We start from the raw sequence: 144,179 nt of genomic DNA, 5'->3' as shown, positions 1-144,179 counted from the left end.
AAATAGTAACAAGACTCTGAACTTTACTAAAACACACTAGTTTGCCATTCATGTAAAGTATTAGTCGATCTATTCCACATTGAATAAGGTACATAGATGTGAACGGAAAATGTCACATACGAATTCAGAAATTTAAATGGTTCTCATGCTAGTTTAACTGACAACTACTACTTTGTTCATGTATGGCTGTATAGTGCAACTTGTTCATTACATAAAAACAACAAAAGCAGCTGGTAGGCTCAACATAGTTAAAAGTGGCAGCATTGGAAAATTAATGTCTGTTTTTAGGTTGCTAGTAAAATGTGTTTTTTGACCACTTCTGACCCCTGTGCGCCCTGAAAGATAAAAGCAGAAAGGCCGATTAAGCTAGTGGAGGTAGGCTATACAGAGACAATGAAAAATCACCAACAGTCAATTCTGTAACCCCATTATTTTTTACACACCAGGCCAGATACGTTGAAAATCAAAAAGTGGCGCCTAACCGTGAAATGGGCCATATATTTGAGGGTTTTTGCATAAATTCTGCAAATTTCCCATAGATTTTATGTGACCTTTTAACCAATAAATGAGACCCAACACTTGGGGCCCAAATCGATCATTAATTTTGATTCGCTGTTGTGAACACATGTGCTGTATTTGACTGTGCATACCATTGTTAATAACAGGGTGGTTTTCCATACAGGCAGTGAATGTGATCTGTATATTGTTCTCAATCTACCAAAAAAACGTTGACAACGTAAAGAAATCAGCAAGTTTAAAAAACCCACCTCGCTCACTTTTTGAAACTTGGTCCCATTTGTAAAAGGTACTGATTTAAACTTTGTCATATTTATATAAATCTAAAACATTTCTAGAAGTGTTTAAGTATCTTTAATGTGCAGATGCGATATTAATGTGTAAGCTTTCTGGAACGACCTGAAAGGTTATTATCTTGTTCTTGCATGGTAAGCCAATTGTGTTTTGTTTTATAATAATCATGATTAATGATTGAATTAACGAATAACAAGCAGGCTTGTAATCTTGTTGGAAACGCTGTATTCTGTTGAAATAAAATAAAAACACTGATTTGCTGTTGGTGTTCAAAATGGGACCAAGTTTCAAAAAGTGAGCGAGGTGGTTTTTTTTATCTTGTTTATTTCTTTACGTTGTCAACGTTTTTTTGGTAGATTTCTTTTCTTTTTATGAATGTAGCCAAGCAGCTCCAAGCTTGGAAAGTCATCAGGTTACGAAGTGCTCCATAAAACGAATAAAACGAAAAAATAGATGTTTGAAGTTGCTATTCTTGATTCATGACAATAAATAATTAAACAAAACTTTATCAGTCGTTTATTTTTAAAACTTGCTCGCCACGCTGTGACTGTAATGTTAAGAGGCGTACAATGTTCAATATACATTTTAATATACTTTAATTATTCAAGGCAACGTAAATATGTAAAGAAAATGTAAATATGAACAACAAACACCCAATGTTGACAATGCCAGAGCGACACAGAGAGTAAGTCCGATTTAGGCCTACTTCAAGTCGGAACTGATAAATGCGCATAAGCGTCTAAATGCCCGACTAGGCAAGATAATCGTGTTTTAATGTTTGTGGTTCTTTGTAGCCCTGCTGGGCATTCTACTTGGCTATCCGTGATTTCAGCGGTTTGTGGTTCTTTGTAGCCCTGCGGGCAATGTAGTTGGATATCGGCGATCTTTCGTGGTTTGTGGTTTTAATTTCCCTCATCAAGCCCTGCCTTCTATCGGGAGCTAATTTATAGTTTAAGCTTGTTGGATATCCAAATTTCGCGGTTTGTGGTTCTTTATAGCCCCGCGGGGCAATCTAGTTGGATATTAATATTGAGCGGCAGTTGTTGGCGATCTTTCGCTGTTTGAAGTCTTAATTTGTTAGATATCCATATTTCGCGATTTGTGGTTCTTTATAATCGATAAGCCCGCGGGTAATCTGGTTGGATATCCAAATTTCGCGGTTTGTGGTTCTTTGTAGCCCTCTTGCGGGCAATCTAGTTGGATATCCCTATTTTGTGGCGGTTGTCGGCGGTCTTTCGTCGTTTGTGGTTTTAATTTCCCTTCATGCCCTGCCCTCTATCGGGAGCTTAATTTATAGTTTAAGCTTGTTGGATAGCCATATTCCGTGGTGCGTGATTCTTTGTAGCCTTACGGGGCAATCTAGTTGGATATTCTACAAAGAACCACAACCACAATCTTCCTGGTGTTGCTCGACCTGTCGGCGGCTTTTGACACCATTGATCATGATGTTCTGTTAAACAGGTTGACTAGTGTTTTTGGTATTTGTGGTAATGTTTGTGACTGGTTTAAGTCATACCTGAGTAATCGCACAAACAGAGTGAAGGTTGCCGGTGTATTATCTGATTCGCAAACTTTGAACTTCGCCTGCCACAAGGCTCTGTAATTGGCCCACAGTCATTCTCGTTTTACACCCATCCCATTGCAAACATCATCAGCGCTCATAACGATGTAAAATACCACTTCTATGCCGACGACATACAACTGTACATTCCATTCAGTCCACGCAATAGATCTGAACTGGACAATGCACTGAGCACTCTCACTAATTGCATCATGGATATCAAACTTTGGATGGACCGCAACATGCTTCAATTAAATGAAACAAAAACTGAGTTCTTTGTCATATCCAGCCCACGATTCGAGCACTCTATATCAGAGGTGAGGCTGAATATTGGATCTGATGTTATTGTTCCATCTACTACCATAAAGAACCTTGGTGTTGTGTTTGACAAAACGTTATCAATGTCAAACCAGGTCTCTTCGATATGCAGTTCAATAAGCTTCCACCTCCGCAACTTAGCGCCAGATCCGAATGTTTCTAGACCAAGCTGCCTGTCAAGATGCAGTTCGAGCCATTATAACATCCAGGCTTGATTATGCCAACTCCTTGCTTTATGGTATTACATCAAAAGACTCAAAGAGACTCCAACGTCTACAGAACCGTGCTACCAAGCTCATCTTCAAGGCAAAAAAGTATGATCATGCCACACCTCTCCTTCGTGAACTCCACTGGTTACCAATACCTAGTCGCATCCATTTCAAGCTGTTAACCATTGTCTACAAATGTTTCATGGACTCAACAACATCTCCATCATACATTACTGAACTCATTCAGCCTTACATTCCCAGTAGAAGTGGATTACGCTCTGCCCAGGACACCAGGCTTCTCATTGTTCCGCATACACGCACTCTAACTGGTGATAAAGCCTTCTCTGTAGCAGGACCTTTTCTTTGGAACAAACTCCTCGCCATATCCGCCACTCTCCAACGCTGGCAAGCTTCCGGTCTAATCTAAAGACTCATTTATTTGATATTTGATTTGTTGTTTGTTCTTGTATGTTTTTTTTCTTCTTTATTTTCTTTTGTAAAGCGCTGTGATACATGGTTTTCTTTGTAAGAGCGCTATAAAAGTGCCTGCATAGTATAGTATAGTATAGTATTTTGGGGTTTAAGCTTGTTGGATATCCAAATTTCGCGGTTTGTGGTTCTTTATAGCCCCGCGGGGCAATCTAGTTGGATATTAATATTGAGCGGCAGTTGTTGGCGATCTTTCGCTGTTTGAAGTCTTAATTTGTTAGATATCCATATTTCGCGATTTGTGGTTCTTTATAATCGATAAGCCGCGGGTAATCTGGTTGGATATCCAAATTTCGCGGTTTGTGGTTCTAGTTGGGATATCCCTATTAAGCGGCGGTTGTCGGCGATCTTTCGCGGTTTGTGATTTTAATTTCCCTTCATGCCCTGCCCTCTATCGGGAGCTTAATTTATAGTTTAAGCTTGTTGGATAGCCATATTCCGTGGTGCGTGATTCTTTGTAGCCTTACGGGGCAATCTAGTTGGATATTCTACAAAGAACCACAACCACAATCTTCCTGGTGTTGCTCGACCTGTCGGGCGTGCTTTTGACACCATTGATCATGATGTTCTGTTAAACAGGTTGACTAGTGTTTTTGGTATTTGTGGTAATGTTTGTGACTGGTTTAAGTCATACCTGAGTAATCGCACAAACAGAGTGAAGGTTGCCGTGTATTATCTGATTCGCAAACTTTGAACTTCGCCTGCCACAAGGCTCTGTAATTGGCCCACAGTCATTCTCGCTTTTACACCCATCCCATTGCAAACATCATCAGCGTTCATAACGATGTAAAATACCACTTCTATGCCGACGACATACAACTGTACATTCCATTCAGTCCACGCACTTAATAAATCTGAACTGGACAATGCACTGAGCACTCTCACTAATTGCATCATGGATATCAAACTTTGGATGGACCGCAACATGCTTCAATTAAATGAAACAAAACTGAGTTCTTTGTCATATCCAGCCCACGATTCGAGCACTCTATATCAGAGGTGAGGCTGAATATTGGATCTGATGTTATTGTTCCATCTACTACCATAAAGAACCTTGGTGTTGTGTTTGACAAAACGTTATCAATGTCAAACCAGGTCTCTTCGATATGCAGTTCAATAAGCTTCCACCTCCGCAACTTAGCACGTATCCGAATGTTTCTAGACCAAGCTGCCTGTCAAGATGCAGTTCGAGCCATTATAACATCCAGGCTAGATTATGCCAACTCCTTGCTTTATGGTATTACATCAAAAGACTCAAAGAGACTCCAACGTCTACAGAACCGTGCTACCAAGCTCATCTTCAAGGCAAAAAAGTATGATCATGCCACACCTCTCCTTCGTGAACTCCACTGGTTACCAATACCTAGTCGCATCCATTTCAAGCTGTTAACCATTGTCTACAAATGTTTCATGGACTCAACAACATCTCCATCATACATTACTGAACTCATTCAGCCTTACATTCCCAGTAGAAGTGGATTACGCTCTGCCCAGGACACCAGGCTTCTCATTGTTCCGCATACACGCACTCTAACTGGTGATAAAGCCTTCTCTGTAGCAGGACCTTTTCTTTGGAACAAACTCCCTCGCCATATCCGCCACTCTCCAACGCTGGCAAGCTTCCGGTCTAATCTAAAGACTCATTTATTTGATATTTGATTTGTTGTTTGTTCTTGTATGTTTTTTTCTTCTTTATTTTTTTTTGTAAAGCGCTGTGATACATGGTTTTCTTTGTAAGAGCGCTATAAAAGTGCCTGCATAGTATAGTATAGTATAGTATTTTGGGGTTTAAGCTTGTTGGATATCCAAATTTCGCGGTTTGTGGTTCTTTATAGCCCCGCGGGGCAATCTAGTTGGATATTAATATTGAGCGGCAGTTGTTGGCGATCTTTCGCTGTTTGAAGTCTTAATTTGTTAGATATCCATATTTCGCGATTTGTGGTTCTTTATAATCGATAAGCCCGCGGGTAATCTGGTTGGATATCCAAATTTCGCGGTTTGTGGTTCTTTGTAGCCCTGCGGGGCAATCTAGTTGGATATCCCTATTAAGCGGCGGTTGTCGGCGATCTTTCGCGGTTTGTGATTTTAATTTCCCTTCATGCCCTGCCCTCTATCGGGAGCTTAATTTATAGTTTAAGCTTGTTGGATAGCCATATTCCGTGGTGCGTGATTCTTTGTAGCCTTACGGGGCAATCTAGTTGGATATTCTACAAAGAACCACAACCACAATCTTCCTGGTGTTGCTCGACCTGTCGGCGGCTTTTGACACCATTGATCATGATGTTCTGTTAAACAGGTTGACTAGTGTTGTTGGTATTTGTGGTAGTGTTTGTGACTGGTTTAAGTCATACCTGAGTAATCGCACAAACAGAGTGAAGGTTGCCGGTGTATTATCTGATTCGCAAACTTTGAACTTCGCCTGCCACAAGGCTCTGTAATTGGCCCACAGTCATTCTCGTCTTACACTCATCCCATTGCAAACATCATCAGCGTTCATAACGATGTAAAATACCACTTCTATGCCGACGACATACAACTGTACATTCCATTCAGTCCACGCAATAAATCTGAACTGGACAATGCACTGAGCACTCTCACTAATTGCATCATGGATATCAAACTTTGGATGGACCGCAACATGCTTCAATTAAATGAAACAAAAACTGAGTTCTTTGTCATATCCAGCCCACGATTCGAGCACTCTATATCAGAGGTGAGGCTGAATATTGGATCTGATGTTATTGTTCCATCTACTACCATAAAGAACCTTGGTGTTGTGTTTGACAAAACGTTATCAATGTCAAACCAGGTCTCTTCGATATGCAGTTCAATAAGCTTCCACCTCCGCAACTTAGCGCAGTATCCGAATGTTTCTAGACCAAGCTGCCTGTCAAGATGCAGTTCGAGCCATTATAACATCCAGGCTTGATTATGCCAACTCCTTGCTTTATGGTATTACATCAAAAGACTCAAAGAGACTCCAACGTCTACAGAACCGTGCTGCCAAGCTCATCTTCAAGGCAAAAAGTATGATCATGCCACACCTCTCCTTCGTGAACTCCACTGGTTACCAATACCTAGTCGCATCCATTTCAAGCTGTTAACCATTGTCTACAAATGTTTCATGGACTCAACAACATCTCAATCATACATTACTGAACTCATTCAGCCTTACATTCCCAGTAGAAGTGGATTACGCTCTGCCCAGGACACCAGGCTTCTCATTGTTCCGCATACACGCACTCTAACTGGTGATAAAGCCTTCTCTGTAGCAGGACCTTTTCTTTGGAACAAACTCCTCGCCATATCCGCCACTCTCCAACGCTGGCAAGCTTCCAGTCTAATCTAAAGACTCATTTATTTGGTATTTGATTTGTTGTTTGTTCTTGTATGTTTTTTCTTCTTTATTTTCTTTTGTAAAGCGCTGTGATACATGGTTTTCTTTGTAAGAGCGCTATAAAAGTGCCTGCATAGTATAGTATAGTATAGTATAGTATATCCAAATTTCGCGGTTTGTGGTTCTCAATATCAATGTTCAGCGGCACTTGTTGGCGATCTTTCGCGGTTTGTGATTTTAATTTGTGACAATTTTTTTTATTCCAAATATATTTTCAGTCTGAGCTGTGAACAGAGACACTGATAAATGTGTTTTAAATGACGAAGATGTCATGATAGTCAGGCATGGTGAAAGCATCTGGATGGTGCAGCCGGTGAAAGTAGGCCCTAAGCCTAGGCCTAAATGTGAATAAAAAAAAATCAAACATGTTTGTTTGATGAAAAAAATATAATATCACAATAGCAGTGGATGTTCGAAATGGTGTTATTCTTGATTTATGACAATAAATTGGTTAATAAAACATTTAAAAAAAAGTGGTGGGAAGTTTCGAACCTGAGCAAAAATTCATCAATGGATTAGAAGTCCATGTCCTTTACCGCTTCGCCACAGGGACGTACCGATATAACGAGGTGTGAAAGTGGAGTATTTATTAATATGAATGTATGCTGTGGTCCGGAAAGAATAAAAGAATTGTGAAAAATTTGATTTGTTGGCGAATGGGATCCAGAATTTGTATGTAGGGTATCCAGGAAAATGCTAGGGTATATTTGAAAGTGAATCTGAAAAAGTAGTGGGACAGTGACAGCCATGTATGGCTGTAGCAGTGTCGAAAGATTGTGGATATCAGTATGATTAGCTATGATTTGCCACTAATTTTGGCTATGAAATACCGCGTGAAATAAAGCAAGAATGTTTGTTTATTATCAAACAATCGGATTGACTGTAAGATTGGTGTAACTTTTGAAATAATGAGTTATTAAAATATGACACTTTGGACAGTAAATAGGATTTAGCATGGTTTTAGATATATTTTGTACCCAGCTAAAAATATCATAGAACAATAGCGTTTTGTTCCGTGTAAATATAGTCTTGCGGTGCATCTGTTTATTCTTCTTTATCAGTCGTTTTTTAAAAACTTGCTGGTCATGCTTCCGCATGACTCTAATTTAAGGTGGTATTACACCCCCTAATAAATTTTGTAACTTATTTTGCATTTTTCTCACAAAATAACTACACACTGGTAACAAATGTCTATTATTGAGGCAATTAAGGAATTCAATATTATTACTTCACTGTAATTTCAGTGATTCAAGACAAGTGGTTCATTATAAATGAGGTACATTCTAGCGGTACCTCTTTTCTACGTACCGCTTGTTTTTAGTCACTGAAAGTCCAGTGTAGTAACTGGATTCCTTGCCCCTATTAATAGGCCATGGGAATTAAAGTAGTAGATTTGCGTCCAGAACTTTTTGAAATCATGTGCGGCTTTTTTTTCATTATTCATTATAAATTCATTATTTCTATTCAAACTACCCCATTCATGCTGATGAAGTTAGAAATATTAAGGGGGTACTACACCCCTCAATAAATTTGTGACTATTTTTGCATTTTTCTCAAAACTAATAACACCCTGGTAACAAAAGTTATGTATATTGTAGGGGCAAGGAATCCAATTACTACACTGGAATTTCAGTGACCCAAGACACGCGGTTCGATACTTGTGATAGAAAATGAGGTACCGCTAGGATGTACCTCATTTCCTATCATATTTACTGAACCGCTTGTCTTAATTCACTGAAATTTCAGTGTAGTAATTGGATTCCTTGCCCCAATAATATACATAACTTTTGTTACCAGTGTGTTATTAATTTTGAGAAAAATGCAAAATAGTCATAAATATACCACAGGGGTGTAGTACCCCCTTAAAGGAGCCGGTTAGCATGCCAGGCACCACTAAGCATGCAAAGTGCATATCATCGGAATGTTGGTGATCCCCGTCATCTTTTTTACCGTATGAGGCAGTATCGCGCTGCTCATTAAATATTCATGAACTCGATTACGTCACATTCATGTGGTCTTATTCGGTAGCTCGGTCCTCGGAGTGGTCGGAATGTCACCCAACATGTTTTTATGAATGAAATTATGACCTTACACCAGGGTCATGCATTAGCATATTCATATTTTTCGGCTACCAGTGTTGCCTGTCATGCTTGTTGTAGTGAACTAGTTAACTAAACGCCCGGACTCATGGTGAGCAACCCGGGTGAACAACATCATTGCCGACTCATTTTTCACGTTTTTACAAGCCGACGACGGATGTCGGCTTGTTCTGTCTCTTCTCAATTCTTTCTTCTTCTTTCTTCTTCTGGCAACTCGTGACATTTTTGCGTGACTTGCCACGCTTTTGCCCTAGCTCTCTTATGCTTGACAGATTTCAACCATACTTGAACCAAATGACCACTGGACTAGGCCAAACCTTCCATTTGACTTTGACCTTGCTGTGACCTTTGACCTAGCTATAATGGTCAAAAATGTGATTTCACAAAAAATGCTACTCCTTCCACAAATTTCATGCAATGATCATGTGACTCATGCATATGAATCAACATGTGGCAGTGCTTAAAACTTCCTAAAAAGAATTGAGGTCAAAGGTCATTAAGGGGTCATTTCCGGTCTGAAAGCTAAAAATATTCAAAAAATCACTGTCTTTACAAATTATATAGCAGAGAGTCGCCATTAGCACACATGCATTGCTACTAGCCAGGGTCTTTAGGATGCCTACAGTTTTGGGGTCAAAGGTCATTAAGGGGTTACTTCCGGTCAAAAACCAAAAAGTTCAAAATTTTTTATATCACAATGTAAACAGACCAGAGTAATATAACCATCATACATGAATCAGTGTTACCTGATGTATGCATAGTATTTTTATTTTGGGGGTCAAAGGTCATTAAGGGGTCACTTCCTGTTTTTAACTAAATAACTTCAAGAATTTTTATCTCAACAACTGAACATTGTAGAATTTTTAAATTAAAATTAGAACAATGCATTTTGTCTGTGTACATAGGGTTTTTTTTTCATTGAGGTCAAAGGTCATTAAAGGGGTCAAAAGGTCAATCAAAAATTAAAAAAAATCAAAATCCATGTTTAAGTTCGATTAAGCTGAAATTCACCAGGAATATTTCTTATGACATCCTAAGCACAATGCAAGAGCAGTTGACCCCATCCGTAACCCAGGGTCAAGTTATAGGGTCAAATTGCGGCTTGTATTCAGCGTCTGTTGACTCTAGTTTACAACTGTTTTACCAACTTCAATCTTGCTGATTTTATGTTTGAAAGCCATTTTTTTCATGTTTCTGGTCAATAATGAAATATTTTGCAAATGATGAACAAAATATGCGGTAGGTTTTGGAGCATGCGGGCGGTGGATGCAAATCTACTTTTTAAAATTCCCACGGCCATATACAAGTTACCAGTGTGTTATTATTTTTTGAGAAAAATGCAAAAATAGTCACAAATTTATCAAGGGGTGTAGTACCACTTTAATAGAATTGGCAAAATAGGATAGCATTTTATTGTTGTTGGTTTACATGACCCCTGTTGATGCAAAGCATTGACCCCAAATTACAAACAAGCAACCTGCAAGCATCGCCCACCCATGACCTAAACTACTAAAATTAGTGCTCGCCCCTCTCCCAGTATAAATGTATCAACAGATGATACACGTGGTTTACTGTGGAAGAAGATTATACCCCATCCATATGCATGATCATGGTTATAATATTAATAATAAACACTCATTTACCACTGCTGAGTGAGAAATGGGCGATTCCATTTATTGTTTACCGGGTCAGAGGTCGTTGTCTTGCCGATAAATTGTGTGTTGTTTGGTTCGACCCAGGAGAACCAATGGATTTGTCGCCTTTGCAGGTTTGGGGGCATGATTAATGTGGTTTGTTCAGTGTTGGTTTAGAATCGGAATTTTTTTTTGTAATGACTTAGTGCGTTGGCAATTAAAATCTCCTATCTTTGCAATCAAAAACACAGAATTACAACTTTGGATGTACTATGGGCACAAGAAACAATTGTCCAACAATAAAGAATAGAACATTATATTGAAAAAAATGTGTCAGTGCCCAGGGCCCAAAACACTTCCCATTCAAACATGTGGGAGACAGTCATGACAGTGAAAGCGCCCAGCCAGTCGCAGTCTCGTTTCGGCTGATCGATGACGACTTACCTGATTAAACGAGGTCAAACAATGTGGAGATAACTGGAGAATTACATGGAACAGCAAAAGCTGTCAAGAAAATCATTCCTCGGTATATTTAAAGGAAAATTCCTGGAAAAATCACTTGCTGTTCGAATCATGCAATCACTTCGTCCCAATTAATTATCATGTTTACATCCTTTGCACATGCGCATACGCAGCGCGTAATTTGGGTAAACTCTTATCCAAATATTTCCACTTTTTGCTGTAATTTTGCAAAACTCCCCCCCCCCCCCTAAAAATGCTCTTTACCTCCTGCCCAGGGCCCAAAACACTTCCCATTCAAACATGTGGGAGACAGTCATGACAGTGAAAGCGCCCAGCCAGTCGCAGTCTCGTTTCGGCTGATCGATGACGACTTACCTGATTAAACGAGGTCAAACAATGTGGAGATAACTGGAGAATTACATGGAACAGCAAAAGCTGTCAAGAAAATCATTCCCCGCGGTATATTTAAAGGGAAAATTCCCTGGAAAAATCACTTGCTGTTCCGAATCATGCAATCACTTCGTCCCAATTAATTATCATGTTTACATCCTTTGCACATGCGCATACGCAGCTCGTAATTTGGGTAAACTCTTATACAAGGTTCAATAACATTCCCATTAAACCACAGAGCGAAATGTGTTCAATGAAAACCCGGGGTGATTAAGAGAGTACTCGTAGCTGCCCGTACGGTTCCAGAAAACCCGAGCACGACGTGAAAAACGAGACAAATTTCATGTTATTTGCCGGTTGTTCTGATGAAATTATCCTGTAGCTGGTAAGCGAATGTCGGTAATGATCGATGTTTGATGTTATGTTAGTATATTCTCTCGGTCGGGGTTGTTCCATCCACTATATTGCACATTACCCATTTCTCAAAAAACAACCTTCAATTTCAAAACTGAAATTGAGATTTCATACCACACTCAAGTTGTCAGTCCACTGGATAATCCATGAATCTGGTTACATAATGTTTATTTACCAAATATTCCTTGCAGATTAATTCGTTCAGCAAAAATATCGCCAAATTTGAATTTCGTTCTGGTATACCAGAACGAAATTACAACAGTGGCATGGACAATGATGGAGCAGTACACATAATCATGGGCATGGACGGTATGGATTCATGCACAACTCGCAAACGCAAAATCAGAATCAACTGAAATTTTGGGAATAAGCTTTTTTCGTGGGTATCTACTGAAATATGTCATAAAAAGAGGATGCTAGGATCACAAAATCCTCCTTTAAGTGTTAATTGTTTTCATTATAAATGTTGCAAAATATTAATATTGACAATAATTAACAACCTGTTTGACCTCTCCATATATTCATACATTCAACTATACTAAAATGCAGAAAACCTTAGACGAGCGCGTATTGTAAGGATACATCGCGTATATACTGCGTTGCACGCACTTGTCTCTGATTGGCTGCTAAGGCGATATATTGTTGCTGAGTGGAAATTTATGAATGAACTGTGCGCCGTACGCGTTGTTAGCGCCGAATTTGCAACATCATGGTAGTCACGCTCGTAAAAGGTTTGCTGCATTTTAGTATAGTTCACCACGTAAACTAGTCCGAGGTGCTCTGACGATAACACTGACTCCGATCGCCATGCAATCTACGTTTATATAAAATACCGCATTCCGCATTAGGTTTTCAATTTCTCACAAGCTTTGAGACACAGGACTTAAATTAAGATGGCCTAAATTGACAGCAAACCTTATCAACATGGTTCAGGCAAAGTTTTTTGTATGATGTAGGTTCCCTTGTGTTATGACTTAAAGGGGGTAACCCTATTGGTTTTGGATATGGATTGTCTTTAAAATTACATAATAATATCAAATATCGCCCCCTTTATGCTGCTTTGTGAAAAAACGAGAGCATTTTCGGCGTAAATGTGAATAAATAGCCAAATTTGCAATCCAATACCTTGGTATCGTGAATTGCATTCTGGGTAGGCAAGCAACAACAACCATTTCCGTTCAGTATGATTTAATTTAATGCTGACATGCTGTACAATCAATGCCCGGCCCGTATTGAGCGAAAAATATTTGTTTTTTTTTGCCGTTTCAGAAAAAAAAAGGAAACAAAATATATTTCCCCTTGCAATATGTACATTTCAAATGAAAATAAAAAAGTTTGGGTTAAAAATGGAGAGAGAAAAAAACATTCCGACACCTGATTTTGAACCGATTACCTCTCGGGTAGAAATATGAAGCGCGCGCTAACCGACTGAGCTAATCGGCCCGCTGCCTCCATCGTGGAAATTTTATAATTAAATACGGCACACCGTCTAGACGCGTCTCCTCAGCAGTTAGTGTGGTTCGCTTTTTCACAGAATGTGTATGACGCTTGAAACCAAAGTAGCTGTTGAGGCGACTGATATTACTGAGCTATTTCGTTCATAATTCCCGGCCCAGAAATCAAAGTATTTACCATTGTTTACAAACTGGTATACCTGTAAAAGCCGCTGTGTTTCATGATTTCACCAGAAATACATCGACTTGGAGCGTCAAATTTCAGGTTAGTAGTGAGAAAAATAGTATCTATTATGTGATACTAAAACCTCATCAACAATGAAAAAAATCGGGGGGATGATGCTGTCGATCGGGTTACGGACCTTTAAGTATTATAGCCATTTTTGAAGATAGAGAGATAGTCTTCCATGCCTATCTTTTGCACTTTCTAACTCTTCCACTCCAGATCAGGAAGCACAACCAGACCTACAATAACCTGTAAAAGTGTATCTTCATCCCACATGAATGCAACAATTTTTCGTCTTGTATGCAGAGTACTTCACAGAGTTTCCGGGTTAGGACAACCCAATCCAATTGCCAGTTACTCATGCTGGTCCTCTTGCGACAGACTCTACCCAAGACCAGGTGCACTCACATACAACATGGCATCCTACAGAGCTGGCAGCAATAAAGCAGCAATGGCAAAAGAGTTGAAGGAGAGATTGGTTTGGGTGGACTTAGAGATGACCGGCTTGGATGTAAACAAAGACCATATCTTGGAGATGGCATGTCTAATTACTGATGGTGATTTGAATCTCATTGCAGAGGTAAGGATATGAAGAAATAAAAGGTTGTAAATGTTAATAGTTGTTATTGTTTGACTAAAAATACCATGATTCAAAGTTCACAGCAAAAATAAATTAGTTTTGATACAGGTACAGTGGAAACTCATTAACAGTATAACACAAAATCTGTTTAAAAACACAAATGTCCTGATAACACAAAATGTGTTTTAGCATCTCAAACATACCTTTATACATTATAATGACCTGGTAACACATCCAAAGTCCTGGCCAGAGGCCATTTCCTGTTAATGAGAGAAAAAAAAGAAAGCCAATTGAAAAGGGTTTTTTTCTTTCAAACTTGTTCAGTCCACTCATAATCTTTGTTTGGTCAGTAGCCAAAAAAAGTTGTGTTGCCCTACCCGACTGACTCAATTTTTTGCAAAATCTTGGGTCTGTATATTTTTTTGGGGAGGGGAAGTAAATCAGGGTCGATGAGTAAATCAAGAGAATTCTAGAATTGGGGGTGAATATTTTTTTTCTGGCTGTTACTTCAACAAAACCTATTGACCTCTCAAGGCTCTCATTAAAGGTTTAAAATTGCTGTGTTGGTGTATGAAGAGATAAAACAACAATAATGACCACCCGGCCAACTCCTGAAAATAAGCACAAAGATGTGCATTTTTATTTTCGCCTGCACTACTGTGGAACATAATTGCTGTTAAATTGTGACCAAACCTGAGTAAATTATGAACACATAGTGCCCAGGTGGTGGACCGAGCAAGGTTTGGAGAAGCTGTCTGCAAATTTAAACAGCCAAATTGTCGGCCACATCACATGGCTATAAGTTAAAAAATACCATTTTAAACAAAATTGTTTTACATACAGAGCTATAACTTTAATACCATGTTACTAAGGCTCTCACCAATTCCCGGGTACCCGAGTTCCCGCCCGTTCTTGGCCTACCGGGTCCAATTCACGGGTCAAAGTACCGAAAAAAAAATTAAAAAAAAAATAATTTTTTTTTCAAAGTTTTGGCGACTTTAGAGAACCACTGGACCTATTCTGAAGTGCTAGGATGATATAGGATCACTTACAGGTAATTTGAAAAAAATGTGAAAAAAAAATTACGAAAAAATTACAGTTTGTTAACCTTGCTATGCAAACCACAAACTAATATTTACCTCTTCATATATTACATATTATAAATGCATGGAAAACCAATGCATTTATAATATGTGATAGATGAAGAGGTAAACATAAGTTTGTGGTTTACATATTAAGAATACCAAACTGTAATTTTTCGTAATTTTTTCAATTTTTTTTCAAATTAACTGTGAATGATCCTAATGATCTTAGCATTTCAGAATAGGTCCAGTGGTTCTCCAAAGTCGCCAAAACTTTGAAAAATTTTTTTTTTTTTTTTTTAAATTTTTTTTTTTTTTTTTTTTTTTGATTTTTTTTTTTCTTCAGATTTTGGTACCCGGATTCCCTTGAAAATTCAATCGGGTACCAGTACATAATTACCCGTTAGTTGAGAGCCCTACATGTTACACAATGTTACTCGAAAGATTGCCATGTAGAATTTACCCAAATTAAAATTGTCAAGTGTCTTCTTCAAAAAAATACCCTTTGAGGACAACTTATCTAGCAATAAGTCTAAAACTAGTATTGTATAGCTCTGTATGTGAAACATTTTTGTCTGTTTTCATATAGAACAGTACTTTTTAGTAGGTGATGTGACCGACGAAATGTCAGAAGCAAACGAAGAAACATGTCATTTGTCTGGTTATTTTATTGCATGACGACCATTAAATCATCCATGATGACAACTACGAAGTGTCATTACTTTGCATTTGCAGGGACCCAATATCATAGTCCACCAATCAGACGAGGTTCTAAGCAACATGAACGACTGGTGTGTACAACACCATGGACAGTCAGGGTTAACAGAGGCAGTAAAAGCCAGCAAGATATCGCTACAGCAAGCTGAGTATGAGATGCTATCCTTTGTGAGGGAACACAGTGCCCCAGGATTTTGTCCTCTTGCTGGTAATACAGTCCATGCGGATAAAGTATTCTTGGAGAAGTATATGCCACAGTTTACTAAGCACTTGCATTACAGGATTGTTGATGTTAGTACCATCAAGGAACTTTGCAGGTATGTGGTTGCAATTTAGGCTTGTCTGTATGATAAACAAAGGAACCCTGCATGTGTACTTTGTGATCATTGAAAAAGAAAGTGAATCTAGCACAACATCACATAAGATTTGTAAATTAATGAAGTTCAGTAGTAGCTCCACAAGGGGTATCCAGTGGGGAAGATCACCCAGTCAGAATTCTTACCCCCCCTCCCCCTCCCGTAAAAATCCACTAAAAATCCAAATATTTCCACTTTTTGCTGTAATTTTGCAAAAATCCCCCCCCTAAAAATGCTCTTTACCTCCTCACATGCTGAGTTTACAAGTGCTGAGAGTGAAAACTCACATAGTTTTTTACTCAGGTTGTATTTTTAGTAGCACATTTTGGTTCTGAAGTGATATCAACAGTACATATGAACAAGAAAACCAGCTGTAATAAAATGTTTTAATTACACCGTGAAAGAATGCCAGAATGGAGACTGATTGGATTGGATTGATTGATTGATATGTTGATTGATAGGTGGGCAATTGTATTGATTCATTATGTGAGTGATTTTAGGGAACAAACCAAAGTTTGATGATGTCCTATAAATGAAAGTCCAAGCATGAAATGATGCATAATTTTATCCCCATCAATCCCTTCAGATATTTAGAATATTGCCTGGAATTGAAATCTTTTTGAAGCAACCGCTTTGTAGAATCAATATTGAACTTCTTAATCAGAAAATACTTAAATTTGACAAATATGTATTTAATCCTTAAAAAGATCAACTTTGATGTGTTAACTAGTTTGTTTTGACCCCCCCCACGCACACATGTAACAGTGCAGAATGTTGATGCGGGAGTCTTACTTTTTTGTAAGACATTCTTGTTGAAATTCACGATTCCTTTCATAAACGGCTATTGCCGAATCATTCCGAGTCTTTCATTAGGAACAATAGAAATGCAATCTTGACCAATCACAGTTCAGGATTTGTGTGGGCTGATGCGGGTGAACTTCCGATAAAATCTGTAGCGCGTGCTCAGGGAGGTTTACTCTATCTCATACCACACACATCAACATGGGGTTGTAACACGGAGCTTTTGCTCTGGTTGTTTTATCATTTCTGTTCTCTGGAGTTTATATTACAAATTATCTTTATGTTATCTGCACCAGTAAGAAGAAATAAATTCATCACCAAACCAATTCCTGTTTGCCATTTATTTAAACAAGTGGCCTACCGAGTCAGCCATGTTTACACACACAATAACGAACAGACTCCCGTTTATAGGACATCATCAAACTTTTGGATTGTTCCCTAACTGATCAGTTGAATTATTGATTGTTTGATTTGTTAACTTATATACATTGTATTGATTGATTGTTCTTTTTTAGGCGTTGGTACCCACAAGACTTCAGTGCTGCTCCTGACAAGCAAGCGGAACACAGGGCCTTGGATGACATCAGGGAAAGCATCAAAGAACTCAAATACTACAGGAAGTGCATCTTTAAATAGAAGTCAATGTTTCCATTAAGTTAAGGTGGTACTACCCCCCTTGACAAATTTATGACTATTTTTTGCATTTTTCTCAAAAAATGATAACACACTGGTAACTTAAGTTATGTATATTATAGGGGCAAGGAATCCAATTACTACACTGGAATTTCAGTGACTCAAGACAAGCGGTTCGTTATTTATGATAGGAAAAGAGATACCGCTAATATGTACCTCATTTAAAACATATATAATGAACCACTTGTCTTGAATCACTGAAATTTCAGTGAAGTAATTGGATTCCTTGCCCCTATAATACGTAACTTTTGTTACCAGTGTGTAGTTATTTTTTGAGAAAAATACAAAATTAGTCACAAAATTTATCAGGGGGTGTATTACCACCTTAATTTCACAAGACTATTAATTGGCATTTCTGGGTTTACACAGGCATACAATGAGAGAACATGAACTTCTAAGTTCAGTTCTTATAGCAATGATGAGAACGTATTACAGGTGTAAATGCAAATCTCTGATATGCAATGTTAAGGGGGTACTACACCCCTGGCCGATTTTGTGCCTATTTTTGCATTTTTCTCAAAAATTATAGCGCATTGGTGACAAGTAAGATATGTATATTATAGGGGCAAGGACTACAATTACTGCACTGAAAATTCAGCAACTCAAGACAAGTAGTTATTGATTTATTGATCAAATATTGGTTTTCCCTCATTTTTTAATGTAACTCCACAACTGTTGCCTGTGCTGAAATAAAATTTATAGTGCAGTAGTTGTAGTCCTTGCCCCTATAATATATATATCTTACTTGTCACCAATGCACTATATTTTTTGAGAAAAATGCAAAAATAGGCACAGAATTGGGCAGGGGTGTAGTACCCCCTTAATGGTACCCAAAATGCATGAAAATGGTTTTAGACCTTGGCTCTAGCATTTTGACTGCTCAGCGCCAGAAGTAGGTAAGTGCAATAACCTGCCTGTGAACATTTGGTAATTTGCACACAGTATATTGTACTCATCTATGCATGGCAGCTATTCACTTACCCACTTCTGGCACTCTGCAGTCCATTTATCTGGCTCATTAGATCCTGTATTTGGTTATTTGAGTTAAAATCCATACACCACCTACGGAAGACATGACCTTAATCTTCCACACAGGGAGTGTGAATTTTAGATGGGGTTACCTGAATGGGTGACTATATTTGAAATCTACCCCACTGTGTGGATGATTAAGGTTGTGTCTTCCATAGGGGGTGTAAGGATTTCATCAACTGGAATAGCCCATTGTTAGTCTGACAATTATTGTCAATAGCTGTGGTTGCTATGGTTACACCTGTCTGTATCTGGAGAGCTTGATGGACGACTTTATTATGAAAAAATTATCAGGAAACAGTGTAGTGTTGACTGCTTATTTATTTATTTATCAGATATCTTATCGAGGGTAGCCTTGACCATTGAACAAGAGTCCACAAGGGCCCTCTCTAAAAATACAAAAAATATACATGAAACCAAATGGATACAATCCAAACTATAGATTGTCCACACAAGAATATGCTACATGTATTATAGTGTTCTCTTTGTAATTGTCCTAATTAAAGTATATACAATAGAATTATAATGCTCCTCTAGTCACAACACTGGGTTGTACAGAGAATTTCATGCTAACTTCGTCGAGATTCATGAAATACATCCCAAGATATATCTTAAGATATACTGTATCAACCTCCCTATACTGAGAAGGTGCGTTTTCTCATTGTACAACCATGTGGGCAGCGATCAGGGCCACCTTGGGATGTGTTTGGTTACACCGGCCGTGCAGGTAGGTAGCAAATGTGTTAATTGTCAATGTCCATGTAATTGAAGAGAGCTACATGTAGGTATATATATACCTCCAGTCAGCAGCACTAGCTTTGAAGTTCAGCATGTTCTGTGTTACTTGGTGCCTTTACATACTTAAACATGCGTATATGGACATGCAAGAAACAATGCTAAGCCAATGTAGCACACACTGAACTTCAAAGCTACAGCGTTTTGCAAAGATCCTTCGCAGTTTTTATCCCATCTCTTATGCTCGCATAAATTCACACCCGCGTCACACAATTGATTGGCGAATGATGTGTTGATGACCTGTTTCAACTAGCCCATCAGAACCATACTTCATGTTTACGTCATAAACTGCACCAAAATAAAAACTGCGAAGGAATTTTGCAAAAAATGATATTGCCGCTGACTGGAGGTAGTGATATAGAATATAGGTGTCTTAAACATAATGATGTATTTGCATCTACCAAGTGGCCTTGGTTGCGGGTGTACATAGTTCCACACAACAGCAATGCGGATATGTAGTACATGGAGGTTGATATACAGCTATAACATGCCATCTAAGAGAAATGTGAATCTACCCTTGGTATTAAAAAAAAAGGCAGAATAAAACTAATATTAGATCATTTTAAATGGTCGAAAGCTATTGTTAAGATTTTTACTAGTGTGGAGTCATGCACTTTAACATAATAGTTACATGTAAGAATTTAGTTACACATATACATGTGCAGTCATAATGTATACTAATAGTATGAATTGATGTAGCTCAAAAATAATTGAACTTGACTTATAGAGTGCAATTGATTAAGCACTTTCGGAAGGATTTATTAATTGGGTGGGGGTGCAACACTTTCAAAAGTGGACCTTTGGAGGGGAAATCGTCTTGCATGAAAAAAGAAGTGAAATATCCCTCACAAATGTGTACCTGCATTTGATATTTTCTCAACAATTTGGACCTGTTGGGTATATATTAGCAGATGTTCACACAAAGATTAATCTTTTGATGGATTTGCTCCCCGTCACTTGGCACGGGTCTGCTTTTCGGTAGATTGATTATATTCAATCATGTATTTGTCTGGAGACCTTTTTTCAAGCCTAATATGATGAATTGCATAATTCTTACTTCAAGATATATTGCCTGTAACCAGTGCTAAAGTCAGTGCTCTCAAGTCAACATACTATTTAATTTCGCTAGTACTTAATTTTCCTAATTGCCAATGCCCACCATTTTTGTAGGTATTTAACTTCACTAATTCAGCAATTCACTTTTACAATTCAATATTAAACTGTCAAATTTGCGATGTTCAATTTTGCAAATTAAGGCTTGGCAAAATTAAATTCCTAGCAAAATAAGTTGTTTTACAGTATATTCAACATTCTTTGGATATTAATTAAATAATTGTTTAAATGACCTGCATGGCTATAAGGAGGTGACAGTAAAATAACTCAATTTGGCTTTTAGGCGAGTGCGATGGCAGGAGCTATATGTTTGCAGGTTTAGCCATTTAACAAATGTGGACGATAAAGACATTGACAGGGGGAGTGTGGGTTTCAAACTAATTAACCCTAACCAATTCCATAATGATAAACATACTCTCTCTCTGAAAGACTTTTCCAAAATCTTCCACAGGGAGTGTGGACTTGAATGGATTAGCACAATAAGCATATAACCAAAGTATCTGCCCCATTTTTACTCAAACCTATGCAGTAAATGACATAGTTGAAATAACAAAAAGAAGCTGTAATATGTTCTGCAATGTTGATACCTTATTTGTGTCTATAGCCCAAAGTTGTTGCTATGGTGTTACTTTGAATGAAAAGGAGGCAGATTCAAAACTTAACTGCAAGAATAATATAAATTCAGGTTTTTTCTTTAAAAATGCTGCTGTATTGTTGGGGCAAATGATGTATCAAAATATGCGTATATAAACCACCTTTCTTTCTATGTTACAATATTGTGAATACGATTAATAGCCTCGTATGACCAGGCACCTTAAGCAATAATTTGGTGGGTTTATTGATGCAACTTTGAAATCTGCATCTTCTTTATTCTAAAGATCACAATGCAAACAATTTTGGGGTGATTGACACAAATAAGGTATGGAAATGTGCAGAGTATATTTTGGTTAATTTCACTTGTTCACATGATTGTGCTCAGTTTCAAGTTAGAGTACATGTATTTAGTTCTGGTAGTAAATAAAAGCTGTCTTTGTGACTTTTATTTTGCCTCAATGGAATGATTTTATTGTGGAACAATGTGGCCAACAATTCTGGTCATGTGTTATGAACCCACTGAACATGACTTATGATCCAAAGGCATACCAACAAGGGAAGGGCAGGGGGAAATGTTGCTTCTCTAATCTCTACGCTTGGAAGTACAGGGACAAAATTACCACAATTTGCAATAAGCTTATTCCTTTTGGTACATGGTTTGGACCAATATTACCCCTTTTGACCCAATTCAGCATTATAATGGGGGGGGGTGGTCCTATCAACCTCATCATTCCCACTTTTTCCATCAAAGTTGAGAATTTGGAATTGGTGGAAACCCCTGTGAATATATTGGCTGAAAGATGTTTTGGTTGGATTTCATAAGCCAATATCTGGCTTAACTCACTTGAGGGAACGGACCGCAACTTTGCACAGTATTTTGTGGCACCTAGAGCACATCTCACCTCACCTCACCTCACCAGGCTGTGTTCGACCATTGTTGGACGTAGCCCTCTTCATGATTCTTCCACTGTTCTCTGTCTCTTGCATTTCTTGTCCATGTAGGTCCCATGTAGGCAGTAATGTCATCACGCCACCTCTTCTGTTTTCCTCTTGATCTTTTCCCTGTTCTTGGTTGCCATTCTGTTAGCCGTTTAGTCCATCTGTTATCTTCCCTTCGTGCAAGGTGACCTGCCCATCTCCATTTCGCTTCTTTGAGTTTCACCATAATGTCTTTGACTTGAGTTTGACGTCTTATTTCAGTGTTCTTAATTTTATCCCTTAAGGTAATGTGTAGCATCTTCCTTTCCATTGCTGTTTGGGCTGTTTGTAGTTTCTGTTCCAGGTACTTGGTTGTTGTCCATGTTTCTGCCCCATATGTCATTGTTGGCAATACACACTGGTTGAACATTCTACTTCTTAGATGCATTGGTAACTTTTTATCACATAGAATGTCTTTGAATCTCCCAAAGCAACTCCAACCTGCCTTTATTCTGATCAGAGCTTCTTCCCTGGTGTTGTCCTCCATCTTCACTGTTTGGCCAAGATATTTATATCCTTCCACCCTTTCGATAACATCGCCTTCAACTACAATGACGGCCTCTGACTGGTGGTTTGTCATATATTTAGTTTTGCCCTTGTGTATGTTCAGTCCAATCTTTTTACTTCCTTTATCACATCGGACACACACAATTGTTCTGAATATTATGAGGGATGTCCTGATGATACCAAATAATTTTGATTTTTTGAATTTTATTAAATTAAAATTTTTGACATTTTAACAGTCCTCAAACTCGAAGTAAACTGTATAAATCTAATGATATGTACTTAAAGTGTATGTAGCTGGGAGGAAAAGCCAATGATCAATTGAAAATTTTGACCTTTCGTATTGAAGATATAATTTTTTCCCAAAAAAACCTAACATTTTTAGGTCATGGGGGGAATATCCTCAATACGAAAGGTCAAAATTTTCAAATGATGGTCGGCTTTTCCTCCCAGCTACATACGGTACACTTTAAGTACATATCATTATATAGTATGCTACTATGCCATATACAGAAGATAGCTGGTGTATGCTACTATGCTATCTACAGAGGATAGCTGGTATATGCTACTATGCCATATACAGAAGATAGCTGGTGTATGCTACTATGCTATCTACAGAAGATAGCTGGTGTATGCTACTTTGCTATCTACAGAAGATAGCTGCTGTATGCTACTATGCTATCTACAGAAGATAGCTGGTGTATAATGCTACTATGCTATCTAGCCTATTGTATAATGCTATGCTATCTACAGAAGATAGCTGGTGTATGCTACTATGCTATCTACAGAGGATAGCTGGTGTATGCTACTATGCCATATACAGAAGATAACTGGTGTATGCTACTTTGCTATCTACAGAAGATACTGGTGTATGCTACTTTGCTATCTACAGAAGATAGCTGGTGTATGCTACTATGCTATCTACAGAAGATAGCTGGTGTATGCTACTATGCCATATACAGAAGATAACTGGTGTATGCTACTATGCTATCTACAGAAGATAGCTGGTGTATGCTACTATGCTATCTACAGAGGATAGCTGGTGTATGTTACTATGCCATATACAGAAGATAGCTGGTGCATGCTACTATGCTATCTACAGAGGATAGCTGGTGTATGCTACTATGCCATATACAGAAGATAGCTGGTGTATGCTACTATGTTATCTACAGAAGATAGCTGGTGTATGCTACTATGCTATCTACAGAGGATAGCTGGTGTATGCTACTATGCCATATACAGAAGATAGCTGGTGTATGCTACTATGCCATCTACAGAAGATAGCTGGTGTATGCTACTATGCTATCTACAGAAGATAGCTGGTGTATAATGCTACTATGCTATCTAGCCTATTGTATAATGCTACTATGCTATCTACAGAAGATAGCTGGTGTATGCTACAATGCTATCTACAGAGGATAGCTGGTGTATGCTACTATGCCATATACAGAAGATAACTGGTGTATGCTACTATGCTATCTACAGAAGATAGCTGGTGTATGCTACTATGCTACCTACAGAAGATAGCTGGTGTGTGCTATTGCTACTATGCCATATACAGAAGATAACTGGTGTATGCTACTATGCTATCTACAGAAGATAGCTGGTGTATGCTACTATGCTATCTACAGAGGATAGCTGGTGTATGCTACTATGCTATCTACAGAAGATAGCTGGTGTATGCTACTATGTTATCTACAGAGGATAGCTGGTGTATGTTACTATGCCATATACAGAAGATAGCTGGTGTATGCTACTATGCTATCTACAGAGGATAGCTGGTGTATGCTACTATGCCATATACAGAGGATAGCTGGTGTATGCTACTATGCTATCTACAGAGGATAGCTGGTGTATGCTACTATGCCATATACAGAAGATAGCTGGTGTATGCTACTACATGTATGCTATCTACAGAAGATAACTGGTGTATGCTACTATGCTATCTACAGAAGACAGCTGGTGTATGCTACTATGCTATCTACAGAAGATAACTGGTGTATGCTACTATGCTATCTACATAAGATAGCTGGTGTATGCTACTTTGCTATCTAAAGAAGGTAGCTGCTGTATGCTACTATCCTATCTACAGAAGATAACTGGTGTATGCTACTATGCTATCTACAGAAAATAACTGGTGTATACTACTATACTATCTACAGAAGATAGCTGGTGTAGGCTATCTCTTTGCGGGTATCTTCAGTAGAAACCATACTTTAGTACACTTGACTTTCTCGAGACACACAAGTTCAAAGGCGGTGTATCTGTAGCGCATCTTCTGTAGCTATCTTCTACATAATTATAGCAAACACCAGCTATCTTCTGTAGATAGCAGAATACAACAGCTATATTCTGTAGTTAGTTAGTTCTGTAGTAGCGTACATCAGTTATATCAGTCCATTTGGCATGTTCATGTGTTTGGCTTTCTTGAGACAGTAGCGTCCATGTGTGACACACACGTGATCAAGGCGGTATATCTGTAGTGTGTACAGCGCAAAATGACTGGCACCTGTCGATTCACTGCCTTTGATCGTGCGGGTATTACACGCGAATGCTACTGTCTTGCGAGCTCGAAGAAGCCAAATGGACTATCCCGGATGTACTACATCAGCCATCTTCAGTAGATAGCAAAAAGATAGCATTCACCTGTCCAGCTATCTTCAGCAAACATAGACTGTTTTTAAAACGTTTTAAACAGTTATATTTTGGGTTTTAAAAATGTCGGTTTTTAATTTATAAAGGTCAAGATAACTTTTCTAAATGTTTTGTAAGAAAAAACACTACAACAGCATTTTGAAAATGTTGTCAAAATGTTTTTTTGCCAAATAATTCGTCAACACTTAAATAACATGATGTTAGAATATTTGAAGTAGGTTATCAACAAATGGTTTTGAATGTTATGAAAACGTTTTATACCCTTTATATAATCCGACAATTATTAAACGTTTTCTGGCAACCTTTCCTAACCTTTGGCGAATAATTTATAAAACGTTTTTTGTTTGCTGGGATGCAGACGCAAGTGTTCCACCGGTGCAGTCTTATCGTGCCACTGCCACTACTTTGTACTCTTGAGGAACAAGAGTCGCACCCATTGCTGGTTCCAGGCTTGGTTGAGCTCCATCTGGTAGACGAAATGAGAATTTATGAAGAAGATGGGTAAAGATGAGAAAGAGTTCCATCAAAGCCAACTGTTCACCCAAACATTTACGTTTACCTGAAAATAAAATAAATATATCACATTAATGATACGGGTACATCAATTGAAGCATCCGAAGAACATACAAATCAATAATTTCGTCACCGCCTTTAGAGAGTGTGATCAGGGAAATTACACAGGTAATCATGCAATAGTCGGTTTACTCTCGTGTACTGGGAAATTTTCGAGATAGTCAGTGTGTGACATCACAGGGACAAACCTCGAGGGGGTCCGAAGATATTACTGGAATTATGTGTATGAGAAGGTTTATTAGACGTGTTTAATTAAAAATGTTGTATTTCCCCAATTAGGATTTGATATATAAAAGGTTTGGATGTCAGCACTCCTGGCAGATTTTTGATGAAATGAATTGAGCTGTTATCTATGAATTTATCACAACAGCGTGTTCACAGATTCGAATATTTGGAATCAGCCAAATTGGAGTTATACAACGAAGGTGTTTTGCATTTGGCCATTGAATAAACATGATAAAGGGGGCTTTGAATTGTGCCAAAAGTGCGCAGTCATCCCGAAAGTGATTTGAGTGATCCCAAGCACACCTCTGCACCCCCAGGCTCAAGACCTAGTAACTTTCTAGTGTATCAAACAAATGTATACATACCAATCGAAAAGGGTATCAACTCTTCCCTGCGATTCAATTTTCCATCAGAATCCAGAAATCTCTCTGGTTTAAAGGACTCTGCTTCCTTCCAGATTCTCTCGTCATGATGAACTGCCCAGAGATTCGGCATAACCATTGTACCCTGTTCTATATCATAGCCGTACAATTTTGTATCAAAAGTGGCTGCTCTTGGCACTCCAAGAGGAGTGATACTCCCTATGCGTTGCATTTCAAGTAGTGTTGCTTCTGTGTAGGGCAGTCGAGGTCTGTCTTTCAAAGTAGGCATTCTATTACGCCCAACCTCAGAATCCATTTCGGCGTGGATCTTTTCTTGAATGCCCGGATGCAGTACCATGTAAAGTAACCCCCATTTTAATGTTGTGGATGACGTCTCTGTTCCAGCAGCGAAAAAATCGCCAATACAGGTTTCCAAATCTCCATCGTCAAACCATTCGGCAATATCAGGATTTTCTTTATGGATTTTCTCCTGATTATCAAAGTACATATCTATAAAAGTACGGGGATCTCCCCGAGTGTAATTATTACGAGCTTGTTTTATCATTTCTTGATAAAAAGCACGAATTTGAGTAACAAGTACCGTGACCTTTTGAAATCCTGAGAATGGCAAGTATTGCAGCCAAGGGACAAAGTTTGCAAGACCAGAAAATGAGGACTCTATAAAGATTTCTGACAGAAAATTGAGAATGCGCATTAGTTTTGGATCGTCATAATCAAAGCCATGTCCGAAAACAAGACAGCACACGACATTGCAAGTAACCATATCCAGAAGACGAAATGGCGAGAACGCCTTTCCCTCGTGTTTAGATATAACATTGCATAGACGTTGGATTTCTTCAACCACTTGTTCTTCCAGCCTGGACTTTCCCATGCCAAGATCACGTAAAGCTGATAAGGAGAATCGTCGTCGTACTCGTTGGGCTAGATTACTATGTGCTGTTATTAAACCTGCGTGGATGAAAATAGACAATCGAATATTATTGCAAAATATCAAACTTTGAAAAAAAAAAAAAAGACAAGCAGGATCACTCAAATTGAGAAATTTTAGACATTGTTTTGTATTGCATCTTTAAAAGTAATGATGATAAGTATAAAACTGTATATCTTTAGAAAGGAAACGATGCAAGGAATCCAACTAGTACGGCATATTTCTACAAAAATGGCCAATTTTTGAGAAAAGCACCAAAACTGATTTTTTGTCTATTTTTTAAAGCCCATTTTTATCGGTCTGTTATAACAACCTAAATATCTAAATTGACAAAAATTGCATATTTGTGTTCTAAAGACATAAAACTAGAATTTTTGAATTTTTTCTACGTTTGATCCTTTTTGACCCATATAAGTTTTGCGACACATCATCCGATGCCAAATGCCCACTCCCTCCTCTCAACATCTTTCCTTCTATTCCATTCAAATGCATATCAAACAGTGGCCATTTTTATTTTACTCAACATCACAATGTGAAAGTTGCAAAGAGAAGTTCCAAATTCAATTTCACATTTTTCACACGAAATACTCTTTTTTTGTCTTACTTGTGCTAAAGTACAGTACAAGTATATTTTTTCAATGTTGCATTTGAGGTGCATCGGGGGGTACATCTCAGATTGGTCTTGTTATAAGTTATGATTTCACTGAATACATTCATCAGGTTTGTACTCCAAATCAATTGGTAATTTTTGTGGGACAAACCATGAAAACCAGTAATTTTTTACTTACTGATAACGATGATAAATAACGATGTGCAAAGATTGGTAATAAAATTAAACGATTGGTCTATTATATTGATCTTTTCTGTTGCTTGTGCTTGAAACAAAGTAGGCAAAATATATAGGCCTATGTAAAGAACAAGTCTACTCTAAAATATGTCGGAAATTGGATACAACTTCAGCACCTACCTCTATCAGGATTCACCATTTCAAAAATTAGAAGTCTGGGTCTGTCGTCAAATTCCTCAGCTTGTCTTAGAAACGCCTGACGTACCGACTCATAATCGTTGAGAACAACCACAGGAAAAGATCCAAATTGAAGGTGGTAAACTGGTCCGTATTTGAGCGCCAACTGATTGAGTGTTTTAAATGAAGCTTTTGGGTCTAAACTGGGCAGGTTTCCCAATATGGGCCACCTGAAACGAGGTCCCGGAGGAAACTTTCTGGACGGTTTCCGATTACTTCTGATGGTAAGGAATAGTAACGTAAAAGCTATTAGAGCGAGGAGAACCGTTGTCGAGTCCTGGATAAGTATCTGAAAGAGTTGATTCAATATATTCGTCATATTCGCGGAATCCGAAACTTATCTAATCGCGCCTCGTCGGAGTTCGGAGTTGTCAAGAGCGTCTGCTTGATGTAATAAGCTTTTAATAGGCCTAATACATTCACTCATGAACAAATTTTAATTCCGAGTATTCCGTGTCTTAATAAGACCAACATACATTACATCATGTCAACAAACATGGTTGTATATGGTTTCAGAACACAATTCAATATTATCACGATATTTTTTCAGGCAGGCTACGGTACCAGCAGTAGTGCAAAGACAATTCGTCCACGATCGAGCTACCTCGTATCATCCTTGTATACCTTCAGACCTATTATAGATTAAGCGACGATGTACTTTGAACCCGGGTCCGAGTTCAAATTGTCACAGGGTCTTCATTTGTTGGGTCAAAACATACACGCAGTACGCATCGACTATAGATTGCATATAAACGCATCCCAAAAAGCTCCAAAAAGAAAGTATCCAGTTTGATTTTGGTCCATAAATCAAAGATGGGGTCTTAAATCAAGACCTACCATAAGTATGTTACAGATGAATTTATTCCGCACAGTTTGTTACCTCATTTGTCCAAATCGATGCAGAATTGATGACACAATGACTTTTTGAATGCAATCACCTCAATTTTAAAAGTTGCAGTAAATTCCTGTTGATTTGGTCCTGCTACTCAACATGTGTAGCGATAGATCAAGAGCATGCGCCGCAGATGTCTGGCAGTCATTTATGCAGCAGGAGGACATACCAGATATTGACTGTTAATTGTGAAGGGTAAAACATTGAGGAAGGAGTAAAAAAAAGTATCTGTATTACATAAAACACATGAAGTGAAGTCAAACAGTCTTAGACCATCTCTGTTATTGTGTACCTCTTTGAAGAATCTTGAGAAGCAGGAAAATCACATCAATAGGGATTATTGCAACTTTTAAAATTGGGGTGATTGCATTTAAAAGATCACTGTGTCATCAATTCTGCATTGATTTGGACAAATGAGGTATCAAACTGTGCGGAATAAATTCATCTGTAACGTACTTTTGGTACATCTTGATTTAAGACCCCATCTTTGATTTATGGACCAAAATCAAGCTGGATACTTTCTTTTTGGGATGCGTTTATATATATGGTCAATTCCAGCGAAAGCGGGACAAAATTCTCTCTATGTTAACTTTCCACTTTAAAATGTCATTAATAAAGGTAATCACGTTATTGATGGAGCATATCATGTAACGTCCAATGTGCTCTCTTTGTGCATATAGGCCTTTACTAGCAAGTCATACCAGGGGACATGTTATGATAGCTTAAATGAATTGGCGTTACCCACGAATTCAAAGATAAAGCACCATATATGTCATTGAATGTCCTTCAATCAAAATGAAATTATTACCGTTAGAAAGACGTTTGCATGATCTCACATCATATTTAAAACGATTGAATTCCACCAAAGTTTGTGGACTCTAGAGGTCATTAAGTCAATTTGGCTAATAATTTTGTTACCCGCGTATCAAAAATAAAATGATCGTTCTGAAAAATGTTAAGTGAATATGCCATAAATGACTATATCATGAAACGAAGTTTCGTACTATAATTCTGAGGTCCAAGTGAATATTTTATGCAAATACGTTTTACCCATAAAATCAATTAATTAAAGATTTCTTCTTTGCAAGTCCAATTGAAACACTTACTGTATGGGACGTTTCAAGAGCTAAGGTCTGCTCTTTTCATCAGCCAGATGACGCACTGATCTGCTTGGGTTGCCAGTTGACTTCTTGTTGGTATTGATTGAAGTAGCACTGTCATCACCAGAAATCAATACATCATAAAGGTGGCTTAATTTGAATGTGCCATCAACTCTGTTCATAGATTGGGTGCCCGCCTCCGGATCCAAATGGATTCCTTGACCCATCTTGTATACTTGTCATTTTCAGTTGTAAGAATTGCGCTATCCTCCCAGCCTATAACATGGTTATTTTGAGCTACGTGCTCAGCTAATGCAGAAGTGAGAAATTCTGATTCCGATGCTTTCCTGTTTGACCTGGTAAATCTGTTTTTGGAAGTTTTTTCCACCGATTTGACATGTTCCTGTTTTCTGGTACCAAACGCTCTGCCCGTTTCTCCAACATATGTAGCCATAAAATCAAATTTGACGTTACCCACGTATCAACTGTTACCCACGAGTCCAGCAAATATAATTGCCATAACTTAAATTAACATTTAATGACTTTGGACACTGAATTTAGTTTGACAAGCGCTTAAAATTGTAAATCGTAAAAATACGTTCACCGCTTTAAAAAAGAATCTACGACGGTTTAAACTTTTGTTACCCACGAATCCCGAATAGATGCTAACCTTGAAAAATAAGGAGATTGTTTATTTTAAGTTTAAATCAGCACATATTCAAGCCATGGGTATGCTATAATTTTGACAGTACTTACAGTTTATACACCTAAGAAACGCAAACCCCAAGCGGTACTATAGTACTTATAGCTTTACCCACGAATTCGGCGTTACCCACGAATCCAAGGATTTACTCGTAAATTACATGTTTCTTATGCATCTTAACATTTTGAAAACATGCGAAATAGGTTCCAAAACAGTCCTGTTTAATAGCGTCCTCTTGAAGGTATACTGAAGCTGCATCATGAAGCTTTGATTGATTATCCTAAATTACCATTTTTTGGGTAAATGCAATTGGTTAGAGAAACGGGAATCATTGAAACACAATGGAGGAATAACCGCATGGTGGTTTCCAACCTTCTGTAATATTTTCTATTTTGCCGCTTACCAATACATACCTTCAAATATGTCTTACCCACGAACATTTTGGTTACCCACGAATCCCTACTTAAATTATAGTTAACAATGTATTGATAGTGTTTTAGTTCATAGGAACTGTCAAACACGAGTTAATAGAATATTGCTGCATGAAAATATGGAATGATTTTACTAAAATAATAATATAAAACTGTTTGCTTTGTCTATTTGAATTTGGCAACTTTATTATTCTCAAAATTTTATACCCAAAATGCCATAATGATCCATTCTAAATATTCCATGTAGTCTGTATTTTGATTAAAATTCATTTTAGTGCCATTGCAGCCTGAATTATTGACATACGGAAAAGTATTTTTATTTTTATTTAAAAAATTAATAGGAATTGCTATTTTCCAGACGCTGTTACCCACGAATCCATCCGAGATCCTCATCCTGCGACGAGATACAAAATCTAACTTTATATTTATATGAAGCATTTATTCTAATCTTTCGAAATAATACAGTAATGTTAAATGACAGCCACTTTGGAAAGAGTTTGAAGAATTGACACAATCTTAACTGTACACCTGGTTCTTTCTTAAAATTTGTAATAACCACAATATTTCTGTATAGATATATGTAATAAAATTCTATTTTACGTTCAAAGTCTTCACCGATTTCTAGTGTATATGAGTCACACATAAAATATTGAAAGATATTAAAGAAAGTGAAATTTTATGGCGTACAACAGGTGGAAAATGCTTGAATTCGTGGGTAACATGCATATGCGCATTTAACACTTTATTTGGTCTAGCAAGAAAAGTTATTTTTCAATCCGATGGCACTTCCACCTGATGATTCACTAGACATGATCGTCTCATTTGATAAGTCTAGATTATTGAAAAGGAAAACATTTTCAAAATGGCCCCCAGAGAGAATTTTGGCCCGCTTTGGCTGGAATTGACCATATATATATGGGTTTAAACTAACGCACTGAAGCTTTTTTCATCTATTGTGTTCGATTTGAGCGCTGATATTGGAAAATGTTGCTAACCAATATTCATAAGATTGTACAATCAACGTCCAGTTTCCGACTGAGCGTTTTAATTACGAAACGCATTTCGGCCTTGTACTGGCCCGGGGTACTGGCTTCATCGAATGAACAACAGTATTTTCCCAAGAAAAACACGCCATTATCTTCGCGCTGAATTCAAATCAATACAATTGAATGCAACTTTTAAATCTGGCTTTTTTTTCTTCAAAAATACTCATGTGTTCGAAATTGGGCGAATGGGGTAACAGAATGCGCGTACATAAACCACCTTTCTTACTATGATAAAATACCATAAAATTCCATAGTATGCCTCTTAATGAGGTGTTCATAACGAAAGAGACGAAAGCCAGACCACAAAAACATTATATATTACTGATATAGGCGGCTGTTCAAACATGCTGTATTATTGTAAGACCAATCTGTTGCAATGATTTTATGGATGGTGCCTGCCTTTCGTCTCTTTCGTCAAACAAACAAACAAACAAAAAACGGATGCGTTACTTTTTGTGAAGTCTTTATTTAAAAAAGCACGGATCACTCCGTCTTTAAGGATATATACCCTTTCCAAAACAATCACTTTAAATCCGGAAGCCGCATCATAATTTTTGGTGGGTATTGTTCTCCTCACTCCGCGGAACTCAAAATAGTTATTCTTTGCACGGAGCTGACGGCGAATTTGTAAAAAGGTCTCGTAGCTGCGAACTGTCCAGATCAAGGGTTTATTTAGTTTTCTGGTTGAAAATCGCCTTGAAAAGATTTTGAAAAAATAAGCAGAAATGAGAGTAACGAGAAAATAATTTTTGGGAGTCGACCTTGTCGCTTAAGGCTGTAATGATCAAAATCAAGGGTGTTCAGCGCTCTGTTTTAGTAAAATTCAGGGGTCTTTCGGAGCTGCGCGGTCCAAAAACAGGGTTTTTCTGGGAACATACCCATATATGGTCATTTGTGTTAAGTGCTCCCTGGGTTTTAAATAAATGTATTACATGTACATCAATAATATTTACCCAGTAACCTCTTTGTAGGTGTTACTTTTTTGTAAGCACATCCAAAAAGCAACTACCTCCTTTTTGTAAAAGATTAAAACTCTCAAAACTTACGTTTATAACAAAAAGAAACTCGAATATGTTCTGCAAAATGTTGATATCTTATTTGTGTCTATAGACCAAAATTTGAATGAAGATGCATTTTTAAATCAAAACTTACACTGAAAAGCTACATAAGTCAATGCAATATTCTCTGCAAGAATGATGACCAGACATTCACTAGCAATAAGAGCAACGATTCAATTGCTGCAATTTTTAATTGTTTTTCCTATTCTCCCAAACTTGAAAGGGGGCTCTGGATCTTGGGCCCAGCATCGTGGCCCTGTAGTAAATCCGTCCCTGGACAGAAAATACATGTATGCCATCTATTGAAGATGGCTTGTGTGTGCTATCTACTGAAGATAGCTGGCGTCTCCATATCTTCTGAAGATGCGTGTTCCGTATGCTATCTAAAGTACATGGTGTATGACGTGTATCTACTGAGAATAGTTGGTATATGCTATCTACAGAGGATAGGTAATGTATGTAATCTTCGGAAGATAACTGTTTTCTGATTTCTGCGGCTGAAGATAGCTGGGGTATGGTATCTACTGAAGATAGCTGGTTTCCGTGGTCTGGAAGTTGCTGGTGTGCGCTATTTACAAATGTGAATGTATCGGCACAACTTTATCGTGCTACTGCCACTAATTTATACTCTTGAGGAACGAGAGTCGCGCCCATTTCTGGTTCCAGGCTTGGTTGAGCTCCTTCTGGTAGACGAAATGAGAATTTATGAAGAAGATGGGTAAAGATGAGAAAGAGTTCCATCAAAGCCAACTGTTCACCCAAACATTTACGTTTTCCTGAAAACAATATAAATATACTAGTATTTATTACATAATTAACACGGGTACATCAGTGAAGCATCCACAACATGCAAATCAATACCTTCATACAGGGTGTCCCTGAAAGAACTGTATTGTTGGAAACTGAATGTTTTGGGTCCTTTGACGCATAAACCAAATAACTATATACATAATTGATGTGGTTGAGGAACATATCAGCTATCACATGCTTTTTGAATTTTGACAATTAACCACTTCGTTTTTGAAATACAAGAATTTTACGAAACTACCTCATTTTCAATCCGTCCACGGAGTCAATGACAATAGACGCCTCATGCGCTGATGATGCGCAGTGATTAGCACTCCGAATATACAGATCATTGATTGATATTTGTATCCGTGGAAAGGTTTGAAAATGAGGAAGTTTCATAAAAATTCTTATATTTCAAGAACGGCGTGGTCAAAATGCAAAAAGTATGTGATAGTTTATTTATTCCTCAACCACCATGACCACACCAATTAATTATATGTGATGCGATAAAGCATAATCAGTCGGAACTCGGAAATATTGATTTTGAGATTATCACCAAACAAAGGAAATATATATTTCTATTTTGTTTCCTGTTGTTTAAGAAATTCTTTAATTGCTCATAGCCTATCTTTGGAACTGGTTGTTCAATTTCAACTTAAAAGTTTCCGACGATACAGTTCTTTCATGGATACCTTGTATCACCGTTTATAGAAAATCCCTCACAAATAATCCCTTCCGGAGATCTCTTCCTTGATTTATAGTTATATCTCCTGTATCATGGGGATGAGTATCTGGGTGTCAGTGAGGTATGTACACGTGTGCCTTAGGGGGGGTTACTGAGTGGTCCCCACCTCTGCACTCACTCAGTTGCTAGTAACTTTACACAGGTATATCAAAATACATACCGATAGCAAAAGGTATCAACTCTTCCCTGCGATTCAACTTTCCATCAGAATCCAGAAATCTCTCTGGTTTAAAGGACTCTGCTTCCTTCCAGATTTTCTCGTCATGATGAACTGCCCACAGATTCGGCATAACCATCGTACCTTGTTCTATATCATAGCCATATAGCTTTGTGTCAAACGTAGCTGCTCGTGGCACTCCAAGAGGAGTGATACTCCCTATGCGTTGCATTTCAAGTAGTGTTGCCTCAGTATAGGGCAGTCGAGGTCTGTCTTTCGAAGTAGGCATTCTATTACGCCCAACCTCCGAATCCAATTCGGCATGGATCTTTTCTTGAATATCAGGTTGCAGTACCATGTAAAGCAAACCCCATTTCAGTGTTGTGGATGACGTCTCCGTTCCAGCAGCGAATAAGTCAGCAATACAAGCTTCCAAGTCTCCATCGTCAAACCATTCGGCAATATCAGGATCTTCTTTATGGATTTTCTCCTGATTATCAAAGTACATATCGATAAAAGTACGGGGATCTCCCCGAGTGTAATTATCGCGAGCTATTTTAATCATTTCTAGATAAAACGCCCTAATTTGATCAATAAGTACCGTGACATTTCGAAGTCCTGAGAACGGCAAGTACTTCATCCAGGGGACAAAGTTTGCAAGACCTGTAAATGAGGTCTCTGTGAAGATTCCTGTCAGAAAATCGAGAATGCGCATTAGTTTTGGATCATCATAATCAAAGCCATGTCCGAAAACAAGACAGCACACGACATTGCTAGTAACCATATCCAGAAGACGAAATGGCGAGAACGCCTTACCCTCATGTTTAGATATAACGTTGCATAGACGTTGGATTTCTTCAACAACTTGTTCTTCCAGTCTGGACTTTCCCATGCCAAGATCACGTAACGCAGACAGGGAGAATCGTCGTCGTACTCGTTGGGCTAGGTTACTATGCGCCGCAATTAAACCTGCATGGATGGTAATAGAGAATCGAATGGTAAAATATCAGAACTATAGACTAGTATCAATCTTTTTTTTTAAACAACGAAAACAAAACAAAAAACACTTCACTTATTAAGTCGCATTACATTCCTGGGGTACATCTCAGATCTTGTTATAAATAATGATGTGCCAAGTTTGGTAATAAAATAAATATAAACGATTGGTCTATTCAAATCTAAATTGATCTTTTCTGTTGCTTGTTACTTACAGTAGTTATGAAAGACTTCAGTCAATCAATCAATCTTTATTTTTTTCCATCAATTTCATACAAACAGATCAGCAAAGGTAATATACTAGTAGTTTATTGTTCATTACATGTACAAGTGATTATATATCACAAATCCGAGAGGTTTTAGAACGATGCACCATCTTATAACTAACAATTATAATAAACACATCACAAGAAATAAGTCCCCCTTTCAACATTTCGTCATAACATCATAAATGTTTACTTGGTGGGGATTTTAAACTGCACTCAACCACATGTGTTTTCCATTAGTAACAAGCAATGAGTCAACTTTTGTGACAAGCATATGCCTACTTATGTGACTTATGAAAAAGGCAGTTTTGTCTTCCATTTGGGCTCATTCAGCCATCAAGTCATGGACATCTTTTATTTTCACACGGCACTTAGCAAACAGTTATATAATTATTTCTAAGTTAGTTTTATTGGTACAAAATGTAACCGTACAATGTTATGACGAAATATTGAAAGGGGGACCTATTTCTTGTGATGTGTTTACGTTTAATATTCTCTTCCTTGGAAATTTCCAGAGCTTCTACGTCTAGAGGTCATACAGATCACTTTCACATTTCAGTAGGCTTCACACCACTCCATTTCCCCAATATGAAATTAAAAAAAAAAAAAGTAAAATTAAGTTTGGCAGAGGCGGGTTTCGAACTCACGGTGCACCGCTTTGGATACTCTATGAGCCTAGCGCCTTAGACCGCTCGGCCACTTGTCTTGTTGGTATCCATTTGAAACTTATTTGAACATATAATCGCAACTTCAACATAGGCCTACCACGTGACAAGCAAAGGCAGAAAACGTACCATATTTTGGAATTTTATTTGCCTAAAAACATTAATGTGTATTAATAGCCATGATAGCGCTCAATTTTTGTTAAAGCCATATAATATGGCTTTAACAACAATTGAGCGCTATTAATACACATTAATGTTCTATATATGAAGAGCTTTGTTGCAAAACCCCTTACATCCACTTTTGACTGAGAAAAACAGCTTTTTTTAATTGTGCAAGTATTACTTGTTCGATTTGATTCAATTTGAATTTAGATAAAGTGTTAATGAACAGAAACTAAAAGAATAGGTTTGGTATAATTTTCAAGCCTCCCTATTTTTGTAATTATTTCTTTTATATCGCACATTTTGTGGATGTAAGGGGTTTTGCAACAAATTAAATTTACCCCTCTTCTAGTAACCACCTTTGCAATCAAATTTGAGCCCATTTGTTTGCACTACTTTATGTAACTTGACTAATGCTACCAAAAAAAAAAAGAAAAATTGAAATATCTCATTTACTTTTTTAATTATGAATTTTTAATTAAATTCGGGAAAATGGCATTTTTTGGATATTTCCGAAGCTACACCTTTTGTTAATTAAAATTATTTTTTTCAAACATAGTGACCCAAAAACAGTTCCTTTTGGTTTTAATAGGTAAAGAACATTCCAGGCTACTATTATACATCAAAAAAATTAAAACAAAGCAATTCTATATTCATTTTAAGTTCAGATTTCCGGAAATTCCCTAAGATTTCCCAAACGGGAAATATACGATATCTCCGGAAGGGAAAGTGGTATGAAGGTCAAACTACCACCAAAATGTGTATTTTTACCCACACTATAATGTCATGTCAATAACTCAATTTCAGCCAAAAGTGGATGTAAGGGCTTTTGAAACAGAGCTCTTCAATTATATAATTTATAACATTTCTGTAAAAATAGATTACTGTTTATTTTCCATAAAATGTTAGCTTTTACTGTCAGATGTGTCCCCTTTTAATTTTGAGCCGAACAAGTGAGGTAAAGCATAGAAAATTGGAATTTACTACTAGCGCCCATGCATGTTACTCCCGCGGTTGTAATACGGTACGATCCTCTGGGTGTGTGTATGTGTATCCCGCACGCCGTGTACGTATTATGCATAGGTGTTCGACTAATATTTCCATCGTAATAATAAAACGCCGGTTCCATCGCTTTATTCAAAATCTCGGATTTTGACAAAACTACAGCACCAAAAGTCTTGATTTTTGCAGAGTATCTTTATTGACTAAAGTACATTACAATCGTGTAAAAACCAGACTTTCAAAAAAGACTTTCGTTCTCCTCAGCAAATGTTATAATCCCCGGGGGGGGGGGGGGGCCACTTCAATTTGAAATGGATATAGGTGTAGGGCTGGCGCTTTCGCACTAAGGGGCATTCGGTGAGAGCAACATGTAAAAAATATGGGGTCATTGGGTGAGAGCATAATTTTTGGCAGTCGGTGAGAGCAAAATGTAAAAAATATGGGGTCATTGGGTGAGAACATGACCTTTTTTTAAATGGAATCTTTGGGTGAGAACCAAAACAGCGCCACAAAAACCTCGAAAATCAAATTTCTAGTTCTAAATGGCTTCAAATTTCTTTATTTTTTCAAAATAAGTAACAAAATCAGTGATAAATGAAAGTTGCTGTTCAAATTGAACTTGTAAGGGTCTTTGGGTGACAGATCAAATGGAAAAATAGGGGTCTTCGGGTGACAGAGCGCGGAGCGAGCATGTGTTCGTAAAAAATATGGGGTCTTTGGGTGACAGCGATGCTGAAAAAGGGGTCTTAACAGCCCTACATACGCGTCACCTCCAAAGTTGGAGTGCCCCCGGGGTTATAATATGGCTTTAACTGCGTGTTCTACATACAGAAATCCGACAATAAACGGGCCTCTACATGGACAATACATTATATCGATTTTGACACGCCGAACACGTGCGCTAGTACATCGTATATACATTTGTATCAGTATAATACTATAGTGGAACCTACCATTTTTCTTGTATACACGTTCGATGTTTTTATCAATTATAATAATTCCACATTAGACCCCAATTTTTTTTTCAGGAAATAAAAGATTAGATTACCATAAAAACGAAACAGTGATCTTTGGCGGGGTCTAACGTAATTTTTACATAGAATTTTCAACGTTTTTTCTATCCTTGAATTATTCTTGCTCAATGAAAAAAATATTTTGGCGTATATGAAATTGAAATAAAATTCTCTGCTTCTTAAACGACATCAAATGTGCCACAATTGGGTATCACGAATCGTTATATATGATGTGCAGTAAATATTCATATATTCTTTTATGCATAGGATGCTTCAATTTTGACACAAAAAATATTTCATTGAAAACCCTCTCACTCGGCTATTTAAAAAAGGTAACCAAGCTTCCCTAGAATGTGCAATAAATTAGCATTAAAAGTTTTCTTATTTTAGCAGCATTCCAGAAACACTTGTCGTTTGGCGAAAAGTGGAATAAGTAGGCTTTAAAACAAATTTCATCAATAAATATAGTAATTACACTTTTTAGAAACTCTTAACTTGACATCATCTTGAAATTCATCGAATCAGCCATATTTGACAAATACAATCACAGTAGTATACTAAACAAACCAGTGTTATGATAGTTTTAAAAAAATCAAATACAAAGTTGTACTGGTACATGGTAGTACTTTCATACTACACGCGCTGGTTATGTATACAGACATTGGCAATGTTAGATTCAGCCATATTTGACACATACAAACACAATTGTACAAACCAGCGGTATGATTAAGGGCTGGGGTATGAACGTTTGGACAGTATTTATTTTGGGACATCAGAGCACATCAGACATATCGAATTGCATTCTGAATACGAAGAATGTCATTCTGATATCAAATAATTTTGATTTTTTGAAATTCGCAATTTAATACACATTTTATGGCAAATCATTAAAATTGATATTTTTGATATTTAACAGTACTTGAAGTAAACTTTATAAATCTGATGATTTATACTTAAAGTGTATGTAGGTGGGATGAAAAGCCGACGATCAATTGAAAATTTTGACCTTTCGTATTGAAGATATGGATTTTTTCCCCAAAACACCAAAAAAATTAGGTCTTTTTGGGGAAAAAATCCATATCTTCAATATGAAAGGTCAAAATTTTCAATTGATCGTCGGCTTTTCCTCCCTGCTACATACACTTTAAGAATATATCATTAGATTTACATAATTTACTTCGAGGACTGTTATATATCAAAAATTTGAAAAATATCAAATTTTATAATTTGTCATAAAATTTGTATATATTGTGATTTTCAAAAAATGAAAATTATTTGATATCAGAAAGACATGCTTCGTATTCAGAATGCAATTCGATAGGTCCGAGGTGCTCTCATGTCCCACAAAAATACTGTCGAAACGCAATAAACGCTCATTTTAGATCCCTTAAGTGAAATCAATACGAAGTTGTACTGGTAGTACTTACATATTACAACATCAACACTACATACATGTACATTAGTTACTACCAAAAAAACGTTGACAACGTAAAGAAATCAGCAAGTTTAAAAAAACCCACCTCGGCTCACTTTTTGAAACTTGGTCCCATTTATAAAATGTACTGATTTAAACTTTATCATATTTACATCAATTTAAAACATTTCCAGAAGTGTTATGTATCTTTAATGTGCAGATGCGATATTAATTTGTAAGCTTTCTGGAACGACCTGAACGGTTATTATCTTGTTCTTGCATGATAAGCCAATATCTTTTTGTGTTTTGTTTTATAATATCATGATTAATGATTGAATTAAACGAATAACAAGTAGGCTTGTTTGTAATCTTGTTGGAAACGCTGTATTCTGTTGAAATAAAATAAAAACACTGATTTGCTAGTTGGTGTTCAAATGGGACCAAGTTTCAAAAAGTGAGCCGAGGTGGGTTTTTTAAACTTGCTGATTTCTTTACGTTGTCAACGTTTTTTGGTAGATTTCTTTTCTTTTTTATGAATGCAGCCAAGCAGCTCCAAGCTTGGAAAGTCAGGATATGAAGTGCACCATAAAACGAATAAAACGAAAATGGATGTTTGAAGTTGCCATTCTTGATTCATGACAATAAATAATTAAACAAAACTTTATCAGTCGTTTATTTTTAAAACTTGCTCGTCACGCGTGACTGTAATGTTCAGAGGCGTACACAATGATCAATAAACATTTTAATATACTTTAATTATTCTAGGCTACGTAAATATGTAAATAAATTGTAAACATGAACAACACACACCCAATGTTGACAATGCCAGAGAGACACACATAGAGTAAATCCGATTTAGGCCTACTTCATGTCGGAACTGGTAAATGCGCATATATTTAAGCCTATACTACGGAAGCGTCTAAATGCCCCAGATAATCGTGTTTTAATGTTGGTGGTTTTTGTAGCCCTGCGGGCAATCTACTTGGCTATCCGAATTTCGCGGTTTGTGGTTCTTTGTAGCCCTTCGGGACAACCTAGTTGAATATTCCTATTAAGCGGCGGTTGTCGGCGATCTTTCATGGTTTGTGGTTTTCATCAATCCCTGCACTCTATCGGGAGCTAATTTATAGTTTAAGCTTGTTGAATATCCACATTTCGTGGTTTGTGGATCTTTGTAGCCCTGTGGGGCAATCTAGTTGCATATCAACATTTCGCGGTTTGTGGTTCTTTATAGCCCTGCGGGGCAATGTAGTTGGTATCAATAATAAGCGGCAGTTGTTGTTGATCTTTCGCGGTTTGTGGTTCTTTATAATCGAATAATCGATAGGCCTGCGGGCAATCTAATTGGATATCCCAATTTTGGGGTTTGTGGCTCTTTGTAGCCCAGCGGGCAATAGAGTTGAATATCATGGTTTTAATTTCCTCATCAAGCCCTGCCCTCTATCGGGAGCTAGTTTATAGTCTAAGCTTGTTGGATATCCGTATTTCGTGGTTTGTGATTCTTTATAATCGATAGGCCTGCGGGCAATCTAGTCTTTCGCGGTTTGTGGTTCTTTGTAATCTTTCGTTTTTTGTGGTTTTAATTTCCCTCATCAAGTCCTGCTCTCTATCGGGAGCTAATTTGTAGTTTAAGCTTGTTGGGTAACCATATTTCGTGGTTTGTGGTTCTTTGAAGCCCTGTGGGGCAATAGTTCCATATCCAAATTTCGCGGTTTGTGGTTCTTTATAGCCCTGCGGATATTTGGATATCAATATTGAGCGGCAGTTGTTGTTGTTTCGCGGTTTGTGGTCTTAATTTGTTGGATATCCATATAATCGATATGCCTGCGGGCAATCTGGTTGGATATCCAAATTTCGCGGTTTGTAGTTCTTTGTAGCCCTGCGGGGCAATCTAGTTGGATACCCCTATTAAGCGGCGGTTGTCGGCGATCTTTCGCGGTTTGTGATTTTAATTCCCCTAATTAAGTCCTGCCCTTTAGCCCTGTGGGGAAATCTATATAAACTACGCAAAAAAAGTTTCTTTATGGTTAGGAAATTTACCCACTATTAAAATCTAGTGACCAATTTTGTACGTTTGCTCAATAATCACATGCAAGAGATTGTCCTGCGGATTTTGACACCTCAATCAGTGCCCTACGACACTCCTGAGAAAAGATATGAATGTTTAAGTAACACGAGGTCGAAAAATGAAAATTGCAAAGAAGCCTATTCAATGGTTTTAGAGCTGATTCACTGATCTAAGACGGTTTCATTATTCCGCCTTTTCAATTTTAATGTAAAGCATTTTAATTGATGCATGTTTGATAAAACTTTGCTTATTGTGCAGATGAATGATCAAAGACAAAGGTGAGTGGGTACTGAGACATTTACGTTTTGAGAGATGGATTTGGAAAAGGGATTCAAAACAGGTCATCAGTTTCAGTTTCAGTCATGATTACAGCTGAATTCCTGGAAGCAGAAGGACCCGGGCAGAAGGAATTGAGACACTTGAGTGGCCCTCCAGAAGCCCTGATCTTAACCCCTTGGAGAACATTTGGGATCAGCATAAGAGACGAGTCAACAAGAAGATAAAGGCAGATACAACTCTGGTGGGATTGCGTCGCATCGTTGAGCAAGGTAACGGGGTTGAGCAAGGTAACATTAGGAGCATGAGACGCCGCGTGGCTGCTGTAAGGGAAGCCAACGGTGGACACACAAAGTATTGAAAGACTGGTAAAGAAAGAGATTAATCTCAAGTGAAGTTGGAAGCGGCAGTATGATGCCTGAAATGTGCTCAGCAATTAAACAAAAAATGTTATCTGCATGTTTGTTGTTTTTGTGTTCTTTTATGCTGAAAACTTGAATAGGCCTTTTTGCAATTTTCATTTTTCGACATCGTGTTACTTAAACATTCATATCTTTTCTCAAGAGTGTCGTACAGAAGTGATTGAGGTGTCAAAATACGCAGGACAATCACCCGCATGCGATTATTTAGCAAACGTACAAAATTAGTCGCTAGATTTTAATAGTGGGTAAATATCCTAACCATAAAGGAACTTTTTTTGCGTAGTGTAGTTGGATATCAATATTCAGCGGCAGTTGTTGGCGATCTTTCGCCGTTTGTGATTTTCATTTATAATATTTATATCAAATATAATTTCAGTCTGAGCGGTGAACAGAGCCACTGATAAATAAATAATAAATAATAAATAAATTTCGGTGTTTTAAATGACGAAGATGCCATGATAGTCAGGCATGGTGATAGCATCTGGATGGTGAAAGTAGGCCCAAGGCCTAGACCTAAATGTAAATAAAAAATCAAACATGTTTGTTTGATGAAAAAAAATAATAATATCACAATAGCAATGGATGTTCGAAATGGTGTTATTCTTGATTTACGACAATAAATTGATTAATAAAACATAGATAAAAAAGGTGGTGGGAAGTTTCGAACTTGAGCAAAAATTCATAAATGGATTAGAAGTCCATGGCCTTAACCACTTCGCCACGGGGACGTCCCGTTATTACGATGTGTGAAAGTGGAGTATTTATTAATATGAAAAATTATGCTGTGGTCCGGAAAGAATAAAAGAATTGTGAAAAACTTGATTTTTTGGCGAATGGGGTCCAGAATTTGTATGTAGGGTATCCAGGAAAATGCCTGGGTATATTTGAAAGTGAATCTGAAAAATTAGTGCGACAGTGACAGCCATGTATGGCTGTAGCAGTGTCGAAAGATTGTGGATATCAGTATGATTAGCTATGATTTGCCACTAATTTTGGCTATGAAATACCGCGTGAAATAAAGCAAGAATGTTTGTTTATTATCAAACAATCGGATTGACTGTAAGATTCGTGTAACTTTTTGAAATAAAGAGTTATTAAAATATGACACTTTGGACAGTAAATACGATTTAGCATGGTTTTAGATATATTTTGTACCCAGCGAAAAATATCATAGAACAATAGCGTTTTGTTCCGTGTAAATATAGTCTCGCGGTGCATCTGTTTATTCTTCTTTATCAGTCGTTTTTTTTTAAACTTGCTGGTCAAGCTACCGCGTGACTCTAATATTACAGCACTGCATTAGTCTATACCACCACATTGATTTCCCCATTAGATAGGAGCAACGTGTGAAATATGTCTTTAAAATCAATGCAATGTGGGCTTTTGGGACACCCTGTATATTTAAGTCGTGGAAACAAAAGTACAATCTGTGGTAAAGAATAATTTACTCTACTCTCAAAACATGTCGAAAGTTAGATATCCCTTATACTCCAGCACCTACCTCTATCAGGATTCACCATTTCAAAAATAAGAAGTCTAGGTCTGTCGTCAAATTCCTCGCCTTGTCTTAGAAACGCCTGACGCACTGACTCATAATCATTGAGAACAACCACAGGAAAAGATCCAAATTGAAGGTGGTAAACTGGTCCGTATTTGAGCGCCAACTGGTTGAGTGTTTTAAATGGAGCTTTTGGGTCTAAACTGGGCAAGTTCCCCAATATGGGCCACCTGAATCGGGGTCCCGGAGGAAACTTTCTGGACGGTTTCCGATTACTTCTGATGGTAAGGAATAGTAACGTAAAACATACTAGAGCGAGTAGAACCGTTGTCGAGTCCTGGATAAGTATCTGAAAGAGTTGATTCATTATATTCGTCATCTTCGCGGAATCCGAAACTTATCTAATCGCGATCCTCGGAGTTCGGAGTTGTTATACTTGTCAAGAGCGTCTGCTTGATGTAATAAGCTGTAGGCCTAATACATTCACTCATGAACAAATTTTAATTACATTACATCATGTCAACAAACATGGTTGTATATGGTTTTCAGAACACAATTCAATATTATCACGATATTTTGACAGGCAGGCTACGGTACCAGCAGCAGTGCAAAGACAATTCGTCCACGATCGAGCTACCTCGTATCATCCTTGTATACCTTTAGACCTATTATAGATTAAGCGACGATGTACTTTGAACCCGGGTCCGAGTTCAAATTGTCACAGGGTCTTCATTTGTTGGGTCAAAATATAGATTGCAAATCTATGGGTTTGGACTAACGTACTGAAGCTTTTTTCATCTATTGTGTTCGATTTGAGCGCTGATATTGGAAAATGTTGCTAACCAATATTAGCTAAATATTCATAAGATTGTACAATCAACGTCCACTTTCCGACTGAGCGTTTTAATTACGAAACGCATTTCGGCCTTGTACCGGCTTCATCGAATGAACAGCAAGAAAAAACCGCAATTATATTCGCGCTGAATTCAAATCAATACAATTGAATGCAACTTTTAAATCTGGCTTTTTTTTCTTCAAAAATACTGATGTGTTCGAAATTGGGCGAATGGGGTAACAGAATGCGCGTACATCAACCACCTTTCTTACTAATTCTATGATAAAATACCGTAAAATTCTATGGTATGCCTCTTAATGAGGTGTTCGTAACGAAAGAGACGAAAGCCGGACCACAAAAACATTATAAATTACATTACTGATATAGGCGGCTGTTCAATTGTATTATTGTAAGACCATTCTGTTGCAATGATTTTATGGATGGTGTCTGCCTTTAGTCTCTTTCGTCAAAAAAACAAACAAACAAACGGCTGCGTTACTTTTTGTGAGGTCTTTATTAAAGAAGCACGGATCACTCCGTCTTTAAGGATATATGTGACCCCTCAGCACAACTGAGCCCTGAAGTCGCCAATCATCATTTTTGAGATATTCAACCAAAATATTCTGCTTGAAATTAGCTTTAAAATGATGTATATCATGTCTATAGTACTTGACATTTAAGTAGTGAAAAATCAATAAAACAGTCAATAAATCCTTTGTTTCCTATTGTTTATTGTTAAGTTCGGGCTCAGTTGTGGAGGATGGTCACATATATCCTTTAAATCCGGAAGCCGCATTATAATTTTTGGTGGGTATGTTCTCCTCGCCCCGCAGAACTCAAAATAGTTACTCTTTGCACGGAGCTGACGGCGAATCGATAAAAAGGTCTTTCGCAGCTGCGAACTGTCCAGATCAATGGTTTATTTAGTTTTCTGGTTGAAAATCGCCTTGAAAAGATTTGAAAAAATAAGCAGAAATGAGAGGAACTAGAAAATAATTTTTGGGAGTCGGACTAGTCGTTTAAGGCTGTAATGTTCAAAATCAAGGGTTTTCAGCGCAGGGGTCTTTCGGAGCTGCGCGGTCCAAAAACAAGGGTTTTGGGGGAACATACCCATATGGTCATGTGTGTTAAGTGCTTCCCGGGTTTTAAATAAATGTATTACATCAATAATATTTGCCCAGTAACCTCTTTGTAGGTGTTACTCTTTTGTAAGCACATCCCAAAAAGCAACTACCTCCTTTGTGTAAAAGATTAAAACTCAAAACATATGTTTATATAACAAAAAGAAATTCAAATATGTTCCGCAAAATGCTGATATCTTATTTGTGTCTATAGACCAAAATTTGAATGAAGATGCATATTCAAATCAAAACTTACACTGAAAAGCTACATAAGTCAATGCAATATTCTCTGCAAGAATGATGACCAGACATTCACTAGCAATAAGAGCAACGATTTAATTGGTGCAATTTTGTATTGTTTTTCTTATTCTCCCAAACTTGGAAGGGGGCTCTGGATCTTGGGCCCAGCATCGTGGCCCTGTAGTAAATCCGTCCCTGGACAGAAAATACATGTATGCCATCTATTGAAGATGGCTTGTGTGGGCTATCTACTGAAGATAGCTGGCGTCTCCATATCTTCTGAAGATGCGTGTTACGTATGCTATCTAAAGTACATGGTGTATGACGTGTATCTACTGAGAATAGTTGGTATACGGTATGCTATCTACAGAGGATAGGTAATGTATGTAATCTTCGGAAGATAACTGTTTTCTGATTTCTGCTGGTATCTACTGAAGATGGCTGGTTTCCGTGGTCTGGAAGTTGCCGATGTGCGCTATTTACAAATGTGAATGTATCGGCACAACTTTATCGTGCTACTGCCACTAATTTATACTCTTGAGGAACGAGAGTCGCGCCCATTTCTGGTTCCAGGCTTGGTTGAGCTCCTTCTGGTAGACGAAATGAGAATTTATGAAGAAGATGGGTAAAGATGAGAAAGAGTTCCATCAAAGCCAACTGTTCACCCAAACATTTACGTTTTCCTGAAAATAAAATAAATATACTAGTATTTATTACATAATTAACACGGGTACATCAGTGAAGCATCCACAACATGCAAATCAATATCTTCATACAGGGTGTCCCTGAAAGAACTGTATTGTTGGAAACTGAATTTGACGAATAAACCAAATAACTGATGTGGTTGAGGAACATATCAGCTATCACATACTTTTTGAATTTTGACAATTAACCGCTTCGTTTCTGAAATACAAGAATTTTACGAAACTACCTCATTTTCAATCCGTCCACGGAGTCAATGACAGTAGACGCCTCATGCGCTGATGATGCGCAGTGATTAGCACTCCGAATACAGATCACTGATTGATATTTGTATCCATGGAAAGGTTTGAAAATGAGGAAGTTTCATAAAATTCTTACATTTCAAGAACGGTGTGGTCAAAATGCAAAAAGTATGTGATCATGGTGATAATCTATTTATTTCTCAACCACCATGACCACACCAATTAATTATATGTGGTACGATCAAGCAAAATCAGTCGGAACTCGGAAATATTGATATCGGATATCACCAAACAAAGGAAATATTTCTATTTTGTTTCCTGTTATTTAAGAATGGGTATCTGGGTGTCAGTGGGGGTGTGTACACGTGTGTCTTAGGAAGGTTACTGAGTAGTCCACGACCTCTGCACTCACTCAGTTGCTAGTAACTTTACACAGGTATATCAAAAGAAAGTCTATACATACCAATAGCAAAAGGTATCAACTCTTCCCTGCGATTCAACTTTCCATCAGAATCTAGAAATCTCTCTGGTTTAAAGGACTCTGCTTCCTTCCAGATTCTCTCGTCATGATGAACGGCCCACAGGTTAGGCATAACCATCGTGCCTTGTTCTATATCATAGCCATACAGCTTTGTATCAAAAGTAGCTGCTCTTGGCACTCCAAGAGGAGTGATACTCCCTATACGTTGCATTTCAAGTAGTGTTGCTTCAGTATAGGGCAGTCGAGGTCTGTCTTTCAAAGTAGGCATTCTATTACGCCCAACCTCAGAATCCAATTCGGCGTGGATCTTTTCTTGAATATCAGGTTGCAGTATCATGTAAAGTAACCCCCATTTTAGTGTTGTGGATGACGTCTCTGTTCCAGCAGCGAAAAAATCACCAATACAGGTTTCCAAATCTCCATCGTCAAACCATTCGGCAATATCAGGATTTTCTTTATGGATTTTTTCCTGATTATCAAAGTACATATCTATAAAAGTACGGGGATCTCCCCGAGTGTAATTATCACGAGCTTGTTTAATCATTTCTTGATAAAACGCTCTAATTTGAGTAACAAGTACCATGACCTTTCGAAATCCTGAGAATGGCAAGTATTGCATCCAGGGGACAAAGTTTGCAAGACCAGAAAATGATGACTCTATAAAGATTTCAGACAGAAAATTGAGAATGCGCATTAGTTTTGGATCATCATAGTCAAAGCCATGTCCGAAAACAAGACAGCACACGACATTGCAAGTAACCATATCCAGAAGACGAAATGGCGAGAACTCCTTTCCCTCGTGTTTAGATATAACATTGCATAGACGTTGGATTTCTTCAATGACTTGTTCTTCCAGTCTGGACTTCCCCATGCCAAGATCTCGTAAAGCAGATAGGGAGAATCGTCGTCGTACTCGTTGTGCTAGGTTACTATGCGCCGTTATTAAACCTGTGTGGATGGAAATAGAGAATCGAATATTAATGTAAAATATCAAAACTCAAAGTGAGACATTTTAGACATTGTTTTGTAGCTTTTTGTATTGTATCTTAATGATGATAAGTATAAAACTATATATTCTTAGAAAGGAAATGATGCATGGAATCCAACTGGTACGGCAGATTTTTAACAAAATGCCCAATTTTTGAGCAAAGCACCAAAACTGATTTTCCCTGCCAATTTTTGTCGGTCTGTCATAACAACCTAAATATCTAAATTGACCAAAATTGCATATTTGTGTTTTAAAGACATAAAACTAGAATTTTTGAATTTTTTCTACGTTTTAAAAATATACCTTAAAATATCAAAAATTTTAGATGAAAAAGTCATATTTTGATCCTTTTTGACCCATATGAGTTTTGCGAGTTTTTCCACTCCCTACTCTCAACATCTAGACCCTTTATTCCTTCTATTTCATTCAAATGCATATCAAACAGTGGCCATTTTCATTTTTACTCAAAATCACAATGAAAGTTGCAAAGAGAAGTTCCAAATTCAATTTCACATTTTTCACTCTTTTTTGTTTTACTTGTGCTAAAGTATATTTTTTCAATGTTGCATTTGAGATACATCCCCGGGGGTCACCCCGGGGGTACATTTCAGATTGGTCTTGTTATAAATAATGATTTCAGTGAATAGATTCATCAGGTTTGTACTCCAAATCAATTGGTAATTTTTGTGGGACAAACCATGAAAACCAGTAATTTTTTACTTACTGATAACGATGATAAATAACGATGTGCAAAGATTGGTAATAAAATAATTATAAACGATTGGTCTATTTAAATATGAAATGATCTTTTCTGTTGCTTATTACTTACAGTAGTTACATGTATGAGCAACTTTTGTATATTTTAGTTGTTTAACACGACGTCGTGGAAACAAAGTAGGGCCTATACAGGCCTAGGCAAAGAACAACTCTACTCTCAAACATGCCTAAAATTGGATAAACCTCCAGCACCTACCTCTATCAGGATTCACCATTTCAAAAATGAGAAGTCTAGGTCTGTCGTCAAATTCCTCGCCTTGTCTTAAAAACGCCTGACGCACTGATTCATAATCGTTGAGAACAACCACAGGAAAAGATCCAAATTGAAGGTGGTAAACTGGTCCGTATTTGAGCGCCAACTGGTTCAGTGTTCTAAATGGAGCTTTTGGGTCTAAACTGGGCAGGTTCCCCAATATAGGCCACATGAAACGAGGTCCCGGAGGAAACTTTCTGGACGGTTTCCGATTACTTCTGATGGTAAGGAATAATAACGTAAAAGCTACTAGAGCGAGTAGAACCGTTGTCGAGTCCTGGATAAGTATCTGAAAGAGTTGGTTAATTATATTCGTCATCTTTAATAGCGGAGTCCCGGGGAAACTTATCTAATCGCGATCGTCGGAGATTGGCGTTGTTATACTTGTCAAGAGCGTTTGATTCGTGTATACATGTACTCATGAACAAATTTTAATTCCGAGCTATTCCGTATCTCAATTGGACCAGCATACATTGTATATATCATGTCAACAAAGTTTGTACTGACATTTTGTGAGGCAGTCTTACGGTACCAGACCAGTGCAAGTCAACTCGACCACGATCGACCTATCATACTTGAGCCTATCACAGATCACGCGAAGATGTACTTTGAACCCTGGTCCGAGTTCAAATTGTCACAGGGTCTTCATTTGTTTGGTTAAAACATACACACACGCGGTACGCGTTGACCATAGATTACAAATCTATGGGATCAAACAACTGACTGAAGCTTTTATTCATCTATTGTATCTGATTTGAGCGTTGATATTGGATTATGTTGCCAACCAATATCAGTAGCGGATCCAGGACGATAAACTATCGGCTAAAATGTGTATAAAATTGAAAATAGAATGGCAAAATGGCCGTGAAGCGACCATAGCGTCGCGCTTGCGCAACGCAAGTGGGGGTATCTGAGAAGTTATAAACTTTTGGAAAATGAAGATCTAATTGAAGCCATTTGGTGGACCATTTTGGCACTATTATTGTGTAAAATTTAAGTTGAAAAAGCCGAAAATTTCTGAAATGACGGCGCAATTCAAGCCATTCGTGGGCACGTTTTTCATTATTATTGTGTTAAACATCCAGAAGTTGGAAAAATTCTCAAAATTGTTGTCCAATTGAAGCCATTAATTCCCGGGGGGGGGCACTCAACTTTGGAAGTGACGGTATGTGCCTGTCAATAGGCCCCCTCTTTTGAAGTCGACTATACCCGATGACTCCTTTTTTTAAAAGCCATACCCGATGACCCCCTTTTTTTAGCTGCGGCTACCCAATGACCCCCCTTTTTTTGGTTGCGGCTACCCAATGACCCCCTTTTTTCTAGAATAGCATCATCAAAATGCAACAAAAAATGCCGAAACCGTCAAATTTTGCTCCATTTTTTCAAAATTATGCCGAAATTTTCAAAATTTTCCTCCGTTTTTTCAAAATTTTCTACCCGATGACCCTTTTTTTAAATCTTATACTCGATGACCCCTTTTTTTTATAATTTTGTACCCAATGACCCCCTTTTTTTATTTTTTTTGTACCCAATGACCCCTTTTTTTAAAAATAACGCTTTGTACCCGATAGGCCCCTACTTCGCGACTCCGGTAGGCACATACCCGTCACTTCCAAAGTTGAGTGCCCCCCCCCCCGGGCATTAATTTGATGTTTCATTTTACACACTTTTGGCGGATATAGAGGGGGGTGCGCGCCCCTCCGCCCTTTTCCGAAATTGTTTGTCATAGGCGGCTGTTCATACATGTATTATTGTAAGACCAATCTGTTGTAATGATTTAATGGATGGTGTCTGCCTTTCGTCTATTGCGTCAAAATAAAACAAAAACGGCTACGTTACTTTTTGTGAAGTCTTTATTAAAAAGCACGGATCACTCCACTGTATTAAACACAAGCTGTTTTGAGTCACTTTGATGCTTCCAGATCAGGTCATGTATTATAGTGCGTATACTTCTGCCAGACTACTCAAGTGTGCTTTAGGGTACAGGGATTAATAACTCCTGTTCTTGACTCTCTCTCGCTCTTACTACAAAGGATAGAAACAATCATTTTAAATCCAGGGGTCGCATCATAATTTTTGGTTTGGTGGGTATATTCCCCGCGGAACTCAAAATAGTTACTCTTTGCACGGAACCGGTACCGAGTCAGCCGACGGCGAATCGGTAAAAGGGTACGTCTTTCGGAGCTATATAACAACTGCGTTACTTTTTATGCAGACTTTATAATGAAAGACAGATATAAAAAGACTAAGGCGCGTGCGTCTGATGTCAGGCCAAAGGCCCGCCGTGATTGGTTGCCGACCTGCGCAGTGCGGCATTTTCCGTCTAGTTGTCAGAATTTTAGACGCGAACTAGTCCAGGTGGTGTATGACGTGCATTCCCTAAATTCAGTAAATTTTCATCGTCAACCGTGTAATTGAATGGGATTATTTTGAAATTTTAAAACGCTTGAAATATCGCAAACAAATAGGCCTATGTTGATAAATAATATTAATACAAGCTAAAACCGTTGGGGTTCGATAATGAACCCCACAAAACTAACCAGTATATGGAAAATGCCATACGTCCGGGCGGTTTCACGGGTTGCCGGCTCGATCGTGTCATCCGCCGCCTGAACTAGTCTTTTTATCTCTGTCTTTTATTACAGTGGTCATTATAATTCGCGCAATATTCTTTGGAGCCTCCAAAATCACATTGTTGGTGCTTTAATCAAAAGGGATTAAAGCTACAAATGTTCGTGCATTTCTCTCAGTAAAATTATTCTGGAAGTGAGACGAGTTTGCCATTTACCAACTTAGATTCTAAATTTTCCATTCTGTATGCGGTATCTGTATATCCACTTATCTTGTAAAAAGGTAAATTACTTTACTTTATAACTGTTGGTAAATGTAGAATTACAGGTGATAAATATCATACAAAAAGAAACTTCTCACTTTAATACTACATAACGCGTCATAAATCTAAACCGGCTTATGCTGTAAATTTCATATTCTGGTATTAATCTTTGTCACTTTAGAGCTTTTGGTAGCAAATGTGGTATTAAATTGGAGCTAACAAGATGCTGCACAGGCGCGTGTTAATCGAATTATCAGAACACGAGCAGGTTTAGACTTATGACGGGTTATGAAAGTGAGGAGTTTCTTTTTGTGTTGTCTTTATTTATGCTTTCGATATAAGCAGGGCTGAATTGCAGGGTCCTGGACAAGGCTAAAAGCATGAAAAGTAGAGCCCGTGGCTATACGGATCCGTGTTACAAACCCACACCCTTCCCTATTTCTGTAATCTATTTATCATTATAAAGCTGTTAGCTGTGCTTCGCTAAATTTTCACACTTTCCCTTTGTTTATTGGTTTTGTTTTTCTTATTCTCCGAAATTTGGGGTGCTCTGGAACTTGTGCCCAGCATCGTGGCCCTGTTGTAAATCCGGCTCTAGACAGAAAACATGTATGATATCTACTGAAAATAGCTTGTGCGGTGTGCTATCTACTGAAGATAGCTGGCGTCTCCATGACTTCTGAAGATGCGTGTTTCGTATCTAAAGTATATACATGGTGTATGACGTGCTATCTACTGATAATAGCTGGTGTATGCTATCTACAGAGGATATGTAATGTATGCAATCTTCAGAAGATAACTGTTGTCTGATCTGCTAACTGTTCTGCTGAGGATAGCTGGTGTATGGTATCTACTGAAGATAGCTGGTTTCCGTGGTCTGGAAGTTGCCGATGTGCGCTATTTACAAATGTGAATGTATCGGCACAACTTTATCGTGCTACTGCCACTAATTTATACTCTTGAGGAACGAGAGTCGCGCCCATTTTTGGTTCCAGGCTTGGTTGAGCTCCTTCTGGTAGACGAAATGAGAATTTATGAAGAAGATGGGTAAAGATGAGAAAGAGTTCCATCAAAGCCAACTGTTCACCCAAACATTTACGTTTACCTGAAAATAAAATAAATATATTTATTACATAATTAAAGGGGCATTTCGTGATCCACAGCCTCATCCCCACACTTTTCTCAAAAAAAGTTGAGATTTTTATATCGCTGGAAACCTCTGGCTACATAATGTTTATGTACAAAATATCTCTTGCAGATTAATTCGTTCAGCTAAGATATCGTGAACACGTTGTCTATGGAGCAGTGTAATACACATAATCATGCATAACTCGCAAACGCAAAATCGGAATCAACTGAAATTTTGGGAATAGGCTTTTTGTGGATATGTACTGAAAAATGTCATAAAAAGAAAACTAAAAGAGGATGCTAGGATCACGAAATCCTCCTTTAATACGGGTATATCAGTGAAGCATCCGAATAACATGCAAATCAATATCTTCATACAGAGTGTCCCTGAAAGAACTGTATTGTCGGAAACTGAATTTTTTTGGGTATACTTTGACGCATAAACCAGCTATCACATACTTTTTGAATATTGACAATAACCACTTCGTTTTAGAAATACAAGAATTTTACGATACTCGTTTTCAATCCGTTCCACGGAGTCAATGACAATAGACGCCTCATGTGCTGATGATGCGCAGTGATTAGCACTCCATACAGATCATCGATTGATATTTGTATCCGTGGAAAGGTTTGAAAATGAGGAAGTTTCATAAAATTAAATAATTTCAAGAACGGTGTGGTCAAAAAGGAAAAAGTATGTGATAGCTGATTTATTCCTCAACTACTCATGACCACACCAATTATGTGATGCGATCAAGCAAAATCAGTCGGAACTCGGAAATATTGATTTTGAGATATAACCAAACATAGGAAATATTTCTATTTTGTTTCCTGTTGTTTAAGAAACTCTAAATTGCTCATATCTTTGAAACTGGTTGTTCAATTTCAATTTCAACTTAAAAGTTTCCGACGATACAGTTCTTTCAGGGATACCTGTATCGCCGTTTATAGGAAGTCTCTCACAAATAATTCCTTCCGGAGATCTCTTCCTTGATTTATACTTATATCTCCTGTATCATGGGGATATGAGTATCTGGTGTCAGTGGGGTATGTACACGTGTGTCTTATGGGGGGTTACTGAGTGATCCCCACCTCTGCACTCACTCAGTTGCTAGTAACTTTACACAGGTATATCAAAATAAAGTCTATACATACCGATAGCAAAAGGTATCAACTCTTCCCTGCGATTCAACTTTCCATCAGAATCCAGAAATCTCTCTGGTTTAAAGGACTCTGCTTCCTTCCAGATTTTCTCGTCATGATGAACAGCCCACAGATTCGGCATAACCATCGTACCTTTTTCTATATCATAGCCATACAGCTTTGTGTCAAAGGTAGCTGCTCTTGGCACTCCAAGAGGAGTGATACTCCCTATGCGTTGCATTTCAAGTAGTGTTGCTTCAGTATAGGGCAGTCGAGGTCTGTCTTTCAAAGTAGGCATTCTATTACGCCCAACCTCGGAATCCATTTCGGCATGGATCTTTTCTTGAATGCCAGGTTGCAGTACCATGTAAAGCAAACCCCATTTCAGTGTTGTGGATGACGTCTCCGTTCCAGCAGCGAATAAGTCAGCAATACAAGCTTCCAAGTCTCCGTCGTCAAACCATTCGGCAATATCAGGAATTTCTTTATGGATTCTCTCCTGATTATCAAAGTACATATCTATAAAAGTACGAGGATCTCCCCGAGTGTAATTATCGCGAGCTATTTTAATCATTTCTAGATAAAACGCCCTAATTTGATCAATAAGTACCGTGACATTTCGAAGTCCTGAGAATGGCAAGTATTGCATCCAGGGGACAAAGTTTGCAAGACCTGTAAATGAGGTCTCTTTGAAGATTCCTGTCAGAAAATCGAGAATGCGCATTAGTTTTGGATCATCATAATCAAATCCATGTCCGAAAACAAGACAGCACACGACATTGCTAGTAACCATATCCAGAAGACGAAATGGCGAGAACGCCTTTCCCTCATGTTTAGATATAACACTGCATAGACGTTGGATTTCTTCAACAACTTGTTCTTCCAGTCTGGACTTTCCCATGCCAAGATCACGTAAAGCAGACAGGGAGAATCGTCGTCGTACTCGTTGGGCTAGGTTACTATGCGCCGCAATTAAACCTGCATGGATGGTAATAGAGAATCGAATGGTAAAATATCAGAACTAAAGACTAGTATCAATCTTTTTTTTTTAAACAACGAAAACAAAACAAAAAACACTTCACTTATTAAGGGTAGACGAGGTGTTGTTGGTCGAAGCAACCAAAAAAAAATCGATTTTCATTCTCTAGATCAATAAATTATTGACAAATAACACCTTGATGTTTTGCAAAAGTTCATTCTACAAATTATATAATTTTAAAACTTGCTTAATTTATTGTTGTTAATGAGTTATGTACATTTTACAAAAGTGTTGTTGTTTCAGCCCTCTTTACAACATAACTCAAGAACCACAGGACCTACAAAATTATTTCTGTGATATATGAATTCTTCTACACGCTCGTAAGGAAATGAGCAATGCAATTTTTGCCAAAGCTCATTACCATTCGCAAGATGTTGTGAACTACCAAATCGCAACACTTTAAAATAGTGTATTACCTTAAGTCGCATTACATTCCTGGGGTACATTTCAGATCTTGTTATAAATAATGATGTGCCAAGTTTGGTAATAAAATAAATATAAACGATTGGTCTATTCAAATCTAAATTGATCTTTTCTGTTGCTTGTTATTAACAGTAGTTATGAGCGACTTCAGTCAATCAATCAATCTTTATTTTTTTCCATCAATTTCATACAAACAGATCAGCAAAGGTATACTAGTAGTTTATTGTTCATTACATGTACAAGTGATTATATATCGCAAATCCGAGAGGTTTTAGAACGATGCACCATCTTATAACTAACAATTATAATAAACACATCACAAGAAATAAGTCCCCCTTTCAACATTTCGTCATAACATCATAAATGTTTACTTGGTGGGGATTTTAAACTGCACTCAACCACATGTGTTTTCCATTAGTAACAAGCCATGAATCAACTTTTGTGACAAGCATATGCCTACTAATATGTGACTTATGAAAAAGGCAGTTTTGTCTTCCATTTGGGCTCATTCAGCCATCAAGTCATGGACATCTTTTATTTTCACACGACACTTAGCAAACAGTTATATAATTATTTCTAAGTTAGTTTTATTGGTACAAAATGTAACCGTATAATGTTATGACGAAATATTGAAAGGGGGACCTATTTCTTGTGATGTGTTTATGTTTAATATTCTCTTCCTTGGAAATTTCCAGAGCTTCTACGTCTAGAGGTCATACAGATCACGTTCACATTTCAGTAGGCTTCACACCACTCCATTTCCCCAATATGAAATTTAAAAAAAAAAAGTGAAATTAAGTTTGGCATAAAATGTTAGCTTTTACTGTCAGATGTGTCCCCTTTTAATTTTGAGCCGAACAAGTGAGGTAAAGCATAGAAAATTGGAATTTACTACTAGCGCCCATGCATGTTACTCCCGCGGTTGTAATACGGTACGATCCTCTGGGGTGTGTGTATGTGTATCCCGCACGCCGTGTACGTATTATGCATAGGTGTTCGACTAATATTTCCATCGTAATAATAAAACGCCGGTTCCATCGCTTTATTCAAAATCTCGGATTTTGACAAAACTACAGAACCAAAAGTCTTGATTTTTGCAGAGTATCTTTATTGACTAAAGTACATTACAATCGTGTAAAACCAGAATTTCAAAAAAAATTGAGGCGTTCTCCTCAGCAAATGTTATAATATGGCTTTAACTGCGTGTTCTACATACAGTACAGCGCTAGTACATCGTATATACATGTGTATCAGTATAATACTATAGTGGAACCTACCATTTTTCTTGTATACACGTTCGATGTTTTTATCAATTATAATAATTCCACATTAGACCCCATTTTTTTTTCAGGAAATAAAAGATTAGATTACCATAAAAACGAAACAGTGATCTTTGGCGGGGTCTAATGTAATTTTTACATATAATTTTCAACGTTTTTTCTATCCTTGAATTATTCTTGCTCAATGAAAAAAATATTTTGGCGTATATGAAATTGAAATAAAATTCTCTGCTTCTTAAACGACATCAAACGTGCCACAATTGGGTATCGCGAATCGTTATATATGATGTGCAGTTAATATTCATATATTCTTTTATACATAGGATGCTTCAATTATGACACAAAAAATATTTCATTGAAAACCCTCTCACTCGGCTATTTAAAAAAGGTAACCAAGCTTCCCTAGAATGTGCAATAAATTAGCATTAAAAGTTTTCTTATTTTAGCAGCATTCCAGAAACACTTGTCGTTTGGCGAAAAGTGGAGTAAGTAGGCTTTAAAACAAATTTCATCAATAAATATAGTAATTACACTTTTTAGAAACTCTTAACTTGACATCATCTTGAAATTCATCGAATCAGCCATATTTGACAAATACAATCACAGTAGTATACTAAACAAACCAGTGTTATGATAGTTTTAAAAAAAATCAAATACAAAGTTGTACTGGTACATGGTAGTACTTTCATACTACACGCGCTGGTTATGTATACAGACATTGGCAATGTTAGATTCAGCCATATTTGACACATACAAACACAATTGTACAAACCAGCGGTATGATTAAGTGAAATCAATACGAAGTTGTACTGGTAGTACTTACATCCCAGCAAACACAAAACGTTTTCGACATCATTCGCAAAAGGCTATAAAAGGTTGTCAGGAAACGTTTAAATGTCGGGTTATATAAAGGGTATATTAACAGTATAAAATGTTTTCATAACCTTAAAAAACATTTTTTGATAATGTACTGCTCAGCAAACAAAAATGTTTTACAGAAAACGATTAAATGTCGGGTTATATAAAGGGTATAAAAACGTTTTAATAACATTCCAAAAACATTCTTGAAAACTTGATACAAAACATTCTAAACAGAATGTTATTTTGAGGTTGAAAAAATATTTTGCGAAAAATGTTTGCCCAAAATATTTTCAATAACGTTTTAAACACGTTTTCATGACCTTTATATAACCCGACATTTAAATGTTATTAAAAGGTTTTGAAAAAAACATTTTAAGAACATTTCTGTGTTTGCTGGTTTCAAATATTTTAACATAATGTTTTTTAAGTATTGACACAATATTTGGCAAAAATGTTTGCAAAAATAGTTTACAATAACATTTTTCGAAAACATTAAAAATATTGTTGTAGTGTGTTTTCATACAAAACGTTTTAAAACGTTATCATGACCTTTATATAACCCGACATTTTAATGTTATTAAAACGTTTTTACCTAAACCAAAAGCCAAAATATAACTTATTTAAAACGTTTTTAAAACGTGTTTGTGTTTGCTGGGATATTACAACATCAACACTACATACATGTACATTAGTTATATTACAGCACTGCATTAGTCTATACCACCACATTGATTTCCCCATTAGATAGGAGCAACGTGTGAAATATGTCTTTAAAATCAATGCAATGTGGGCTTTTGGGACACCCTGTATATGGGTTGTTTTACAATCAGGGTACACAGATTGTCTCACTGGGGGTGAAAAATGAAGTGTCTAGTTTTTCCTCAATTTTTTTGTTTTTGTGTTGTAGATGGGTCAAATAGGAAATCTGTAAAATTTTTAGGCGTCAAGTGTTCAGAGTTTCAAGTTATGCCAGAAACATGTTTTTGATGCACATGTTTCTGTATACCCAATTTTTCGGAGAGGACACATTTTGACGGAAACCTGACTTCCAACTTTCAAACATGTGATACATGGAAACTAAGTGTAAGTGGACTAAGTGTTTATTATGAGTTTGTAGGATATATATTAGTGTTTTTCAAGAAAATATAATTTTAGTCTTGGGTCAATTCTAACTATGGATAACGAGCTTGTATTCGGAGAGGACATTTTTTGACGGAATTTTCAACATAAATTTGAAGAAATGGTACAATTCATGAAACAGTCGCAATCTTACATGGTTCTCAATTTTGAACAATCATGTTTCAAACATTATTTCTGAACAGTCAAAATATGTTTTTATGTTATTGCTGGCAGTGAAATATCATTTGCAACGCTCACAAAGGTCAAATGAGACGGCTATTTTGTCCCAAAATCATACAGAAATGTATATTTTCATCATTTGCTAAGCATTTCAAACAGTTTCTTTGTGGCTGTAGGTGGAACTAATAGGTGCCAATAATTAGGCATGGCAACTTTTAATCATAAGTTAATCTAATATTTGAAACAGGGCACAATGTGGTGCTCAGCCCAAAGGTACCCTGATTGTAAAACAACCCATATTTAAGTCGTGGAAACAAAAGTACAATCTGTGGTAAAGAATAATTTACTCTACTCTCAAAACATGTCGAAAGTTAGATATCCCTTATACTCCAGCACCTACCTCTATCAGGATTCACCATTACAAAAATAAGAAGTCTAGGTCTGTCGTCAAATTCCTCGCCTTGTCTTAGAAACGCCTGACGCACTGACTCATAATCATTGAGAACAACCACAGGAAAAGATCCAAATTGAAGGTGGTAAACTGGTCCGTATTTGAGCGCCAACTGGTTGAGTGTTTTAAATGGAGCTTTTGGGTCTAAACTGGGCAGGTTCCCCAATATGGGCCACCTGAATCGAGGTCCCGGAGGAAACTTTCTGGACGGTTTCCGATTACTTCTAATGGTAAGGAATAGTAACGTAAAACAAACTAGAGCGAGGAGAACCGTTGTCGAGTCCTGGATAAGTATCTGAAAGAGTTGATTCATTATATTCGTCATCTTCGCGGAATCCGAAATTTATCTAATCGCGATCGTCGGAGTTCGGAGTTGTTAAACTTGTCAAGAGCGTCTGCTTGATGTAATAAGCTGTAGGCCTAATACATTCACTCATGAACACATTTTAATTCCGAGTATTCCGTGTCTTAATTAGCCCAACATACATTACATCATGTCAACAAACATGGTTGTATATCACGATATTTTGTCAGGCAGGCTAACGGTACCAGCAGCAGTGCAAAGGCAATTCGTCCACGATCGAGCTACCTCGTATCATGCTTGTATACCTAGACCTATTACAGATTACGTGACGATGTACTTTGAACCCGGGTCCGAGTTCAAATTGTCAAAGGGTCTTCATTTGTTTGGTCAAAACATAACGTATTGAAGCTTTTTCATCTATTGTGTTCGATTTGAGTGCTGATATTGGAAAATGTTGCTAACCACAGTGATGTATCGTTCGAGTCCGGACTCGGACTCGAGTCAGACTCGAGTCCACTTTTGTTGGACTCGGACTTGGCTCGGACTCGGACACAAAAGACTCGGCTCGGCTCGGACTCGGACACAAAAGGACTCGGACTCGAAGCCGAGTCCGGTCCGAGTCCAGTCCAATTAAATCCACACCACTCTTCGCCATACATACATTCTCCCAGCCACATTTCCCTAACATAATATGAAATTTAAAAAGAATAATGAAATTTATTTTGTCAGAGGCGCCGGCGGGGTTCGAACCCACGCTGCACTCAGCCGCTATAATGTACTCCTATACGATATTGACATAACACCAGCGCCTTAGACCGCTCGGCTATCAGGCTTGATGGTGTCATGATGAAAATTTAAGAATATAATCGCAACTTCATTACTTCAACATACCAAGTGACAAGCAAAAACAGAAAACGTAACATATTTTGGAATTTTATTTGTTTAAAAACATTAATGTGTATTAATAGCGCTCAATTGTTGATAACTAACGCATGCGTCGTGTCTGACAACACGACTTTTGTTTTGCTTGTGCAAAAAATATCTTTTTGTGCTAGATTTTATCCTTTGGGACCACTGATCGCCAAGTTTTTCTGCCATCCTGCTGCCTTGTGGTCCTTCTAACCCATTGCTCTCGTGATTTTTTGGTTTTTCACACGATCACGAAAAAATTACTGCCATTTTTGTAACCCACCACCGGATCCGGATCACTGTGATATCGATTTTGTTTACTGCCGAATTCGGAAGCCGGAAGACCTGCGTCTGCTGTGCAGTGTTTAGTGTACCTACGAAATCAAGTCTTGAATTGGCAAACTGTATGTATGAATTATTGAAATGTACCACCTGCATGCAACCCTACCCTGACTAACTGTGATTCCTGCTTGCTGTGTTAACTTGTTGCCTACCTACCGCTGAATGTAACCCTGCTGTGTCTGTGATTGTGTAATCCCTCACTAGCTGACTGCTCACCAATCATCATCATTTTATTTATGGTGTATATTCAGTGTTCTCCAAATGTACCTTACTGCATGAACTCATGTCATTTTAAAATGTCTGTTATGACTGCTACCATCAACTACCTACTGGCTACGCTAGCTTAACTTAAGCTTATCATAATATCATATTTATGAAATTATAATGGTTGTGTTAGGCTCTCGGTAAATTGATCACCTATTGCCTATGACAATAGGTAATTTCATCACCTATGTCTTTCCCAACCATGGCCAATGGAAGATAACTCACTGTGATAACCATTAACCATCACCGTTATCTGGCCCATGTATTATGCCCCGTCCACCGAAGTATCCCTGCGGTGAATGCTCCAAAGCGTGCTCTAGTTACCGTGGCGCCAAGGCAAGCATCCTGTGTGAATCGTGCAACTTATGGTTTCACTCTGATTGTGTGGGACTGTCTGAATCAGCCTTGGATATCCTTGGTCATAGTGATTTGCCATGGGAATGTCACAAGTGTGGAATGCCCAACTTTTCATCAGGGATCTTCAACTCCACTCTACTTGATAAGTCCTTGTCTGAGAGCAATTCGTCAAACTCTCGTAACCTCTCATCTAGTTCCACTTCCTCAAGCCATCCTGGTTCTCCTCTTGCCAAATCATCGCCTAGCAAGACATGTAGCCAACGCTCCTTCCAGAACCTGCGCCTCTTGGAAGTGAACTTCCAAAGTGCTTTCTCCAAACGCTCCGAGTTCTGGCATCTTCTTGAAAAAGTTAAACCCGATGTCATATATGGGTGTGAGACGTGGCTAAACCCCAGCATCTCAAATGGAGAGATCTTCCCACCTGGTTATTGTGTCTATCGCAGCGATAGGAAGGATGGACATGGAGGCGCTCTTCTTGGTATTGATGCTACACTCGTTAGCCATCAAATTGATCTTGAGAGTGAAGTGGACTTTGTGGCTGCAAAGATTGTTAATGGTAATCAATCCATTGTCGTTGCATCTCTGTATCGCCCAACTAACAACGACCTCCAGTACATGGAAGAGTTGAATAGCGCCATCAGCCACCTATGCATCAGCAATCCTGGTTGCCCTATCTGGATAGCCGGCGACATCAATCTACCTGACATTGATTGGAGTACCAACAGCATCATCTCACACCAATACCGCCTTGCATTGAATGAATCCTTCTTGCAGCTCATGACCACCACTGGCCTTGAACAGATGGTCGATTTTCCTACCAGAGGAGACAACACCCTTGATATCATCTTGACTAACAGGCCCTCACTCACCAATACATGTGCGGGTCTTCCTGGCCTGAGCGACCACGACATCGTCTATATGGATGCTAATGTTAGAGCAAACAGAAGGAAACCAGTCCAGCGGAAAATTCTCCTGTGGAAGAAAGCTGATCTTGTGGATATTCGTCTGAGAGCAAGCACAGTGTCAGATAACTTCACGGCTGAATACAACACCTCAACACCTGCGGAGAAACTGGCTAGCGTACTCCAGGAAGAATTGGACAAGATCATAGTAGACTGCGTACCATCCAAGCTTAGTAGCACCAGAGTGAATCAACCATGGTTCAATGCTGAAACCAAGCGAGCTCTGAGACGCAAGGGTCGCGCCTTCACAAAAGCCAGACGTACCAACAAAGAACGCGACTGGACTCGTTACAAACGCCTTAAAGGCATTACCCAAAGGACCTGTAGGAGAGTCTACAACAAATATGTCCATGACATCATCAGTAGTGAGCCAGGCAACAGGAACAAGAAGCTGGGAGCCTTAGTGAAATCTAAGAGATGCGACAGCTCTGGCATTGCCCCCTTGAAGGATGGCGGATACTTGCATCCCGACCCCAAGACCAAGGCGAACATCCTCAACAGACAGTTCACATCTGTGTTCTCCAGAGATAACGGCGCTCCAATCCCCGACCTGGGAGACAGCCAGCATCCCTCTATGGATGACATCGATGTAAGTCTTAACGGAGTTATCAAGCTTCTAAGAAATTTGAAGCCTCACTCTGCATCCGGACCTGATGGAATTCCAAACATGCTACTGAAGGAAGCAGCTGAAGAGATCGCACCAGCAGTTACTTTGCTATTCCAGGCGTCGATCAACCAAGGTAGTGTTCCATCCAGTTGGAAGAAGGCGCATATTGTCCCCCTCTATAAGAAGGGAAGTCGTTCAGATGCTGCTAACTATCGCCCAATCTCCTTAACGTCTGTGCTGTGCAAATTATGTGAGCACGTAATTCACTGTGCCATAATCCGCCACTTTTCTGCTAACAACATCTTATCTGATGCTCAACATGGGTTTCGTCAGCGAAGATCATGCGAGACACAGCTGATTGTCACTCTAGAGGATTTAGCCAAGGGGCTGGACAACAAGGCGCAAATTGACCTAGTACTGCTCGATTATGAGAAGGCATTTGATAAAGTGTCGCATCGCCACCTTCTGAAGAAGATCGACCATTATGGTGTTAGAGGCCGGACCCTGAAGTGGATCACCAACTTCCTTCAGAATCGCACTCAATCAGTTCGTGTCGATGGCCAGAGTAGTACTGAATCCACTGTCTCATCAGGTGTGCCTCAGGGCAGCGTTCTTGGGCCCCTCCTCTTCTTGGCTTACATTAATGACCTACCTGACTGTGTCTCCTCATCAACCACCAGACTCTTTGCTGATGACAGTGTTGTTTATCGCTGCATATCTACTACAGATGACTCTGCTAGTCTACAGCAAGATCTAGATGCCCTGCAGGAATGGGAGCGTAAGTGGCTCATGAGTTTCAATGCCTCCAAGTGTCAGGTTCTACAGATCACCAATAAGCATAAACCAATCCCAGCCAATTACACCATCCATGGCCAGAATCTTGAAGTTGTCAACTCTGCCAAGTATCTTGGAGTCAGTCTAGATTCTCGGTTGAGCTTCAATACCCATGTTGACACAATCACAAAAAAAGCTAACAGCACTAGAGCCTTCTTTTCAAGAAACCTGAGTCACAGCAGACACAAGGTTAAAGAAGCTGTGTACACTTCCTTCATCCGCCCAACAGTCGAATATGCTGCCACCTCATGGGACCCCACACACAGAGGAATACAAGCAAATTGGAGCAAGTCCAACGTAGCTCAGCTCGGTATGTCATGGGTGATTACAGCAAGTACAGTAGTGTCACCACCATGCTGAAACATCTTAGCTGGACTTCACTTCAGGAACGCCGCCGCAATAGTAGACTTCACATGATGTACAAAATCCGGTTCAACCTGGTCGACATCCCCTGGAACCTCTACATGTCTCAGCTTACATCAACCACTAGAGGCCACAGCTCTAGGTTCTTTATTCCACGCACCCACTCTACAACGTATGCCAGCTCGTTCTTCCCTCGCACCATCCGGGAATGGAACCGTCTACCAGTAGACCCTGCTGCATGCCCATCCCTCAACTGTTTCAAGACTGCCCTGAGGGATGTCCGTCTGAAGTAGGCGCCACCAGACTTTTTACTTGCACATGTTTGTATTCGCACCTGTTTTTCAATTTTCTTATCGTCTTACGCGACGCATGCCCACAACACGTTGTGCGTTTATTCTCGACCAAATGAGAGCTGCACAGTATTGGAAGGAAGGAAGGAAGGAATTAATAGCGCTCAATTGTTGATAACTACGTGTATAAATGAGGCTATACACGCACAATAGTCGGGACAATATCGATTTTGATTCACACGTGCGCTACGAACTCGCCGTATACTAAAAGCATAGATTATCAATGTGGCGTGGCCTACCATTTTCTTGTAGCTTCTTTTATACACGTCGATGTTTTCATCAATTATACAATTAACCCACATTAGACCCATAATTTTATTTCAGGAAATAAAAGATTAGATTACCATAAAAACGAAACAGGGTAATCATTTGTTGGGTCTAATGTCATTTATACATGAAATTTTCAACGTTTTTTCTATCGCCATTCTCGCTCAATTAAAAAAAATATTTTGGCGTGTATATAATTGAAATAAAATTCTCTGCCTCATGAACGACATCAAATGTGCCACAATTGGGTATCACGAATCGTTATATATGATGTGCAGTTAATATTCATACTTTCTTTTATACAGAGGATGCTTCAGTTTTGACAGGAAAAATATTTTCTTGAAAACCCTCTCACTCGGTTATTTTAAAAAGGTAACCACGCTTCCCTAGAATGTGCAATAAATTAGCATTAAAATTTTTCTTATTCTAACAGCAGGCGTTTCTAGAATGCATTATGGCGAAATGTGGTGTAAATTAAATCCATGTAAAATGTGAAATGATTATCTAAAAATGTCAAAATATATCTCAAATTTGTTGACTTTACTTATTTGACCACTTTCCAAATTAATTGTGGGGCTGTCAAATCTGATCTGTCATGTATCCTAAATATCTACCAAATTCTTTTTTATTTTGTTATTCCAAATGACCCATTTTTATACTAATAGGCTCCTACTAAGCAATATGGGCAGATACCCGTCACATAAAATGACATGTTTAATAACATGAATGATCCCCACCCCACCTCCGGGCATGGACTCGGATCGAGTCCGGACTCGAGCCGGACTCGAGTCCGGACTCTGGTCTTATTTTTGTTGGACTCGGACTTGGCTCGGACTCGGCACCCCCGGACTTGGACTCGAGTCCGGACTCGGACACAAAAAGACTCGGACTTGGCTCGGACTCGGATGCAAATGGACTCGGCTCGGCTCGGACTCGGACAAGCTGGACTCGGGTACAAGTCTGGCTAACCAATACCATAAGATTGTACAATCAACGTCCCATTTCCGATTGCGCGTTTTAATTACGAAACGCATACAGGCCTTGTACCGGCTTCGTCGAATGAACAGCAAGAAAAACCCGCCATTATATTCGCGCTGAATTCAAATCAATACAATTGAATGCAACTTTTAAATCTGGCTTTTTTTCTTCAAAAATACTGATGTGTTCGAAATTGGGCGAATGGGGTAACAGAATGTGCGTACATAAACCACCTTTCTTACTAATTCTATGATAAAATACCGTAAAATTCTATGGTATGCCTCTTAATGAGGTGTCCGTAACGAAAGAGACGAAAGCCGGACCACAAAAACATTATAAATTATATTACTGATATAGGCGGATGTTCAATTGTATTATTGTAAGACCATTCTGTTGCATTGATTTTATGGATGGTGCCTGCCTTTCGTCTCTTTCGTCAAACAAACAAACAAACAAACAAACAAATAAACAAACAAAAAAACGGCTGCGTTACTTTTTGTGAAGTCTTTATTAAAGAAGCACGGATCACTCCGTCTTTAAGGATATATGTGACCCCTCAGCACAACTGAGCCCTGAAGTCGCCAATCATCATTTTTGAGATATTCAACCAAAATATTCTGCTTGAAATTAGCTTTAAAATGATGTATATCATGTCTATAGTACTTGACATTTAAGTAGTGAAAAATCAATAAAACAGTCAATAAATCCTTTGTTTCCTATTGTTTATTGTTAAGTTCGGGCTCAGTTGTGGAGGATGGTCACATCTATCCTTTAAATCCGGAAGCCGCATTATAATTTTTGGTGGGCATGTTCTCCTCGCCCCGCAGAACTCAAAATAGTTACTCTTTGCACGGAGCTGACGGCGAATCGATAAAAAGGTCTTTCGCAGCTGCGAACTGTCCAGATCAAGGGTTTATTTAGTTTTCTGGTTGAAAATCGCCTTGAAAAGATTTGAAAAAATAAGCAGAAATGAGATGAACGAGAAAACAATTTTGGGGAGTCGGCCTAGTCGTTTAAAGGCTGTAATGATCAAAATCATGGGTTTTCAGCGCTCTGTTTTAGTAAAATTCAGGGGTCTTTCGGATTTGCGCGGTCCAAAAACAGGGTTTTGGGGGAACATACCCATATGGTCATGTGTGTTAAGTGCTTCCCGGGTTTTAAATAAATGTATTACATCAATAATATTTCCCCAGTAACCTCTTTGTAGGTGTTACTTTTTGTAAGCACATCCCAAAAAGCAACTACCTCCTTTTTGTAAAAGATTAAAACTCAAAGCCTATGTTTATATAACAAAAAGAAACTCGAATATGTTCTGCAAAATGTTGATATCTTATTTGTGTCTATAGACCAAAATTTGAATGAAGATGCATATTCAAATCAAAACTTACACTGAAAAGCTACATAAGTCAATGCAATATGACATTCTCTGCAAGAATGATGACCAGACATTCACTAACAATAAGAGCAACGATTCAATTGGTGCAATTTTGAATTGTTTTTCTTATTCTCCTAAACTTGGGGACCGGGGGCCTCTGAATCTTAGGCCCAGCATCTTGGCCCTGTCGTAAATCCGTCCCTGGACAGAAAATACATGTATGCCATCTACTGAAGATGGCTTGTGTGTGCTATCTACTGAAGATAGCCGGCGTCTCCATATCTTCTGAAGATGCGTGTTCCGTATGCTATCTAAAGTACATGGTGTATGACGTGTATCTACTGAGAATAGTTGGTATATGCTATCTACAGAGGATAGGTAATGTATGTAATCTTCGGAAGATAACTGTTGTCTGATCTGCTAACTGTTCTGCTGAAGATAGCTGGTGTACGGTATCTACTGAAGATAGCTGGTGTATGATATCTACTGAAGCTGGTTTCCGTGGTCTGCAAGTTGCCGATGTGCGCTATTTACAAATGTGAATGTATCGGCACAGCTTTATCGTGTTACTGCCACTAATTTATACTCTTGAGGAACAAGAGTCGCGCCCATTTCTGGTTCCAGGCTTGGTTGAGCTCCTTCTGGTAGACGAAATGAGAATTTATGAAGAAGATGGGTAAAGATGAGAAAGAGTTCCATCAAAGCCAACTGTTCACCCAAACATTTACGTTTTCCTGAAAATAAATATACTAGTATTTATTACATAATTAACACGGGTACATCAGTGAAGCATCCACAACATGCAAATCAATATCTTCATACAGAGTGTCCCTGAAAGAACTGTATTGTTGGAATCTGAATGTTTTGGGTCCTTTGACGCATAAACCAAATAACTATATGGTCAATTCCAGCGAAAGCAGGACAAAATTCTCTCTATGTTAACTTTCCACTTTAAAATGTCATTAATAAAGGAAATCACGTTATTGATGGAGCATATCATGTCACGTCCAATGTGCTCTCTTTGTGCATATAGGCCTTTACTAGCAAGTCATACCAGGGGACAAGTTATGATAGCTTAAATGAATTGGCGTTACCCACGAATTCAAAGATAAAGCACCATATATGTCATTGAATGTCCTTCAATCAAAATGAAATTATTACCGTTAGAAAGACGTTTGCATGATCTCTCATCATATGTAAAACGATTGAATTCCACCAAAGTTTGTGGACTCTAGAGGTCATTAAGTCAATTTGGCTAATAATTTTGTTACCCGCGTATCAAAAATAAAATGATCGTTCTGAAAAATGTTAAGTGAATATGCCATAAATGACTATATCATGAAACGAAGTTTCGTTCTATAATTCTGAGGTCCAAGTGATTATTTTATGCAAATACGTTTTACCCATAAAATTCCATAAAATCAAATTTGACGTTACCCACGTATCAACTGTTACCCACGAGTCCAGCAAATATAATTGCCATAACTTAAATTAACATTTAATGACTTTGGACACTGAATTTAGTTTGACAAGCGCTTAAAATTGTAAATCGTAAAAATACGTTCACCGCTTTAAAAAAAGAATCTACGACGGTTTAAACTTTTGTTACCCACGAATCCCGAACAGATGCTAACCTTGAAAAATAAGGAGATTGTTTATTTTAAGTTTAAATCAGCACATATTCAAGCCATGGGTATGCTATAATTTTGACAGTACTTACAGTTTATACACCTAAGAAACGCAAACCCCAAACGGTACTATAGTACTTATAGCTTTACCCACGAATTCGGCGTTACCCACGAATCCAAGGATTTACTCGTAAATTATATGTTTCTTATGCATCTTAACATTTGAAAACATGCGCAATAGGTTCCAAAACAGTCCTGTTGAATAGCGTTCTCTTGAAGGTATACTGAAGCTGTATCATGAAGTTTTGATTGATTATCCTAAATTACCATTTTTTGGGTAAATGCAATTGGTTAGAGAAACGGGAATCACTGAAACACAATGGAGGAATAACCGCATGGTGGTTTCCAACCTTCTGTAATATTTTCTATTTTGCCGCTTACCAATACATACCTTCAAATATGTGTTACCCACGAACATTTTGGTTACCCACGAATCCCTACTTAAATTATAGTTAACAATGTATTGATAGTGTTTAGTTCATAGGAACTGTCAAACACGAGTTAATAGAATATTGCTACATGAAAATATCGAATGATTTTACTAAAATAATAATATAAAACTGTTTGCTCTGTCTGTTTGAATTTGGCAACTTCATTATTCTCAAAATTTTTATACCCAAAATGCCATAATGATCCATTCTAAATATTCCATGTAGTCTGTATTTTGATTAAAATTCATTTTAGTGCCATTGCAGCCTGAATTATTGACATACGGAAAAGTATTTTTTATTTTTATTAAAAACAATTAATAGGAATTGCTATTTTCCAGACGCTGTTACCCACGAATCCATCCGATATCATCATCCTGCGACGAGATACAAAATCTAACTTTATATTTATATGAAGCATTTATTCCAATCTTTCGAAATAATACAGTAATGTTAAATGACAGCCACTTTGGAAAGAGTTCGAAGAATTGACACAATCTTAACTGTACACCTGGTTCTTTCTTAAAATTTGTAATAACCAAAATATTTCTTTGTAGATATATGTAATAAAATTCTATTTTACGTTCAAAGTCTTCACCGATTTCTAGTGTATATGAGTCACACATAAAATATTGAAAGATATTAAAGAAAGTGAAATTTTATGGCGTACAACAGGTGAAAAATGCTTGAATTCGTGGGTAACATGCATATGCGCATTTAACACTTTATTTGGTCTAGCAAGAAAAGTTATTTTTCAATCAGATGGCACTTCCACCTGATGATTCACTAGATATGATCGTCTCATTTGATAAGTCTAGAATTGAAAAGGAAAACATTTTCAAAGTGGCCCCCAGAGAGAATTTTGGCCCGCTTTGGCTGGAATTGACCATATACATAATTGATGTGGTTGAGGAACATATCAGCTATCACATGCTTTTTGAATTTTGACAATTAACCACTTCGTTTTTGAAATACAAGAATTTTACGAAACTACCTCATTTTCAATCCGTCCACGGAGTCAATGACAATAGACGCCTCATGCGCTGATGATGCGCAGTGATTAGCACTTCGAATACAGATCATTGATTGATATTTGTATCCGTGGAAAGGTTTGAAAATGAGGAAGTTTCATAAAATTCTTATATTTCAAGAACGGTGTGGTCAAAATGCAAAAAGTATGTGATAGCCAACCACAACCACCATGACCACACCAATTAATTATATGTGATACGATCAAGCAAAATCAGTCGGAACTCGGAAATATTGATTTCGGATATCACCTTGTTTAAGAATGGATATCTGGGTGTCAGTGGGGGTGTGTACACGTGTGTCTTAGGGGGGTTACTGAGTAGTCCACGCCCTCTGCACTCACTCAGTTGCTAGTAACTTTACACAGGTATATCAAAAGAAAGTATATACATACCAATAGCAAAAGGTATCAACTCTTCCCTGCGATTCAACTTTCCATCAGAATCCAGAAATCTCTCTGGTTTAAAGGACTCTGCTTCCTTCCAGATTCTCTCGTCATGATGAACTGCCCACAGATTCGGCATAACCATCGTACCTTGTTCTATATCATAGCCATATAGCTTTGTGTCAAACGTAGCTGCTCTTGGCACTCCAAGAGGAGTGATACTCCCTATGCGTTGCATTTCAAGTAGTGTTGCCTCAGTATAGGGCAGTCGAGGTCTGTCTTTCAAAGTAGGCATTCTATTACGCCCAACCTCCGAATCCAATTCGGCATGGATCTTTTCTTGAATGTCAGGTTGCAGTACCATGTAAAGCAAACCCCATTTCAGAGTTGTGGATGATGTCTCAGTTCCAGCAGCGAATAAGTCAGCAATACAAGCTTCCAAGTCTCCATCGTCAAACCATTCGGCAATATCAGGATCTTCTTTATGGATTCTCTCCTGATTATCAAAGTACATATCGATAAAAGTACGAGGATCTCCCCGAGTGTAATTATCACGAGCTTTTTTAATCATTTCTAGATAAAACGCCCTAATTTGATCAATAAGTACCGTTACATTTCGAAGTCCTGAGAATGGCAAGTACTTCATCCAGGGGACAAAGTTTGCAAGACCTGTAAATGAGGTCTCTGTGAAGATTCCTGTCAGAAAATCGAGAATGCGCATTAGTTTTGGATCATCATAATCAAAGCCATGTCCGAAAACAAGACAGCACACGACATTGCAAGTAACCATATCCAGAAGACGAAATGGCGCGAACTCCTTTCCCTCATGTTTAGATATAACGTTGCAAAGACGTTGGATTTCCTCAACGACTTGTTCTTCCAGTCTGGACTTTCCCATGCCAAGATCACGTAAAGCAGATAGGGAGAATCGTCGTCGTACTCGTTGTGCTAGGTTACTATGTGCAGTTATTAAACCTGTGTGGATGGATATAGAGAATCGAATTGTAAAATATCAGAACTATATAGCATGACTAGTATCAATGTATATTTTTTTTAAACACGAAAAACAAAACAAAAACACTTCACTTGTTAAGTCGCATTTGAGGTATACATTCCTGGGGTACATCTCAGATCTTATTATAAATAATGACATGCCAAATTTGGTAATAAAATAATTCTAAACGATTGGTCTATTCAAATCTCAATCTTTTCTGTTGCTTGTTACTTACAGTAGTTATGAGCGACTTCAGTCAACATGGTCAATCAATCAATTTTTATTTTTCATCAATTTCATACAAACAGATCAGCAAAGGTAATATAATTATTGTACATTACATGTTAATTAAGTATTGATGAAGGTAGGTACAAAGTTGAGAGGCATGAGAACGATGCACCATCTTATAACTAACAATAAGCACATCACAAGAAATAAGTCCCCCTTTCAACATTTTGTTATAACATCATACGGTTACATTTTGTACCAACAAACAACAAAACTTAGAAATAATTATATGACTGTTTGCTAAGTGTCGTGTGAAAATAAAAGATGTCCATGACTTGATGACTATCTTCAAGTCATAGACATCTTTTATGTTCACACGACACTTCGCAAACAGTCATATAATTATTTCTAAGTTAGATTTATTGGTACAAAATGTAACCGTATAATGTTATATGGCGAAATGTTGAAAGGGGGAACTGTTTCTTGTCATGTGTTTATTCTATTCTCTTCCTTGAAAATTTCCGGAGCTTCTACTTCCAGAGGTCATACAGATCACTTTCACATTTTTGTCATCAATAACTGTAGTAATTACACTCTTTAGAAACTTATCATCTTGAAATTCATTCACTTGGCAGTTTAAATCAGCCATTTTTATGATAGTTAAATACAAATCAAATACAAAGTTGTACTGGTCTTAAATAAATTCACTATACACGCTGGTTTATGTATACAGACATTGGCAATGTTAGATTCAGCCATTTTATACAAACACAATAGTACAAACCAGTGGTATGATCAAGTGAAATCAATACGGAAGTTGTACTGGTAGTGCTTACATTATTACAACACTACATACATTAGTTATATTAACTTCAGGCAACGCAGGTCAATAAAGCTTTAAAAGGCTACCACTACATTAACTTGCATTCAAGTTGATTTTCCCATTTAGATGGTATATAGCAACATGAAAAGCTGTGAAACATGTCTTCACTGCATGAAAATCAATGTCAGTAATGTGGGCTCTTGGGGTTCCCTGACACGACATCGTGGAATCTGACTCTCGAAACATGTCTAAAATTGGATAAACCTACCTCTATCAGGATTCACCATTTCAAAAATTAGAAGTCTAGGTCTGTCGTCGAATTCCTCGCCTTGTCTTAAAAACGCCTGACGCACTGACTCATAATCGTTGAGAACAACCACAGGAAAAGATCCAAATTGAAGGTGGTACACTGGTCCGTATTTGAGCGCCAACTGGTTGAGTGTCCTAGATGGAGCTTTTGGGTCTAAACTGGGCAGGTTCCCCAATATGGGCCACCTGAATCGGGGTCCTGGAGGAAACTTTCTGGACGGTTTCCGATTACTTCTGATGGTAAGGAATAGTAACGTAAAAGCTACTAGAGCGAGGAGAACCGTTGTCGAGTCCTGGGTAAGAATCTGAAGAAGTTGGTTCATTATATTCCTCATCTTTGCTGCGGTCCAAAACTTGAACTAATGTCGAGCGGAGTTGTAATACCTCGGGTTGTTACCTTGCGTTTGCTTGATGTAATACGTGCACTAACAGTACTGGTATATCAACAAACATGTTGTACACGGTTTTTCAGCACCACTTATATTATACCACGATCTTGCCAGGCAGGCTTTACGGTACAGTGCAAATGCAACTCGGGGCTGACACGCGACTGAATATACCTGAGGCTGGACCTCACCGGTTTTAGGCCTACTCGACGGTGTACTTTGAACCCGAAAAATATACACACACGTTGCAAGACCATACTATGTTGCAAATCAATGGGTTTATCGTGACATAGAACTATTCACGGGTTTTCTTTTACAACGCAAATCTATACGAATCCCGGTGGTTTGCGAGTGAGACCTAAATGACAGCATTTGGATTGATAAATCAATCAATCAATCAATCAATCAATCAAATTGGAATAACATTTTCATTACAGTGGCACTCACATGACGATGCATCCAACATCGTGAAAAAGTTAAATAAATGAACGGAAATAAAAGAAATTACTTGTACAAATTTATGTTACTATGTACAACTAAATTCATTCGGGAACCCGGGACGGGAATTCATATAAAGGGAATAATATTAAATTAGGCCCATCTGAGTGGAATTACACAGCATGAAGAAATGAACTTGACATGTAAAATTCAAAAACAACCCTTAAGATCCCCGGTATGAATTATTTATGAGGTTTGTAAATCCATTTTGCAATAATATAAAAGCACTAACAATGAGCAATTCGGTGAGTTCAATCAATCTATCAATTTTATAGGAATCACTTTTGTAACAGTGGCACATCGTACTCATGTGCAGTGCATCCAACATAAAAATACAAACCAACAAACAGTCAAACATATTTGACTAGATAATCCTATATTATGACATAAAATTTGAAAAATATTGTAAGGAACACTTGAGGTTTTGACTTTTAAAACCTACATTTTGGTCAACAATTGTGCTTGGATAGGTCGTTTTCAACATGTTTACCACATTCGCCTTGCTATAAACATAAACATTTAATTGCGTTATCTGTTGGCGTAATAAAAAAAAGTGTTTTTAGGAGGAAGTGTTTGGAAATATCGCTGTGCTTGGAAATATCTGTGTACTCGGGTGTATCGAGGTGGAAACTGTGCGTAGTAGATGCATTTATACGAGAATCGTTTTGAAGCCAAACCTTTTCATATGTAGGCCTATTTAAATTGATCATGGACCCAGCTTTTAGGAGGAAGTGTTAGCTTTCGTTCGATATAAAAAATTCTGATTGGATGAAGGAATACCTGACAAAAACCAATTACAGATGCCTATTTTCCACTAGATCTCACACAGCTCTTATGATGCTATGCACTCTACCGTGTCGTATAAACGCAGACTGCGCATGCGTAGAGGCTAGACTCGCTGTGCTTGGAAATATCTGTGTACTCGGGTGTATCGAGGTGGAAACTGTGCGTAGTAGATGCATTTATAAGAGAATCGTTTTGAAGCCAAACCTTTTCATATGTATTTAAATTGATCATGGACCCAGCAAACACACAACGTTTTACAGAAAAGGTTAAATGTCGGGTTTAAAGGGTATAAAAACGTTTTAATATCATTCATAAAACATTGTTGAAAACGTGATGCAAAATATTCTAATTAACTGTTGACAAAATAGTTTACCAAAAAAAATGTTTGCCCATGATATTTTACAATACCGGTAACGTTTTAAAAACGTAAGCCTATTCGTGATCATTTAAACCGACATTTAAACGTTTTAAGGAGGGATGATTTTGAAAAAGTGGACTTTATTCAAAATTTGGACCTTTTTAGACTAGGCGGATTTTAAAAAGGTGGACTTTATTTTCTTCAAAATTTGGACCTTTTTGGACCAAAAAGGCATAAAAAACCGCTATTTTTCTCTCGCTACGCTCGCAAATGGGATTTTTTTGGCCAAAATAAGGGGACTTTTTGGCCCTTTGGCATTTTTTGTGGGGGGGGGCTGGGGTGGACGCCTGGTTACGGGCCTGTTGTATAGGCCTCGATCATTAGCTTTTTGATCAAACGCGATTTATTGCAATCTGACCATTGTGCCACGACACAGGCGGGGACACAGGTTAAAAGTTACAAGGAGTTTAATTCAGTCACATAGAATGTGAGCTGATTATCTAGTACTGCGGAAACTCAGGTTCAAGGCAGTAGTGTGCATATCAGATATAGCGGCACAGTTGACCCACATATATTAATTGGAACACACAGATATTGGAACATTGTGATCGTTGACACTAAAACCCTGTTCACGCCATACAAACGCGGCCTCAAGCAACTCCAAACTAGTCTCAGTGTGTGTGTATTTGATCAAAATATCTTGTGACGTTTTGAACTTGGACCCAGGTTTAAAGTATTCATCGTCGTGGCGTAGCTTATAAATCGGTATTGAATTGTGGTGCTGAAATGGTGTACAACCATACTGTTGACATGACATAACTGGACTGTTTGCCCACGAGTATAGGCACAGATCCTAGAAGTGGTAAAGGCCGATATTTACTTGAAGCTTTTACATCGAGCAAACACCCTTGACAAGCACAACAATTCCGAACTCCGACGATTAGATAAAGTTCAGCAAGCGGGGGACTCAGCGAAGATGACGAATATAATGAATCAACTCTTACAGATTCTCATCCAGGACTCGACAACGGTTCTCCTCGCTATAGTAGCTTTTACGTTACTATTCCTTACCGTCAGCAGTAATCGGAAACCGTCCAAAAAGTTTCCTCCTGGACCCCGTTTCATGTGGCCCATATTAGGGCACCTAACAAGTCTCGACCCAAAAGCTCCGTATAAAACACTGAACCAGATGGCTCTCAAATACGGACCAGTTTACCAACTTCAATTTGGATCTTTTCCTGTGGTTGTTCTCAACGATTATGAGTCAGTGCGTCAGGCTTTTCAAAGACAAGGCGAGGAATTCGACGACAGACCTAAACTTCTTGTTTTGAAATTGGAAATACTGCAAAAGGTAGGTAGGCCAACTGAGGTTTGTCTTGTTTTCGGGCATGAGAAAACATTTGATGGATTTGATAGCTATTTAATACTCAGGAGAGCATAACGTACCTCTTGTCGTACTGGTACCCAACAAATACAAAACGTTTTTACAGAAACCTTTTTTATTTTCGGGTTTAAGGTATAAAACGTTGTTTTAACGTTTCAAAAACATTTTTGAAAACGTGATGCACAACATTCTAACATAATATTACTTAAGCGTTGACAAAATATTTCGCAAAAAAGTTTGCCAAACTGATTTTACAATAATATTTTGATAACAATGTTGTACTTTTTTATCACATAAAAAGTTTTCATGAGCATGAGCATGATGAACTTTGAATAACCCGACATTTAAATGTTATTAAAACGGTTTGAATAAAACCAAAACGGGTTTTTTAACGTTTTAAAGTAGTATTTCGTATACGGTATCCTAAAATCCTCTTATTATGACATTTTGCAGTAGATATCCACGGAAAAAAACTTACTCCCAAAATTTCAGTTGATTCCGATTTTGCGTTTGCGAGTTATGCATGATTATATGTGTGTTTCACTGCTCCATAGACATTGTCTTGTAATTTTATTCTGGTGTACCAGAACGTAATTCAAATTTCACGATATTTTTGCTAAATCAATAAATCTGCAGAAAATATTTTGTACATAAGCGCTATATAGCCAGAGGTTTCATTGGTATAAAAATCTCAACTTTTTTGAGAAAAGTGGGGGGATGATGCTGTGGATCACGAAATGCCCTTTTAAGAACATTTTTGTGTTTGCTGTGTTGACTCCTATATATTGCGCTGTGTATAAGAATACATACGTGTAAAAAAAGAGAATATGCCTGCGTTTGATCTGTCCCTGTAACCACGTGTTGAATGTTAGCCCTAGGTCTAACATATCAGTGCCGTAGCGTCATCAGAAGCTATCAGAATTAAAATAGAAACATAAACAGTCCCCCCATATCAACTCTATGCCCCCCCCCCTCCACCAAATCAGTGCCAGGTCCTGATTTGGGTCGTATGCAGCATACTGAAAGCCGACGATCAATTGAAACTTTCGACCTTTGAAGATTGTATTAAAGATATACTTTTTTTTTCTCAAAAACACAAAAAAATTTAGGTCTTTTTGGGAAAGAAATGTGTATCTTCAATATGAAAGGTCAGAGTTTTCAATTAATCGACGGCTTTTTATCCCAGCTACATACACTTTAAGTACATATCATTAGATTTATAAAATTTACTTTGAGGACTGTTGAATTTCAAAAAAATATATAAAAATTTAACATTTGCCATAAAATGTGTATTATATAACGAATTTAAAAAATCAAAATTATTTCGACATTTCTCGTACTTAAAATGCAATTCGATATGTCTGATGTGCTTCCAGGTCCCACAAAAAGTACGGGAAAACGTCACTATCCGAGCCTTTAAAGAATCTTCGAAATCATAAATTAGAACACTATGGCTTCCGTGGTATTGTGTTAGAATGGTTCAGAAATTATCTAAGCAACAGAAAACAATATTTTTATTATAATTCTTATGAATCAGAATCACACGATATTATATGTGGTGTTCCACAAGGATCAATCCTGGGTCCAGTTCTATTTATACTCTATGTCAATGATATAACCAATGCATCTAAAGTACTCAAATTCGTCCTTTTTGCAGACGATACCACCATTTTATACTCCCATAAAAACGTAGAACGCCAGACAAACCTTGTTAATGAAGAATTAAAGGAAGTAAGCAATTGGTTTAAAGCTAATATATTGTCAATTAATGCTACCAAAACAAATTACATGAAACTTGGCACACCCAAAATGACATCGATGAATCAAGACCTGCAAATCACACTAGATCACACGACTTTAGAACGAGTGCATCAAACTAAATTCTTTGGTGTACTAATAGACGAATGTCTCACTTGGAAATGTCACATAGATTGCGTATCTAGAACAATTTCAAGAAATGTCGGTGTCATGAATAAATTCGTATTTTATTTACACTTTATTGTACGTTAATATTACCTTATTTGAATTATGGAGTACTTTTATGGGGAAATACATGTAAAACTTACTAAAATAAAATTCACAAATGGGCTATAAGAACAGTGGCAAACGGTCACTATAGAGACCACACAGCGCCATTGTTTGCTAATTATATAACATATTAAAAGTTGAAGATATGTACACACTGGAATTAGGTACATTCATATCATGTACAGGCACTCTATAAATGAGCTGCCCTGTTCATTTGATAATTATTTTACCAAACGTTCTGACATACATAACTACAAGACACGATATGTAAATGACCTAAATCTAACCAAAAATAAGAAAGTCTTTTCTGATCATGCCATACGTACAAGAGGTCCCATTCTTTGGAATTCTTTAGATAAAAATCTGAATGCTTCAAAATCTGTTAAACATTTCCGCAATCAATTCAAAACAAAGGTGATCTCTAAATATAATTAATCTTTTCCGTGAGCACCCTCACCCCCCCCCCCCTTCCCTTGTCTTTTGGTTATGTTATGTGATGTTGATTTATTTTGTTAATTTCATTTGATTTTAGGGAAAGGCTAACTTTCAGACCTTTTTGGTCTTCCAGCCTTTTCCTCCATATGTACCGTGTTTATATATATTATTGTTTTTGTAATGTCTATGATTTTTATGGAAATAAATATGAACTAGACTTAGCTGTGGTCTAAGACCACGAACACAGCCGTGTTGTAACCCCTTATTGACCTTTGACCCCAAAATATATGAAAGTCCCATAGACATTGGCTAGTGTCAATGTACATTTGCATGTGGCATCACTATGCCATGTTACTTGTGGCAGAAGGGGCATTTTGAAGGTTTTTCGTCTCAGACCGGAAGTGACCCTTGATGACCTGTGACCCAAAATAAAAAAATACCACATATACACTGGGTAACCACATTTCATATATGAACATACCGTTACTGTCCTTTGTTATTCTTAGCTAATAAAAAAATTTTGAAGGTATTTCGTTTTATACCGGAAGTGACCCCTTAATGACCTTTGACTCCAAATCTGTGTACACCCCATATACACTGGGTAACACCAATGCATGTGTGCAAGTGGTATCACTGTCCTACGTAGTTTGTGGAAGAAGATGCATTTTAAAGGTATTTCTGTTTATACCGGAAGTGACCCCTTAATGAGCTTTGACCCCAAATAAAAAAATACCACATATACATTGGGTGACTGCAGATCATATGTGAACATACCGTTACTGTGCTATGTTTTACTTAGCTAATAAAAATTTTTGAAGGTTTTTCGTTTTATACCGGAAGTGACCCCTTAATGACCTTTGACCCCAAATCTGTGTACACCACATAGACACTGGGTAATAACAATGCATGTGTGCAAGTGGGGTCACTGTCCACCGTAAGTTGTGGCAGAAGATGCATTTTTAGTTGAAATCACGTTTTTTGACCCCTGTGACCTCTGCATGACCTTTGACCCCACAAGTTTCATGTGACATGTAGGGGCACGGTCAATGATCATTGTGACCAAGTTAGGTCAAAATCGATGTAAGCATGTGAGTGCTAGAGCAAATGTAATGGTTGACAGAAGAAAGAAGAAAGAAAGAAAGAAAGAAACTAGACTTAGCTGTGGTCTAAGACCACGAACACAGCCGTGTTGTGACCCCTTAATCACCTTTGACCCCAAAATATATGAAAACCCGATAGACATTGGCTAATGTCAATGCACGTGTCCACGTGGCATCACTTTGCTATGCTTTTTGTGGCAGAAGGGGTATTTTGAAGGTATATCGTTTTATACCGGAAGTGACCCCTTACTGACCTTTGACCAGAAATGTGTGTACACTATATAGACACTGTGTTATAACAATGCATGCGTGCAAGTGGCGTCACTGTCCTACGTAATTTGTGGAAGAAGAAGCATTTTAAAGGTATTTCGTTTTATTCCGGAAGTGACCCCTTAATGACCTTTGACCCCAAATAAAATAATACCACATATAAACTGGGTAACCACAATTCATGTGTGAACATACCGTTACTGTCCTATGTTTTTTTCTTAGCAAATAACACTTTTTGCAGGTTTTTCGTTTTATCCCGGAAGTGCCCCCTTAATGACCTTTGACCCCAATCTGTGTACACCCCATAGACACTGGGTAATAACAATGCATGTGTGCAAGTGGCGTCTCTGTCCCACATAATCTGTGGAAGAAGATGCATTTTAAAGGTATTTCGTTTTATACCAGAAGTGACCCCTTAATGAGATTTGACCCCAAATACAAAAATACCACATATACATTGGGTGACTGCAGATCATGTGTGAACATACCGTTACTGTCCCATGTTTTACTTAGCTAATAAAAATTTTTGAAGGTATTTCGTTTTATACCGGAAGTGACCCCTTAATGACCTTTGACCCTGAATCTGTGTACACCCCATCGACACTGGGTAATAACAATGCATGTGTGCAAGTGGCGTCTCTGTCCCACATAATTTGTGGAAGAAGATGCATTTTAAAGGTATTTCTTTTTATATCTGAAGTGACCCCTTAATGAGCTCTGACACCAAATAAAAAAATACCACATATACATTGGGTGACTGCTGATCATATGTGAACAAACCGTTACTGTGCTATGTTTTACTTAGGTAATACAAATTTTTGAAGGTTTTTCGTTTTATACCGGAAGTGACCCCTTAATGACCTTTGACCCCAAATCTGTGTACACCACATAGACATTGGGTAATGACAATTCATGTGTGCAAGTGGGGTCGCTGTCCTACGTAAGTTGTGGGAGAAGATGGATTTTTAGTTGAAATCACGTTTTTGACCCCTGTGACCCCTGCGTGACCTTTGACCCCGCGAGTTTCATGTGACATGTAGGGGCATGGTCATTGATCATTGTGACCAAGTTAGGTCAAAATCGATGTAAGCATGTGAGTGCTAGAGCAAATGTAATGGTTGACAGAAAGAAGAAGAAGAAGAAGAAGAAGAACTAGACTTAGCTGTGGTCTAAGACCACGAACACAGCCGTGTTGTTACCCCTTAATGACCTTTGACCACAAAATATATGAAAACCCCATAGACATTGGCTAATGTCAATGTATGTGTGTACGTGGCATCACTTTGCCATGTTATTTGTGGCAGAAGGGGCATTTTGAAAGTTTTTTTTCTCAAACCGGAAATGACCCCTTAATGACCTATGACCCCAAATAAAAAAATACCATATATACATTGGGAAAACACAATTCATGTGTGAACATACCATCATTCTCCTATGTTTTTCTTAGCTAATACAATTTTTTGAAAGTATTTCGATTTATACCGGAAGTGACCCCTTAATGACCTTTGACCCCAAATCTGTGTACACCACATTGACACTGGGTAATAACAATGCATGTGTGCAAGTGGTGTCACTGTCCTACGTAATTTGTGGGAGAAGATGCATTTTAAAGGCATTTCGTTTTATACCGGAAGTGACCCCTTAATGACCTTTGACCCCAAATAAAAAAATACCACATATACATTGGATAACTGCAACTCATATGTGAACATACCGTTATTGTCCTATGTTTTCCTTAGAAAATAAAAATTTTTGAAGGTATTCCGTTTTATACCGGAAGTTACCCCTTAATGACCTTTGACCCCAAATCTGTGTACACCTTATAGACACTGGGTAATTACAATGCATGTGTGCAAGTGGCGTCACTGTTCTACGTAATTTGTAGGAGAAGATGCATTTTGAGTCGAAATCACGTTTTTGACCCCTATGACCCCTGCGTGACCTTTGACCCCACAAGTTTCATGTGACATGTAGGGGCACGGTCAATGATCATTGTGACCAAGTTAGGTCAAAATCGATGTCAGCATGTGAGTGCTAGAGCAAATGTAATGGTTGACAGAAAGAAAGAAGAACTAGACTTAGCTGTGGTCTAAGACCACGAACACAGCCGTGTTGTGACCCCTTAATCACCTTTGACCCCAAAATATATGAAAACCCCGTAGACATTGGTTAATGTCAATGCACGTGTCCACGTGGCATCACTTTGCTATGCTTTTTGTGGCAGAAGGGATATTTTGAAGGTATATCGTTTTATACTGGAAGTAACCCCTTACTGACCTTTGACCCCAAATGTGTGTACACCATATAGACACTGTGTTATAACAATGCATGTGTGCAAGTGGCGTCACTGTCCTACGTAATTAGTGGAAGAAGAAGCATTTTAAAGATTTTCGTTTTATACCGGAAGTGACCCCTTAATGACCTTTGACCCCAAATCTGTGTACACCCCATAGACACTGGGTAATAACAATGCATGTGTGCAAGTGGCGTCACTGTCCTACAGAATCTGTGGAAGAAGATGCATTTTAAAGGTATTTCGTTTTTTACCGGAAGTGACCCCTTAATGAGATTTGACCCCAAATAAAAAAATACCACATATACATTGGGTGACTGCAGATCATGTGTGAACATACCGTTACTGTCCCATGTTTTACTTATCTAATAAAAAATTTTGAAGGTATTTCGTTTTATACCGGAAGTGACCCCTTAATGACCTTTGACCCCAAATCTGTGTACACCCCATAGACACTGAGTAATAGCAATGCATGTGTGCAAGTGGCATCTCTGTCCCACATAATTTGTGGAAGAAGATGCATTTTAAAGGTATTTCTTTTTATACCGGAAGTGACCCCTTAATGAGCTTTGACCCCAAATAAAAAAATACCACATGTACATTGGGTGACTGCAGATCATACGTGAACATACCGTTACTGTGCTATGTTTTACTTAGCTAATACAAATTTTGAAGGTTTTCGTTTTATACCGGAAGTGACCCCTTAATGACCTTTGACCCCAAATCTGTGTACACCACATAGACATTGGGTAATAACAATGCATGTGTGCAAGTAGGGTTGCTGTCCTACGTAAGTTGTGGGAGAAGATGCATTTTAGTTGAAATCACGTTTTTGACCCCTATGACCCCTGCGTGACCTTTGACCCCACGAGTTTCATGTGACATGTAGGGGCATGGTCAATGATCATTGTGACCAAGTTAAGTCAAAATCGATGTAAGCATGTGAGTGCTAGAGCAAATGTAATGGTTGACAGAAAGAAGAAAGAAAGAAGAAAGAAGAACTAGACTAAGCTGTGGTCTAACCCACGAACACAGCCGTGTTGTAACCCCTTAATGACCTTTGACCCCAAAATATATGAAAACCCCCATAGACATTGGATAATATCAATGTATGTGTGCACGTGGCATCACTTTGTCATGTTATTTGTGGCAGAAGGGGCATTTTGAAGGTTTTGTCTCAGACCGGAAGTGACCCCTTAATGACCTTTGACCCCAAATCTGTGTACACCCCATAGACACTGGGTAATAACAATGCACATGTGCTAGTGGCATCACTGTCCTACGTTATTTGTGGGAGAAGATGCATTTTAAAGGTATTTCGTTTTATACCGGAAATGACCCCTTAATGACCTTTGACCCCAAATGAAAAAATACCATATATACATTGGGTAAACACAATTCATGTGTGAAGATACCATCACTCTCCTATGCTTTTCTTAGCTAATGAAATTTTTTGAAGATATTTCAATTTATACCGGAAGTGGCCCCTTAATGACCTTTGACCTCAAATCTGTGTACACCACATTGACACTAGGTAATAACAATGCATGTGTGCAAGTGGCGTTACTGTCCTACTTAATTTGTGGGAGAAGATGCATTTTAAAGGTATTTTGATTTATACCGGAAGTGGCCCTTTAATGACCTTTGACCCCAAATAAAAAAATACCACATATAAATTTAGTAACTGCAACTCATATGTGAACATACCGTTACTGTCCTATGTTTTCCTTAGCTAATAAAAATATTTGAAGGTATTTCGTTTTAAACCGGAAGTGACCCCTTAATGACCTTTGACCCCAAATCTGTGTACACCCTATAGACACTGGGTAATTACAATGCATGTGTGCAAGTGGTGTCACTGTCCTATGTAATTTGTAGCAGAAGATGCATTTTGAGTTGAAATCACGTTTTTGACCCCTATGACCCCTGCGTGACCTTTGACCCCACAAGTTTCATGTGACATGTAGGGGCACGGTCAATGATCATTGTGACCAAGTTAGGTCAAAATCGATGTAAGCATGTGAGTGCTAGAGCAAATGTAATGGTTGACAGAAAGAAGAAGAACTAGACTTAGCTGTGGTCTAAGACCACGAACACAGCCGTGTTGTGACCTCTTAATGACCTTTGACCCCAAAATGTATGAAAACCCCATAGGCATTGGCTAATGTCAATGTATGCGTGCACGTGGCATTATTTTGCCATGTTATTTGTGGCAGAAGGGGCATTTTGAACGTTTTTCGTCTCAGACCGGAAGTGACCCCTTAATGACCTTTGACCCCAAATCTGTGTACACCCCATAAACACTGGGTAATAACAATGCATGTGTGTAAGTGGCATCACTGTCCTGAGTAATTTGTGGGAGAAGATGCATTTTAAAGGTATTTCGTTTTATACCGGAAATGACCACTTAATGACCTTTGACCCCAAATAAAAAATATCATATATACATTGGTTAAACACAATTCATGTGTGAACATACCATTACTCTCCTATGTTCTTCTTAGCTAATACATTTTTTGAAGATATTTCAATTTATACCGGAAGTGGCCCCTTAATGACCTTTGGCCCCAAATCTGTGTACACCACATTGACACTGGGTAATAGCAATGCATGTGTGCAAGTGGTGTCACTGTCCTACGTAATTTGTGGGAGAAGATGCATTTTTAAAGGTATTTCGTTTTATTCCGGAAGTGACCCCTTAATGACCTTTGACCCCAAATAAAAAAATACCACATATACATTGGGTAACTGCAACTCATATGTGAATATACCGTTACTGTCCTATGTTTTCCTTAGCTAATAAAAAAATTTGAAAGTATTTCGTTTTATACCGGAAGTGACCCCTTAATGACCTTTGACCCCAAATCTGTGTACACCATATAGACACTGGTTAATAACAACGCATGTGTGCAAGTGGCGTCACTGTCGTACGTAATCTGTAGGAGAAGATGCATTTTTAGTTGAAATCACGTTTTTGACCCCTATGACCCCTGCGTGACCTTTGACCCCACAAGTTTCATGTGACATGTAGGGGCACGGTCAATGATCATTGTGACCAAGTTAAGTCAAAATCGATGTAAGCATGTGAGTGCTAGAGCAAATGTAATGGTTGACAGAAAGAAGAAAGAAGAAGAAGATCCTGTAAGAAAAAAGACACAGCCGTGACTAACGTCACGGCTGTGTAGTCACGGCTGTGTAACTAGACTTAGCTGTGGTCTAAGACCACGAACACAGCCGTGTTGTTACCCCTTAATGACCTTTGACCACAAAATATATGAAAACCCATAGACATTGGCTAATGTCAATGTATGTGTGTACGTGGCATCACTTTGCCATGTTATTTGTGGCAGAAGGGGCATTTTGAAAGTTTTTTGTGTCAAACCGGAAATGACCCTTAATGAAATATGATACCAAATAAAAAAATACCATATATTTGGGAAAACACAATTCATGTGTGAACATACCATCACTCTCCTATGTTTTTCTTAGCTAATAAAATTTTTTGAAAATATTTCGATTTATACCGGAAGTGACCACTTAATGACCTTTGACCCCAAATCTGTGTACACCACATTGACACTGGGTAATAACAATGCATGTGTGCAAGTGGTGTCACTGTCCTACGTAATTTGTGGGAGAAGATGCATTTTAAAGGTATTTCGTTTTATACCGGAAGTGACCCCTTAATGACCTTTGACCCCAAATAAAAAATACCACATATACATTGGATAACTGTAACTCATATGTGAACATACCGTTATTGTCCTATGTTTTCCTTAGATAATAAAATTTTTGAAGGTATTCCGTTTTATACCGGAAGTGACCCCTTAATGACCTTTGACCCCAAATCTGTGTACACCTTATAGACACTGGGTAATTACAATGCATGTGTGCAAGTGGCGTCACTGTTCAACGTAATTTGTAGGAGAAGATGCATTTTGAGTCGAAATCACGTTTTTGACCCCTATGACCCCTGCGTGACCTTTGACCCCACAAGTTTCATGTGACATGTAGGGGCATGGTCAATGATCATTGTGACCAAGTTAGGTCAAAATCGATGTAAGCATGTGAGTGCTAGAGCAAATGTAATGGTTGACAGAAAGAAGAAAGAAGAAAGAAAGAAGAATGAAAGAAAGAAGAACCTGTAAGAAAAAAGACACAGCCGTGACTAACGTCACGGCTGTGTAAAGAAAAAGAAGAACCTGTAAGAAAAAAGACACAGCCGTGACTAACGTCACGGCTGTGTAAAGAAGAAAGAAAGAACCTGTAAGAAAAAAGACACAGCCGTGACTAACGTCACGGCTGTGTAAGAAAAAGAACCTGTAAGAAAAAAGACACAGCCGTGACTAACGTCACGGCTGTGTAAGAACTCTGTAAGAAAAAAGACACAGCCGTGACTAACGTCACGGCTGTGTAATGAATACTGATGCCGCAGCATATATGCATACATTTGAATGAATGTAGCCCAAGTCCTGTGTCCATGATGATTTTTCTCTTCCCATTTGGAACTCCCAAAGCTGCAAGGCATTTGCTCAGTGAGGTATTGTAAAGTAGTCGGTGCACCAACCTCTATTCTCGCACTTAGCTACAAGATCTTGATATTTGCAATTTTCCTGGACAGGTTCTCCTCCATTGGAACAGTGAGTTCAATTATCTGTTCTTGTCCTTTCAGAGTATATGGTAATGTCCGGACGTTTAGCTGTCTCTGCTATTTGGGGATGGAACACTATATGTTTGTGTTCTTCATCCATTAGGACTTCCCAGTCGTTTACCTTTTGTAGGATGTTTGCACATTCCTTCTTTGGAAGAGGCAAGGCTGGGTTCCTGTAGGCTGTACCATCCGCAGTGCGGAATGCAATATTAGCGAAGTAGTTTGTATTGTCTGGCACCCGGAGGGGGTTCTTCCTGGTTGAAGGTATACGGGGATGTGCCACGGTTTTGGGGTACCTATTCAACAATTTTTGTATGTCGATGGGTGGGATTTCAGTGGAAACAAATGCGCCCAAGTGGGCGCATTTTGGAAAAAGTGCACTTAAAGCACCCAATTATGGCAAATTTGGGTGCTTTTTCTTGAAAATTGGTATACTGATGGGTAGCAAAAACAGCAAAAAGTAGGTATGGAGAAAGTCAGCTTCCGAAAGTCGGCGTGGCACACCCCCGTACAAAATTTTTCGAAGAACCCCTTCCCCGGGGGGGGGGGGTCTGGCATAGCATGTTTCATTTGGTTAGCCTCATCGATGAATGGCACCACACCAGATGCTATGACTTTTAAGGTGTGGTCATGACACCAGTTGTATCGCCCACTTTGTAGTGAGAAGTTGCAGCCATTTAGGATATGGAACAGTGTACAGTTGCTGTGATGGCATAGCTGGCAGAATCCTAGATTGGTCTTGCCCCATTATCTCAGGTTCGTGGGGGTTGGCAGTTGGTCATATAATTATGGCGTTTATATGGAACGACATCAGCTCGGGTGTCCACACATACAGCAGTTTCTTCCATGATGTGTCAACTTGCATGGCGGAGTCCCACTTGAGCCACTGTCCCTGCTTAACGCAACCATATAGATAGACAAACATATTATCTTCATCCACATCTTTGACATCCTCTGCACATCTCATTTAGTATCAGGTGGCATTCTCTCTGCTCTAGTTCCTTGACTCCATTCCATCTGACTTGCTTTGCCTTCTTTTGGAGACAGTCTTTGTACAGAGCTTGATTGCTTCCATCTACAGATCTATAGAGTGTTTGTTGAGATGGTACTTGGTGACATGCATGCACTTTACAGAAGTGGTGAGTCTCTTCACCTGTAGGCCATTTTATTCCAGCCCATCGCTTCAAGTGTTTGGGGGCAGGTAGCCTCAAAATTTTGAGTTGGCTCTTGTTGTTTTTAGCATGTGTGTCAGTTTGTATTTTACAGATTGTCTGATGGCATGGTCTATCAAGTCTTCAAAGATTAACTTGCCAACAAATCTCCTCGGCTGACTGTGGATGCTAGGAATCTCTCTTCCATCAATTGTTAACTTAGGGTCGTATGCAGCATACTGAGTTTTCCGTCCTTCTCGTCTTTGTATACTGTTTGGATGAACTTCTTCATTGCATTCGACCGGCATTTGATTGGTTTGGCTTTCATGGTGCGTGTCCACCTGAGGAAGTCAATGACTATGTTGATCAACTTCTGGCAATCTTCTGGGCTTTTGGCAATCGTTGTGAGATCATCTGCGTAGGCTTTAGCAGAGGATTTATTGGTTGTGTTTCTCACACGGTACCCAAGGTGGCTGTGTTTATCAAGCAGATCAAGACCTAAGTTGAAGATAGCCAGAAATAGGATGCAGGATAGTTGGTACCCTTGAAACACACCAATACTGCAGTGTATTCAGTCTGTTGTCCAATCCTTTGACTTAACACGAATGTAACTCTCATCATAGTATTTTAAGATCATCCTCCGGATGTTATCTGGGACATGGTACCATTCTAATGCGAACTTAATCAAGTTGTGTGGTACAGTGCCATGCGCGTTTTAGAGATCAAGCCATGTTGTCACAATAGGATTTCCATTTCTTTTGGCATCCTAGAGCATCTCGGTCCGTGCCTATGCATGTTCTACACAGCCGGATACTTTCTCCATGAAGCCTTTGTGAATGGATTTGTCAATGTAGTTGTCTTCAGTTAGGTAGGTGATGGTCCTTTGAGCTAGGATTCCCATTCCAAGATTACCACTGGAGTTCTTCAGTGTGATTGGTCTGAAGTGAGAGTCGATCCCATGTCTCCTCGTCTTTTGAAATAAGGATGGTTTCGCCCATTCTCCAACTCAAAGGTATATTTCCAGTCCTCCATTATACTGTGGATATTACTTCGTGCAGAAGTTCTGTTGTTTTTAAAGGGCACTATTGTATGCGGTTAGTGCCCGGAGCACTGGAATTTTTTCTTTTCAGCAAGTAATTTGTAAATTCGGCAAGACTTGGTGGTTTGGTATTGAATGGTTTCTTTGGGCGTGGTGGTTTTCTCATCCCTTTAGTGGGTGGTATTCGTATACATGTTTCTTGTCAATGTTGACTGAAATGAAGTATTGTTTTCCTGCTACAGGTTTCTGGAAAGTTGGAGTTCGGTTTTCATTCTGATCAAAAAGTTTGGTGAGGATTTTTCCGGAAATTATGTTGGGCTGTGCTGCTGGATGTTTTTTCCCGCTCCAGCTTCCGAACTTTGTTGTGTAGCCTTATGATCGTATGGAAGTCTTTCTTCAGCTTCTTAGCCTCCACCTTGTCTCCATCTTTTAGCACTAGTTTGAATTGGCGTTTTGTGTCTTTCATGAGACGTCTCAACTTTCTTTGTTGTCTTGGCGTCTTGGATTTTCAATCTGCCTTTCTTGATGATGCTGGTTTCACCCCAAATCTTTTTGGACGCGATTCTCTATAAGTAGTTGAACTGCTCGGTAGGTGATCCTCCAATTTCTGTAGGTAGTTCTTCGTACAGCTGGTCATCTAAGGCTTTCCATGCATCATTATCAGATGATTTTGATAGGTTGATGTATTCCTTGACATCGAGATTTACACAGTTCAAGTGGGCACTCTTTCTTTGGTGATTGTAGCTCTTGCCTGTCGCCATGGAAGCGCTGCTGGTTTTACCCTGTCTTCCCACTGACATTTATTTCATTGACATCGCATGCTTATCCCAAATCAATCGTTTTGGAATAATGATCATTCATTAATTGGGGTGGATTACTTATTGGTAGGTGTTTACATGACAGTCAAGTAATCCTACCAATGAACATGATGAACAAGACTAATATTCAAGCCGTTGTGATCGAAGATACAATTTCAGATGCATTTCCACTGCCATGGGGAGTTCCACAAGGGTCTGTCAAAGGACCTTTAGACTTTGTGTTATACACAGGCCCGTTGAGCGATGTAATCAATGTGCACACAGGTATCCAACATATCATTTACGCTGACGATACCCAATTGTACTTAATCCTTAAACCGTCTGAGCACCTGCAAGGGATTAGTAGACTCGAAGCATGTGTTGCAGATATTCGGTCATGGGCAATTCATAATAAGCTGATGCTTAATGATACCAAAACTGAAATAGTCCATATCAGATCAAAATTCCGCAAGTCATCACCTCTTCCTACTGTGAATATTGGAGGTGCTGAAATACAGTCTTCCTCTTCTGCTAAAGACCTCGGTGTCATCATTGATAGTACTTTACAAATGAAACAACACATTCGCAATGTCTGTCGGTCTGCCTCTTATGGTGTTTATAAAATTGGCAAACTCAGGAAATACTTGGATCAGAGCTCCACCGAGCGTCTGGTTCATGCCTTCATATCCTCCCGCTTAGACTGCAACAATAGTCTCCTTTACGGTTTACCATCTTGTGACATTGCACCTCTTCAACGTATCCAGAATGCAGCAGCAAGACTTGTTACTCTCACCAAGCGCCGTGACCACATTACACCTGTCCTCCGGAAGCTACATTGGTTACCGGTTAAACATCGTGTACTGTTCAAGATCTTGCTGCTAACTTTCAAAGCTAAACACGGTCTCGCTCCAAAATACATTATTGAACTCATTTCAGACTATGCTCCTACCACAACAATCTCTCTCAGATCTTCAAAACAGACTCTTCTCAAACCCGGTCCGCGTACAAACACCGCGACTTATGGTGACAGAGCCTTCTCTGTCGCTGCTCCGTATCAATGGAATAAATTACCAGACTCTATTCGCAATGCCACTACCGTACCGGAGTTCAAAACAAACTCAAAACTCATCTATTTAATCTGAATTTATAGCACCATGCATCTCTTCTTTGCTTGTTGGAGGACAATGTTCATATTCTGTGCTATGATATAATATTGTAGTATTGTATTTTATAATATATCTATAATGTCATTCTACCTTTTATCTCAATTATGTTATAATATTGTATTTTATAATGTTTCTATAATGTTATTGTATACTTTTTATCTCGATGTATTTTTTGAAACGTTATCTTCCTGTGCTTTTTATTTGATGTACAGCGCATCGAAACTTCAGTCTTATGCGCTTTATAAATGAAATTTATGTTATGTTATGTTATGTTATATCCAGTTTCAGTGCAGTATACGCAGGTGTTTTATTTGCTTGTTTATTTGTTTGTTACCGACTTTTTTATTTGATTTTCTTTTTCACCAGGATTAATTGCCACGTATAGTAGCCTAACTCAACGTACACGACGACGATTTGCGTTATCTGCTTTCCGTGATCTTGGCATGGGAAAGTCTAGATTGGAAGAGCAAATCGCTGAAGAGATCCAACGTCTATGCGATTTTATATCTAAACATGAAGGGAAGGCGTTCTCGCCATTTCGACTTTTGGAGATAGTGACTTGCAATGTCGTGTGCTGTCTTGTTTTCGGACATGGCTTTGATTATGACGATCCAAAACTATTGCGCATTCTCAATTTTCTGGCACAAGTCTTCAAAGATTCTTCATTTACTGGTCTTGCAAACTTCGTCCCCTGGATGCGATATTTGCCATTTTCAGGATTTCAAAATATCAAGCGAGTAGGTGCTAAAAATCAGGAGTTTTTTAAAGAAATGATTAGAATATGTCGAGAAGATTACACTCGTGGAGATCCTCGTACTTTTATCGATATGTACTTGGATAATCAGGAGAAAATTCAGGATGAAAATCCTGATATTGCCGAATTGTTTGACGATGACGACTTACAAGCGTGCATAAGTGATCTGTTTGGTGCTGGAACAGAGACATCGTCCACTACACTTAAATGGGGTTTGCTTATATGGTACTACAACCTGACATCCAAGAAAAGATCCACGCTGAAATGGATTCCGTGGTTGGGCGTAACAGACTACCTACTTTGAAAGACAGGCCTCGACTGCTGTATACTGAAGCAACACTACTTGAAATGCAACGCATAGGCAGTATCACTCCTCTTGGAGTACCAAGAGCAGCTACTTTTGATACAAAATTGTACGGCTATGATATAGAACAAGGTACGATGGTTATGCCTAATCTGTGGGCAGTTCATCATGACGAGAGAATCTGGAAGGAAGCGGAGTCTTTCAAACCAGAGAGATTTCTGGATTCTGATGGAAAATTGAATCGCAGGGAAGAATTGATTCCTTTTTCAATTGGTATGTATTACATTATTTTGATAGGCCTAAAGGGAGTTCACTATGTGAAGTATTATATTATAGCCCTGCAGAGAAGTGGAGTCCAAAGGTATACATAGCAGAGGCGTACCAAACTGGTGGATAGGGTGGACGAAGTCTAGGGGCCCATAGGGTTCAGGGGTCCCGAGCAAAGCTAATTTTAAAATAAAAAAGGGCTGATAAGGAAATGTTAAATGGGCCCGCACTGCTCCTTGTCCGTGGGCCTCCGAGTTTCCACCTTTGTACCCTCACACACACACACACACACACACACACACACACACACACACAGTTCGGGAGGGGCGGGGTAAAGCTACACTGCTACCAGAGATAGTTGACATGATGGGGTGCACAAAATGCATAGCAATTGAACCAGATTAGTGTTTGTCATCGAACTTTAGACATGTTCAAATTTAATTTCAAAAAAGTATTCCTCTGGTCATAAGGATCTGAAAGCTAACTAGAACGTCCCGTTCTTGAGTTATTATGGAAGGTCAAAGGTCACGTTTTTTGGCTCTATGTAGTCGAAATCATCAAAGTGCTCCAATTTTGACAAAAGAGGTGTCAAAATGTTCGTTTTGATATAACAGATCAATAAACTAGGATTGCACAATGATCTAGGGTGTCTTATTACCTTCGTAGACTAATGCATCAAAATAGGTCAAGGTCAATATAGGCGTCAATGGTACTTGGCCTATTTTTCTGTGTTACCTAGGTAACGAAACATCCTAGATTGTGCAATTCTGGTATCTTTATTTGAATTTATACTTTGTCATTAATTTCTTATTTTCAGGAAAACGCAAGTGTTTGGGTGAACAATTGGCTTTAATGGAACTCTTTCTCATCTTTACCCATCTTCTTCATAAATTCTCATTTCGTCTACCAGAAGGAGCTCAACCAAGCCTGGAACCAGAAATGGGTGCGACACTTATTCCGCAAGAGTATAATGTAGTGGCAGTACCACGATAAGAATGCACTGGTGGGATCGCCCCGGACCGGGGTCACGGCTGTTTGATGTATATAGAATTGGCTTCATTATTAACTAAATGCAAACTATAGATGGCGCTATTTATCCTAAATCATATTTCTTTATTTCCAAGGGTTAGGTGATTAATACCGCCATTAAAACAGCTGGAATATGTGAAACAAGCAGCAAGGAAATTTTATATACATATTTTATCAAACAATAAAAGGAATTATTTGTATTAAAAGCTTGAAAGGGTAATTTTCAGTAACTAAATAGCGCCACCAATTTTGGCATTAATAGATACATTTTATATCAGAAAAAGCTTAAAAAATACTATAAAAGTGAATAATTTTCTAAAAGAGGGGAAATTAAAGTTGAGAATGACTCAAAAGCATCTGTATACATTAGCACGATATCACTTTTTGCTGTTTAAGCCTAAAATTTGGTTATACATGATGTTTTGTTTGAAAATCTAATAAATGATCCCATCAAACAACCGTGGGGTGGGACACTTACATTATTATGGGATGACCTCTTTTTCAGACTCCTCTGCCGCTCCAAAGACCCCGCCTAAGACCCATACAGGCTGAGTCAAAAAGAAGTAAACTCATGTTTGAGGGGCTGTAACTAGAGATCTGTTAGGAATCTGCTAAGAATGAAAAGAGCATTGGGAAGAGCAAATTCTACGCGTTTAAATACAAATTGCTCACAGCAAACTCAAGTTATACTCATTTTGAATACAACCACCCAATTTTGTGGCTGCACACGAATTCACTTCCCAAGTACCTATCATATTGAAGGGGTAGGGCGCGATATTCAAATGTAAATAAAGTTACGTGGCAGGTGTGGTTTCGATCAATAATTCCTACATGTTGAAGGTTCTTTTCAATATGAATTTTACATCATTGCACTTCACTTAATGAAACGGGCCAAATGACAACATGGCACCACAATTTACCGCACGGGAGCGCACGTATCTGTCGACAAGTATAATGAAACTAAGAGTCCCACTGCACTGAAGTTCGTCTCCAATTTCCCACTGCTGATCGGATTCCCGGGATCGGAGTAAGGGAGCAGTAGGCCTATATTAGAATGTGAACAAGCTCAATGTGCATGAGACACTAAGGAACAGATCACCGGAAGCTTCAGGCAGACCACTAACTGCTAGATCACAAGTGAACATTACTAGAGTTAGACATGCGTTACAGCAAGACCCAAAGATCAGCTCAAAACGCAATCCTTTACTCAACAATGCTCAACATTCCCCAATCAAGATTCTGCCGGATCGTTCGTAAAGACTTGAATTGACATCCCTATAAACTACAGTACCTTCATGGACTTAGTTGAATATTAATTAAAAGCAAACGTTGTCATTTCAACAATAAATCCTGTTAGCACTTTGCTGATACGTCGAAATTGAAATGGATGAAAATCAATCAGCCGTGTGCAGGTACAAAATTGGATGGTTGTATTCGAATGAGTATAACTTAAGTTTGCTGTAAGCAATTGCAACAATTCTTTTTTTATTTACACGTTATAGCGTTTGCTCTTTCCAACAATATTTTCATTTATAGCAGATTCCTTACAGATCTCTAGTTACAGCCCCTCAAACATGAGTTTACTTTTTTTTACTCCGCCTGTATTACATTTGCGTTTCCATGTCCTTGTTTTACGTCCCGTCCCAAGAAATGTTTCGGACATCTAATGTTTTTTTCGTGTTATTGTTCCAGGGGGTACTCAACTTTTGAAGTGACGGGTATGTAGGCCCCCTTTTTTAAAGTCTAGCCGATGACCTCAATTTTTTATTGAAACGCCATGAAATAAATGCAGAAACTTTCCAATTCTTTTATTGCAGCAAGTGGCAAAATTTGAAGGAAAAAGTGGAATTTGCTAGATTTTTTTCGAAATTTTCTACCTGATGACCCATTTGTTCCAAATGTTATACCCAATGACCCACATTTTTCATAATTTTGGACCCAATTGCCCACTTCTTTATATGTTTATACACAATGACCCCATTTTTAACAATAGACGCAATATGCCCCTACTGTACTTCCCGAGGCCGTAGGCACATGTAAAGTGTGCCCCTCGATATTTCCCCCCGGGGGGGGGGCACCTTTGTTTCCAATGGACATTTTATTGTGAAATGTCATTGTACAAGGAATACATAAAAAAAAATTCCACATAGCCTCCGAATGAAAAGTATTTAATTATCTTTGTAATCACTCAAAAAGCATTTTGTGTGAATTTTACATCCGAACTAGAGGCTATTAAATTTTTACGAGCCTTTTATTTTACATGTAAAGCCTATGGGGGTGACGATTAGAAATGGACGGCAATATTGAAAAACCCTCATTTTGGGCCATTTTAGACACTAAAATGCCCATAAAAAAAGAATAGCCTCTAGTCCGGATGTAAAATTCATACACAATGCTACCTGAGTGAGTACAAACATAATTAAATAAATTTCATTCGGGGGCTATAGCAAAAACAAAAAATGTCCTATACCTTCATGGTTATGAAACAAAGGTGGGGGGGGCACTTCAATATGAAATAGATATAGGGCTGGCACTTTCACATTAAGGGGCATTCGGTGAGAGCAAAATGTAAAAAATATGGGGGGTGAGAGCATGATTTTTGGCATTCGGTGAGAGCAAAATGTAAAAAATATGGGATCATTGGTTGAGAACATGACCTTTTTAAATGGAATCTTTGGGTGAGAGCCGAAACAGCGCCACAGAAACCTCGAAAATCAAATTTCTAGTTCTAAATGGCTTCAAATTTCTTTGTAACAAAATCAGTGATAAATGAAAGTTGCTGTTCAAATTGAACTTGTAAGGGTCTTTGGGTGACAGATCAAATGGAAAAATAGGGGTCTTCGGGTGACAGAGCATGTGTTCGTAAACAAATATGGGGTCTTTGGGTGACAGCGACGCTGAAAAGGGGGTCTTAACATATGCATCTTTTTGCACCAATAAATCTATAATGTCTGCTTTTAGTGCGCCATAATTAAAAAATCTAAGTGGCATTTTGACTGCAAATTTTGACTGGCGTGAACATAGACATAGCGCCTAGACTGCGTTGGACATACGCGCAGAGTTGCGTCGCGTCACGCTAAGCGAATCGCGCGCGTAATCACAATATTTCGCATTCGCGCATTTCTGACTCATTATTTCCCGCCAATTTACTAAGCTGTCTTGAGCCATGTGACTTTTTAGAGTTGAAAAGAGTGAAACAAATCAAGCAAAAATACGAGTAAATAATTAGCAAGTTGTATTTTATCAGTTTCAAGTGAAAGAATACATCTTAGTGTTGATAAATATCAAGAAATCTCAAATTCGGGCGTGAACGAATGTGTCTTCCATTACTCTGGCCTTAAGCTGACAATTGCAACAATAGCACAGACGAGCGTACACGTACGCTTAAACAGCATAATATTTAATTAACAGTTGTTTAAATTGTTTTGTTGTGTAAGTCAATGTAAATAGCAATAATAGAGGATAATAATTCTTGCGATAAGTCCACAGAATTCCACAAAGTAGCGCAAATATAATCATAAAGCAATAATTAATAGCACATACATGTACGTTAAGCATATTAGCGTGATTAGGCCTACTGCGATCAAAAGGACAGTACATAATAGCACAATGTACATGAAGATGCTGAGAAGCAGATAAATGACAATAGCACATGTGGATAAGTAAATGGGTAACAAATGGCTAGAATAATTTGGTGTAAGCATGATTCTCGCGAGAAGAGAATGTAGCACAAAATAAATGTAAAAGAGTGAAAATCTCACTCCCGAAAAGAGTGATTCACTTATAAAACCACTCAAAAATGAGTGAAATGTGTTTTTTAAACTTTAAAACCACTCAAAAAAGAGTGAAAACTCTTTAAGAGTGAATTTTAACTCTACTCTAAAAATGTGTTGTCCTTCATTTAACTCCTTGAACGAGTTGAAATTCACTCTTTTAGAGTGGGTTTAACTCATTTTTGAGTGGTTTTAAAGTTTAAAAAACAAATTTCACTCATTTTTGAGTGGTTTTATAAGTGAATCACTCTTTTGGGGAGTGAGTTTTTCACTCTTTTACATTTAGAGAGATAGGGCCTTTACTATAATAAATAAATAATAATGTGGCACAGATAAGCATAAGTTAATGTGAAAGCGTAAATAGTTGCCAAATAGCAATATAGCCAACAATCATACCATCTGAGGGGTACGTTCACTTTGTGCTACTTCACGCGATTTTGCGTTTCTCGCTCGCATTCCAGAAATATTAAAATACCATAGTAAAGCATTTATTTATAACCGCGGTACTACTATTGTGATTATACATTCAAAGTAATGACATAATCGCCCGATTATTATTGTTATTAATGTAACTTAATAATATCTGTTATTAAGGGGTGGGGTATAAACGTTTGGACAGTATTTATTGTGGGACATTAGAGCACATCAGACATATCGAATTGCATTCTGAATACGAAGAATGTCTTTCTGATATCAAATAATTTTTATTTTTGAAATTCGCAATGTAATACACATTTTATGGCAAATGATTAAAATAGATATTTTTGATATTTAACAGTACTCGAAGTAAACTTTATAAATCTGATGATTTATATTTAAAGTGTATGTAGGTGGGATGAAAAGCCGACGATCAATTGAAAATTTTGACCTTTCGTATTGAAGATATGGATTTGTTTTCCCTGAACAATACATACACTTTAAGAATATATCATTAGATTTATAAAATTTACTTCGAGGACTGTTATATATCAAAAATGTGAAAAATATCAAATTTTAATAATTTGTCATAAAATGTGTATTATATCGTGAATTTCAAAAAATGAATAATGATTTGATATCAGAAAGACATTCGTTGTATTCAGAATGCAATTCGATATGTCTGATGGGCTCTCATGTCCCACAAAAATACTGTCGAAACGCTTAAAACGCTCATTCCAGATCCCTTAAAGCACATAATATTTTCAAAATAGAACCAGTCTATAACTGATTTCAGTCTCTAACACCATGAACACCACTTCAATGGACTCGTGAAAATCAATGCAATTCTGTGACATCTATTACAATATGGGGCTGTGCAATAATTATTTCCAAACAGCTTGGGGTAAGTCTGTTCATAGGCCTATTATGCATTATACCAGGAAAGTTGAACAAAATTGGGATCCCAAAAATTTGGCATGTACGGGGAGGGGACAAAGATTTTTGATTGGCAGGTTGGGGAGGCAAGCGCTTTTTGGCGGGCAGAGGGGGAAGGGGTAAGCGATTTTTGGCAGGCCCACGCAGTTTCGAAATTTTACCCCAGCTCATAATTATTGCACAGCCCTGATTATTGCACATGCCCGTGTCATGGGGGGGGGGGGTAAATCTGTTCATAGGATCTATAGACTCAGTATGCATTATACCAGAAAAGTTGAACTTTCCTGATTATAATTGAATCTTTAGCAGAAACAATAGGCCTATTCATGTTTTCAGTGTTAAGTAATTTTAAAATCTTTTGAGCGTGTTTTCAGCAACTTCAGGCAATTTAAAAAAAATGTTAAGCAATTTGTGAAACTTTCTCTAATTGAAATTTTGAGAAAATGTTAAGCAACTTTGGGAAGCTTGAATAACTTTATGCAATTTTGAGAATATGCTAAGCAACTTTGGGAAACGTAATAAGATTTGGCAACTTTGGGCAATTTCCCCTGTGACCTGGGGCCTTTTGTATCCCTCCCCCTATTCCATTCCAAGCAAAATAGGCTATAATAGCAATGCAAGGGAACCTTTGCGGCCGGCTACTTCTGATGGTCGTGGCTTAGGCCCACTGAGGGCGCATTAGGTGACGGTCTGTATTTACCAACAAGGAAAGAAAAAATTGCGAATCTTTGCAATCTTTACCATGTTTACGAGCAATAAATGTAAGTGTTTTACCATTTTTAATTGTTTCTCTCCCTTCATTTTACCTTTCTCAAGAAGGTATGACATTTGCTGCATCGTCAACGATATGAGTGACATCTTCAGTGCATGAACAGCTGTGGTTTCTGGTGATAAAACACATGACATACATCCCGACATGCATGCATGCATGTCAATCTGTCATTTTACATGCATTACATACATGTATAACTAAAACTTTTAGTAAAAGGAAAATCTCAGCTCAGGCTCAGTAACACATTTTCTATAGAAAAAATATTTAATTCGTGTACATCGTGGAACATTCAACTTGTTGCGACTATTCATGCAAGTAATACACGAGCATACAACGCTACTCTACGCATCATATATATGCGAGGCCGAGGTTATCTGCTTACAACAGCTTACTACGCACAGCCACGCAAAGAGTATGCTCCACGATGTACACAAATTAAATAATTTTTTTATAGTCAGCCAAATTGGCCCAAACACAAGACATATTTTACATAGAAAATTAAAGGTTCGTGTCCGTCATGCAATCAAAACATTACGGTATGTCTTATGTTAGATAAATAATTACCAAGCACGAATCACATGGTTTCATTTAAAACAAAGTCATATTAACCATAAAAACGAATAAAAACAGCCATCTCTCAACACGCGATATTCAAAATTCCCGCGCCGAAATTGTCTAGAGCAATGACGTCCTAATAGTGCAATGAAGCCTGACGACAAATGAGCACAAATAACCATGACGTCATTGCTCTAGAAAATTTTGGCGCGGGAATTTTGAATATCGCGTGTTGAGAGATTGCTGTTTTTATTCGTTTTTATGTTTTTCCACCATATATGACATAATGTTGTGATTGCCGGACACTTCCTTTAAAGGAGTGTTTCGTGATCCTAGCATCCTCTTTTTATGACATTTTTCAGTACATATCCACGAAAAAAGCCTATTCCCAAAATTTCAGTTGATTCCGATTTTGCGTTTGCGAGATATGCATGATTAATATGTGTATTACACTGCTCCATAGACAATGCGTTGTAATTTCGTTCTGGTGCACCAGAACGAAATTCAAATTTCACGATATCTTTGCAAAACAAATTAATCTGCAAGAAATATTTTGTACATAAACATTATGTAGCCAGAGGTTTCCAGTGACATAAAAATCTCAACTTTTTTTGAGAAAATTGGGGGGATGAGGCTGTGGATCACGAAATGCCCCTTTAAAAGAAACCTACATAAATATATTCAATGATTTATATGTTGTCTATACTTCACTTGACCCAAATATATGATTTATTTTTGTGATGAGATAAAAATCGCACATTGGAATTTTAGGGATTTTCAAAAGTTGGCTGACTATTTTTGATGAAAGTCAGCCTTTATCAAGATGTAACTTTGCTACAGAAGGTGCTATGACAAAACTGTTTTCAGTTTTGGTTTTCTTTATAAGGGCTTTAATTTGATATATATAAAATGATGTGGTTTGATGGCAAATTTGAATAAATAACATGTGTCAAATGGGGTCTCAGTCGGAAATCCTACAATTGTGTTCAGTTATGTACGTTACAGGAATAACAGGATAAAATTGTAGAATTTCTTCTCACCCCCATACACTGTTTAGTACGTGCAGAGGAAACGGGACACTTCACACCCTTTCAATTTCGGACCCGTGCACTTTCGCCCCCTTTCTATTTCGCACCCATGCACTTTCGTATAGTATAGTAGGGGTGAAAATAGTGTTTCTGTGACCAAATCACAGATAGCAAAGATTATAAATGTTAGTCAAGCTAAATGGTAGCCAAATTTGACAATCTAAAAAATTGTTTTAATGCATTAAAAAATTGATCGGGTCTCTTACTGAGGCCGGTATGGTTCCCAGTCTACCTTACGATCCACACAGTAACTATCGTGTTGTCGTGGATATACTCCCCCTCATCTGTCAAAATAAATTTATTATCTACTACAGTCTATTTAACTTGAGCAATTTAGCAAACAAACTTTTTGGCAAGAAAAGGCTAAAAATGTGCAAGTAATTCATACTCTTTCTTTTCTTTTTCTTTTAGGGTAAATCATGAATGGCATACAAAAGCAGGCTGAGCCAACGTCTCACACATCAGATTATACCAGTAAGTTAGCTTCTTCCTTGAATGAGTTGCGAAAACAAAGTGAACTTTGTGATGTCATCATCAACGTAGGTGGAAGAGCTTTCCCCGCTCACAAAGCTGTTCTTGCTTCATCAAGTAACTACTTCAGAGGCATGTTCTCACATGGGTTCAAAGAAAGCACCGAAAGTGAGATTAAAATCGAAGGTGATCCTGAAATCTTTGAAGTATTACTGGAATATGCTTATACGGAAAGATGAAGATTATACGGAAGTAGCATTTGAAATTCTAGAGATGGCTTGCTACATGCAGTTCACAGATATCTACCAGTATTGCTCTCAGTTCATGGAACTTAACAAGTTTGACAGGCCTTTAGACAAGATCAACATGGAGGATTGTTTCAAATTGTACCAACTAGCAAAATGTCATGGTGACCTTAAAGATATTGTTGAGAAGTCCTTGAGGTACATGTGTCAGAACATTCAGGACTTGAAGGAAACAAAGTACTTCATGGAAATGGCAAGCAGTTCCTTCCTTGATGACTTCTTGAGGCGGCCAGATCTTTCAAGCGAAGACGAAGAGAAAGAGGTTAGTGACCATTATATACAGTGTGGTGCAGTGGGTAGGGTGCTACTGCTAACTGCTTGCATTTGGTGAATAAGGTCCCGGGTTTAGTATCTGGCAGTAGCAACTTGCCCGGGTATTGGCTTGGAAAAAATGTTTTCATTTGGATGGCAACATATTTATAGATTAAATTCAGACTGCCACTCTCCCTACGGTCCATTTAGAATTGAATACATACAAAACCCACCCAAGTCCATACTGGCCAAATTGAGTTATGCATGGGAAATTGTTGCTATACATAGGCCAGTCATATATGAAAGAACAACTCAAATTCATCCTCTGTGTCTATTGAGCATGTGAAAAATAGCATGTATGAAAGAACTACACAAGTCCATGATTTGAGTCTTGTAACATATTTATTGAAATCCAGTATGTATAAAAGTCCACTTGTAACACATTCATTGCTGGAGAGTGACTTTTGAAAAAAAAAAGGGTTTAATCAAGGAAAGTGTGTGGTTTATATTACATGGCAGAATGCTTATCAACATTATACATACCTGTGTGCTTTATTTTGTATTATCTTACCAGTGTTAATCTCATTCCAACATTGTTGTCTTTGTATATATGATTAAAAAAACCACCCAAGTCCAGCATTTAAAATGAACCCCACGAAGTCCCTGAAGTACTAATCGTCATACCTAATACAGTTTAACCCACTCATTTGCACGTAAAACTTACCATATTGAACTGAAGGAATTAAAATGATACACAGGTTTTTTTCTCAAAATCACTTCCCATGGACTTAGGTGGGTTTTGTATTCATGTATTCAAATAGGTTAATGAATCATGACAGCGATATGTCCTTTGTATCACATGTTAAGCCATTGGTCCCATACATGTAAAGAGGTGTGATACCTAACCTAACATCTAATTCCCACTAAAACAGTAGACATATTATCTACATTAACTACATGTAAGTATTTTAACTTTGAAAATGTTTGAGAATCACAACACTTCACAAGAATATTTGCAAGAATAAGCCAAATCAGCATTAAAATTTGCAATGCATTGTGGGAAAGTTGATGCAGTTTTGGAACATCTTGCACTCTGACCTATTGGGAAAATTGAAATGAAAAATAAACATGGTTATTTCATAAATTAACTATTTAAAAATATTTTAATGACAATATTATTACAATAATAAATGAATGAATAATAATTTAAGCAATTTCCCGATAGGTCAGAGTTCAAAAAGTGTCCCCAAACTGCTAAAACTGTCCCACAATGCTTTAAGAATTTGTTATACTGATGTTACAACATGAATTCATGCCGAAACTAGCCTGATTCATGATTACAGGATAAGTTCAACTAATGCACTCAAATGTTCTACTACCAAAAGTATTTGAGCAACGTCTGTGAAACTCTTCTTAAATTGTTGGAGACATTGGTTGACCGGTCACATGACCTAGGGAGTAGACCTGAATCACATAACCTGATGAGGGCCAATAGATGTCTGGCAGATGGCGTCTTCCCTGGCTCTGTGGCTTGAATGTATCCTTGACGCCTCTTTCTAACCATCTGCTAACCCTGACTTGTTTGATTTCTCCACAGGTTCTTGAAATGGTCATCAACTGGTTGAAGCATGATTGGGACAAAAGGCATCCTCATGCACTAAGTCTTCTTCAACAGATTCGACTAGGACATGTGTCTGAAGAAAGTCTCACTACGTTACTGGATGCAGATATCCTTAAAATACCAGATTGTCAACGACTGCTTGAGAAGACTCTCAAGTTGCAGAAGTCTGAGGAGTCTAAGGTCAATCGTTCCCTTGATTACCCCGATTTGTTTGCTACCAGGAGTACTATTACTGTGAGTACCATTGATTGCTGATTCAAATTTGATAGTGTCCATAGGTGACAGAAGCAGGGTGACAATGGGGACACCCCTGTATTGATTGCCCATAAAACAATACATCTCAGCAACCACAAAAATGTGTATTGATTGCCCATAAAGCAATGCATCACAGCAACCACAAAATGTGTATTGATTGCCCATAAAGCCCGGGCCACTCACATAAATGGTCTGCACGCATGCGTGACCAAACAAACAAGTAAAAAGGGGTGTTTTTTTTAGGCAAGGCAAGTTACACGCGTAACGCATTTAGGATCTAAAAACACTGATTTTCAAGAATAAGGGTAGATTCCTGCCAGAACATTGTTCAGAAAATAATGTGTCCACTGACCAAGTCTCTATTGTTGTTTATTTCACAGGCTCCAATAGCATTATCCTTTGGCGGGTTATTTGACACACAGGATTCAGATCTAGACGAACCCTGGCAAGACAAGTGTCAGCTCGGCTATTTCGATGTTGACATCAAAGAGTGGAAACTCCTCAAACAGTTTGCCGCACCACAACATCTGGGTTCTCTAGTTGTAGCAAACAGAACTTTGTATGCGGTTGGAGGTAATGAAGATGACATGACCGACATAGGTCATGTGACTGATCCATATGGAAAGCAGTTACTTGAGTATGATGCTGAGCTAAACAAATGGAAGTCTCTCCCACCAATGGAAAATGATCACGAGGTCGTACGTTTGCAATGGTGACTCTAACTGATTATCTGTATGTTATTGGTGGGACTAACTGGTCAGGCAATCGCATGAATCGGGTAGAACGCTTTCATCTGAAGGACAGAGTGTGGCAGATGATGAATCCACTCCCTATGGTAGCTAATGTACATTGTAGGTGGATATCAGCCATTGTGTTTGAAGGTGAGCTCATAGTGTATGGTCTCAAAGACACCCATTTTGGGCAAAATGATGAGCATATTATCATTACATACAACACCACTAATGACAGCTGGCACACCGCAATGACGGAAGAAGTTCAACCCCACAGCTGGTACATGAAGCCTATGCTCTTTGTCCACCGAGATACAATTTATAGAGTCCTGTACAAGTCGCCAACTGATGACCCTTTTAAAAGGGAGTTCAGTCTACAAAAGCCCGTAGTCAACAAGCTCCGATTGCGATTTCTCAGAAACTCAGTCTCGATCACAGTGGGAGAGGACGTCCAACAAGATCTGATACCAGCAAATGATATCGGTGCTTTCCGTATCAGAAATGAGGTGTTTGTTAATATACATGGGTTTGTTATCAATGTAGATGGACAGATTAGTGATGAGCAAACAATGGATGTGAAATTTGATGATTGGCAGAAGTCTAAAATCAAAACATTTGATTATGGCGATGAAAACAGCAACATTACACAATTCACCTTTGACTTGAAAAAATTGGGTTCCTGTTAAATCCCAAAGTACAAGTCCAGACTCCAACCAGGGGTTGATTCACTCTCTTCCCAGCATGCATCACAAAACTAGTACTGTATTTTGTTCCTAATAAGCGCCCATGGGCCATGACATTTCATGAAGGCTGGGCATTTATTAGGGATCAATTTTTTGTGTATGTTTTTACATTTAAACCCTAACCCACCAGGGGCTTTTTGGCGACGGGAAGGGAAAGAAGGAAGGAATAAAGAGAGAAAAGAAAGAAAGAAGTTGTTTGCTCTGGGTGGGATATGAACCCGAGACCCCTCGCATGCCAAGCATTGGGTCAGCGACACTTTGCCACAGGTCTTGGGCTTCGCTAGCCAGCAAAACCGTGCCTATATATCACTTAGGGCGATTGCGTCATCACACCACGTGGGGTGCACGCACGAACAGCGCATATATCAAGTAGTATTTTGTAGTACTCGGGCGTGTTAGGGTTAAATGATCAAAATAACACTACCCATTCCAGTTTTAGATGTGCCTGTTTGCAGAAGGAATGGCTTATCATCATGAGAAATTAATTTCCTATAATATCCAGTGAGACCTATGTTTGCACTGAATAATTCTAAATTTTATTGCTCTTTCAATTTTCATTTTGGAAAATATTTAGGTTGGGGTTTAATAGAGACTGGGTGCTTATTAGGAACAATACGGTATGCAATATCTGAATCCTGGATTTCTCTAACAGAAGTCAGTTTGACCGACATTCCTTCCCACAAGGTAATAGGCGTATTGCATAACAATAGATACAGCTCAGAGGTTAATCCATCTGCTTTGTTATGCAATACACATACAGATGGACATATTGAAGGTTAATCCATATTCCTGTTTGATATATGTGATGCGATCAAGCAAAATCAGTCGGAACTCGGAAATGTTAAATGTTCAGTTTCTTACAGGGTAGTAAAAAACATTTACAAAGCTTCATTTTGCAGAAAACCCCATTGAAATTGTACAACCAGTTCCAAAGATATGAGCAATTAAAGAGTTTCCAAAACAGCAGGAAAGAAAAGGAAATGTTTCCTTTGTTTGGCTATATCTCTAAATCAATATTTCCGAGTTCCGATTGATTTTGCTTATCACATATACAATACGCATATTTTAATGTGGGATGGGGTTTTGGTCAAACTGACTTCCAGTAGAGAAGCCCAGGATCTACATATAAAGGAGTCAATTTCAACACCTTTTAGCCTCAGTGGCAGTTGAGATTGGATTACGCACTTCCTTTCACTTGACCCAAAGGCTGACAGTAAAATTGTTAACTTGATTGTTGGCAGTGGCCTTCTTTTCCTTGTTCTTTGTCTTCAAATCTGTTTCTCACTTCTCTTTCCATACAGGCCAGCATGCTTACATGTATATAGGCTTTTTAGCCTGGCTTGAGCATTTTGTTTGAGCCTGGTCCCATCAGGACACAAGCCTGTCTCCACACGGAGCGACCGTTTTTAAAAACAAACAAATACACATTCAAATGTACAGGATTGAAATGCTCATTTAGAGGATATATTTATCAAGACCTTTCTCATTTCAATTAATATACTGCGCCAATAAAGTATCCTTACACTTGGAAAAATAATCACAATTTCCAAACTGCACGATATTGGGGTAAATTTGTTTTTTTAATAGATGCACTGCCTTATCCTGTACATTATGACACCACATTGAATTCAATGTGACTTCAAGAAGCAAAGTTACAAGCATTTGATTAGACGAAGGTCCAGTTTTAAAAGTGACAAACTGGCCTATTCAAATCATACTAGACATCTGATTTGAGAGTGGTGAATGGCCGATTTATCCGTTTGGCTTTAATTTAAAACAAAAGGAACAAAAGAAAACTGAAACAAAGGAACTGACAAATAAAATGAAAGTTATGAAAAGTACAGAGCAGTAAAAACTGAAATAAAAACTGCTTTAAATAATATAACGCTTCATTGAAGAAACTGTGTTGTCTCTTTGATGTGGCTTGTTGGAATCTTTTTCGGCCTTGTATAGGCCACTTTGTCACTTTTAAAACTGGACCTTCGTCTATTCAATTGCTTGTAACTTTACTTCTTGAGGTCACATTAGATTCAATGTGGTGTCATAATGTGCAGGATTAGATAGTGCATCTATTAAAAATCAAACTTACCCCAATATTGTTTAGTTTTGAAATTGTGATTATTTTTCCAAGTGTAAGGATACTTTATTGGCGCAGTATATATGGATCTGTATAATGTTTTAAAATTAGTGATACCAAAAAACTTTCAAAAGTTGTGTCATTTTTGAACATTTTCAGACATAAATTGTTGAAAAAAATTAGATGAAACCAACAGAGTGTCTAGAGTTTGTATGCATGCAGAATGATATATCCTCATACCACAGCATGATATTGGCAAAAAAAATCCACAGGTTTTACAAAAACAATTCATGGTAAACATGCACCAACGTAACTGCAAGACAACATTTAAGGAGCATGTTAACATCTTTCATTTGATACCAAATTTGCCATTATAGCACTTGTAGTTTTAAAGTTCTAAGCATTTTTCATGTGCCATGTCCATTTTTTGCATGGAATTGCCCTTATGTGCAGGTGGAGGATACAAGAATAGTTCTATAGCCTACATGTAGGTTATTTTGCCCTTCAGCCAGCAAGTACATGCTTTATGCTTTTTTGTGTGCTGTCTGTATTGCATAATTGTGCCAATCAATGGTGACAATAAGCAGGTTATGAGCCTTGTTTCAGGTTCATTAGTTGCCTAAGCCCATTGAGATTAAATCCTGTGTCTCAAAGCTGCCACGTTTTAGTAAAATCGCACACGTAGTCCTCTTTGAAAATCAAGATTTTTTTTTTTTTTTTTAATGTCTTTTTATTTTTTTTAACAAAAAGGCAAAATTAAAACCCCAAATTCATATTTGATCATAAGTTTCAGATTTTTTTGCAAATTTTGGATACAAAAACAATAAAAGAGAGGAATAATAGTTTGTAGCAATGACTTAAATTGTATACTATTCCAACATTTGCAGCATTGGATAATTTTTGCACAAAATTCTTGTCCGAAATCTTGAACTGACACATAAAAATATATACACATCAAAAAACAACCGCATTCCGCATAAGGTTTTCAATTTCTCACAAGCTTTGAGACACAGGATTTAATTAAGATGGCCTAAAATTAAAAATCACAACACCAGGCTACACTTTCTGTTCTTAGCCATAGCCTGTCACCATACAGTCATACATTTTAAAATACAGAAGAAACAGTAAGGGCTCATATTGAAATACCCTACCACGTATTCACACAGAAAGAAGGCAGGATTCCCCTCGCTAAGCGCGCCTCAGGAAAGCTTGGTCATAAAACGGATGGATTATATGCATCAGTGATACACCCTGCCCAGGATTTTAACAAAAGAAGGCTAGCACAGGAAAGCTGCAGGATGGCGCAAACCTTTCTGTGTAAGGGAATTTCAATATGAGCCCTAAATGGGTGAGACAAAATGGGGTTTCTCTGTAAAAGGTCAGAATTTGAGCTACTATTGTTGAAAGTAATTATGTAGGCTATTGAACCGTACCATTGGATATTAGACCAATTTGGCTCAAATTCTGACTGCTACTAAACAAAAGCGAGTCCTGTTTAGACTAAAGTGAGTCCTTGTCCTCATTGAATTCAGGTGAGCCAGGACTTATTTCTTTCCCAAACCGAGTCCTGGTAGAAAAACTCTTTTATTTTCACCCTTGGTGCCAATTTCTGTCAGTGCTACACTTGCCAGCAGAGAAGAATGGCACTTGTTTACATTTGGACCGTGTACCCCAAAATTAAAGCCAGACTGATCTTCATACACGCATGGGGCAAAAATTATTTGTGTGCGTGTTTTACTCAAAGTGCACCCATTTTGTGCGGCTTATATTAGGCAAAATAATTACAATAGGATCATAATGTTGAATGACAGTGTTGATATAGAATGTTGTGCACACAGTTTGGCACAACACCTACACTAGTTGTGCATTGCATAAAGCATCAATTGCACACGCCTTTATGAATTTATGACAATAATTTTTGCAAGTTGCATAAATATATTAAAGTGCAATTATACAACATTTATGCACTCAGTATATTTTTCTAATGACTTTTCTGATTGTTTAGTGCACCCCTTTTGCTTGAAACGTGTTGTTGTGTATTTTAGCGAAGTCAGGCTCCTAAAAGTAAAACAAGGCACTCCTACAATAAGGCACTTTTCGAGGTTCATCGTTCCACTATTACATAAACAATTTATTGATACAATAAAAAATATACAGAGAACACCAAAAGTGATTGGAAGCCAACATACTTTGAAACACAACTTCTTGTGCTGTTGTATCCTTTCAATGTTTTTTATCCCCATGGTTTTCTTTGATCTGATATAAATGATCTGCAGCAACAGCCAGTGCACTTATAGCCTGCAGAGTACCTAGAAGTATAAATCCTGCATCGTAACTACCAGTATAATCGTAGATCCAACCTGAAGAGGAATGCAATAAAACCATGAGTTTAATTTACATCTACATTAGGAGGATATCATTTTCTTTGGAGGGGGTCATGAATATGTCATTGGCCAGAGTCAATTTTTATGACCCCCCCCCCTCCATATCGCGGATTACGCCTACACAGACTCAAAACAAATTATTCAGTTGCCAGAACTAAAGGCGCGGAGCGGGGCCTAATTTGGGAATGAAAGAACTGCGCGGAGCACGACAAAATTTCTATCATAAGTGTTGATAGGTGATGTCAATATCCTCTGTATTGGCTATGCTGATTTTCATGCCATATTTTTCACATGCTGCATTTAGTTTGTTGGTATAATCTTGAAGTCCTGCAGAGTCCTTGTGGATCAGATTCTGGTCATCTGCAAAGAGAAGCTCATTTTATTTCTCCATTAGTTGGATTTACTTCCTTGGCGTCTTGTCCTTATAAATCAAGAAGAGGGGTGGCGGCCATGGCGACAGTACCAGAGTACACATCCTTGGCTTACCCCTGATGTTTACTTGGAACCACTTTGACTGGCCACTTCTAGTTCTCACCATGCATTTGCTATCTTTATATAGAGCTCTGACATTATCTAATAGTTGACTTCTTATACCATAGCCCTTCATTACAGCCTACAACTGTTCTCTACCCACCGGTCAAAGGCCTTTTCTTGGTCTACGAACACCATGTGCAGTTCCTGGTTGGACTCGATATACTTTTCACATAATTGTCATAGCGCATAAACATGATAAATGGCATCTGTACATCCCCTGTTTTTCACTTAGTTGCAGCTCCACTAGGGGGCGAATTCTTCTCTCTATGATCTTTGCAAACATCTTGCCGGCGTGACTCAGCAACAGTTCTCTTGCTTCCTTTCTCTTTCCTGATAGGAATCACTATTGCCTTTTGTCAGTCATCTGGTGCTGCTCTCTCCTCCCATGCTGCATTGAAGACTCTAGTCAGCCACTTGATTCCAACATCTTCACATGCTTGGATGGCTTCTGTTGTTACCCTGGCTGAAATTTGATACTTTTGATACACCACTTTTGATACGTATGAAAAATGTATGAAATAAAAAGTATTTCATACACTTTTATGTATCAAAACTGTATCAAATTAACATTGCATACACATTTTATAAATATCAAAACTGTATCAAATGCCAAGATAATGTATCAAAAAAGTATCAAATGAAATGTATCCTTTCATTTCATACATATTTGATACATAATTATATCAAAAGTGCATCAAATCAGGGTTCCAATTTAAACTGTATCAAATTAGTGCTGACATTTTATCCTTTCATTTCATACACATTTCATACATAATTTATATCAAAAGTGTATCGAATATGTTACTGTATCAAATCAGCCTTCCAATTTAAATTGTATCAAATTAGCATTGAAATTTTTATCCCTTCATTTCATACATATTTCATACATCATTATATCAAAAGTGTATAAAATATGTAACTGTATCAAATCAGGGTTCCAATTTAAACTGTATCAAATTAGCGTTAAAATTTTTATCCTTTCATTTCATACACATTTCATACATAATTATATCAAAAGTGTATGAAATATGTAACTGTATCAAATCAGTGTTCCAATTTAAACTGACATATCAAATTAGCGTTCAAATTTTATCCTTTCATTTCATACATATTTCATACATAATTATATCAAAAGTGTATGAAATATGTAACTGTATCAAATCAGGGTTCCAATTTAAACTGTATCAAATTAGCGTTGAAATTTTTATCCTTTCATTTCATACACATTTCATACATAATTATATCAAAAGTGTATGAAATATGTAACTGTATCAAATCAGGGTTCCAATTTAAACTGTATCAAATTAGCGTTGAAATTTTTATCCTTTCATTTCATACACATTTCATACATAATTATATCAAAAGTGTATGAAATATGTAACTGTATCAAATCAGCTGTTCCAATTTAAACTGTATCAAATTAGCGCTCAAATTTTATCCTTTCATTTCATACACATTTCATACATAATTTATATCAAAAGTGTATCGAATATGTTACTGTATCAAATCAGCGTTCCAATTTAAATCAGGGCCTCAGTTTCGTTCCAGTTTGCGAGAATCAAAAAACATCAGAGTTGCTTTACTTACTGCATGATTCAATGAAAGAAGTTGATTCTCGCAACAACTTTTTACGAGAATCATTAGGAGAATCGATTCTGTGATTCTCGTCGAATCTGAGGCCCTGTAAACTGTATCAAATTAGCATTGAAATTTTGATCCTTTCATTTCATACACATTTCATATATAATTATATCAAAAGTGTATCAAATATGTCACTGTATGAAATCAGCGTTCCAATTTAAACTTTCAAATTAGCATTGAAATTCTTATCCTTTCATTTTATACACATTTTATACATAATTATATCAAAAGTGTATCAAATATACCACTCTATCAAATCAGCGTTCCAATTCTAATACTGGCCAGTGGGACCGCCCTATTTTTGATACATGCCATTTGATACACTTTTGATATAGTTTTTTGATACACTTTTGATACAGTTTTTTATACACTTTTGATAGTTTTTTTGATACACTTTTGATAGTTTTTTGATACACTTTTGATACAGTTTTTTATACACTTTTGATACAGTTTTTTATACACTTTTGATACAGTTTTTATACACTTTTGATACAGTTTTTCAAATTTCAAAATTGGTCCAATCAAGCTCAAATTCAACAAGAATTTATCCTTTTTACATGATCTGAACATATTTGCAAACATTAATGACCCCAAAGCTCAAAGTGAAGGGGTCAAAGGTCAAATTTTGAAATTAGTCTAATCAAGCTCAAATTCAACACTGCCCTCTACTGCCAATGCTGACCTCGAGCACTTTCCCCCATCACGGAGCAGCTCAATGCACTTTCCCCTATCAACGTTCAAAATTACAACGCAATAGGATAAATGTGTGAGAAAGTATTGCAAAAAAGAAGCAAAACCCAACCAAAATGGAACATACATACATCAGCCTTCACAGGCAGTTCTCATTTATTTTTTTTTCATGCTCTTCTTTTGCTTTGTTTTGTGTTTTTTGTTTTGAGCGCTACGTTCTAAATGTAGCAGCGCTATATAAATATTTATAATGTATGTATGTATGTAGAGGGCCTGCTTGGAAAGCAGTGCTTGTCACTGAAGTTGTTACCCTCAATAAAGAGACAAAAAGGCTACCAATAACAAAAAGATTCAGCAAGGTTTTTAATATACAGGCATGTGCTATATTCATGCTTAATACATATACATAGAGGCCCTATATATAATATATAGTAAGCTTACCTTATCAGAACAAAGTCAATAAAATATCCTCTTTTTATAATCACAGTCCCTGATTACAACTATAGGGTGCACAACTTATAAGTTCCCCCTACATATTTTTTTTAATAAATCGAAAACTATTTGACGAAATGCAAACCTGTAAAATGATATGGGTAGCCTTATTTGTTTTACACATGTGGACCAAATTTTAGCGTCACACGTCATTGCGTTCAGTCACAATGGTTCATTATGTAAAAAAAGGAGACCGTTTTTAACAGTGTTAAAAGTTGCACCTGAGTCCATAGGACTCAATTCTCAAACAACACAGTAGGCCAGGGATATTCATGTGTTTGTAAAAGAAAACGTAATCTTTGGTATTCTTCTTCTTAAAAAGCAAAGCAGATGTTTTATTCTTTTCTTTTTAATGATAAATGTCTGAGATGGAAGGGATATGTACTGCAGTGAGAATAGACCACATCGCCAGTAGTTCATCACATGTGAAAAGTCACATTTTAATAATGCCGCGTTTGCCCGAATTTATTCGCGGTAGAGCAATAGGTTTGCTGCATGAAAATGTACCGGTGAAAGAAATTTACTCGTCGTATGGGCCAGCAAAATCTCCTGACATGAACCCCATTGAGCATCTTTGGGACCATGTTAAAAATGAGGTTGAAAACACAACACTGCAAGAGCTAACCCGAGCAATCCAACATGTATGGAACAACATGGACCAGCAACGGGTCTGGAATTTAATAAACAGCATGCGGCGACGTTGCAATGCACTTGTCAACAGTGCAGGAGGACACATCCCCTACTAAACATCTAGACTTTAAGTTTTATTTCCATTACAAACACATGGACAGGCCTAACATACTGTATTGTTTGACAATTGACTCCTATGGACTCAGGTGCAACTTTTAAAACTCCCTCTTTTTTTACATAATGAACCATTGTGGCCAAACGCAATGATGTGTGACACTACAAATTGGCCCAGATTTGTAAAACAAATAAGGTTACTCATAACTTTTTACAATTTTACATTTCGTTAAGTAATTTTCGATTTATTTCAAAAAGCATTAGGGGGAACTTATAAGTTGTGCACTGTATACATTGTAACCTAATGTGCAGTCTAGAAGCATGTTTGTATTTTCTTCATGATAAATAAAACACCATAATTTGCTCTAAAATACAGTACATTTCCAAATGCAAATCCTGGTGTCAACTGCATGAATGCCACATGGGCAAATTTGAAAATGATGATTCATTATCTAGACATGTGACAAGTCCAATTTGATACACTTTTGATATACATTCAGCACCAAAAAGTTCATTTTGATACACTTTACATACACTAAAAAACTGCAAAGTTCAAATTCGATACACTATTGATACATTTTTGATACAGTTAGGTGGTATTTGATACAGTTTTGATACCCTATATTTTCAGTTGATACATTTTCAATACACCCTTTGTATATCAAAATTGTATCAAATTGCTTTTTGATACAGTTTTAATACACTTTGATACACTTTTGATACACTTCTTGCTGTATAGAATTTCTGCTAGGGTATGTCGTCAGTACCTGCTGCTTTATTTTGGGCACTTTCTTTCACAACAGCTCGAACTTCATCTTCAAGTTGAGGACAGAACTCTCAGATGGCAGCCTCAGCAGCAAGAAATGGTGGAACACTGTTAACATCCTGCCTGGTAAGTCCACCAGAGTTGATATACCAGTGCCGAAGGACGGGCGCCAAATCTACACTACATCAAAAGACAAAGCTGAAAAACTTTGCCAGACCTTTGACTCTAAATGTCAGCATGCCACCGCAGAAGAACGTGCTCCTGAAGTTCAGCATTTAGCAACGTGCTCAGTGGAAAAGATAGCCTTCAAGGTCAAAGATGTTAGGAAGCTTCTCATGAATCTGCAACCATAATAAAGCTACTGGTCCTGATGAAATCCCAGCAGGAGTCCTGGAGGAGTGCAGCGCAGAACTTGCAAGACCACTCAGTCTGCTGTTTGAGCTTTGCTTGTCGATCTCCAAAGGTGTTTTCCCAAGCAATGGAAGACTGCATCTGTCATCCCTATTCACAAGAGAGATTCGAAGTCTAATCCATCTATGTACCGCCCATCTCCCTGCTCTGCATCATCAGCAAGGTCATGGAGGCTGTTGTACAGAACCAACTTCAGAAGTACCTCCTTGGAAACCAACTGATATCCGATCGACAGTTTGGATTCAGGCCACACCACAGCACAGCTGATATCCTTACAATACTGAACCAAGAGTGGTCCAACTCCCTGGACGGAGGCAACGACATGCGCCTAATTGCACTGGGCATCAAAGTCTCGAATCTCGTGGCAAAAGGAGTATCCGGCAAACTGCTCACCTAGATTAGGCATATAGGGTATAATCTTCTTCCACGGTAAACCAAACAGCTTCCGTGGTAAACCTTATAGCGCCATCACTTGATGAAAGTACGTTATTAGTAGGCGTGAGTTAAAAGCTATCTGGGCTAGAACTATTGCGACTGTAGGGGTGAGCTTGCCTACAAGTAAAAAAAATACTCGTGGCGGTTAATACACGTCTAGTTTAGGAGCTTTTAGGGCAACGGGGGTGGAAAGGAGGGTAGGCCTACTACGGGGTTGTGCGACAGATTCGGGGTGCATTGGGCATTTTGGTTTATTGATGGCCCTCAATTTCATGAAAATTTGGTTTAAGAAAGATTGTTTTTTTTTTTTTTTTTTAAATTAATTTGTTTCCCAAATTTTTATCGGAAAGTGTGTCATTTTTTTTTATCGTGCGATAATAAATAGGCCTATTAATATAACTTTTAAATGCTATTTTATTATTTTGTTATTTTAAAATTGAAAATCTAAAATATTATAAAATCGTATATGATGCCTTAAATTAAAGTTTAAAACGTTCTTCCAATATTAATAACTATTATTAAATAATCCCTAACATCTCGGACAACACGCCCCCTCCCCAACCCCCCCCCCACACACACACACACACACACACACCAACAACCACATGCCAAGTCTTGGCGAAAGTCTACCTTGCACATCGTGCACGCGGGCGTGCACCGTCCAGCATTGTCCCGCTAAAATACACTACCCTATTACGAGCAATGGAATAGCCCGTCAATCATGCACAGTGGTTGCTCCTGGAAGGAAGATTATACCCGATGTGACGCGGTTGCTCATGGAAGACAAGAAGGATTATATCCCTTTTCAGATTAGGAGCTACCTAACAGATCGTTCCATCAAAGTTGTCTTATCTGGCTAGTCATCAAGTACTTCCTCCTTCAATGCATCAGTTCCCCAAGGGTCAATATTAGGCCCACTTTTGTTCTCTGTCTTCATTGATGACCTGGGTGATCATGAAAACCAACTCTATGCAGATGGTTCCACCTTGTTTTGTGATATTACATCTCGAGACAACCCTGAAGCTATTACTGCAAGCCTGAACAGAGACTTGGAGAAAATGAGGATTTTGGGCAGACAGATGGAAGGTGACCTTCGAGCCATCGAAATGTAAGGCAATGACAATATCAAGAAAGAGGAGTACAACCAAGCTAGATCTTCTCCAAACTGGCTGAGGAGGAGCTGAAGATCCTGGGAGTCGCAGTTGACAGCAAGCTAACCTGGACAAAGTACCTTTCCAACGTCTCATCCAGAGCAGGACAGAGGCTGAGCGGATTGAGGAGAGTTACAAATAAACTTGATGTCAGAGGCAGAGCAACCGTTTACAAGGCTCAAGTTCGCAGTGTGATGGGATATGCCTCACTGTCTTGGATGGGTGTCAGTGCCGCCATCCACTCTAGGATTATTAGACTATCCAGAGGATGGCCCTTCGAATCATAGGCGTGAGCGAAGAGGAAGCAAGTACAATGCTGGTGAACATCTCTGCAGTGGCTGCAGCAACGGTCCTCTACAAAATGCATACCAGCTTGTGCCCACCAGATCTGAAGTCACTGCTACCAAAGCCATTTGTAGTCAGAAGAGCTACCCGCTCCAGCTTGTCCATGCCTTGACATGCTCTCACAGTACCAGTTTCTAGAACCATATCTACTAGCAGGACTTTCATCTTCACTGCAGTTCACGTTTGGAATACTAATAGTAGCAGATGGACTCCATCTGATGGAGTAGTCGAAAACATATCTGACGACGGCGCACACCGACATCGCCCGGTTAATAATTACACTATACAGCAAGAGACACTGAAATGAATACACGGGATCGATACACGTGGATGTGCTCTGCACGATTGATATTCAGACGATAAATCTTTGGATACCGGGTTTGAAAATGATGAATATCTCCCGTAAATGATTTCGTATAAAGAAACCAGATGTGGTTCCTTGCATTTGAATATATATTTTTAACAGATATGATAGTCGCTGGCTTGCGCTTTGAGATACTAGCTTGCGTCTTGAGTCAAAAACTGACAATAATTTTGATTTATATGTGCCGAATTATATAGCGCAGTGTATAGGCCAATCGTGAAGGTATTCTAAAACCATATGACCTATGGTGTACCATGCTTGACTAACACACAGCGAGGACAGTAACCGGGCTAATCGGGGCTATTGTCAGTACTCGCCTTAGTCAGATGTCCTTCGGCTCTTATGCGACACAAAACTGCGTGGCGGTGGATTTAACCTACCATGGCGATTTCTGCCATGAAGATATCGGGGCGATGACACTGTGCGGCGCGCCATCCTTGAAGAGCAGAGAGCATAAGCATTTCATTTCTCGTGTCTGATGCTTTACTGTACCCCTCCACTCTTGTTATCTCTAAGCTGCTGTGAACCACTGATTGGCCCATGTGGTTGTCTTTTATAGTGTCTAGGTGCCTGCCTATGTCATGGGCTATTGTTCACTCTAGCATTTTGTATACAAAAAAGAAAAAAAAATCGCACTGAAAAATACTGCCATTTTTTAATACTTTTAGAATAGTATGTAAAGGCAACGAGTTTAAAAAATGCTTACCGACAATGAATCCTGGGAAAGTCCTGACGACACCTCCTATTGCCATTCGCCATCCAAATGCTTTAGCCAATGAATCTTTGTCTACAATAGATTTCAAATATACCTCACCCAATGGGAAAGCTGCCCCCATTCCGCATGCGTAGAAGATATTTGATATCAATATTGTTGTAAACGTAACGGTGAACATATCCAAAAAGAGGGGGATAGCTGCAACAGTACATGCTATGTAAATTGCGCTTCTGATATTGTTTTTTGATAAAAATGGCAGGTATATGATATGGCCAATCAAATGCGCAAATCCTGCGGCGGCAGCTACAAAAGATGATTCATACGGGGTGAGTCCTTTTACTAAACAATGCGGTATAAAATACACAATCCAGCCAGTGTATGTGGCATTGGTGCCGGCCATCATAACACTAATTGCTAAGAAAGAACGATTTCTGAAAAGTGACAAGCCTGTAATCTCTAAATATTTGTCTCTTTTTTCTTTGAATGAATTTGTTTTTGATGGACTTGTCCAACTAAATGCTTCGAATTCCTCATCTTTTACTTTCAAAGTGGGAAATGCATTAGGTAAATCGGTAGTTGTATTTATTTGATTATATTGTTTTATAGGTAATCGGAATAAAATGCCACTGATAGTCAGATGCAAATAGAGGCCACCAAGAAGTAGAAGTACACCGCGCCATCCGTATAAATCCAGAAAAAGTTGTGTTAGTGGAGCAAATACCATCAGTCCAATTGAGCCTCCGGAATATACGAAGCTGGCTACTAAAGGATAAAGTTTGTCAAAATATTGTCCGAGTAGTGCAAAACATGGAACCATCAACAGAGAGAAAGCGATTCCTGTACGTTGGATTGAAACAAAGAATCGAATAATAAAGTAAAATAATAAAATAAAATAAAATAATGACCCTATCCAATCAGTAGGGGGGGGCAGGGGGGCAGACTGCCCCCCCGCCTGACAAAAAATGAAAGAAAAAAGTGCCCCTCTGACCAAAGGGCAAAGGAAAAGAAAAAGGGCAAGGAGCCCCTTTTTCATCAAAACTCACCCCGATCATGGGCCAAAATAGTGCAAAATACCAAAATTGTCACATTAAAGCAATTTTCGTCTCGATCATGGGCAAAAATAGTGTCAAATTCAATTTGTTTTTGCACGCTACGCGCGCATATCGCCCCAATAAAGCCTTTTTTGGAAGCTCGAAAACATGTACAGTCTCTCTAAAAACAAAAATTTCATGTTGCAACTGCAATTTTTTTCAGCTGTGCCCCTGAATTTTTTGCCCCCCCTGACCAAGAAAGCTGGCTACGCCCCTGTATCCAATTACCGGAACGGTATAACAATAATATATATATATTATTGAAATGACAACCATAACAGTTCCAAGTGTCAGAGGCACACCGTCCACAGCAGGTAAATAATTAATTTGGAATTTGAAAAGTATAAATCACGTTGAGTCTAAGGGTGTTCTAACACTTTTCTTTGATGACTTTGACTGTTTTTATTTTTTCAAATATCTTTTTTTTTTAAACAAGAATCTAAGCTAATTGAATGGACAGTAGGCCTATACTATATAAATTTGGGCCCATACAGGACCTCTTACCATTCACAAATGATAAAAGCAGGACAAGTAACTGGATATCATCAGCGAAGGAAGCCAAGATCATAGAGAAACCAATTAATATTCCACCGGTCATTCCAAGAATCTGGTTGCTCATCCTACTCGCCAGAATGCCGACCACTGGTGCTGAAAAGTATAAAACGCAGTTTCACATTGTGACACACTATTCATGCTGCTACATGCCAGCCCGGGATGCCAGCACAGATCTGTAGAATCATTCAAAACTATTTCCAATATAATACGTTTTCCATGATATTGTTGTCTTTGTTATACTGTATATCTGTTCAGTTTGTGCGCTTTTTGAAGGGTCGGTCTATAAAAATGGCAGGTATGTGATGCGACCAATCAAATCCTGCATGCGGCGGCAGCTACAAACGATGATTCATACGGGGTTAGCCCTTTTACTAAACAAAATATACAATCCAGCCAGTGTATGTGGCATTCGTGCCGGCCATCATAACACTAATTGCTAAGAAAGAACGATTTTAAACCAACAAAACGTGACTTAGGAAACAGAATGGTAGATCCTGATTGGAACATATTTAATCGTCGCAATACAAAATTTACCTGCAAATTCCCGAACACTTGCCATGAGTGTAACCATTATACCAATAACCCAAGTATGCGTTACGAATTGTTCCTGAAGGGTAGAAAGAAGTACCGATAGGGCCTTTAATAGCCCTTCCCACAAAAACCATACATTGAAGGCTGCCACAAATATCATCCAAGCCCAGCCGCTGTCTACATGGTCTACATGATGATGATTCGGTGATGCCATGCTGTCATCTATTTCTATCATCAGTGAATTTGCCAGAGAAGATGGGAAGAAATGAAGCACCTGGTATACACAAAACGACAGTAAACGAAAAATTAGATGCATAGATTAATAATTCCTATATTCACGGCAACTTTATCACTGTTTATGACTCTATAAAATGCCTATAAAATACAAAAATGAACGAATTTTAATCCTACTTTTATATACTTTTTTCTCGAATGCATCATATTTTGTGGCACGTACTCAAATCAAATCAGTTACATTTCAGTTATTCTGCTGATAAGCATCCTATAGGCGCGGCTCTTCAGGATCGAGCTTCTTGAACTGTACTCACCCAGCATAGGCTTACTCATTATTATTATTGCATGGACGGATGAATTTTGCGCTCCAAACAAATCGGTTAAGCAAGGACCACGTGGTCGTTTATCGCCATATCAATACCCGTCATACAGCTGACAGGTAAGTACCATTTTTCCCGTCATGGCGGAGTTAACCCTGAATTAACACTTAATTTAGGTGTAATTTATCCTGGGTCCAATCTCTACCATGCAAAGTTTGGTATATCTTTATAAATATAATGATTGGTTGTTCTAGATTTGGGTTTTAGAGTTTCATATTTGAAAGAACTAATGTTAAATTGCAATATTTCGAAACCACAAACCAAAACTGGGTGTTATATTGTACGAGATTAGGCTACGAGTATGCATTTTACCAAGTTGGGAATAGGAATTTGCATAATTTTGCATATGCATGACTTTCTTGTGATGACATTCAAAATGTGGCTATTTTCAGAAAAAGGATTAGGTTGTTCAGGAGTTTAGGTAGACATGAAATATGCTGGATAAGTTTTTTGTTTATGGATGAAATTTGCTGTAATCAACGAAATCTGGTGAATGGCTCATTTTCAGTCCAGATTGACCCAACATATTTATAGGTGTGGTGTGGAGTTGAAAACGCGAATAATCGTTCAGGTTGTTTTTGATCTATCTATTCCAACCTACCTATTTTTAAAGATTTTTTTTATGACGCTTCTGAATTATTCATAAGAACAGGTGTTGGAGTTGAAAATATGGGTTTAGTTTGCAGATGCACAGTGTCATCGCCCCAATATCTTCATGACCCACTTTTCAATGGTTCTTTTTGGGTTGTCCCTTTTATAATTTTTTTTTAAATTTTTACTTGTCCTGTTTAAAATTAGCCGCTCCTATATAAGCGCTTTTTGTGCAATTAGAATTTCAGCGCATTTACACAATAACCCGTGTGAGTAAATATACCGTTTGAGCACATCGTTTAAGACAGTTCTTATACTAGTCTAGTTCATAGACGACTTATGATTAGTTGATCACCAAACATATAATGACGACTGGGACGAGACTATATTCACTCAGCTGGTGTTTTATATAGTGAGGAGTTTCCAGACATGTGTGACCGCATATAATTTACATTCCACAATCTGCTCCCACTGTAAACACAGTGTGTTTTGTTGCGTATCCTTAAGTGAATTGCGTAAACGGTTATTTTTGCCGTGATCTTTCTAGATCGTAATAGTGTAATTAAAACAATAATGAGCCATACTTCACTGAATAATCACCGAATTTAGCACGTCTTATTCAATGTATCAGATATTGCGTGTTTGCCTGCTATACTACATTAGCCTATACGTCTTATCCATATTTTGAATAAAGTTAAGGGGTGCACACTGGTGAATAGTCTCCATTGACTTTCTGTACAAACAGGGTCCGGGAAAACGTCATCCGGTGAGGAGAAATCATACGGAGTCCAGCAACTTTTTCCAGAAAATTGCCGACTAGATCACCCTATACAGCTTACGCCAGCTCACAAATAGCTCGGTGTTTCTAAAATGTAACACATTTTGAAAGCTTAGCCAAATCTTCATAAAAAGTCGGATCCTGTAGTGCTCATTTTTCATGGCCAATGTATTACCCAGGCCTAAGTGAAGAATAAATATGAATCAGGACCTAATTGTTTGTTTTTAAGCCTTTCCTAATGCATTACATTAAGTCACATTGCACTTTTCCTCGTTTTAATCACTGTGACGTTTCCAACAAGGGTACATAGGAAATTCCTATTTACTGGTGTGCACTCTTAGATTTATTGTGTAGGCTTTATCATCAGTGTTTATTATGGTTTTAACTCGTTGTAGTATCTATTTCGTAATTCCATGTTCATAAAAAAACTCTGTAAAGAAATGGTTGGTACAGATCACCAGTTTCACTTTGAACTTTGCCTTGAACTTGAAAGGTGGCCAAATATCTATCTTTTGTACTGTGTTTCAATGGTTATAAGGTGGTATTCGTTGGAGCGGAACATCCTCAATTATATTATGCTATACGTATTCTGGTGTGTATGAAATTCAAAAATTGAATATTAATTGCTACAAATTGTGTGTGTCGTAAAGAGCTGTAAAGCAGGTATGGTAAATTTTCATTAAGTTATAATGAGCAATATTTTAGTCATTATATGAGGTATGATGAGGCAAAATTCACAAAGGCATAAATCTATTATACTTGTTCTCCGTTACACCTGAAACATGGAACTCAGGTGTATCGGTATCGATACACCTTTGCGTAGTGAGAAGCTACCTTCTGATGCGCGAGAGGCTGGAGAGGCGCGAGGAAATTTTAATGCCAAACTGGTCCAAACATGTGGTTAATTCAGGTCAAAAACAGACCAAATGTAATCGCAAATGTTTGTCAATTTTAAGAGTATAGCACAGATATAAATCAAATACTGGAACATACGTTTCATTAACACGACGTTTCGTCCAAAACCATCGGACATCATCAGGTGACTGAATTAGGTCGATTTGTCACGTGAGAGACGGCGATCAATTCCTTTCAGTGCCTGGTCCCATGCGTGCAAGAGTTGAAAGCGTAGTCCTCCTGTTCTGTTCAGCGACGGGCTTTCGACTCTCTCCCAGACGGCTTCGCGCACACCCCTTTCAAACCAGCGTTCCTCCTTGTCCAGAATGATGACGTCTTCCGGATTAAAGGTATGTCCTGTGACTTTGTTGTGGATGAAAACAGCCGAGTTTTGTGCTTCGTTAGAGCTAGGTTTGCGATGTTGGCCAATCCTAGCTCCAATGGATTGTTTTGTTTCTCCGATATAAGAGTGCTTACAGTTCTTTTCCGCACATGAGATACCATCATAAACGACATTGCTACGTTTATCCTTTGGACCTTGACTAATTTGCCGCGGAGGGTGTTAGTGGGCTTAAAAGATGTGTTGATGCCAAAGTACTAGGTCTTTAAGGTCTTCTTTAACCTCTCTGAAAGGCCAGCGACGTAATTAGGTATGGTAACGTGCGTTGAGTTGCTTGCACCGACACCCCACCGTACATGTATAGCAAGCAAGCAGAAAGTGTTCAGACATTGCATTTGGTTGTAAACACTGTCGTGAGCAAAGCGTTGGGGGTGGGGCTGGTGACATACTAGCGGTTCGTAAACTATTTCTATAATAGGTATCAGACTCTATGAAATTGAAAACCTATGAAGTTTTCAAGAAAAGGGGTAATGAAGTGTTGACATTTTATCTGATGGAACCAGAACGGAAGACGCTATTATAGCCACCCCTAATGGGTATATTTTAAGCACTGATTTTTAATTATCGCTGCACGGATTTTTAATCTCACTGCACAAACGTGCTAGGATGCACATTAAAACAGTCCCTGTACAGGGTGATCAATTTGATCTTCACCCTCTTGCATCGCAACACCTATACACAGCAATATGTCACTGGCATTAAGAGTCAATTTGAACTGTTTCTGAAAATCATGCGCAGTTAGTATTGATTTGACCTTGTATAAAACAATTTCACATTGTTCTGACCAAACATGCCAAATGAATTTTGCATTCTTTTCCAGCAGATCAGTCAAATGACTTGCTATATCTGCCAAGTTTGGGCAGAACTTTCTGTAATAGCCAACCATGATAAATAAGCTAACAACACAATAGCCTATCCCTTGCAGAATTTGACCTGAAGTCATGTGCTTGAATGGCCACCTAAACAGATAAAGTAACAATTTACAAGTGAAAACAATCGCTTGATCCATTATACAACAAACACATCAACCGTGTGGAATTTTAGAGTTTCTTTCATTTGGTGACCTCTACTTTACATAAATTAAAAGTATCTGTTTTTCCTCGCATCGTCGTAAAAAAGTCTTGTTTCTTCCTTTCTTTCTTTTCGAAAAGGGTACCACGCGATGGCACATGTTCTTACCAATTATGTTATCTCTTTGTGGGAGTGTATTTTGTTGTAAGTTTGCCTTTGTTTCATCAATTTTAACATTGCATTTTCTCTCTCTTCATTCACAGTAACACGATGGAATCGACAGAGAATCTGACAACCAAAACCAATAATGGCTTTAGCAAGATTTATCTTGTATTGATTGTGTTAGCTCTCGTGATAGCCATCATCTCCCTTGTGGTAGCATGTATTGCCCTCAGTCTAAGAGGAGACACCAATATCTCCTACGGTGGTCCAACATCATCAGGATCATCTTCAGCTTTATCGGGATCATCGGGTAAGCGTCTAATCACATCATCTTTGACGTCTTCATCAGAAGTCATCTTCTTCTTCTTACAATTCTTCTTCTTCGTCATCATCATCAACATTTTGTTCTGAGATCTTCTTCGTCGTCATCGTCATCATTATCTTTATCTGCTTCTTCGTCTTCGTCGTCCACTTCTCCGTTTTATTCTTTGTCATATACTTAACCCTAGAACTACGAAGGGGTGCGGTTGTACTGACCACCCCCTAAGCCCCAGCACCTTACCCGGGGTAGGACCGACCGTTAAAGATGACCATAGAAGGAGGGGTGAGGCCCACCATTGGTTTCTACAGTAAAATCAATGATTTTCATTTCGCTCTTGAGGAGAACATTTGGTCAAATCGCATTTTTTTAAACATTTGAGCCAAAAATCAATTTTGCCTTTACTTTTGAACATAGCCGGAATTTCCCAGGGAATTTCCCAAATTTGCATGGGCGCCCTCATATTATGACGTCACACCGACATTATGTGGGGAATGTTTACTTTAGTCCTCTTGCTCTATAAAAAAAGGGAAGTTTATCCAGGACCAATTACTAGTAATTACCCCCTTTGGTCAAATCCACTCCCAGCTGGACATATCCACCCTAATGATAAACCACAGTAGACAAGCCAAAAGATATATAGAAAATTGTAGTGTAATAATGGTATTATGGCACACTTTTCACACCATGCTGATTGGTATATAATAGGGCATCAGCAGGGGATAATTGGATAGAATAGTGGTTTTGATAGTAATTCCTTTTTCGAAGAGCAACTTTGGTATCAATGGATAGAGGAGACCCATAGCTATACATTGGTACCAAATAATAATAATAATAATAGTAATAATAATAATAACGGTATATGACGTTTATTGAATATTAGGGGGCTTGCAACAACCCCCCTTCGTAGTCCGTGTTACAAAATATGGCTCAGTAGTTCTAGGGATCATTGTCTTCGCTATCTTTCTTTTCATCGTTTTCTTCCTCTACCACATCCTCTTCCCGCTCCCTCTTCTTCTTTCCTCCTCTTCCACCTACTCTGTTTCAAATTATTCTATGTCTTTTTCTCATTTTTATATGACTCTTTTTTTATCTTGAATATTTTGTGAGCCTTTGAAGGTATGATGTGTATTTTTACATAATATTTTCAGGTACATACTACGGTGACGATCGAATTTGGTCTATTGCCATTGGACATCAAAACGACAAAAAAGCCTACATGTAAGTAACAACTCGTTCGAGGAAAACATGGCAAATTGTATTCTGAATATTTTCCTTATAAATGGACTTTCAGATATCCGGCATGGACAAAAAAAATCTGTGACACTTTTGGAAGTCGCAAGAAAATGGTCGATAAATCGGAGACCGGAAATAATCGTTTTCTTTTCAGAAACAAATGAAGGAAATTTAAAGGTTATATCCGGCTACGTCTTTGAGATTGCGTCTCCTAATTGGTTTGCATATAATTCTTTATGCCCCACAACACCAAAAACCCGCTTAAAAATCGATGTTACATTCTTTTGTGTTGTAAACTGTCATCATTCTTTTGTCTACGTGTAACACGGGTGATATAATGCAGTTTAAAATGCCCTCCAAGGCCGCATTATTTCACATTTTAGGTGAGATTGAGCCGACGGGGACCCAACATTGGCAGCCATTGAGGTATAGGACTGCGTGAAATTGGATTCGTCTATAGAGACCTTACGATTTATCTCTATTGACATGAAACGCAATGTATTGATATAATAGCTTATTCATTGTAGGGGTTAGTTGTTCATTATATTATAAAAGTACAACAAAAACGAGTAAAGACCGTGGAGTAACGGCATGTGTGGAAAATAGGCAGTTTAGGATTAACGCGTCTCTGAATGACCTTTTAAGGTTAGCAACTATTTTAAACGGTTGCGATTTGGTAGTTCACAGCATCTTGCGAATGCTAGTGAACTTTGGCAAAATTTGCATTGATCGTTTTATAGCGAGTCAGTGTGCAGAAGAATTCAAATATCACAGGTCCTGTGTTTCCTTGAGTTATGCTGTAAAGAGGGCTGAAACAACAACACTTTTATAAAACGTACATAGCTCATTAACAATAATAAATCAAGCAAGTTTTAAAAGTATATGATTTATGAATGAACTTGTGCAAAACATCAAAGTGTTATTTTTCAGTAATATATTGATTTAGATATTAATGAAAACCGATTTCTTTTTTGGCTGCTTCGACCAACAATACCGAGGCCTCGTGTATCCTTAAATGTCAAGATATAGGTGTATTATGAAGGGTTGCTTTATAAAATCGTGCGGTAAAATGTTTCACTTTATTCTCAGCTAGCAGATCGTTGCCGTTTTCCGTGCTAATAATTACGATCCATATTGATTCCTTTCCATTGTTTCAGACATGACGAAAGTGGTACTCTCAAGGGATTTTTCGTCGATCTTGTCACCGCAGGTAGGAAAAACAGATCATTTAGATAACGGTCCGTTTCAACCATCTGCCCATATACTTGGTTTACATGGACAGTAGTCCTGGTCAGACTTACTCCTAGAACCGCATTTCTCCTGTTCGTGTATCTCAGATCTGTGCTCAGATTCAGTTACTCAAAAATAGGATTCCAGGATCTGTGATTTTTTAAATATCTGACCATAATCATTCATGACTTGCGTAACCCTGGCATGTGCTTTACATCGCTCATATAACACGCGTTGTTCTTCTTAAAATAATACACATACCTTTGTTAATATTTTGTTGCCTTTTAAACACCGTTCCCGAGATCACTTTTAAGACACTCAGTATTTTCTTTCATCTTGCAGTATGTGCAATCGGCAACAAAAACTGCGAAGTCGTGTACGATGTTTGGTCTCGATGCTGGGATTCGCAAGCTGGTGAAGTCGCACGTGGTGGCCAAGGACTAATGAGCGGGTGGTACGACGGATGTGCAGGTGGGTCAAACCGCTCTTTCTACCGGTATTGTCATTTGGTCTAAACTTTTTGCCTAATACACAATTTGAGTAATAAAAATTCCTTTAAAAGGAATAGGGTGGGCAAATGAAAAATTGTCAAGAGAAATGAAAGAATGAGTAAGTCAAGTTCACAATTAAAAACAGGAAAATATGACACAACATCGATTTCCAATAGGGGAATAACACGAAACGTATAAACAAAGTTAAAAGAGTGTTTAACTTTATACGTTTATACGTTTGTTATTCCCCCATTGGAGGTTGTGTCATATTTTCCCTGATTTTAATCTGATCTATTGCTTATCCTTTGTTCTCTCTGCATCAATATTCATTCATATGTTTATTTATTTTATTCAACCTGGGCCATTTCTACTGGTACACATGCATTCTAATAATTTGTCTATAATACCTTATACAAGCATCAAAGATTTGAAAAGTAAATAGCCTATGTACACACTGCACACAATGCACATACAAGCTGTATTTCTACATGCCGAAGCTGTCAGTATAAAATGATATATATGACCTTCACGATGCTATTAATTTAGCCCAAAGATTAGGAAAACTAGCAAAACTGGTGAACTGGTACTGTTCAAATAAAAACATCTGCAAATCTTGCTGCAATTTCCAAATAGTATTTCTATTACTTAAATAATTATTTTTGTTATTTCTTTTAATACAAACACATTACTGCCTATGACGACTTTATCGTATTACTTAAATATCAAAATCAAGTAATAATTACAAAACTCGCCGTAAACTATCACCTCTGTGGGTGTTTGGGATATAACCGGCACAAATATTTTCTCAACACTGCGGCATGTGAAAAAGTAGGTCAATAGTCAGAGCATACAGGGTGGGTGCGGCACGCCGCACCCACCCAAAAAGCGCCATTTTACCCGACCGTTGGGCACCGGGTGGACAACCCACACAGATTGGGTAGTTTTTACCCACTGGGATCTATTGTTGACTGATCATGTTTTACCCAGCGTTCTAACAGTGTAAACAAGAAATCCTATCGACATAAGCCTAGTTCAAAGAGTAGAAACTGTTTTTCTTAGTTATAGTTACCAGACTATATTCTCAGTCAACTTATAATGTAATTGCGCAAGAAAGAGGAATCGCGAAACTGACAACAATATTTTTTTCGGGCGGGGCGGTTAGTGGACTTTCGCGGTTAATCTTTCTTGAGCATGTTGTGCGATGAGAGTCTGAGCAGATAGTCTGGAAACCAAGAAAAACAGGTCCTACTCGTCTGACTACACACCTAACAGACTAGTTCGACGAGTAGGACCTGGGTTTTTTCTTAGTTACCAGACTATCCACTTGACTCTGATCGCTCAAAGGGGTAACGGTGAAAGTCCATTAACCACCCTCAATGGACTTTCGTGAATCGTCTTTCTTGCTCCATTTGTTATGGACTTTCTTGAGCGATCATATCAGAGTCGAAGTATATATATAGTTGCTGATAGTCTGCATAGGCGTAGATCCGGGGATGGGGGATTTACCCCCAATATTTTGCCAGGGGATGATCCATACAATCAACCCCCCCAATGTTGACGCCTGATAATGGGTTTCTGACCAAATAAACCTCATATTTGCCCATTTTAGCCCCAATTGTTCCATAAACTTATTCTGTCAACAAAAGGTGCTGGATTGACTATACTTCAAGATTTTTTTTTTCAACTCCATCCCCCCATGTCAAAAAGAAATCTACGCCACTGATAGTCTGGTAACTAAGGAAAAACAGGTCCTACTCGTCGGACTAAAACAGACTTCTATTTTACCATTGCTTTATATTCGGGTACATATTTTTCTCTTTTAAAGGTTGGGTTGGAACGTACGAGAGGTACAGGACATACGCCTTCTCCATACCATTTGGTAGAACGGACCCCGAATCTTTGTACGTGAAACCAGGAAGTCCACTGAAATCCGGTTGGCAAGATGTGACCGGAAAGAAGATCGGTGTTTTAGATGGCTGGTCAACCGATGAGTTTTGTTTATTACGTAATCAGGATAAACAGGGGTAACTTTTAAAATGTAATCTTTTCAATTTCAATGCCATTGTATCCAGTTCTTTTAAGAATGCTAAAAATGCTAAAATTTATGATTATGGTCGGATATTTTAAAAAAATTGCTTTAAAATTAAACTATCCTATTATTTTAGTAACTGATTCTGAGACACATAAACAGGAGAAATGTACACCATAAGAGTAAGTCTGACCAGGACTATTGTCCATGTAAACTAAGTTTATGGTCAGATGGTTGAAATGGACCGTTATCTAAAGGATCTGTTTTTCCTACCTGCGGTGACAAGATCGACGAAGAATCCCTTGAGGGTACCGCTTTCGTCATGTCTGAAACAATGGAAAGGAATTTGGATCGTAATTATTATCACTAACTAAACACGGCCCTCGCAACAGTGATAGCACGGAAAACTGTAACGATGAGGCGTTAAAACATTGCTAGCTGAGAGTAAAGTGTAACATTTTACCGCACGATTTTATAAAGCAACCCTTAAAGTTTAAAGGAACATAAAACACCTATATCTTGACATTTAAGGGTTCTTTTAAGAATGCTAAAAATGCTAAAATTTAAAAATGCTAAAGCCGCTTGTAGTGCTCAGCTGAGAAAGCAATAAAGAGCTAAGATTTTTCTGAGTTCATCATCAGGATCATCCCTTTGTGACATTATTGCACCATAATAATGCTGGGCATTGGTGTGATTTTTAAAGTCTTGAATCTATAATGAAATAAGATACTACATCACGTATTTGTATTATTTTTTCAGGGAGTACCTTTCGTTGAAGATCAAATTGTTCATTATCAATTTCCAGTTGACCTGACAGATGCAGTCATGAATGACGAGGTAAATTGGCATTGTTTAAACATGTTAAATGGACTCAAATACCCTAAAAGTTAGAAAAAAATGAAAATCCCATTTTGTAAGTTTGTATACATGGTAAAAAGTACGATAAACAATAACACTGATTGGCTGATCAACGGTCTTGACAACAATACGGTATTTCAACAATATATGGCCACATTTTTTCTTTGGTGTGTTTGAAACATGCATCTGAAATATAGCATCAACAATGATTAGCTGCATGGTCCATAGTAAACATGGTAAAACGGTATCGGCTAAAAAAGAGCATGGAAAGGTTTTTCTAAAGGTTTGTGTTTTAATGGAACACAATTTTTTTCATTGGTTAATATTACTTCAGTCATTCACTTAACAACATGGTCCCTTTTTTATTTTCCTTTGTGAATGTAATTGGACCTTCTTTGGTACCTTTAAAAAATGTTACCTTGAAAATTGGAAAATTTTGCCAATTTGGAGGAGGGGTATCCCTTTCCCTCCCCGCACACCTCCCCCACGGGCTACGCGCCTGATTTTCCCCAGTTTGCTTGCTCGTGTCACACTTCCAGGTAGACTATGCATTCGCCAATTCAAAGACTCATACCGGAGAGAATCTAGAGCGTGTGGATGGAGACCCTGTATTACCATGTGCCATTCATGGTAATGGAGTGATGACAAGGAAGATAAACCATGAATTCTTAGATTGGTGGAACCCAGCCCAAGAAAGGCTTATGGCTACTGGTCAATACGAACGCATATGTCAAGATCTGGAGGATGAACATGGTAAGAAGTCCACTTAGTGTTCAACTTGTTTAGAGTATTAAACTTCACACAAAAATTCCAAACGAATTTGCTTTAGGGCTCTGGTATGAGCGTTTGGGCAGTATTTTTTTGTGGGACATGAGAGCACATCAGACATATCGAATTGCATTCTGAATACGAAGAATGTCCTTCTGATATCAAATAATTTGGACATTTGGTTTGGAAATACTAGTAAGCTCTTCATAATTTTCTCTTTTATATCAGGTCACCAGCCAGGTCAGTCCGCAGACGAGTATTGTATTCTCTAAAGCTCATCAATATGAAAGGGAAAGACACGACACAAGGAGACATAAGAATGGGACGTGTGTATAGCCAGTGTAATGGAGGATGTGAAAGCAAATAGAAATTGACAAACAAAAAAGAGAAACGAAGAAAAGGCAATTGTAATCGGACAGAGAAGAAATATGAAAAAAATTAAAAAGAAGTCAAAATATGAAATAAGATTATTCCCAAGGTCGGACATCGAAATGGGCGTTTTTAGAAAACATTCAAACAATGTAAAAAGTCCCCTGCACACCACAGACATAAAAATACAAAATTCGCTTTCTAATTAAATCCCATTGAATCATGTTAATCTTAATCTATTTGATGATGTTACCCAGGTAACAAAATGCCTGAGATATAGCAAACTATTCTTTGTTTAAATTGTTGTTCCAAGTAGAACAATTTGAGACCATTTTGAGCGAAATCGGAACATAATGATGGATACCAAAATTTGACATTTGACATTTATGCCTATAACTCAAGAACTATACATCGGAGATAGGTCAAATTATACTTTTTCTGAATCCTAAAAATGAGATCAATACAATTATATGATTTTTATCCACATTTCCCCAATTTTGAAATTTGAGGCTTGCATTAGCGGCCATTTGCGCAACTGCATTTTTACGCGGCTCACAGAAATAGCCACAGAGTCCTTATTAATGGTCACACGCCAGTGATTTTACAGTTGTGGGGGACAATATGTTGAACTAAGCATTTTGACCAAATAGGCCTACCTCTTACTTTTCAATCTAGTGGCATCTTTCCAATTGTTAACTTTATTAAGCATTAGTTGTGGACCCTACATGACAAAACCACCCACACACTTCTTAATTGGCTGTGCAAGAATTATTTTTCAAATGGCGTGCCAAAAATTTCTTCCCCCCTCGGCCTGTCAAAAATTACTTGCACCCCACCCGGCACCCCCTCTCTGCCTGTCAAAAATCTGTGCCCCTCCCCCCTTGCACTTGCAAAAAAATTGGTTCCCAATTTGCAAACTTTAAATGGTCCTTATAAGAATTTAATGTATGTCTGGATATATGGTGCGATCGTAGCGAGCAGGACATTTTGCATTATTTGAATGTTTCTGTAGTGTTTTCCTACGCCTTTTAGAGCGTGTTATTTAAAAGTTGCCTCGTAAATGTGTACCAAAAATTGCTTGCCGCGGCCCCCCCTCTGCACAGAAAAAGAAAACGAGAAACGTCTTCACACTAATATGTCTAAAAATGCATCGATTGTATGAAAATAAATGTTATTAATTCTTATGTAGGGTACACGCTTCAATACTGCAGTGGTTTTTAAAAGACCGTTTTTGCACAAGATATTACTAAAATTTGAAGGGAAACATTGGGAAAGTAACTTCAGAGGAAAAGTAACTTTCGAATGGATTTTGTAGACAAATACCTTGATTTTGGCGGTGTTGGAATATTATTTAAAAGGTTTAGTAATAAAGTTTTTTATTATATCACATTATGAAGTTATCATGCTTATTTATTTTCAATATAAGTAAATGGGTGGTCCCAGCCTTTTGTTTTTTAAATTCCCTCGCTGCAACCAAAAGTGTTGCATTTAAGGTTATACGAAGTTGGTCGAAGCAGCATAAAAAAGTAGTTCACAGCATCTTACGAATGGTAGTGAGCTTGAGCAAAAATTGCATTGCTCAATTCATAGCGAGCGAGTAGAAGAATTCAATATCACAGATATACTTTTGTAGGTCCTGTGGTTCTTGAGTTATGTTGTAAAGAGGGCTGAAACAACAACACTTTTGTAAAACGCATTAAAAAACTCATTAACAACAATAAATTAAGCAAGTTTTCAAAGTATATGATTTGTAGAATGAACTTTTTGCCCAATTATATAAACCTGCACGCTAAACAATGCATTATCTAAAACCCGCACGCTAAACAATAGATTCTAGATAATACGTGCACGCTCAAATACTAGAAATACTACTTTCACATAACTATATAGTAGAGTTAGGTGGCGCTTTCGACACAGAGGTCACATAACTCAAAGAAGATGTGAGGAAAAGGAGATAGATCAAGCTATCCTCAAACAAAATATGTGTGCTGCCGCTCATTCAAAGGTAATCACGCTATTCAGGTTTAACAATAAAATCCAACAAAGGGGGTTGAACCCATGATGGGTGTGATACACAAGTTGCTGCTTACTAGTTTTAGGGAAAGGTCAGTGTCTGTATACCATCATACTATCCCTCGTTTCATCTTTTCTGTTTCGGGAGATCTATTGTTCAGAAACGAAAACGCAAGGGATTAAGTAGGATGGTGTGTAAGTTGACTTCATTGTTACGTTTGGGGCATCATGCTTCTCATTTGAAGAGGTAATAATAGGTGCTGTCAATCACACTTATGTCTGTCAATAAAGGTTGGATAAGTCAATTAGGGGGCTTATATGCAACACTGGCGTCTCAAGTGGGCAATCTTACTCATGTCATAGGCCTACATCAGGTCCGAACGCAAATTTGGTGTCATTATGGTCCATATTACTATGACATTTAAAAAAAGGACCCCTGCCTCTTCTCCTCTCGCTTTCTTCTCTTTCTAGTCTGTCTGTCTCTCCCCCTCCCCAACTCTCACCTGTGCCATCTTTTGAATTATGTGGATATCTGAATTATATTGGATGTTGTATTTCCTTTACCCTTCTTCCCCTCCCCTCCCCTCTCCTCTCCTCTCCTCTCCTCTCTTCTCCTTTCCCCCCTCCCCTCCCCTCCCCTCCCCTCCACCAGATCATATCCGCGTCTCATCATCCCTCTCTCAAATAATATACATTTAAAATAGATTTGAGTCTGGCAATTTTGCCTGAAGCAATTATCAGATTACCAATTCCAATGAAAGAAATCCTATTAGTTTCACTTCAACGCACTTCTCTGGTGTTGCATATTACCAAGTTTTAAGGTGTATTTGGGACGAAAATAATTCCCCATTTAAAAGCTACATAATCATAATATGACCGATTTTTGCGCGATTGCACGAACAAGTATACGTATTCTTGGCAACACTGATTACTATTGATTAATTTATATTAATCATGTTAATGTATATTTCTACGCTGGGCTATTTTCACGAGCCTACTCCCGCTTAGGCTGGAGTACCTATACACCCAACGCAAGTCAATTGAAGCCGTACAATTTATCGCGAATTTACGACCGTAAAATTTAGACACTTCTTTTGTCTAGATTAGCATCAACCCTCTCATCTCACGTTTTTCATGTCAGAAATTAACATAACTCCCGAAACCGAAACAGAAGTTATCTTCGTTCAACTTTTCTGTAGTCAACAAAAAACTAGAATAAAAGGATTGTTCACACGTACCATGCTAACACTTCAAAATAACAATGAGATCCGAAACCGGAAACAGAAACCGAAACAGAAACAGAAAACTTGAAAGGACCCTATGCATACCCTAACATCCAGTTATATTTCAAATAAAATATGACCGAAGTTCCATGGCAAATTATAATTTCTGACGTTTGTTGACACTTTCAACCTCTACGATTTATGATACAGACCATTTTCAAGTATCAAAATATCTTTATTAGGTTTGCAGGAAATGACAGGAAAATACATAAAACAATAAAATAAAGATGATCAACAATCATCCCTTTTCTAACAAAATCCTAAAACACTCTCCCAAATAATTAATATATGTTCCAAAATGGGCGAATTTTGTGGGAATTTTTACAAAACTACATTTCTTTCTTGTAGTATCCACATGTGGTATCCCATCAGCATGATCAGAGCAACAGGTACCACGTGTCATATTTCCAAGGAATTCTCTATAGAAACATTGGAAAATTTCCAATTCCGGAGTGAAAATTAATCAACCGCGGTCGGCAACACACATCAACGTGATCAAAGACTACTTTCAAGTAGATGTGTAACTACTTGAGAATAAAGGACTATGAATAGGTGCGACAGGATTACCTACGGGATTATCTCAAGGATGTAATTCTGTTCTCTCTCCTTTTCTTACAACTTCTCTGCATAACTATATAATTGTCTGTTCGATATATATGCCATCAAAAAAGTACGAATATACATTCTGTGGTGTTAAAATGGTATAGTTACAAACGGTGTTCTATTTTGCAAATATCATTGTCATAAATTATGATTAATGGCCTCAAATAAATCAAACACCAAATGAGAATAATCGAGCTTCTATTAATTGAAAAGGGCCAAAAACAGGTGGATCATAATTATACAAGATGACACCATTGCAAAATATTCAGCATTTTACAAATGAAAAACATGTAGGCCTATATCTAAAATAACATGGCCGGGCCCGGGAAACACACACCAGCGCATAATATCATGATCATGCTTTATAATACTGAACAAATTGTAAAATCCCAATGTCGTGTGTTTTAATATAAGTAGATTTTAAAGTTCAAATAATAGAGCTATAAAGTCCAGTTGATTCACCGTAGTACTGGTCAGACATCTAAATCGATCGTTTCCAGGTGAACTGGTTCAGTGCTCTCTGTGTTCGAAACCACGATATTAAATGATCACAACATAAAGTCAATTGGTTGCAAACCATGCGTGAATAAGTTACTAAAGTATGACGTATGGCGCAATCAATACCATTGATAGCTAACTTATACAGGGATTGATTTTCTTCACCAGTTAAATGCTACCTAGCTGGTCAATGGCCTGACGGTGTTTTTAACATGTAAGATATTTTCCCTAATATTAAAACTAATATAATGAATGCAGCAATTAATATTGCCTATTGTTTTAATACACTCAAAGTGTATGACGGATAATGTACTCGTGCAAATGCATTCGTCAAGATAATTGCACTTGCCATGGATTTATTGCATTTAGCTCTCGAGCCTATCGGCTCTCGAGCTAAATGCAATAACTCCACGGCGCGTGCGATTATCTTGACGAATGCATTGCACTCAGTTCATTATCCTTACCATAATGTGTTGATTCAGATAATGAAAATCGATTTTATTTGCTGCTTCGACCAACAATACGTCGTATACCCTTAAAGTACAATCTTATCAAATGAAATTGGGTTAATTTTTTGGCGTATATATGTAATGTTTATACGTGTCTAGTCTCAACCAGTGGCGTAGCCAGGATTTTTTCAGAGGGGTGGGAAGGTAGCGAGGGGGGGCAAGGTGACGTTCAGGGGGATTTGATGAAAATTGAGGAATGTCCTTCTGATATCAAATAATTATATTTTTTGAAATTCACGATATAGTACAAATTTTATGGCAAATTATTAAAAATTAACATTTTTAACATTTAACAGTTCTCGAAGTAAACGAAGTAGGCTTCTAATGCTATGTACTTTGAACACTTTAAAAAGTGTATGGAACTGGGATGAAAGGCCGGCCATCATATCATATCAAAATGTTAGCCTTTCGTATTGAAGTATCGAACATGAAGTTTCCCAAAAGACCTAAATATTTTAGGTCTTTTGGGAAGCTTCATCTATATCTTCAATACAAAAGGACAAAATTTTCAGATGATGCTCGGCTTTTCCTCCCAGCTACATACCCTTTAATTACATAGCATTAGATTTTTAAAGTTTACTTTGTGTTGAGGACTATAAATGGCAATTTTTAATAATTTGCCATAAAATGTGTATTATATCGCGAATTTCAAAACAATCTAAATTATTTGATATCAGAAAGACATTCCTCGTATTTAGAATGCAACTTGGTGTGTCTGATGTGCTCTCAGGTCCCACAAAAATACTGCGCAAATTGAAGGTGGGTAACAGTGGGTCAGCCCTTGCAGAGGCGTTGTCCGATTTTCATGTTCTGGTTTCTATCTTAGATTGAGGCCTACCATTAAAACAATGTTTCCCAATTTTGAGTTGTATTGCTATTGCTCCAGCGGTTTTGATATGAGAAGCAAAAACGTGTATAACAATCAATGCCGATTATGATAGTACAGATCCATTTACCACAAATGACTATGTTTACTTTTTGTTCACACCATTTAAACGAAAAATATCTCAGCTGTTAAGATATGCCTAAGGGGTGCACCATTAGATTCTCAGGGTGGGGGTACTAGGTAGGAAGTCTGAAAAAAAAAACTTCAACCACTATGAGCAAAAAAAAAACCTTTCCCCACCAACACTATAAAAAAATTTTGGGTGTAAAATTGTCACCTCTAGGCGATTCGAGATTCAAGGTCAAAGTTTATACAGAGGTCAAAATTAAAACGTGTCCATGAAAAGAGCAAAGCCCCCCCGGCTGAAGCCACATGGTCCAGCTATGGTGCGGTAACCCTCTAGTTTATTTATTTAGTTTACTTTGAACTTTGTCATTATACATGTTATAATGAAGATAAGAACATATTGACCGTGCTACATACCCCCGGGTACATACCAATCGGCATACACTTGAGTTTGAACATAATTGAAAGAAACACCGCTTCACCTAGTAAGTTATAGGTAGAATTAATCAGTAGCGAAGAACTTGAAGATCCTGATTGTCTATGGCCATGGAGTCATCTTCTAACAATAATCCAAGACCAGCCATGATAGGGCTGACTAGAGTATTCATTTGGTGTGTGCCGCGAACATTAGGAACCGCCCTCACCAAGTGTCTGAGTTATGTTGATGGAATACAAGTATTCAACGAGCCTTGTGGCAGCGCATTTTTCTTAGGTCCTGAAGGGAAAACGCCAAATCCGGATCTTTCCAATTTCATAGACGGTGCTTCTTCAAACGAACAAGTGATATTCGAACATGCCTTCGATGATAGCAAGTGCACCTATGCATGGATAAAGCAACAACTGGAAGCTGATTATCCTGGAAAGAAAGTCCTCTTGGTGAAAGACCAGGCATATTGCTTGGATGCAAAGTACGATACCATTCCACCTGGATTTCGACATGTGTTCCTGATTCGACATCCGAATAAAGTACTCCCCTCATGGAAGCGTGTGCTTACTAAACTACTCAACATGGATTACGATACTATGACGTGGGCTGAACTTGAGAAATTATCTGAACACCGAAATGGCTACGAGATGCAGTTTGAACTTCTCAAGTATGTTCAAGAAAATCTTGACACCAACCCTGTCATCATAGACGCTGATGATCTCCAGAGTAACCCATCTTCAATATTGCGTCAATTCTGTCAAGCTGTTGGAATACCGTATAGTGACTGTCTACTAGAATGGCCGGCGAATGGCGACATCATGAAAACATGGAAAGCATCTCGCATTCTTCTACAAGGAAATCTGTTGGAGAATAAAGGGGGTTTCTATAAAAATGCAATGAAAAGCAGTAGGTTCCTTCCAGGGACAGCAACACCCAAGCGTAGCGAATTATCACAAGATCTTCAGGAAGCTGCAGATTACTCAATGCCCTTTTATGAACAAATGTACCAAATGCGTCTGAAACCGTAAACTACAGACTGTAACAATAAAAATTATACGATTACAAATTCGCTTGTTAGAAACAAATTAAAGAGATCAGGGCAACAACGATATATTCAGTGATCTTGATGTACATGTACATTGTCAAGCTGAATGATTCCAGATTTGCAAATCTAAACTTTCGTGCAGATAAACTCAAACGTAAGCTGCAAAGTCATCCCATCCTGGGCAGAACAGAACAGTTTCATCAATATGCTGAGCAACATCTCTAAAACAGGACTCGTGTGCAGCTTCCAATGCTGACTGTTCAGCAGCACCTTCAGGATTGCCACTTCTCCCGTGTTCAGGATTGGCTATAGGATTGGCCTGCGACACTTGATGAGATGATACTGTGCTTCATTAATTCACATGCAGTGCAAACAAATCGTATAATTTTATCTGATCATTTTATCTGAACGTTTATCCAATACGTAAGGCAATATAGAAAGTTGTCAAATTTGACCTATTTTGGCAGCCATTTTGTCCGCCATCTTGAATTTGATGTACAGCAGCAAATTAAAAATGTCAGAAATGAATTTCTAATGGCCATAAACCAATATCTGGTCACTTTATTTATGATTTTATCATATTTTTGGGCTGATATGTAACTTTTTTGAAATTGACCATTTTTGGCGACCATCTTGGCGGCCATCTTGAATATCTCGACAGCATCAGGGTTTTTTTTCACCGTGTCACGGGCGTTAAATTTCACTTGGAAAAATATAACCTTTCTTCTGATACCAAAATCTCAATTTTGATATAAGAAAAATGGGGGATGCGGCTGTCGATCGGGTCAAGGACCTTTAAGCAAATTGTGGATCTCCAAAGTACGCCCGACAAGCGAGAGGTCTGGGGTTCAAGTCCCCGCACAGCGAGGCAGGTATGTCCGGAGTTTTTACTCTGGTATATCTGCCTATGCATGTTATGTTTCCATTTGTAAATTCATGTTTAAAAGTGCTGGTGTGCGATGCATAATTCTTTTTTCCCCTGTAGGCCTATAGTGTAGTCAAAAACCTCAAATCTGTGACCATTCTCTGGCTAGTAAGGTTTGACGATTGATTTGACTTCCATGGACTATTTAGAAAAAAATTAGCCCCCATGTCCCTTGCAAAAATCCCGGCATTTTTCGCTAGAGGCCAAAATCCAAAATGGCCGCCGCCACCATTTTGAAAAATTAAGTTTTGAACCAGAGCTGTAGAAAGACACTTTTTCGGGTATGTCTAGCACAAGGATTCCGATGGTGACTGGCACCATCTTGAAAAATTTAGTTTTGAACCAGAAGACCTAAAATCGTGTACAAAGACCACAAAGATTTCAAATCTGACATTACTTTGACATTAAAACCTCATTTTTACCCAGAAATCCAAGATGGCGGCCGCCGGCGGTGCGGTAACCGCTCTAGTTTATTTATTTAGTTTACTTTGAACTTTGTCATTATACATGTTATAATGAAGATAAGAACATATTGACCGTGCTACATACCCCCGGGTACATACCAATCGGCATACACTTGAGTTTGAACATAATTCAAAGAAACACTGCTTCACCTAGTAAGTTATAGGTAGAATTAATCAGTAGCGAAGAACTTGAAGATCATTGTCTATGGCCATGGAGTCATCATCTAACAATAGACCAGCCATACGGCTGACCAGAGTATTCATTTGACATTACTTTGTCATTAAAACCTCATTTTTACCCAGAAATCCAAGATGGCGGCCGCCGGCGCCATCTTGAAAAAATAAAATTTGAACCAGAGTACCTAAAATCGTGTACAAAGACACTTTTTCGGGTATGGCGACCCCAGCCCAAGAAATCCGAATCCGACATTAATTTGACGTTATAACATAATTTTTGCCCAGAAATCCTAGATGGCCCCCATTTGGTAGAGCGTAAATGTAATTTTTGAGTGGGAGCAGAAGCAAAAGTGTGTCATTTCCGCCTTATCTGGGGTTTATGTCCCTTATCTGGGGTTAAACTGCCTTATTTTGGGTTTACATCCCTTATCTAGGGATAAAGTGCCTTATCTGTGGTTTAGACGGCCTTATCCGGGTTTACGTTCCTTACCTGTGGCTAGGTTGTTTGATGGGATCATTTAATAGTTATTCAAACAAAACATCATGCACAACCAAATATTAGGCTTAAACAGCTAAATGTGATATTATAATAAAATATACAGATGCTTTTGAGTCATTCTCAACTTTAATTTCCCCTCTTTTACAAAATTATTCACTTTTATAGCATTTTTGGAAGCTTTTCGGATATAAAATGTATCTATTAATAACAAAATTGGTGGCGCTATTTAGTAACTGGAAATTACTCTTTCAAGCTTTTAATACAAATAATTCCTTTTATTTTTGATAAAATATGTTTATAAAATTTCTTTGTTGCTTGTTTCACCTATTCCAGCAGTTTTAATGACAATATTAATCACCTACCCCTTGCAAATAAAGAAATCTGATTTAGGATAAATAGCGCCAT

General features: G+C 38.0%; 12 protein-coding genes across 14 annotated transcripts; 6 read left to right on the top strand and 6 right to left on the bottom strand.

Moving 5' to 3' along the window:
* The first annotated feature begins 11,622 nt into the window (after positions 1–11,622).
* LOC140135657 (oligoribonuclease, mitochondrial-like) lies at positions 11,623–17,724 on the top strand. Of its 3 annotated transcripts, none has more exons than XM_072157233.1 (4): positions 11,623–11,754; positions 13,683–14,043; positions 15,861–16,159; positions 17,515–17,724. In XM_072157233.1, the coding sequence occupies exons 2-4, from the start codon at positions 13,738–13,740 to the stop codon at positions 17,633–17,635; spliced, it is 726 nt and encodes a 241-aa protein (XP_072013334.1). In that variant the 5' UTR covers positions 11,623–11,754; positions 13,683–13,737; the 3' UTR covers positions 17,636–17,724. The 3 variants fall into 3 exon arrangements, with proteins under 3 accessions (XP_072013334.1, XP_072013336.1, XP_072013335.1); XM_072157235.1 differs by having other exon boundaries at positions 11,636–11,754; positions 13,770–14,043; XM_072157234.1 differs by having other exon boundaries at positions 11,652–11,768.
* An 8,019-nt stretch (positions 17,725–25,743) lies between these two features.
* LOC140172474 (cytochrome P450 2U1-like) lies at positions 25,744–28,812 on the bottom strand. Its single transcript, XM_072195621.1, has 3 exons — positions 28,437–28,812; positions 26,524–27,489; positions 25,744–25,919 (listed from the first exon to the last, which is right to left on the bottom strand). Exons 1-3 carry the CDS (start codon positions 28,810–28,812, stop codon positions 25,744–25,746), a joined length of 1,518 nt encoding a protein of 505 aa, XP_072051722.1.
* Positions 28,813–33,125: 4,313 nt separating this feature from the next.
* Positions 33,126–45,575, bottom strand: LOC140172473 (cytochrome P450 2U1-like). Its single transcript, XM_072195620.1, has 3 exons — positions 45,200–45,575; positions 35,418–36,383; positions 33,126–34,499 (listed from the first exon to the last, which is right to left on the bottom strand). Exons 1-3 carry the CDS (start codon positions 45,573–45,575, stop codon positions 34,324–34,326), a joined length of 1,518 nt encoding a protein of 505 aa, XP_072051721.1. The 3' UTR covers positions 33,126–34,323.
* A 2,245-nt stretch (positions 45,576–47,820) lies between these two features.
* On the bottom strand, positions 47,821–51,154 carry LOC140172472 (cytochrome P450 2U1-like). The gene is made up of 3 exons (XM_072195619.1): positions 50,779–51,154; positions 48,800–49,765; positions 47,821–48,075 (listed from the first exon to the last, which is right to left on the bottom strand). Exons 1-3 carry the CDS (start codon positions 51,152–51,154, stop codon positions 47,900–47,902), a joined length of 1,518 nt encoding a protein of 505 aa, XP_072051720.1. The 3' UTR covers positions 47,821–47,899.
* A 2,249-nt stretch (positions 51,155–53,403) lies between these two features.
* On the bottom strand, positions 53,404–61,617 carry LOC140172471 (cytochrome P450 2U1-like). The gene is made up of 3 exons (XM_072195618.1): positions 61,242–61,617; positions 55,952–56,917; positions 53,404–54,773 (listed from the first exon to the last, which is right to left on the bottom strand). Exons 1-3 carry the CDS (start codon positions 61,615–61,617, stop codon positions 54,598–54,600), a joined length of 1,518 nt encoding a protein of 505 aa, XP_072051719.1. The 3' UTR covers positions 53,404–54,597.
* A 1,761-nt stretch (positions 61,618–63,378) lies between these two features.
* LOC140172470 (uncharacterized) lies at positions 63,379–66,231 on the top strand. Its single transcript, XM_072195617.1, has one exon. It carries the CDS (start codon positions 63,379–63,381, stop codon positions 66,229–66,231), a length of 2,853 nt encoding a protein of 950 aa, XP_072051718.1.
* A 2,475-nt stretch (positions 66,232–68,706) lies between these two features.
* Positions 68,707–75,713, bottom strand: LOC140135656 (cytochrome P450 2U1-like). The gene is made up of 3 exons (XM_072157232.1): positions 75,048–75,713; positions 72,744–73,709; positions 68,707–69,938 (listed from the first exon to the last, which is right to left on the bottom strand). Exons 1-3 carry the CDS (start codon positions 75,421–75,423, stop codon positions 69,763–69,765), a joined length of 1,518 nt encoding a protein of 505 aa, XP_072013333.1. The 5' UTR covers positions 75,424–75,713; the 3' UTR covers positions 68,707–69,762.
* Positions 75,714–77,925: 2,212 nt separating this feature from the next.
* Positions 77,926–95,758, top strand: LOC140172469 (uncharacterized). The gene is given in 6 exon segments (XM_072195616.1): positions 77,926–78,467; positions 89,299–89,306; positions 92,356–93,266; positions 93,797–94,399; positions 94,402–94,761; positions 95,573–95,758. Coding segments are annotated over 6 exon segments (2,433 nt in total). The 5' UTR covers positions 77,926–78,092; the 3' UTR covers positions 95,749–95,758.
* A 5,771-nt stretch (positions 95,759–101,529) lies between these two features.
* On the top strand, positions 101,530–110,187 carry LOC140135655 (kelch-like protein 12). Its single transcript, XM_072157231.1, has 4 exons — positions 101,530–101,671; positions 103,737–104,363; positions 105,951–106,208; positions 106,610–110,187. The coding sequence occupies exons 2-4, from the start codon at positions 103,941–103,943 to the stop codon at positions 106,943–106,945; spliced, it is 1,017 nt and encodes a 338-aa protein (XP_072013332.1). The 5' UTR covers positions 101,530–101,671; positions 103,737–103,940; the 3' UTR covers positions 106,946–110,187.
* Positions 110,188–111,936: 1,749 nt separating this feature from the next.
* LOC140172468 (monocarboxylate transporter 13-like) lies at positions 111,937–126,022 on the bottom strand. The gene is made up of 5 exons (XM_072195615.1): positions 125,984–126,022; positions 122,633–122,903; positions 122,048–122,191; positions 120,444–121,289; positions 111,937–112,173 (listed from the first exon to the last, which is right to left on the bottom strand). The coding sequence occupies exons 1-5, from the start codon at positions 126,020–126,022 to the stop codon at positions 112,004–112,006; spliced, it is 1,470 nt and encodes a 489-aa protein (XP_072051716.1). The 3' UTR covers positions 111,937–112,003.
* A 1,165-nt stretch (positions 126,023–127,187) lies between these two features.
* LOC140172467 (uncharacterized) lies at positions 127,188–134,012 on the top strand. Its single transcript, XM_072195613.1, has 7 exons — positions 127,188–127,389; positions 128,550–128,619; positions 129,792–129,844; positions 130,207–130,335; positions 132,181–132,299; positions 133,144–133,221; positions 133,782–134,012. The coding sequence occupies exons 1-7, from the start codon at positions 127,188–127,190 to the stop codon at positions 134,010–134,012; spliced, it is 882 nt and encodes a 293-aa protein (XP_072051714.1).
* Positions 134,013–140,777: 6,765 nt separating this feature from the next.
* Positions 140,778–141,692, top strand: LOC140172466 (uncharacterized). The gene has a single exon (XM_072195612.1). The coding sequence runs from the start codon at positions 140,778–140,780 to the stop codon at positions 141,690–141,692; it is 915 nt and encodes a 304-aa protein (XP_072051713.1).
* The last annotated feature ends 2,487 nt before the right edge of the window (positions 141,693–144,179 follow it).

The sequence above is a fragment of the Amphiura filiformis genome, chromosome 16 (genome assembly GCF_039555335.1).
Source record: "Amphiura filiformis chromosome 16, Afil_fr2py, whole genome shotgun sequence".
Taxonomy (NCBI): Eukaryota; Metazoa; Echinodermata; class Ophiuroidea; order Amphilepidida; family Amphiuridae; genus Amphiura; species Amphiura filiformis.
This window is presented reverse-complemented; position numbering and strand designations above follow the sequence as displayed.

Excerpts from the sequence above, each read along its gene's own strand:
- LOC140135657 (XM_072157233.1), top strand. The coding sequence starts at position 13,738 with ATGAATGCAACAATTTTTCGTCTTGTATGCAGAGTACTTCACAGAGTT. Across the intron at positions 14,044-15,860 it reads ATTTGAATCTCATTGCAGAG|GGACCCAATATCATAGTCCA; the intron begins GTAAGGATATGA and ends TTGCATTTGCAG. Across the intron at positions 16,160-17,514 it reads ACCATCAAGGAACTTTGCAG|GCGTTGGTACCCACAAGACT; the intron begins GTATGTGGTTGC and ends GTTCTTTTTTAG.
- LOC140172474 (XM_072195621.1), bottom strand. The coding sequence starts at position 28,812 with ATGACGAATATATTGAATCAACTCTTTCAGATACTTATCCAGGACTCG. Across the intron at positions 27,490-28,436 it reads AATGGTGAATCCTGATAGAG|GTTTAATAACAGCACATAGT; the intron begins GTAGGTGCTGAA and ends TCATCCACGCAG. Across the intron at positions 25,920-26,523 it reads GTTGATACCCTTTTCGATTG|GTAAACGTAAATGTTTGGGT; the intron begins GTATGTATACAT and ends TTTTATTTTCAG.
- LOC140172473 (XM_072195620.1), bottom strand. The coding sequence starts at position 45,575 with ATGACGAATATAATGAATCAACTCTTTCAGATACTTATCCAGGACTCG. Across the intron at positions 36,384-45,199 it reads AATGGTGAATCCTGATAGAG|GTTTAATTGCGGCGCATAGT; the intron begins GTAGGTGCTGGA and ends CCATCCATGCAG. Across the intron at positions 34,500-35,417 it reads GTTGATACCTTTTGCTATCG|GAAAACGTAAATGTTTGGGT; the intron begins GTATGTATTTTG and ends TATTGTTTTCAG.
- LOC140172472 (XM_072195619.1), bottom strand. The coding sequence starts at position 51,154 with ATGACGAATATAATTAACCAACTCTTTCAGATACTTATCCAGGACTCG. Across the intron at positions 49,766-50,778 it reads AATGGTGAATCCTGATAGAG|GTTTAATAACGGCGCATAGT; the intron begins GTAGGTGCTGGA and ends CCATCCACACAG. Across the intron at positions 48,076-48,799 it reads GTTGATACCTTTTGCTATTG|GAAAACGTAAATGTTTGGGT; the intron begins GTATGTATAGAC and ends TTTTATTTTCAG.
- LOC140172471 (XM_072195618.1), bottom strand. The coding sequence starts at position 61,617 with ATGACGAATATAATGAATCAACTCTTTCAGATACTTATCCAGGACTCG. Across the intron at positions 56,918-61,241 it reads AATGGTGAATCCTGATAGAG|GTTTAATTGCGGCGCATAGT; the intron begins GTAGGTGCTGGA and ends CCATCCATGCAG. Across the intron at positions 54,774-55,951 it reads GTTGATACCTTTTGCTATCG|GTAAACGTAAATGTTTGGGT; the intron begins GTATGTATAGAC and ends TTTTATTTTCAG.
- LOC140172470 (XM_072195617.1), top strand. The coding sequence starts at position 63,379 with ATGCCCCGTCCACCGAAGTATCCCTGCGGTGAATGCTCCAAAGCGTGC.
- LOC140135656 (XM_072157232.1), bottom strand. The coding sequence starts at position 75,423 with ATGAGGAATATAATGAACCAACTTCTTCAGATTCTTACCCAGGACTCG. Across the intron at positions 73,710-75,047 it reads AATGGTGAATCCTGATAGAG|GTTTAATAACTGCACATAGT; the intron begins GTAGGTTTATCC and ends CCATCCACACAG. Across the intron at positions 69,939-72,743 it reads GTTGATACCTTTTGCTATTG|GAAAACGTAAATGTTTGGGT; the intron begins GTATGTATATAC and ends ATTTATTTTCAG.
- LOC140135655 (XM_072157231.1), top strand. The coding sequence starts at position 103,941 with ATGGGTTCAAAGAAAGCACCGAAAGTGAGATTAAAATCGAAGGTGATC. Across the intron at positions 104,364-105,950 it reads GCGAAGACGAAGAGAAAGAG|GTTCTTGAAATGGTCATCAA; the intron begins GTTAGTGACCAT and ends ATTTCTCCACAG. Across the intron at positions 106,209-106,609 it reads CTACCAGGAGTACTATTACT|GCTCCAATAGCATTATCCTT; the intron begins GTGAGTACCATT and ends TTTATTTCACAG.
- LOC140172468 (XM_072195615.1), bottom strand. The coding sequence starts at position 126,022 with ATGTCGTTTATGATGGTATCTCATGTGCGGAAAAGAACT. Across the intron at positions 122,904-125,983 it reads CTCATGTGCGGAAAAGAACT|GTGCTTCATTTCTTCCCATC; the intron begins GTAAGCACTCTT and ends TGTGTATACCAG. Across the intron at positions 121,290-122,047 it reads GCTTTTATCATTTGTGAATG|GAATCGCTTTCTCTCTGTTG; the intron begins GTAAGAGGTCCT and ends TCCAACGTACAG.
- LOC140172467 (XM_072195613.1), top strand. The coding sequence starts at position 127,188 with ATGGAATCGACAGAGAATCTGACAACCAAAACCAATAATGGCTTTAGC. Across the intron at positions 128,620-129,791 it reads AACGACAAAAAAGCCTACAT|ACATGACGAAAGTGGTACTC; the intron begins GTAAGTAACAAC and ends CCATTGTTTCAG. Across the intron at positions 129,845-130,206 it reads CGTCGATCTTGTCACCGCAG|TATGTGCAATCGGCAACAAA; the intron begins GTAGGAAAAACA and ends TTCATCTTGCAG.
- LOC140172466 (XM_072195612.1), top strand. The coding sequence starts at position 140,778 with ATGGCCATGGAGTCATCTTCTAACAATAATCCAAGACCAGCCATGATA.